At 42.4% G+C, this 144,179-nt stretch overlaps 3 protein-coding genes and 1 non-coding gene across 8 annotated transcripts in view; 3 read left to right on the forward strand and 1 right to left on the reverse strand.

Moving 5' to 3' along the window:
- Window positions 1-3,518: 3,518 nt before the first annotated feature.
- On the reverse strand, window positions 3,519-42,972 carry capns1b (calpain, small subunit 1 b). The gene is made up of 11 exons (XM_073029394.1): window positions 42,600-42,972; window positions 42,280-42,395; window positions 31,746-31,764; window positions 25,241-25,333; window positions 22,429-22,486; window positions 19,775-19,839; window positions 18,142-18,210; window positions 16,700-16,778; window positions 11,341-11,457; window positions 8,554-8,612; window positions 3,519-5,636 (listed from the first exon to the last, which is right to left on the reverse strand). The coding sequence occupies exons 2-11, from the start codon at window positions 42,357-42,359 to the stop codon at window positions 5,610-5,612; spliced, it is 666 nt and encodes a 221-aa protein (XP_072885495.1). The 5' UTR covers window positions 42,360-42,395; window positions 42,600-42,972; the 3' UTR covers window positions 3,519-5,609.
- Window positions 42,973-56,636: 13,664 nt separating this feature from the next.
- LOC140716564 (transmembrane protein 87A) lies at window positions 56,637-120,438 on the forward strand. Of its 2 annotated transcripts, none has more exons than XM_073029392.1 (21): window positions 56,637-56,786; window positions 59,789-59,855; window positions 61,042-61,133; window positions 64,352-64,471; window positions 65,941-65,991; window positions 68,821-68,886; window positions 70,011-70,079; window positions 72,388-72,499; window positions 74,265-74,326; window positions 76,568-76,751; window positions 77,834-77,933; window positions 82,817-82,910; window positions 83,522-83,593; window positions 93,553-93,661; window positions 97,208-97,266; window positions 100,648-100,751; window positions 107,063-107,136; window positions 110,685-110,746; window positions 115,412-115,464; window positions 117,456-117,486; window positions 119,068-120,438. In XM_073029392.1, exons 1-21 carry the CDS (start codon window positions 56,658-56,660, stop codon window positions 119,107-119,109), a joined length of 1,752 nt encoding a protein of 583 aa, XP_072885493.1. In that variant the 5' UTR covers window positions 56,637-56,657; the 3' UTR covers window positions 119,110-120,438. The 2 variants fall into 2 exon arrangements, with proteins under 2 accessions (XP_072885493.1, XP_072885494.1); XM_073029393.1 differs by lacking the exon at window positions 83,522-83,593 and adding an exon at window positions 85,106-85,174.
- Window positions 103,444-103,605, forward strand: LOC140716647 (U1 spliceosomal RNA). Its single transcript, XR_012096339.1, has one exon. It is a non-coding gene; the product is annotated as a U1 spliceosomal RNA (small nuclear RNA).
- Window positions 120,439-132,734: 12,296 nt separating the features above from the next.
- The window catches only part of LOC140716568 (uncharacterized), a 20,620-nt gene continuing 9,175 nt past the window's right edge, over window positions 132,735-144,179 (forward strand). Inside the window, exon 1 of one of the 4 annotated variants that reach the window (XM_073029400.1) lies at window positions 132,735-132,871. In XM_073029400.1, coding sequence (XP_072885501.1) covers window positions 132,862-132,871 — 10 coding nt within the window. In that variant the 5' untranslated portion in view covers window positions 132,735-132,861. Of the gene's footprint in view, window positions 132,872-133,289; window positions 133,312-135,645; window positions 135,779-143,113; window positions 143,250-144,179 lie in introns of those variants that run through there. The other 3 variants (XM_073029401.1, XM_073029398.1, XM_073029402.1) reach the window with 3 other exon arrangements.

Consider the following 144,179-nt stretch of genomic DNA (forward strand, 5'->3'; position numbering starts at 1 on the left):
TCCATGTACCGATCCAGAAGTCTCTTAAAAGACCCTATCGTATCCGCCTCCACCACCATCGCCAGCAGCCCAATCCACGCACTCACCACTCTCTGCGTAAAAAACTTACCCGACATCTCTTCTGTACCTACTTCCAAGCACCTTAAAACTGTGTCTTCTCAAGTTAGCCATTTCAGCCCTGGGAAAAAGCCTCTGACTATCCACACGATCAATGCCTCTCATCAACTTATACACCTCTATCAGGTCACCTCTCATCCTCCATCGCTCCAAAGAGAAAAGGTCAAGTTCACTCACCCTATTCTCATAAGACATGCTCCCCAAACCAGGCAACAAATCCAGACATGCCCTCTTCTCATTATTACCATCAGGAAAGAGGTACAGAAGCCTGAAGGCATACACTCAGCGATTCAGAAACAGCTTTTTTACCCCTCACTTTTCATATATTATTTGTGTTTGTACTATTTTTAATTTAACTATGTACTCTAACCACTACGCTACAGAGATTAATAAAACAGCAGCAAGGCCACATCTGAAACACCATGTGCATTTTTGCTTACCTATCAGGAAATGATGTGACTGCAATGGAGGAGGTGCAGAGGAGATTCATCAGGGTTAAATGCATGAATAATGACAGACAGAAGAGGCTGGGTTTGGATTTATTTGGAGTGGACAAACTTGGGAAAGAGTTTAGAGAAGTACAGAGATAGAATAGACCATTTTCCCCCATAGCAAAACCTTTGAAAACCAGGGGATTTTAGGTTCAAGATGATGAGTAGAAGGTTTAAACAGGACGCAAGGAACAATTTTTTCACCCAGGGTTTGTTGGAATTTGGAATGCACTTCCTGAACAGGTGTTGAGGACAAGTATCTATACAAGTACAGCAGATGAATTGCCAAGGAGCAGAAGCCTATAGATCACGTACTGGCAGATAACATTAGTGTAGATACACTCAGTGGCCACTTTATTAGGTACAAGGTTGGAACCCAATGTGGTCTTCTACTGCTGTAACTTCAGGTTTGATACACTGTAGATTCAGGGATGCTCTTCTGCACACCACTGTTGTAACGTGTGGTTATTTGAATTACAATCACCATCCTGTTAGCTTGAACCAGTTTGGCCATTCTCCTCTCACCTCTCTCATTAACAAGGCATTCCCCCCCCCCCCCCCGCAGATCTGCCACATGCTGGATGTTTTTTTTGTTTCTTGCCCCATTCTCTGTAAACCCTAGAGTAAAGGTTCCTAACCTGGGTTCCATGGATCCCTTGTCTAAAAGCATTGGTCCATGACTTAAAAAAGGCTGGGAAACCCTGCTCTTGTGTGTGAAAATCCCAGGAGATCAGCAGGTTGAGATATTCTGCCACCAACAACATTTCCATTGTCAAGATTTAAGATTGTTTGTCCATAACCAGATCAACCATGATCTTATTGAATGGTGGATCAGACTTAATGGACCATACAGCCTACTCCTGCTTGTATTTCTTATGTTAGACCATAAGAAATAGGTGTAGAATTGGGCCATCTGGTCCATTGAGTTTGCTCCGCCGTTCAACCATGGCTGATCCTTTTCTCTTCTCTTCCTTATGTTCTTGTGCTTAATGTCATTTCCAGTGAGCAAGCATAAAGGAGAACAAAAATCACATTTCTTCACCATTCTGATATTTGGTCTGAACTGAACCTCATGACCACGTTTACATGCTTTTATGCATTGAGTTGCTGCCACAATTGGCTCAGTAGAACATTAGAAAGTTTTTGATAAGAACAGGCCATTCAGCCCAACAAAGCTTGCCAAATTCCAATTCACAGTGTTGAAATAATTATCCAGTTTACAACTAGGTAGTTTGCTCCATGGGTCCACAACTGCTTCCTGATGCCAGTCTGATCCTCATTGATGGATTAATTTTGAAGAAGCAGCTTCCATCCACCTTACTTATACCTTTAATGATTTTGAACACTTATCATGTCTCGTCTCATTCTACAACTACTTAGCTAAAAACATTTCTTTCAATCTTTCTTCCTAGCTCATACCCTGCAGACCTGGAATGAGTCTTGTTGCCTTTCTCTGGACTCCTTCCAGTACCTTCACATCCCTCACACAATACGGAGACCAAAATTGTACACACAGTGCTCAAGGTGTGGCCTTACAAGCACATTATACAGCTCAAGGAGAAGACCTCTAGTTTTGAACTTCAAAGTGTGCTTTATATAGGCCAAAATTCTATTAGCTTCCTAATCACTTCTGTACATTGTCTAGAATGTTGATAATGATGAGTCTACGAGGACACCCAAATCCTTCTCATACTTTCTAACTCAAGACCCCAAATTATATATTTATATCTAATAGTTCTACTTCCTAGATGTACTATTTTACATTTACTCACATTAAATTTCAGTCATTTATCCACCCACATCTGGATTTTGTTTGGATCTAACTATACTGCTGAATGTTATCAGCCCACCCCATAATTTTGTGTTATCTGCAACTCATTGTTTTCTGTTTGTGATCCAATTCTGCGCCCATTCACACACCTTACTCCAAATCCCTGTAATTTGACTATTGACCTCTCATTAGATACCTTGTCAAAAACATTCTGCAAGTCCATGTTATCATAAATTTTATTGCCCCTTCAGAGAATTCCAGCATTTCAGTATTACAGTCTTTCTGCGAACATGCCTGTTCTTATCAACTGCTCTTCAATCTCATTCTTTATTAAATGTTCCCATTATCTTGCCTACAATACACATTAAGCTTACTGGTCTATAGTTACCAGTATCGATACGGTCACCCTTCTTGGACAATATTAGCCCATTTCTAGTCCTTAGGGACTTCACCAGTCTTCACTAATTTTGAAAAATACATGTTAGGGGTTTGTATATATAATCACAGACTTTTAACTACCCTTCAACATATGCTGCCTGACCCTCGAGATTTAGGTCCTTTTCAGCTAAAGCAGGACCTCACTTTCCAACTCTAAATCACTTAAAATAACCTTATTTTTCACTACACTTACTGGCATATTGGTAACATCTTTGCAGGAGAATACTTTAAACACACTCAACTTCCTCCTTGACTTTTCTTTTACTGCTAAAGTATTCAAAAAATCTCTAGGGGTCAATCTCAGCTGAGATCCTTCTCAAACAACAGAAAATCTGCAGATGCTGGAAATCCGAGCAACAAACACAAAATGTCGGAGGAACACAGCAGGCCAGGCAGCATCTATGACAAAAAGTACAGTTAGCGTTTCAGCCCAAAACCCTTTGGCAAGACTGCTTCTCAACCTACCTTTTGACAATCCACACGTCCCTCTTGACTATAGCTCTCATATTTTCATATGCTCTTCAATTAATAGCATTAGCAAGCAGGTTTAAAAATGTACCTAATAAAGTAGTTAACTGTAGAAATTTGATACTCTGCATGGCCAAAATGCTGTATAACCATGACTCATTAAGACATCTCATTAATTCTAGAGAATATTGGTGTATTTTACCTTTGATTTTTTAAAGAAATGATCAAACAAGTTTTTTTTAAAAGTGGATAGATTTTCTTTTAATAAAAACCATACAGATTGGCCACTGAAGGAAGGTGCAACAGGTAAGCAACAACAGAGGCAGGTTAGCAACTTTCAGACGCATCTGTTCACCCCGCAACTGTCTTCCCCATTTCACTACAGCAGGGTCAGTAATCACACATCGCCCAACAGAACCTCAACACTAGAACAACTCAATTTCCTGACAAAATTGTGGGGGTTGTTTTTTTTGGCAAGTTAGTGATGGAGAGGCTGTTTGTTCCTGGTCCAACAACCAGCAACAAGTTCCCCACATTGTGCTTACTGAACCCTTTCCCTCCTGATCTACAAGCTCCATGCTTTGGCATACTCCAAACACCAGAAGGGATACTTCTACTAACACTATATGGCAAGAGGAAGCATGGTCTTCCATAATGACTATGTCAATTGGCCAAACATTTAATGCTACCAAGATCAAGAATTGCAAATAGGTTCATTGGATTATAGCACATCACTATTGATGCAAATAGAATTATCTTCATCCTCAAGAAATTGATGCAGAAAGGATGGCTTCCTCAGATTTCTCTTCACTCTAAATGGGGAACTATTGGCATAACTCTAAATGATTCCAGATTCCAGTGCAGCTAGGAAAGAATTAGCCTTGTGCTGAATGGGTCCTTGTTGAGCACAAACTAGTTTCAACAGCGGCAACATAACTTTTTTTTAAATGAAATTAGTTCTTAAAGAAGCCAATTTGGGGATCAAAAGCTGTTGCTCTCATTCAACTTTTTCCAGATGATCCTGCTTTTGTGCAATGGGACCGGCGAAAAAGTTTCACGAGATGAAATAGGGATCATTTCAGCAAAATCATAAGTAATGTTCCTACACTCAAACAAAACTAGAAACCTTCAAGAGGATCATGATAGATGAAAGCAGTTAGGTTGAGATAAAGATAGTGTTCAAAAGCCCCTTTACAATCTCTGTCCCACTAAGTACGAAGCATGTGAATGCAAACTTGACTTTTCCAAGGTTGCAGTTATTGGCAGATTAACCTGGTTTCAAATACATTTCAGTTTTAAACTCGTCCATCAAGGAATCTGAATGATGCCTCATGACCAATTCAAGAAAGATGATGGTTCCTTGAGTTACAGCTTCATCACAAGAGGCTAAGTAATGCAGATATTCATGCAGGTGAAATGGGTCTTAAACTAGCAAGCTTCAAATGGCACTTTGATACTTATACATTCCACAAAATAAAGGACAAACGTTGAACCTGTCCTCCCTTTAACCCACAAATGAACTCTGAACCAGCACAGCAATTTCAGCTATCTTACCTAGTGTCTAATATCTTTCAGGTAGACATTCAATCTAGGATAATATTCAATAGGTCAGGCAGTATCTGCAAAGAAAGTTAAATTTTCAGGTAATCCAATCTGAGGTGTTAACTCTTGTTCCTCTCTCCAAACATGCAGCCTGACTTGTTGAGTAGGTCATTTTTGTCTCAAATTTCCATCATCTGCAGCTTTTATTCCCCCACCCCCCCCCCCCCAAAGAAGAGGGCACAATTCGGTCACAGAGAATCCCAAAGCTTCTTTTGCACTCTAATTTTCCTCAACCCTCTATTCAAAAGCAGAGAGCAGGAGAGGCAGAGAGACCGGAGGATGGGAACCAGAAAGGGGAAGTGCAGGAAAACTATGGACAGGGCACTCTGCATCTGTGGAGATAACGGGAAGGACTAACTGCTGACCACATCTCTACATCTCCATTTTTAAAGCCCTTTAATCTCCCATCTTCAGCGTTACTTCTGCAGAACCTCCAATTCCTAGAATAGAACGACCTCTGCTTTTGGAAGCCAGCAGTTAGTGAAAAGAAGAAGATTTCAGAAGTCAAGTTCACCTGCCTTTGCAGAGTCAGCAACATTTCCGAACAAGCCATATTGATGGAAGTCTTAGTAACTATAAAAAGCTAACATGCAGAAAAATATATTTTTCACCCACAATGCCCACCCCACTCCAAGCAAAGGACTATTTCTCCAACTACATCAGCCAAGTAGTGCCACCAGGATCCTCTGCTCTCTTCAAAAGGCTGATGCTGAGGCGGATGTTCACGAGTACATGGTGAGCTGCAGCCACTAGAACAGAGAGGAGAAGAATGTTAATGTAGTTGTCTCTCTGCAGTACCAACTCCTTTCTCACAGGAGCTTCTCAAAATAAAACTAACCAATGACAAATCACCAACCTGTAATATTAACTGAATGACCTATTGAATGTTGACCCATCTTTTACAAGGAATTTTCTCCTCCAAGAGGCTATACACTCAATGGCCACTTTATTAGGTACTGCCTGTACTGAGTGCATGTTCCTGCGTCTGCTGCCGTAGCCCATCCACTTTAAGGGTCAATGTGTTGTGTATTCAGAGATGCTCTTCTGCAAACCACTGTTGCAATGCCTGGTTATTTGAGTTACTGTTACCTTCCTGTCAGCTTTTTCACCCAAAGGCAGCATTTTCACCCACAGAACTGCCACACCATTCTCAGTAAACTCTAGAGACCATTATATGCAAAAATCCCGGGAGATCAGCAGTTCCTGAGATACTCAAACTACCCCATCTGGCACCAACAATCATTCCATGGTCAAGGTCACTGAGATCACATTCCTCTCCATGTTTGGTCAGAACAACTGAACCTCTCATGACCATGTCTGCATGGGTTTATGCACAGAGTTCCTGCCACATGATTGGCCGATTAGATATTTGCATTAACGAGGTGTGCAGTGTCGGTATACAGTGTAATTAGAACTGACCGACTGTGGGCCTGAATAACCATTTCTGAGCTCTCTGGATCCAGAGTCCACACTGACCATCCATTTACTCACTAATCCAACATTGATCCCATTTATCGTTCTTCCAACATTCCTATTAACTCCATCACATGTTAAAGAAATTTCAAGCAACCAACTACCCCAATCTACACATCTTTAAGATGTAGGAGAAAACCCACACTGTCATAAGGAGATATTCCACAGCAGGATCAAACCTGAGTCTGCTATTTTCACCTGATTACCTAAAAATTTTACAGATTCAAAGGGCGGAAAGGCCTAATGATGTGCCAGTTTAACAAACATACTAACTGTGCTCCACCACAGGATTCTATATCAGTTATATTAACGGACACAATCCACTTACCCAAATTCAAAGTGTGATTTTGACAAACATTTCCCTCAACTCACACTAAAGTAATATTACTTTTGTTTATTGTGTCATGGTTGTGTTCATCTCCACACCTCGTGGCATATTAGGTAACAACCTTGCCAGTTCTTTATGATTTTGTCTGATTTGTTATATTTATTTTGTATATATACAAGTCCGGTGTGGATACCACTACACCATTGGCCGACACATTGTGTCATGGGCACATGTACAAATTATTAATTTAATTTACATAATCTGTGTTATGTTTGTAATGTACTGACGCTGAACTAAAACCCAAATTGAAAACCCCACTCAGAAATTCAACAATTTGACTTCAGTGAAATTTCAGACAGAATTTCAAACCAGCCATACATCACATTTGGCTTACTTCAGTCATTTCTATCCTTCAGTGTGTACTTCTACACTGCCCCAGTCCCAGTGCAACATCTCCTCTAACAACCACATGCCTGGCAACAGGGAGTGGGCACAACTGCCAGCCTTAGCTACACCCAGACAAGGAAACAAACTCAAACCTCTGAATGGGCACGATGCAAACGAGATTCAAACGTCACAACAGCACAAGCTTCAGGTGAAGCCCTGGCTTTGCTGGTCGAAGGTCTGCCTTCTCATCACTGATCAACTTGCACACAGTTACAGGTCATTCATTGGCAAGTCACATTCTCTGTAGTGAGACAGGCTGATCTCCATTCCAGCAAACTAAGAAGCTCTTGGTGCTTCAGAGTCAAGGATCACAACCAGAAAGTTATCAAACAGTCAAATCCAGCATAACCACGCAAGACCAGAATGAGGCCATTCAGCCCATTGAGTCTGCTCCACCATTCCATCATGGCTAATTTATTCCTTTCTCAACCCAATTCTGCTACCTTCTCACTAACCTGTGACACCCTCACTAATGAAAAACCTTTTAACCTCTGCTTTAAATTTACTCAATGAATTGGGTTCCACTGCCACCTGCGGCAATGAATTTCAAAGTTTCACCACACTCTGGCTAAAGAAATTCCTCATCTCTTTTCTAAAGGGATGCCCTTCTATTCTGAGGTTGTGCCCTCTAATCCTAGACCCCACCCCCAGCTCCAGTACAGTCGTCACTTTTTATTGTCATTTCGACCATAACTGCTGGTACAGTACACAGTAAAAACGAGACATTTTTCAGGACCATGGTACTACATGAAACAGTACAAAAACTACACTGAACTATGTAAAAACAACACAGAAAAAAAAAACTACAGACCTACCCAGGACTGCATAAGGTGCACAAAACACCCACTCCACATCCACTATCTAGGCCTTTCTATATTTGATGGGTTTCAATGAGATTCTTCCCCCCCCCCCCCCATTCTTCTAAACTCCAATAAGTACAGGCCCAGAGCAATCAAACACTCCTCATACAGTAACACTTCGGTTCCCAGATTCATTCTCATGAACCTCCTCTGGACCCTCTAAGGTCACATTTTTTTTTCTTAGTTAAGGGGCCCAAAACTGCTCACAATACTCCAAGTACAGTCTGGCCAATGCCTTACAAAACTTCAGCATTACATCTTTGCTCTTATAGTCTAATCCTTTGAAATAAATGCCAACATTGCATTTAGCTTTCTCATCACAGGCTCAACCCAAGTGATCAACTATCTCTGCAAGTACAAGTTCACTGGAAACAGTGAACCGAACCATTGACCTCTGCACTGATTGATCAAATTCACTCTGGCATAACCTACACAAACAAGAGTGTCTGCATGGGGCAGCTCCTCATGAGGGGAGGGGGTACAAATTTCCACATCCAGAGTGAAACAGGTGCTGGTTAGCAGAATCCACATCCAGTGACGGGGACAATTTGACCCTACCTCAACAATGTTAACTTTGATGGATCCAGTTTTGTCCTTGTCCAGCGCATTGAAGGATCCTGAAAGTGAAAAAAGGAAATAAGTTTATAACCAGGAACTCAATCTGCTATGTCACAGTCAGAGGGCTTGATGATCATTTATGTTGTGTATTTAATATTTGTATAATCTTGTATTTTTGTTGGTTGATTAAGCATTCTTACTTGTTTAAACAATTCATGAGCTACATATAAATGTGAATTCCATATGTCATTGTGTTACCATGTGATACAGGCAAGCCTCACAAAGTGAACCCAAAGTTCAAATTAGTTTAATGTTTTGAAGTTACAAAATATAATTATTTACTCCTTCCTTGTACAGAGATGCAACCACTCCCTAATGTCACCTACACCCTCCACCATTTGGCTCCCTTGTTCTTGCATTCAACATCTACTCAAACTCCAATCATTACTGCAAGCCATAGGAAACCTCGAAAGTGTAAGCCAAACACATCTTGTCATAGTACGGAACACTTCTTCCTTCAGTCCTGCTCTGATCCTCTGCACCTCGTTTCTGGGTATATTAATGACTGCATCCTGCCCTCATACTGATGAGAAAGTTTCATGATTAATGCTGCTATTTTCCATCCTGTGTGGATTGGGGAGCATGCCTTATGAAAATAGGTTGAGTGACCTCGGCCTTTTTGCCTTGGAGCAACGGAAGGTGAAAGGTGTCCTGATAGAGGTGTATAAGATGATGAGAGGCATTGATCGTGTGGATAGCCAGGCTTTTCCCTCAGGGCTGAAATGGCTAGCACAAGAGGGCAGTTTTAAGGTGCTTTTAAGTAGGTACAGAGGAGATGTCAGGGTTAAGTTTTTTTTATACTCGCAGAGAATGGTGAGTGCGTGGAATAGGCTGCCAGCGACAGTGGTGGAGGCAGATATGATAGGGTCCTTTAAGAGACTACTGGACAGGTACATGGAGCCCAGAAAAATAGAGGGCTATGGGTAACCCTAGGTAATTTCTACGGTAAAGACATGTTTGACACAGCTTTGTGGGCTGAAGGGTCTGTACTGTGCTGTAGGTTTTCTATGTTCTATATTCGCCTTCCCACCCCATCTCTAGATCTCCTTCCAATGTCATGGAGGTGGTCAGCACAGAATGGACTCTTTGCCCCATCACATCCAGTGCTGTATGCACTATGCACAGTTTCCTTGTGACCACAGACACAAGAGATGCTGGAAATCTTGAGCGACACACATAAAATACCGGAGGAACTCAGTAAGTCAGGCAGCATCTATGGAGGCGAATAAACAGACAACATTTAGGGCCTGTGGGGTATTTTTGGGGGTTAGGACATATAGCAAATAACTTTAGCCACCAATTTTCAGATCTGAATATAAACTGTAGATTAAATTTAAATTGTAGCTCTGGACAATGGGATCCTAGAGCTGTGAAAACAGCAGCTGATAAAACAAATAATGTTAATTAGCAATGCTTCCTTTGAATTACCTTTAACATTCACACCTCCTTTGCACCCAATGATTAACATTGTCTGGAATGTGGGTGTGAAGGAGGTGTAAATGTTATTATATGTAATTCAAAGGAGCATTGTAGAAGATGGCCGATATAGAATTGTCCTTTGATCTTTGGTATACAAAATGTCTTGTAATATTGGGTCGAGCAGAACCCAGGTCACTGGCAATAATAGCTTTATGTGCAGACATTATTCTCGTATTATTTTATTATTACATGGAGTGAGAAACAGTGCAAAGCCCTTCTTGTATTCAGTTCATACGTATCAAATCATTGAGGCAGAACAAAGTAAAACAACAACGTAGAAAAAATGTTACAGTTACAGAGAAAGTGCAGTGCAGGTAAATGATAAGGTGCAAGATCATAATGAGGTAGATCATGAGGTCAAACATCCATCTCATGCTAGGATGGAAGCTGTCTGAAGTCTGGTGGGTCTTGCTTTCAAGCTTTTGTATCTGTAACATGGAAATGGTCCAATTTCCATGGTTTCTCATGGTCCCAGAACACATCCTCTACAGCAGGGCTTCTGAACCATCTCATGCCATGTACTAATACCATTAAGCAAGGGGTCCATGGACACCAGGGTGGGAACCCCTTCTATACAGTGAGGTTCACTGATGCCTCTACTTTGAGGAGGCTGAAGAGAGCCAGAGTATCCATATCGCAATCTTTTACAGATGTACAGTTGAGAGCATGCTAACATGCTGCACCACTGTGTGGCACAGAAACTGCACTGCCAGGGGCAGGGTAGTTAAAGCTGCCTAACACACGTCACGAAGGATTTCACCCACCCTGCTCATGGATCATTTCTCCCACTCCCATTAGGGAGGAGGCCATGTAGCATCCACACCAGGAACACCACTCAAAAACAGTTACTCTCCCCCAAGCAGTAAGGCTGATCAACACCTCCACCCATTATCTCATCCCTCCACCAGTACTTTATCATTTCCAGCCAGAGTCACTTTATGTACAGAGACTCCTGTGCCTAGTGTCACTTTATGGACATACACTCAATGTATACAAGCTAATTTATATTTATCATGTTTTTAAATTGGTGTTTTTTTTGTGCTCTATCAGATCTGGAGTAACAATCATTTTGCTCTCCTTTACACTCGCATACTGACGAATGACAATAAACAATCTTGAATCTTCAAACCAGGCGCTCTACTCCATGTCAGAGCCATTTTGCACCTTTACATCAAACTCCCTCCCCCATTCTTATCTAGGTCCTCACTAAAGGCATTAAAAGCAGCAACACAATCCCCCATTACTTACTGAGCATGGCATCCAATCGGACTAGGCAGGCGATGTAGTTATCAAAGTCCATGTCTCCAGATTCGTTGGCATACCGGCGGTACAGCAGTCGGTACAGATCATCATTCAGAGGATATCCTGCCAGGGAAAGAAAAGAGACGGTTAACAAAAAGGTCCCTGGCCTGCCCCCGACCCTGGATCCATGACTGCAGAGCTTCAACCTGCAGTTTACTGTGCAACAGATACACAGATAAAAAAAATAGACATTTGCACAGTACTGTAGTAATTTTATGTATTGCACTGTACTACTGCCACACAAAAAAGACAAATTTCATGACACGTAAGTGATGATAAACCTGATTCTGATGTGGGTTTCTGCTATGGACTGAGTGGGAAGGGAGTACGGAGAGGGGAGTCATGGTTGGGAAAGGGGAAGGGAGAAGGGAGAGGGGAGGGAGCAGGAAGCACCAGAGAGGCATTCTGTAATGATCAATAAACCAATTGTTTGGAATAAATGATCTTGCCTGGTGTCTCAGGGCTTGATGTGTTTGCACCCTTGCCACCCACTGCCCCCCTGCCCCTAGCATTCCTTCTCTGCCACCTGTTCCACACCACTCCACCCTCACCATTTCCAAGACCATTTGCTCCCACGTGGCGTCTTTGCACTGTGGGTGGAAACCTGGAGACATAGAAAAAGCCCATGCATTCCACAGGGAAAACATAGAGACTCCTTACAGAACAAACTCTGAACCTCAGAACACACCAAGCTGGAATAGCTTTGCACTAACTGCTACACTACCTCAGCTGCCCAATTAATGGAACATCAGTCACAAGGTCAAGTCTAAGTCCCTCTCCGAAGAAGCTGCACAAACAAATCTAGCCTGGCTCTCCACTGCAGACGAAGCAACGGCACTCAACAGAACATACCAGACCGCAGTCTACCATTTTGAAGTAGGATGTGGGAAGCCATCCAAGCCAATGGCAGACCTCAATCAAAATCTAGTTGCAAAATGAAATCGTACACACATTACTAGTCATCATATTCTTCCCCAGCCCTCACAGTAACCATCCATTTTTGATGAACACAAGAGACTGCAGATGCTAGAAGCTGGAATTTAAAATAGCTGCTGGAAGAGCTCAGTCAGTATCTGTGGTGGCAAGTGGAGTCGATGTCTTGGGTCAAGACTCATCTGCACTCCATCTTTAATGGTTGTGGTGATGTCACGTTTCCTCCACCAAGGATATATTCAAGAAGTGTTAGCTCAAGAACGTTGCATCCATCATTAAGGACTTCACTATCTGGGACATTTCCTCTTCACATTATTACCATGGGGGGGCGGGGGGCGGAACTGCACACACCAATTTCAGGAACATCTTTCCCTCCACCATCAGACTGCTGAATGGTCCATGAACACTACCTCACTATTCCTCGTTCTATTTAATTGTGTAACTTACAGCAATATCTGTGTCTCGCACTGCACTACCGACACAAAACAACAAATTTTACAAACTCTGGTGATGATAAACTATTCTGAATCAGAGATTGTGAAAGGAACTAAAGAAATGCAAGTCCTTTCCTTCCTTCTGGACAGACTACTGCAGTTTGCAGCCATTGACCTGTTGAAAGGGAGGAGGAAGAAGTTTAGCATAATTTTCACAAAGGGATTTGGATAAACACACGAAAAAAAACTTGGCAAGAGGGATTACTTCCAGGGGCATGAAGGGCTACTTCCTGTGGTGGTAACCTACAGCTGAATAATGGTTGACATTCCCTCCAAGCACTAGATGGCACACTAGAGCAGGCTTGAGCTAGTGTTGGCCAAGAAAAGAAAATCAAAATATTACTGGATTAGGGAGAAATTCCAGAAGTGTAGGAACGTATTGATGTTGAGCCCAAGATCTCCTCAGAAATGAAGTAGCAAGGACTGGGATTAGAAACTTTGAACTTTGGGATGTTGTATACACAAAGTAAATTATTAAAAAATGTATATATTACATACTACCCTGAGATTCTTTTTTTTTTAAAAAAGAGAGAAATCCAACGGAATCAATGAAAAACTCCACACAATGTGCAAAAGACAACAAACTGCACAAATGAATAAAAACAAATAAGTACATAGTACTGAGAACCCAAGTTGTAGAGTCCTTGAAACCGAGTGTGTTGTGGAACCCATCAGAATTGAGATGAGTGAAGTTATCCGCACTGGTTCAGGAGTAATGACTGTTCCTGACCCTGCTGGTGGATGTACCTCCTTCCTAACGGCAGCAACAAGGGGAATCCTGGGGGTCTTTGATGATGAGTGCCATCATCTAGTGGCAGTGTTCCACGCACGTGTCCAATGGTGGGGAGGGCACTGCCTCTGATGGACTGTGCTGTGTTCACCACTTCTTGTAGGATTTTCCAATCATGGGCATTGTTTCCATAACAGGACATGATCTGAGAACAAATCTAGGCCTTTTACTTTCATCCAACACTACCCATTCAGTCTGTTGCACAGCCCCTAACTCCAGGTGATTATCTCTCTTGCACCATTGAATCCATGGATTCTGAGCTATTTCCCTTTGATTCTATTCAACAGAAAGGCTCAGGAGACAGAAATCTTCAGCACATTACAGGCCCTTCAGCCCACAATGCTGTACCAACCATGTATTCTATGAAGTTTCATAACCTGATCACTAGTGATGAGACCCCCAGGGACAAATAGTTCCAAGATCAAGACTTCTCATCAGTAAGACAAGAGAGTTAATTGCGGACTTCAGGAAGGAGCAAATACCAATCCTCAGAGGGATCAGAAGTGGAGTGAGTGAGTAGATTCAAGTTCCTCAGTGTCAAGATCTCTGAGGATCTAACCTGGTCCCAACATATCGATGTAGTTATAAAGAAGGCAAGACAGCAGCCATATTTTATTAGGAATTTGAAGAGATTTGGCATGTCAACAAATATACTCAAAAACTTCTGACAGGCTGCATCACTGTCTGGTGTGGAGGGGCTACTGCACAGGACCGAAAGAAGCCGCAGAAGGTTGTAAATCTAGTCAGCTCCATCTTGGGCACTGGCCTACAAAGTCCCCAGGACATCTTTAGGGAGCGGTGTCTCAGAAAAGCAGTATCCATTATTAAGGACCTCCAGCACCCAGGGCATGCCCTTTTCTCACTGTCACCATCAGGTAGGAGATACAGAAGCCTGAAGACACACACTCAGCAATTTAGGAACAGCTTCTTCCCCTCTGCCATGTGATTCCTAGATGGACATTGAAGCTTTGGACACTACCTCACTTTTTTTAAAAAAATATACAGAATTTCTGTTTTTGCACATTTTAAAAAATCTATATGTAATTGATTTACTTGTTTATTATTATGTTTTTCTCTCTCTCGCTCTCTCTCTCTCTCTCTCACATTATGTATTGCATTGAATTGCTGCTGCTAAGTTAACAAATTTCACATCACATGCCGGTAATAATAATCCTGATTCTGATTCCCAATCTGGGATCCAGCAATCCCTTACTTAAGGGCACTGGTCCAGGGCATATAAAAGGATGGTAACTCCTGGTCTAGAGGTTCTCTTGTTCCTTTATAGATTTCCACCACAGACCCAACCATTTTTATTTTATTCTACACAGAATGTTCCAGTTTGAGAACAAATTGTCTGGAAGGAACATTTTCAACTAATAACACAAGAGATTCTGCAGTCGTTGGAAATCATGAGCAAAACAAACAAAATGGTGGAGGAACTCAACAGCTCAGGCAACATCTATGGAGGAAATCAGCAGTCAACATATCAGGCCAAGACCATCAGGACTGACTCCTCACGAAGGGTCACAGCCCAAAACATCGACTGTTTATTCCCCTCCACAGATACTGTAATTGGGTCTCTACCAAAGGAGGTGCAAGGTGCTCTTTCCTTCCACTACCCTGAAGGTCACCCTTGGGCAAAGTGCACATCTGCTTAGCCCCTACACCTCCCCCCCCCCTTCCCCCGGATCAGGGTCACATGAAGCAGGTGGTGGCTGGTCGTATGAGCAGCTGATGCACGTCACAAGTCCTGGTTATGTGACCACTGACAGCAGGCAGACAATCTCTGAAGAGTATTGATAATGGCTAGGGTCACCCATCTTGTAAGGACACTGTTCAGAAGAAGGCAATGGCAAACCACTTCTGTAGAAAAATTTGCCAAGAACAATCCTGGTCATATGATATAGCACGTAATGATGTCATATGACACAGCATGTAATAATGATGATCCTGTATTTAGTATCACCCTGTATTCTATGTCTTCGAGCTTTTCCTGAGCAAGGAATTTCACTGCACCAGGTGTTTAATCAGAGTAAAGTAATCTGAATCAAATTTTGTTTGTCGGACAGCGTGGCAGTGTAGTAGCAGAGTCAATGGCTGTGACTGTGTGCGGAACTTGCTGAGTTGCTGAGGTTTCCTCCCACATCCCAATGATGTACAGGTCGTTAGTTAACCGGACACCCTGAGCTGCACCCAGCGTGAAGCCGAGAGGGAGAATATGAAGGGTTTGATGGGAATGTTAGAACAATAAGGTAATGGAGGACACACACACACACACACACACACACACACACACACACACACACACACACACACACACACACACACACACACACACACACACACACACACACACTTCATGAGTCCTGATGAAGGGTCTCAGCTTCAAACATTGACTGTCCATTCTTGCCCATAGATGCTTTCTGACCTACTGAGTTCCTCCAGCATTGTCTGTGTCTGGATTTCCAGCATCTGCAGAATCTCGTGTTTACTCATTTCCATAGATCCTGCCTGAGCTGCTGAGCTCCTCCAGCATTTTGAAAGAATTCCTTTGGATTTCCAGCATCTGCAGATTTTCTCGTGTTGATGGAAAGAGTGGTCACTGGTTGGGCGAACTCATTCAGCTGAAGGGCGTTTCCATATTGGATGTGTCTGTAACATGGGAGGTGACTGGATTGCCAACCTCTGGGCAGTATCCCCAGACGGGTGACCCCAGCCATCATTAGTACTCTTCAGAGATTGCCTGGTGTCAGTGGTCACACAACCAGGACTTGTGATCTGCACCATCTGCTCATACAACCATCCACCACCTGCTTCCACGGCTTCACATTACCCTGACTGGGGTCTAAGCAGATGCCACACCTTGCTCAAGGGTGATCTACAAGCTAGTGGAGGGAGGGAGCAATTTACACCTCCTTTGGTAAAGATTCATCTCCACCCCACCACCCAAAAATATATGTAAGAACAATAAATACAAGGATGCACCACATTATAGAGGGAGTGTTGGAAAAAAAGACACCAGAAAACCAATGACCACCTGCTCCCCACAAGGGATTTACCAACCCAACAGTCCACCATTTCATCTTACCTGCAGCTTTGAATGCCCCTGGCAGCTCCTGGCTGTTAATGGTCCCAGAACAGTCAGCATCAAACTGTTTATAGACTGCCTGCAATGCGAGAATTAGCAGTTATGCCAAACTCCATGCAACGTCAACCCCTCACAACCACCCAAATATAGATAAGAGCCGGACAACGCAAGTTCCACAAGTCTGTATGGTTATCAAGGTACCCATCTGAGAAAGTGTCATCTTTTATCGCTGGCACCATCGCACCCAGAACAAAAAACACCACTACCATTTTAAATTAAGGGCAGCTACAGTCCTAAGTTGCCTGGTTAACGATCTTGAAAACTCAACCTTGTACCCTTGGACCACAAGACATGGCAACAGAATTCGAATATTCAGCCCAAGTCTACTCAGCCATTTAACCACGACTGATTTATTACCCCTCTCAACCCCATTCTCCGGTGGGCTCCCCATAACCTTTGACACCCTTACTAATCAAGAATCTACCAAACTTCACTTTAAATATACCCAATGACTTGGCCTCAACAGACACCTGTGGCAATGAATTCCACAGATTCACCACCCTCTGGCTAAAGAAATTCCTCCTCATCTCCGTTCTAAGTGGATGCTCCTCTATCCTGGGGCCGTGCCCTTTTGTCCTTGGCACACACACTATAGAAAGCACCCTCTCCACATCCACTACCTACACCTTTCAAAATTCAATAGGTTTAATGAGATCCCCACTTCATTCTTCTAAACTCCAGCAGATACAGCCCTGAGTCATCAAACACCCCTCATGTGTTAACCCTTTCATTCCCAGAATCATTCTTGGGAACCTCCTCTGGAGCCTCTCCAGTGCCAACACCTTTTCTTAGATAATGGTCCCAAAACTGCTCAACATACCACAAATGCCTTATAAAGCCTCAACATTACATCCTTGCTTTTATATTATTGTCCTCTTGAAATTAATGCTGACGTTACATTTGCCTTCCTCACCACCAAGTCAACCTGCAAATTAACCTTTAGCAACTCCTGCACAAGGACTCCCAAGGCCTTTTGGACCTCTGATTTCTGATTTTTCTCTCCCTTTAGAAATTATTCTTCATCTTTATTCCTTCTACCAAAGTGTATGACCATGCACTTCCCTATGCTACATTCCATCTGCTACTTCGGTGCCCATTCTCCCAATTTGTACGGGTCCTTCTGTAGACTCCTTGCTTCCTCAAAACTACCTGCCCCTCCACCTCTCTTCATATCATCCGTAAGCTTGGCCACAAGGCCATCAATTCTGTTATTCACATCAACATATTCGGTAAAAAATAAGCAGTCCTAGTACCAGCACATGCATGAGAAGAGTCTGGATTAACAGAGTCTAAGAAAACCTCAAAGTAACTAGGGCACATTCTGCTCGGGGGAATGAGTCTCACACGTCTCGTGACTCCATGTAACTCAACATTACACACACCTGCCATTTCTTAATCTTTTCCCAAAGGTACTTAAATTCTTCGAAGCCCAGTCTCCCGGTGCTGTCAGCCTGAAGTAGGTCAGTTAAGGCAACATAACCAAGACATTCAATGCACAGACTCTATACAGTGTACAAAAAAGAATAGAAATAGTTCTCCTGGACACTTCTGAACCAAGTCCAATTCAGTGCTTCCAAATTGCAACCATAGATGCAGGAAACTCCAAAAAGCAAATCCTCCCTGTCGCTACGGATCATTTTAGCCTACACTGTTCTCAAACATTCTTGAATAATGAAGAATGGCATCACTTATGAAGACACCATGGTTACCAATCAGATAAACCAATCACTGTCAAGTCTAGTTGACCCCAACCAAGGATTTGGTTCAAACACAACAAATCACATGAATTTATGGCAAGTTTACTGATGACAACACTGACACTGGCTGAATCAAAGGTGGTGACAAACCAGTATAGAGGAGGGAGATTGAAAATCTGGCTGAGTGGTTGCCATAAAAACCACCTTACTCAATGTCAGCAAGACCAAGGAGCCAGTCCTCATTCGGGGATCAGAGGTGGAGAGGGTCAAAAACTTTAAATCCCTCACTTCAGAGGACCTGTCCTGGGTCCAGTGTGCAAGAACTATTACGAAGAAAGCACAGCAGAGCTACTTTCTTAAGAAGTTTGCATAGATTCAGCATGACATTTAAAACTGACACACTTGTATAGATCTGTGGTGGGCAGGGCATTTACTGGTTGCATCACAGCCTGCTATGGAAATGCCAACACCCCCAAATGGAAAATCATACAAAAGGTAGTGGATATGGGGCAGTCTACAAAGCCCTCCCCACATCTATACAGGGCATTGTTGAAAAAAAGCACCATCCTCATCAGGGATCCCACCACCCAGATCATGCTCCCTACTGCCATTGGACAGGAGGTACAGGACCCATGCCACCAGGTTCAGGAACAGTTATTACCCCTCAACAATCTGGACGGTCTTGGCCCAAAACATCAACTCTTTATTCCTTTCTGTAGATAATACCTGACCAGCATTTTCTTTTTTTATTTATTATATATTTCACGGATACAGCATGGAACAGTCCCTTCGGCCCAACAGGCTGCACTGCCCAGCAATTCACCTATTTAACACTTGCCTAATACAGTGACCAACTGACTTTTGGACTGTGAAAGGAAGCCTACGCGACCACAGAGAGAATGTACAAACTCCTTGCAGAAGGCGCTGAAATTGAACTCCAATCACCAACACACCAAGCTATAATAGTGTCACATTAGCTACTGAATGCCCCAATTTGTGTGTTGCTCTGGATTTACAGCATCTGCAGAATCTCGTGTTTCTGGGAGAACGGAAGTGGTTGAGCAGAGCAAGCCCATATTTAGGCAGTGAAAGATGTAATGCTGACTCTCACACACCAGCAAACAATCCTTCACCCCCGAATTCAATTTAGATCCTCTAGGTTTTAGGAAATTTATTTTCCTGCAGCACACACCAGGGAATTAAACAAGTGATTTCCCAAGTGTGGCTCAGCCTGTCAAGAGCATTGTGTGAGAAGCAGAAACGGCATCAGTTAACGTCCTTGATCCGAGAGGCAGAGGTGCCTTTAATGAAAGGATACATCCATCACAGCCACCATACTGCGGCAGGATTCCAGGCTGAAACCATCAGTCTTCAGGTCAGCATCTGCGGCAGAAAAGAAACTGGTTTAACTGGCAAATCCCGTCCAGATGAGCATGAGGAACTTGGCAGGCACCTCATGGTACTGAAACGCAACCACTGTTTCTGCATCACCCTCCAAATTCTTCGTCAGTCACACAGGCATTAATCCTGCCAAGTTTAGATCTGTACTAATCCTGTTCTTCAGCACTGTTCAGCATCTCTGACTAGCATTGTTCTCAGAATTAAACAGTTACTATTACCCTAGAAATAAGGACAGCCCCACAATAACCAATTAACAAACAGCAGTGCCCATTTTCAATAATGGGATACATGCCAAATCATTTCTCAAAGCAGAAAACTAGCTTTTTAAATTTATATTTTTAAATTATTTTTGGCCCAATTACACCCTCGATTAACTTGTTAATCCATAGATACTACAATGTGCAAAGAAACCCACGCGGTCACAGGGAGAATGTACAAACTCCTTACAGAATGTGATGGAATTGAACTGCTACCCTATCAGGCCAACCTAATATGAAAGCCATCTGTTGTTTCCCCAGCAGCAGCATTGCTTGTAGGTTGATGTTATATTGTTTAGAAATTAATCTAAAGGCATCAGTAAGACTGTGAATTAAATGTTATTTTTGAGTTTATTAGACACTAAACTTGATGCTAATACTTTACACATGCTATATACCAGTAGTACTTACTTGTTGGATTCCTCTAATATTTACCTGCAGGAAACTTAACCAAGTTCTTACTTACCTGTGCATATACTTATACTTTATACTTTATTGTCACCAAACAATTGACACTAGAGCGTACAATCATCACAGCGATATTTGATTCTACGCTTCACGCTCCCTGAAGTAGAAATTGAAGTATAATAAAAATTTAGATTATAAATCATAATTAGAAAATAGAAAAGGGAAAGTAATGTAGTGCAAGTCAGGTCTGGATATTTGGATGGTACGGCCCAGATCTGGGTGAGGATCCATTCAGCAGTCTTATCACAGTTGGAAAGAAGCTGATCCCAAATCTGGCCGTACGAATCTTCATGCTCCTGAACCTTCTCCCGGAGGGAAGAGGGACAAAAAGTGTGTTAGCTGGGTGGGTCGTGTCCTTGACATATTTATTGTGTGAATGGAACAATGTGGTATTGCACTGCATTTTGGTTTTTTTTCCAGTTTCACTCCTTATTCACCGCCGTGCCATTGAGTCTGCAATAAACCCCCAAGGAGCTAGAGGCCATTCCCTGACTGTCATGTCATTTTTGAATGGAGCTTGGCTGACAGTTACATCTCAGCAAGTGCAGAACAATAACACAGCCCATACCAGCACATTGCCCTACTTAACATACATCAACCACTTGACCACCAATGCCTTTTGCAATGCTCCGAATGAAGTGATGACAAGAGGCTGTCCATGTACGATTTATTTAGCCAAGGTTTCCTACGGTAACTTCTCTAACAAACTTTCACAAACTATGATGTCCTGATAGAGGCGCATAATATGATGAGGCATTGATTGTGTGGATAACCAGAGGCTTTTTTCCCCCCAGGGCTGTAATGGTATGTCAGGGGCAAGTTTTTCTACATAAAGAGTGTTGGGTGCGTGGAACACACTGCCTGCGGTGGTGGTGGAAGCGGATACAAAAGAGTATTTTAAGAGCTTCTTAGATAGGTACATGGTGCTTAGAGAAATAGCCGGCAATCTGTTAGGATAATTCTAGGCAGTTTCTTGAGTAGATTACATGGTCGGCACAACATTGTGGGCTGAAGGGCCTGTAATGTGCTGTAGATTTCTATGTTCTCTATCTGGTCTCTCTGGACAAACACTGCAACTAATGAAGAAAATCAAAATCCTGCTACAAGCGGTGATTAGCTAGTGCTAGAGTGCTACACACACTAAGGTGCAAAGAGGTCCCTTGTTTACATAGAGCTCAGCGTAAATAGCAAACATGGTATAATAAACAGAATAAGTGAAAAACAGCACAATGTTGTAAAGATTTAGTACAAAAAAGTACAACAGTGACGGTAGTACAATAACAGAGAAGAGAATTAAGAGAACTTGCATTGAACAGAACAAATGGCTTTTTCTACTGAAGGGGGATGAGACGAGAACTAGAGGTCATGGGTTAAGGGTGAAAGGTGAATTGTTTAAGGGGAACATGAGAGGGAACTTCTTCATTCAGAGGGAGGTGAAAGCGTGGGACAAGATGCTAGCGCAAGTGGTTCAATTTCAATTTTTGAGAAATTTGGATAGATGCATGGATGGAAGGGGTATAGAGAATTATGATTCACATGCAGGCCAAAAGGAACGAGGCAGAATCATAACTCAGCAGACTAGACAGGCCAAAAGGCCTGTTTCTATGTTGTAGTGTTCCATGGCTAAAACCAACTGAGAGGTCGCCAGTTTAAATATCTAAATAAACCCATCTGCAAGTGCAACACTACAAACTGCGAGGATAGCAGCCAAGATTCCTTGACCAAATTCCCATCTAAAACTCAAGGGACTATCAACCGAGCAAAACAAAACACACTTCAAACTCAATTTTATAACAATATCACAGCTATGAGATTCCCAAACATAGAATATTAACAATATACTTACGTCTGCATACTATTTTGTTGAGAATATTCATCAGCTCTGTTGGACTAACTTCCATGTCCTGCAAAATAAATATCGCTTAGTTTACAATATTTGGCATCAATTCCAAGGGAGTGTTCAGCCACCGACCATTACAACAGGAACACAGGGAAATTTAAATCAATCTCCTCCTTCTAGCCATCTGAACTTTAGCAGAAATCACCATTCAACAGGAAAAGCACATCAGACTAGTTTTATTAAATTAAAGGCTGATTGCAAACAAATCCTACTTCTGAACCTTGGTCTTTAGGAACTTTAGGCGCTGGTGTACAATTTTCAAACACCACTCACCATCAGGCACCACCTCACAGTGTGGGACGCTACTTAGCTGCACACTCAAGCCGAGGTCAGTGACAGCACCCTGTCCCATTGAGATCACAGAAAATCTCTCCTGCACTGTACACACCGGCTGTGTGGCAAAAAAAAAAACAGCACAACAGCATCTTTTCTACCTCAGGCAACTGAAGAAGTTTGGCATGAGCCAGGCATGGCATGATCCTCAGACTTTCTACAGGGGCACCATTGAGAGCATCCTTCCTGGCTGTATCACTGCCTGGTACGGGAACTACACCAACCTTGATCACAGGGCACTGCAGAGAGTAGTATGGACAGCCCAGCCCATCTGTGGATGTGAGCTTCCCTCATTTGAGGACATTTATAACAGATGGAGAAAGAAAGCCTAGAAGATCATCAGGGACACCAATCACCCCAACCATAAGCTGTTGCAGCTGCTTCCATCTAGCAACTGGTACCACATTAAAGCCAGGACCAACAGGCTACAGGACAACTTCTTTCTACAAGCCATTAGCCTTATAAATTCACATGTCTGTACATTGCAACGGAGTTGTAACGCAAAGATTTTTGCTCCCTCACATTGTGGGACAGATGCAAGATTTAAATAAATTCAAATTATCCACTTTGTAAGAGGCAGAGTATCTTCTAAAGTTTAGAATCTAAATGTTAAAAGGCAATATTGATATTCCAAAGCTCCACACATTTCAAAAATTAACACAAGCGATTCTGCAAATGCTTGAAGACTAGAGAAACACAAAGTGCTGGTGGAACTCAGCAAGTCAGACAACATCTATGGAGGGAAATAAACAGATGATGTTTAAGGCTAAAATATTATCAATCAGGCACAGTTGGAACTTGGGAAAGCTATTGGGTTGGGTTCTGTTGGGAGAGGACAAGAACACATGGCAGGCATAACATTTCAATTGCAAGACCATAACCAAGGATATACTTGCAACTGAGAGAGAAGGACGAAGATTCACCAGATGGATTGCGGGGATGAGGGGGTTAAACATACCGATGATTGTATTCGCCAATAAAGGACAAAAAGCAACAGCATTGAAATGTGCCAAGTCCATACAGGATTGCAGATGGTGGCCGGACCCGGTACATGGATTAGGTATCTTGAACAATGAGTTCACACTGTCTAAACAAGGCAGCCAGCCATTCAGGACAGCAGGACTTAAGAGTTCTGCACACAGGGGTTACGAGGTTCTGTTGTTGAGATTTTAGAGATGTAGGAAACAGGTGTATTTACGGCAGTTAAGTGAACCCAAGTTCAGAGCCACACGATGTCAAGCTGCACAGCAGATTTTACAGGATGCACAACTGGCACTATGTGAACTAGATACTGTACCTTATATGTAAAATGGATTACATACAGTACCTTGCCCACATCTCTACACAATGAACTGGGTATTGAGGGGAGTCAATGGATTACATATGGTACCTTCCCCACAATCCTATACAGTAAACTGGGTACTGAGGGCAGACAGTGGGTTATACACATTCCCCACATTTCCACCATAAATCACCATATAGAATCTATAGATAGCTATACAGCACAAACAGGCCCTTCGGCCCAAAGGCACTATGCCAACCATTGAGCAGCCATATGGAGATAGAGAGTTAGAGTAATACAAATTAAAAACTGGCCCTTTGACCCATCTCATCAATGCTAACCATGATGCTCAAGTCATTTACCTGTGTTTGGTCCCTATCCCTTTCAAACCTCCTATCCGTGTACTTATTTCAGATGCTATTATTTCCCATGCTTTAACCATTTCCTCCAGCAGCTCACTCCATACCTGTGTGTGAAAACTTGCCCCTTTTAAATTACAAATTCCATGCAATTTCTGCCATCTTCACAGCCCCCAGCACCTGCCCGTGCTGCCACAGAGAGTGAATGCTGCAGGTTTGGATAGGTACATTGATGGTAGGGGTACAGAGGGCTATTCTCCCTATGCCAGTCAATGGGAGCAAGCAGCTTACATGGATTGGCACAGACTAGATGGGCAGAAGAGCCCGTTTCTGTGCTGTACTTTTCTATGACTCTAGAAGATGCACAATGATCATCTTTACTGCCAATTGAATCCTTCAACCGCCTCTGTCAAAATGGCAAGACTGGGCTTTCTTTTCAAAACCATGCTGACTTTCGTAAATTATTTCCTACCTTTCCAAAAACACAAATCCTGTCCCATCAAATTTTCTCCAATACCTTTCCTACAACTGACACAAGGCCCATTGGCCTGGAGTTACCTGCTTATCTGCTGTTCTTTCTTAAATGAAGGAACAATATTAATCATACTCCAGCTTTCGGTCTCTTCACCATGGGTATTCAAATCAAAATTTATCAGACAAGTTTGCAATATCAAGACTCAGGTATCCATATTTTCCAGATAACCAGAATAAGTTAATGTGGGAGAAGCCTTCACAGTTGATAAGTTTATAATAGAAAGTGGTCACACGGATTCTTGATACTTACATCTCCCGCCAAGCTTTTGAAAATCTGCCGGAACTTTCTTTCCTCATCATTCTCATGGGCCTCAACTTGCGAAATATGGCGGGGCTGCTCGGCCTACAAAATAAGAGTTAACAGGTCAGCAGAAATCCATGGAGTCTAAAAGATAGCCCTATTATAACATGTGATAACGATCTTGTGTTAAATGAGTTTGAGGCAAGGAACCTCTTATCTACCATCAATACTCTGTGTGCCTTCGTTCTTAAATCCAGAGTGGATAAATTCCATCAGGGACACAGATTCATGAAATTGGTTGGATTGCCAATTCTGATCATATATTTGTGAATGTTATCACTTGAGCACTTCCCAATAAAAGGGTTCACCCTATAGCACTAATCGATCTCACTCACCATTTCCAATCTCATGATGCTCTCTCTGTGCTGCCTTTTACCACTTCCCATGATACGAGGATCAGCAATCATGAGGTGAAGCAGCAATTAACTTGAACTTGCACTGTTTTAACCTTTTCCCTGTGACTTCCCTACATTAGAGAAACCAAACACAGATAACATTCACATCGAAGGCCACCCATGTTCAATCTGCCAGTGATTTCAGGCTTCTCTCTGCCTGACACCTTAATTTACACAATCCCATTCTGACTTGTCTACAGCCTCTTGCTTTGATACAATTCAAGTTTGAAGTTCAAAGTAACATTTAACATCAGAGTACATACATGGTCACTACGTACACCCCCAAGATTCTTTTCCTCCAGGTATTTACTGGAAATAACTAGCAAAAAGGGGGAATTGTTTGATGTTGTGTACTTGGATTTCGAGAAGGCCTTTGACAAGGTGCCACACGAGGCTGCTGAACAAGTTACGAGCCCATGATATTACAGGAAAATTACCAGCATGAATAGAGCATTGGCTGATTGGCTAGAGCCAAGGAGTGGGAATAAAGGGAGCCTTTTATGGTGTTCCACAGGTGTCTGCATTAGGACTGTTTCTTTTTACGTTATATGTCAATGATTTGGCTGACAGACTTGATGGCTTTGTGGCCATGTTTACAGACAATACGAAGGTAGGTGGAGGGGCTGGTAGTGTTGGGAAGCAGAGAGGCTACAGAAGGACTTAGATGGATTAAGAAAATGGGAAAAGACATGGTAAATTGAATATTGTGTCAGGAAATGCAAGGTCAGGCACTTCAATAGAAGAAATAAAGGGTAGACTATATTCTAAATGGAGAGAAAATACAAAAAACTGAGGTACAAAAGGGACTTGGGAGTTCTTGTGCAGGATTCCCCAAAGGTTAGTTTGATGGTTGAGCCTGTGGTGAGGAAGGCAAATGAGGTAGTAATAGGGGACAAAGAAATGGGAGATGAACTTAATTTATTATTACAAAGGAAAAAGTGCTAAGCAAATTCAAAAGGTATTAAGGTGGATATGTCACCTGGGCCAAATGTACTACATCCTAGAGTCCTGAGAGAGGTTGTTGAAGAGATAACAGATGCATTGGTCATGATCTTTCAAGGATCACTTGATTCTGGCATGATCCCAGAGGACTGGAAAATTGCAAATGTCACTCCACTATTTAAGGACAAAGGGAAACAAAGGAGGAGATTATAGGCCAGTTAGCCTAAACTCAAGATGTACAAAAAAGCTGGATGACCTCAGCAAGTCGGGCAGCATCCGTTGAAAGAAAGCAGTCAATGGATGCTCTCCGACATGCTGAGTTCATCCAGCTTTTTTGTACGTCTTGATTTGACCACAGCATCTGCAGCGTACTTTGCGTAACCTAAACTCAGTGGTTGGGAAAGTGTTGGAGTCAGTTTTTAAAGACAAGGTTTCGGGGGTAAATGGAGACTAATGAGTTTCTATTAATGGAAATCTTGCCTGACAAATGTGTTAAGAGTTCTACGAGGAAGTAACAAGCAGAGTGGACAAAGGGGATGCTGGAGGTCATTTACTTAGATTTTCAGAAGGCATTTGATAAAGTGCCTCATATGAGACTGCTTAACAAGTTAAAATCCTGTGGTGTTACAGGAAAGATACTGGCATGGATTGAAGAATAGCTGACCGGAAGGAGGCAGTGAGTGGGAATAAAGGGGGCCTTTTCTGGTTGGCTGCCAATGACTACTGGTGTTCCTCAGGGGTCAGGATTGGGACCGCTACTTTTCACATTGTTTGTCAATGATTTGGATAATGGAATTGATGGCTGTGTAGCAAAGTTTGCAGATGACATGAAGATAGGTGGAGGGGTAGGTAGTGCTGAGGAAGGAATGCGATTGCAACAGGACTTAGACAAATTGGAAGAATGGGCAAAATAGTGGTAGATGGTACAGTGTTGGGAAATAAATGATAACGCATTTTGGTAAAAGGAACAATAGTACAGACTATTATCTAAACAAGGAGAAAATTCAAACATCAGAGGTGCAAAGGGACTTGGGATTCCTCGTACAAGACTCCCAGAAGGTTAATTCACAGGTTGAGTCTGTGGTTAAGCAGACAGGCTGCATCACTGCCTGGTATGGGAACTGTACTTCCCTCAATCGCAGGACTCTGCAGAGAGTGGTGTGGACAGCCCAGGGCATCTGTAGATGGGAACTTCCCACTATTCAGGACATTTACAAAGACAGGTGTGTAAAAAAAGCCCAAAGGATCATTGGGGACCCAAGTCACTCCAACCACAAACTGTTCCAGCTGCTTCCATCCAGGAAACGGTAACGCAGCACAAAAGCCAGGACCAACAGGCTCCGGGGCAGCTTCTTCCACCAGGCCATCAGACTGATTCATTCACGCTGATACAATTGTATTTCTACGTTGTATTGACTGTCCTGTTGTACATACCATTTACTACAAATTACTATAAATTGCACATTACATTATGTCTAAATGTGCAAAGATTTTTACTCATGTACATGAAGGATGCAAGTAATAAAGTCAATTCAATTCAAATGCAATGTTTACATTTATTTCAAGGGGAATAGAATATAAAAACAAGGAGACAATGCTGGCACTTTATAAGACACTAGTCAGGCCGCACTTGGAATGTTGTCAACAGTTTTGGGCCACTCGTCTCAAAACGGATGTATCGTCATTGGAGAGAATCCAGAGGAGGTGCACAAGGATGTTCTGGAAAAGAGGGGATTAACATACAAGGAGAATCTGGCAGCTTTGGGCTTGTGCTCACTGGAATTTAGAAAAATGTGGGAGGGGGGATCTCATTTAAACCTACCTAATGTTGAAAGGACTAGATAAGATGGATGTGGAGAGGATGTTTTCCCTGGTGAGGGTCTCTAGAGGTAGAGGGCAAAGCCTCAAAATTGAGGGGTGACCTTTTAGTACAGAAGTAAGGAATAATTATTTTAGCCAGAGTGGTGAATCTGTGGAATGCTCTGCCACAGGCTGTGGTTGAAGCCAAGTCTATCAGTATATCTAAAGCAGAAGTTGATACATTACTGTTTGGTTGGGGCATCAAGGGATATGGTAAGAGGGCAGGTATATGAGACCTGGGATCAGCCATGATGAAATGGCAGAGTGGACGATGAGCTGAATGGCCTAATTCTGCTCCTATGTCTTACGATGTTTGCATTCATTTCGAGACGACGACGATACAAAAGCAAGGATATAATATGGAGGCTTCTTATGGTACAGGCCATGCCTCACTTGGGAGTATTGTGAACAGTTTTGTCCCCCAATCTAAGAAAGGATTGGAGAGAGTTCAAAGGAGGGTCACAAAAGTAATTTCGGATTGAAAGGCTTATCATATGAGGAGCGTTTAATTGAGACTGCACTCACTGGTATTCAGTTGATTGGTGGGAGGGGGAGAGAGGGAAGAATCTCTTTGAAGCCTAACCGATGTTGAAAGCCCTCAATAGAGTGGATACGGAGATATGGAGAGGATGTTTCCAATGGTAGGGTAGTCTACGACCAGAGGACACTGCCTCAGAATAGAGGGAAGTCCATTTGGAACGGAGACAAGGAGGAATTTCTTTAGAGGGTGGTGAATCGGTGGAATTCGTTGTCACAGGCAGATGTGGAGGCCGAGTCATTGAGTATATTTAAGACATAGGTTGATAAGACTGTTGATTGGTCAGGGCATGAAGGGATATGAGAAGGCTGGGAATTGGGGCTGAGAGGAAAATGCATCAGCTATGATGAAATGGACTGCCTCAAGGATTGGAATTTTCAGTCATCTTTCCAATTAGTAAAACCCTTTTGGAACTGGAAAGGGAGACTAACATTTATCTTGACCCAGAGTCTTCCCAAGATATCTTGTCATAGGCATGGAGCAAGGGGTCAGCATGTTCTTCTGAACAGGGAATGCTCATTTCTTTGTATTTCCCTCATTGGAGGGCACCTCTTGAAATCTTTTCGTCCACAGTAGAGAGAAGTGAGCTGTAAGAACTGCGGGATCATCGTTAGATGCAATCCTTTACCACAGTTAATCACTGCAGTTCTAACAAAAGCAGACTTCAGTAATCCACAAATCTCTCCCTCTACCTCCCACCATGATTCAAACCCCAAGCATCTCAGTGGAACAAGATCATTGACCCTCACTATCCTCTAGTATTGGCCCGGGACAGACTATTCCTCAGCCTAACACAGAAATCAGCCTCCCCACTTTGGGACTTCTCACTGCCTCAGTAAAGCTGTCAACATAAAGACCCTTCTGACCCCAAACATTCGCACTCTCCCTCCTCCCATCAGGCAGAAGATACAAGAGCCTGAAAGCATGTACCACCAGGCTCAAGGACAGCTTCTATCCCATTGCTACAAGACCACTGAACTGATCTCCTGCACAGCAAAACCATCTCTTTACCTCGCAATCTAGATCATGGCCTCACATGCACCACTGCACTTTCCTCCAGGATGACCAAAACCTCATCATGATTTGGAGGCTTGTGTGCCTCAATACCCCAGAGGGCAACGTTGAATGGAATCAGGGCTTAGTGTTTGTCTTTTGGTAGGGTCACCCATGCCAAACAGGTCAAAGGGTAGAGGCCAGACAGAGCGATCCACCAGTCCTACAGGTTTGGGGGTTCAGCTCAGGGCTAACAACCCTGACTGGTCAAATAAAGCTGTTCCAGAAACAGCAGTGAAGAATCCTTCTACATCTGAGTGCGATGGTATTCCCGAGTCTCCACTGGGGACTCGCATGACTGATGGTAGTGAAAACTGAGAGGAAGCTCGTGATGGAGGATCTTCATTGCTGCCCTGAACATCAGTGGCATAATGGGCAGTAAGTCAGTATTACACTTTCTCTGCTCTGCATTCTGTTATTGTTTAACTTCATACTACCTCAATGCATCATTTGATGTAGTGATCTGTACAGATGGTTTGTAAAAGTTTTTCCATTGTACTGCAGTATAAAATGGCAATGAACTAATTTACTGTTCATGGGCAAACAATGGGATACAAGCCAATATCTTCAGTCAGCATACAACTCTCCACGACTCAGAATGGAAGGCAAAAGATAATTTGCTAGTATCCACCCCAGACCACTGGAGATCTCTCTACATTTACAGCCTTTAGTACAGCCCAACGGTGGTACAGTCATACAGCAGTTAGCATAATGTTTCCCCCCACATTACAAAGATCAAAGGTTCATTTATTATCAAAGCACACATCCATATACAACTCTGAAATTCATCTTCTCCAGATAGATAAGAAACAAAGAAAGAGCATGAAAGCTATTCAGAGAGAAACATCAAACCCACCCCATACAATAAAAAGTACAGCAACCCGATCAACCAATGTACAAGTTAGGGTTTATTTATTTAGACCCTTCTGGCCCTTTGTTCCCCGCTTCCCTGCAATCCCCCAATTTAAACCGAGGCTAATCACGATAATTCACAGTGAACAATTAACCCACCAACCAGTACAGAATAGGCCCCTTTGGCCCAGTAACCCCTGATTTAATCCTAGACCAACCATGGGACAATTTGCAATGACCAATTAACCCCCTACCAACCTGCACATCTTTGGACTGTGGGAGGAAACCAGAGCACCCAGATGAACCCACATGGTCACGAGGAGAATGCACAAACTCCTCAGACACTGGTGGCAGGAATTGACCCCAAGTAATATGTACTATAAAGCATTTTGTTAACCACTACGCTACTGTGCCCTCCTTGTGGGAATAATATGTTGGAACCAGAAGCACGACGATACTTGCAGGCTGCCCCCAGCACATCCTCGACGCAGACAGCTCACTTCACTGTATGATTTGATGTACGTGATTAATACAGCAATTTATAATTTTGTTTGCTTCCAGCAAGTCACTGCTGTGCTTCACCATTTTGTTTTAATCGGTTCTGTTGTGTTTCTTTGTTTTGTGGCTGTCTATAAGGAGACAAATTTCAAGGTTGCATTTTCATACATCCTCATATATACTTTGATAATAAATGTGCATTGAACATGTCATAAATAAAGCTAATCTTTAAGTTTGAACCCTCTAAGCTCAAACCTGGTACTAATCTTGATTGGCTTTAAAAAGCAAGAAGAAAAAATATATCACATATACTTACTGGTCCAGTAGACATTTGGCTGCAGGATGATTGGCAGGTGGGAAGGAGGAAGAGAAAGAAAGGAAGAAAAAAAATTATGTAGTAAACTTTCGGGCATTGTATATTTCAAATATACATATTAACCATGCACCCATACCTTTCCCGTCTCAGTCTAAGCAACAACTATGCTACATACAAGCTTCCTCGTACACATTGTGTACTAACCAATATTCCCTCAATATTTTTTAAATGCATAAATTTTTTAAAGATTTATCTTTTAAAATGTCCTGCTCAGAGCAACAATTGTTATTTTTAAATGATTCAAATTTTTAAATGGTTTAAATAAGAAAATTCCAGTTGCATAGCAATGAAAGATATGTGTGCGGGAGCATTTCAGTTACTGCACGGCTACACATCTACACTGCTTGGAGGGAACAGTGGGACTGAACAACACTTCAAAAGGTACCAGCAACAGCACAAGTTCTTCACTCGAGTCCCTCAGTTTATCCAAGACCTTGCAGGACTGGACTCTCACATTTACCATCCCAGTATAGGTGAGAACCAATCCTCCCAATCCCAGACTAGTCTGAGACAAAACCACAATGGATCCATCTAGGATATCCCAACACCTCACCACTGCAACAAGTAGTGAACCCAGCCCAATACATCAAGGGCACATCCCTACCCACCACCAGTTGTATCTACAGGAAACACATCGTCAAGTAGGCAACATCTATCAAAAGATTCCTGCCATTCGGGCCATGCCATCTTCTCATAGCTACCATTGGGCAGGAGGTACAGAAGCCTGAAGTCCCCCACCATCAGATTCAAGAACAGCTACTTCCCATCAACCATTTGGTTCTTGAACCAACCTGCACAACCCTGATCAGTACCTCAGTGCAGCAACACTGTGACCACTCTGAACTAAAACAGATTTCGTGTGTCAATTTCTTGTGTGTCTGATGCAGCTGCTAGAAAATTTTCATTGCACCTGTGCACATGACAATAAACTTGACCTTGACTTTGTCAGAGATGACAGAACAAGTTTATAAAAATAACTGAAAAACAAAATAACAGATACTGAAATCTGAAACTAAACAAGAAATGATAGAACTCAGTAGGTCAAGCAACGTCTGTGGAAAGAGAATCCATTCTGAGGAAGAGTCCTGACCCATAATGTTAACTGATTCCTCTTTCCTCAGATGCTTTTTGACTGGCCAAGGTCTTCCAACTTTTAACTTAGTTTTTAAAATAACTTTAACATTAAAAGCAAAATAATTCAAATTTTTTACATCTTCTCACAGGAAAGGCAGCCTCACATCACTTACATACCAGCCCTTCCTGACATCGTTGATAAATGGGTAGAAAGTGTACCCAGCTCACCTCTCCCACACATCCATGTTCCCCCTGTGGTGAGCTCAGTGGGGGTGTCATCCCACCATACTCTCAATACACAAGACATAGGAGCAGAATTGAGTCATTTGGCCCATCTAGTCTGCTCCACCATTCAATCATGGCTGTTCCTTTTATACCCTCCTCAGACCCACTTCCTGGCCTTCTCTTGATGCCATGTCCGATCAAGAATCTATCAATCTCTGCCTTAAATACACCCAATGACCTGACCTCCACAACTGCCTGTGGTAATGAATTCCACAAACTCACCACCCTCTGGCTAAAGAAGTTTCTCCACATCTGTTTTAAATGGACACCCTCTATCCTGAAGCTGTGCCCTCTTATCCTAGACTCCCCCACCATAGGAAACATCTTTTCCATACCTACTCTGTCAAGGCCTTTCAACATTCAAAACGTTTCAATGAGAGCCCCCCCACCATCCTTCTAAATTCCAGTGAGTACACACCAGGAGCCAATGTTCCTTGTATGATAACCCTTTCATTCCCAAAATCATCCTTGTGAACCCCCTCTGGGCCCACTCCAATGCCAGCACAATCTTGTCTTATATCATGCATCTCTGTTTTTGAACACCTCCATACAGAAAAGCAGAAGTGCTGAACATCAAATCATTGATAATGCACCAGTCCTTGCAGAACCGAGGCAGCGCAGCGCCACGGCCAATCAACCCGCAGAACCGAGGCAGCGCAGCGCCACGGCCAATCAACCCGCAGAACCGAGGCAGCGCATGTGTGGAGTTCGCATGTTCTTACTGTGGATCTGTAGATTTCCCCTATCAGACCTGATTCTCCCCCACATCCCAAAGACATTCAGATCAATAGGTTAATTAGCTGCTGCAAATTGCCCCCAGCGTGTAGGTGAGGGACAGATTCTAGAGGGGGGAATATTGATTGGAGAATGGGAAGAATATAACAAGGGGGATTGGTGTAGAATCAGTGAAAATAGTTAGTGACAACTCAGTGAGACAAAGGGCCTGATATCATGCGGTTTTAACCATTAGACCACAAACATAGGAGAATTAGGCCATTCAGCCCATCGAGTCTGCTCCGCCATACCATCATGGCCTATTTATCATCCCTCTCAACCGCATTTCCCTGCATGATCCCCAAAACCTTTGATTAATGACTAATCAAGAACCCATCAACCTCCACTTTAAGTATATCCAATGACTTGGCCTCCACAACCAACTCTGGCACTGCCCTCTGGCTGAAGAAATTACTCTTCATTTACGTTCTAAATTATGTCCTTATATTCTGAGGCTGTGTCCTCTGTTCCAAGACTTCTCCCCACTCTTAGAAACATCCTTTACACATCTATTCTAATCGATAGGTTTCAATGATATCACTCCTCATTCTTCCAAACTCCAGCAAGTACAGGCTCAGAGCCAAACAATGCTTATAAAATTTTTTTAAAAAGATAAATAAATCACAGAATCTGCTGGTTTGCAGATGAATCACAAAAGGTTGGTTTGCAGGTGCAGCAGACTATCAAGAAGGCAAATGGAATGTTGGCCTTCATTGCTAGAGGGATTGAATTTAAGAGCAGGGAGGCTATGCTGCAACTGTACAGGATACTGGTGGGGCCACACCTGGAGTACTGCATGCAGTTCTGGTCTCCTTACTTGAAGAAGGATATACTAGCTTTGGAAGCAGTGCAGAGGAGGTTCACCAGGTTGATTCTAGAGATGAGGGGATTAGACTGTGAAGAGAGATTGAGTCATCTGGGACTGTACTCGCTGGAATTCAGAAGAATGAGAAATCTTACAGAAACATAAAATTATGAAAGAGATAGGTAAGATACAGGCAGGAAAGTGGTTTCCACTGGTAGGAGAGACTAAAATTAGGGGACACAACCTCAAGATTTGTGGGAGTAATTTAGCTGAGGAGGAACTGCTTTTCCCGGAGAGTGGTGAATCTGTGGAATTCTCTGCCCAATGAAGCAGTGGAGGCTACCTCAGTAAATATATTTAAGACAAGGTTGGATAGATTTTTGCACAGTAGGGGAATTAAGGGTTATGGAGAAAAGGCAGGTAGGTAGAGAGAGTCCATAGCCAGATCAGCCATGATCTTATTGAATGGTGCAGCAGGCTAGATGGGCCAGATGGCCAACTCTTGCTCCTATTTCTTGTGTAATCATAAAAAGTAGTTACCAATCTCAATCACAAGGGCTGAAATTTTTCAGTCTATGTGCCTAACTACACAAAACGACTAATCCTCACAATTATGGGCTCACACTAAGAATGACTCGGTGATATTCGTTACACTCAGTGGACACTTTATCGGGAACTTCCTGTACCTAATAAAGTGCCCACTGAGTGTGTCTGTGGTCGTCACTGCTGTAGCCCATCTACTTCAAGATTCCATGTGTTGTGCGTTCAGAGATGCTCTTCTGCACATCACTGTTGTAATATGTGGTTATTTGAGTTACTGTTGCCTTCCTGTCAGCTTGAACCAGTTTGGCCATTTTTTGAAAGTGGCTACACAGGTCGATAGGGTGATTAAGAAGGCTTATGGAATGCTTGCTTTTATTAGTCAAGGCATTGAGTTCAAAAGTCTAGAGGTTATGTTGTAACTTTATAAAACTCTGGTTAGGCCACATCAGGAACAAAGAGTACAGTTCTGGTCACCCCACTATAGGAAGGATGTTGAGGCTTTGGAGAGGGTGCTGAAGAGGTTTACCAGGATGCTGCCTGGTTTAGAGGGCATGAGAGGCTGGATAAACTCCCCCCCCCCCCCCCCCCGGAGTGCCAGAGCCTGACTGGAGATCTGACAGAATTTTACAAGATTATAGGCCTAGATAGAGTGAACAAAGAGAATCCATTTCCCAGGGTTGAAATGTCTAATACCCAGGTGCATGCACTGAGGTGAGAGGGGGTAGGTTCAAAGGGGATGCGAGTGGCAAGTTTTATTTTTACTCAACGAGTGGTGGATGCCTGGAATGCACCGACCAGTATGGTGGAGATGTTTAGATAGGCATATGAATACAAGGAAGATGGAGGGATATGGACATGGTGTAAGATAGAAGAATCAGTGTTTGGAAGTCTCTTTGATTTGCTTTTTAGCTGAATTGACACAACATTGTGGGCCAGTAGATTCTGAGATACTCAAACCACCCCATCTGACACCTACAATCATTCCATAGTCAAAGTCACTTAGATCATTCCTCTCCTTTCTGATCTCTGGTCTGAACACAACTGAACCCTTTGACCATGTCTGCATACTTTTATGCATTGAGTTGTTGCCACACAATTGGTGATTAGATATTTGCATTGGCAAGGTCTACGTGTACCTAATAAAATGGCCACTGAGTGTATAACTCAATAGGCAAACGACACAAAATGCTTTCATGTCAATGTTCATCATAGATCAGTTATCAGTGTTTTGTAATAATATAGTTCACCATCATTACACTGTTAAACAATTTCCCTTTTAACATCTGAAACGGGAAGCGTCAGATTGGTGTGATTGACTAAAGTTTCCAGATGCTACAGACTAGTTGCAGTTCAGACCTTGTGCCCAGCGTTTTCCAAAGGGAAATTCTCAGTGCACGAAGGAAGGGTGACCCTCTAATTAGGCATTTTGTAAGTGGGTCTTAAAATAAAAAGGACCAAACCTATTAAATTCAATAGAAAACTACATTAGCGGCATTGCATCTGGTGATATGAATCCAGAGATTCTTCAGAAGTCAAAAATCGACAAAGCTTGGCAATTACAGCTGTTTTATTAAGTGTTACAAGAACAAAGAAACCATTGTGTTATCTCAAACTAGAGATAACACCGCTTTTATAGGTAGAGAATTACTCTATAAATCAGATTCAAAGTCGCAGTAAAACTGAGAAGCTTCAGGAACATTTGGAATGAGTCAACAACAGTTATAGGAAATTTACTGAACAATTGCACACATATACAGTAGGTGATTATATAAAATAAAAGCCAGCACGGGAAAGTTAAACAACAATACAAAAAAAAAGTGATGAATTTGTGGAATTTGTTGCCACAGGAGGCTGTAGAGGCCAAATCAATGAGTATATTTAAGGTAGAGGTTGATATATTCTTGATTGGTCAGAGCATGAAGGGATACCGGGTAGGAAAGAAGAGGGAGAGAGAAAGGCAGGAATTTGGGGCTGAGGGAAATGGATCAGCCATGATGATACAGCAGAGCAGACTCGATGGGCTAAATGGCCCAATTCTGCTCCTATATCTAATGACCTTATGAATGATAATTCTGCACCCTGATCCAACAGCGGTTAAAATTTATGTAACACTTTCTGAATACTTGAGACTGTATTTATTTGGCTTTAATGCATTTTGCAAATAATCTATTTTCACTCAACTCCAAGAACTTTCACATTATATACTGTAAATACAATTGCTGCACAAAATTAGACTTTACCCCCACTCCCATGGAAAGGGAATCAAAAACCAGAGGGTATAGGGTTTTGGTGAGAAGGACAACTTCTTCACACAGACCGATGTGTGTGTGGAACGACTAGTGGAGAAAGAACAATGAGGACATTTAAAAGTCATCTAGGCGAGTATTTGAGAGGAAAAGTTTCCAGGACTCTGGGTCAAAATTAGGCAAATAGGACCAGCTTAGAGGCGCAAGTTGAGCCAAAGAGCCTTTTCCCATGTTGTACGACTCTCCAACAAATTTCCCCATGTTGATTGGGACAGAATGTATTGAACCGATGACAGTGTGTCAATCCACTCACAACTCCTGCTTAGAAACGCCCATGAAACGTCTGAGAGATGGTTACACAGGGTCCAGTCTTATGGTCCAATTTGGCACATCAATCTGCTGGAGAAACTCCAGAGTATTCAGCAACATCTGTTTGGAGACGAGGAGTTGGTAAGGAACCGTTGAGGTTTCAGATTGAAAAGCTGTGAAGTCAGTCATGGTTCGCTGATATACCCTCTCACACAAGACTTCATTGTGACCTTGGAACAGATGCTCCAACGCAGAACACAAGGAACTGCTGCACGGTGGAGACAAGGTCAACCCTGGATGCAAGGCAGCTGGCTGACAACTAGTACAGAACTGGGAGGAAATGCACCCAGCTTTATGAAACTGGATGATAAGACTGAAAAAATGCTGCACGGAATTCCTCATTACAACACTGTCAGGACTCGTTCTTCAAGAAGCGTGGTGTAGCTAACCCAAGGGAAGGGCCAACACCACAAATACAATATCAAAGTCACTCCTCCTGGGATTCCACATGACGCATCACCATCACCAAATGAGTTATTAATCAGTGCACACCCTTGTATTTTGAAGAAACAAGAGTTTCAGGATTCTTTTAACAATAGGCACTTAAGGTGATATTCCTGACTATCCCAGAATCTTCCAAATGAGTCAGCACCATCCCATCAGGATATTTGCTGTACCACTTAGCCAAAGCAGCTAATGTTATCATATCCTGATACTAGAAATGCATTCCCATTGAAATCGGGGATTGGATGAAGTGTGTGACAACCAGAAAACATAACTGAATTTTTCCCTGAACATGTAGAGTTTATACAGTACATTCTCCTCAAGACCGCACATAGTTCCTCCGGATGCTCCGGTTTCTTCCCACATTCCGTAGATGGACAGGTTAGGGTTAGTGAGTTGTGGGCATGCCACGTTGGTGCCAGACTTGCAGGCTACCCCCAGCACACCCTCACTGACTTGACATGTGAAATGTGTCATTTTCAGCACAGTGTAGTGGTTAGCATTACACTATTACAGCACCGAGTACAATCCCTGGTCCTGACTGCGAGGAGCTCGTACCTTCTCCCCGTTACTGTGGGGACTTCCTCTGGGTGCTCCAGTTTCCTCCCACTTTCTGAAGTGCAGGTTAGTAGGTTAATTGGTCATGTGGTAACTGGGCAGTGTGGGCCTGGAAGGCCCCGAAACCACTCTCTAGCTCTAGTTTTCTTCGTATTTGTTTTTTTTAATCAATCTTGTTCCTTCTGCACCCAGGGAGACAACACCTCATGGAGCCAAGAGCTCACCGGTCTGAAGAGATCAGTCCGCCCTGTGAAACTACACACCCAGCGGGTGACTGAGAAAATAGACCTGACCTTGCCTGAGGGGGCAGGGTGGCAACAACTGCTCACGGTAAAACAAGTGCAGCCACGTTGTCACATTAAAAGTGTATATACTGTGGATCCCACAAATAGGAAGGCAATACCTTCCAAAATCCAGTCTTGGACAGGCTGGAACTGAGAGATCGCTATTGATCAGGCAGTGCAATAGTGACAACTTATTTTCATTTTAAATACCCAGTCTAATTTCTCACCCAAATGAGAAAACACCACCCTCTCAGCAGGTCAGGCAGAATCCATGGAAGGAAATGAATGGTAGACATTTCAGGCCAGGACCCTTCATCAGGTAGCCTGACCTGCTGAGTTGCTCCAGTATTGTGTGTGTGTATTGCCCAAGATTTCCAGCATCTGCAGAACATCTTAAGACTCTGAGCTCTGTACCGGGGTCCTCAGAACCGGAGTTGAACTAATTAGTTCTCAAAAGCTGTAAAGTTACCCACAGAGCCAAAAATCAACAACACTCCCGCCCTTTTTAACTGGGTCCCTGTACATCGGATGCCCCAATCACCTCAAGAGAACAGCAGCCAACGAAAGTAGCACAGGAATGATCCACATCAGATTCCAGAGGGTCACTGCATTGAATGTAGTCAAGACCCACTGCAGCTCACAAGACATTGCTCAACTCACACTAGGTTTCTCCTAACTTTAACACACTGGATACAGCACTGAGAGGCCATTCAGTCCAGCAACTCTACACAAGCCAACGGAAACACTTACAATCTGAGTCCTCTGTGATTTTAAATATTCCCCATCCGATCACCTCACAACATCCTCTTCCAAAACAATCCCCATTTTTCCAGTCTAAAAGTCCCTTCCCACAAGATTCATACAAGTAAATTTCTTCTGCACCTTCTCCAAAGATTTAATGTCCCAACCAGATTGGGACAACTGTGGCTAAACCAGTGCTCTGAAGGGTTAGTTGTGACTAACCTGCCCTTAAACGTAGAACATAGGCCATCATCACGCAGTACAGGCCCTTCGGCCCACAATGTTGTGCTAACCCTTTACCTAACCAAAAATCAATCTAACCCACATAAAACCTCCATTTTTCTATCATCCATGTGCCTACCCAAGAATCTCTAGCAAGTGTCCTTAATGCATCTTCCTCCAATACACACATCTATCAGTCTGTAAAAGAAAACTGATAACTCTCTAGACTTCCCTCCTTAATATTACCCATAAAACTTTAAGCACTCTCTCACCTGCCCTCCCACTTCCAATGAGCAGTAGGTAGAACTCAGACCCTTCTATATTGCCCCTTGCCACCAACATGTAATAGCTCATTATTCATCAAGAGAAGTTCAGCTGTCACTTGTACTTCCTTTAAAGACTGTGCAAGTTCAAGACACTCTCAAATTCAGTGTCATCCTCACACTGTGCCCAGTGCACCCCATACCTAATAAAGTGGCCACTGATCTGTGGACTTCACCTGCTGTAGCCCATCCACCTCAAGGTTTGATGTGTTGTGCATTCAGAGATGCTCTTCTGCACACCACTGTTGTAACACGTGGTTATTTGAGTTCCTGTCAGCTTGAACCAGTCTGGTCATTCTCCTCTAACCCCTCTCATTATCAAGGCCTTTATGCCCAAAGAACCACAACTCACTGGATTTATTTTTGATTTTTCACACCATTCTCTGTAAACTGTAGAGACTTGTGTGTGAAAATCCCAGGAGATCAGCAGTTTCTGAGCTACTCAAACCACCCCATCTGGCACCAGCAATCATTCCACAGTCAAAGCCACTTAGATCACATCTCTTCCCCATTCTGATGTTTGGTTTGAACAATATCTGAACCTCTTGACCATGTCTGCATGCTTTCATGCATTGAGTTGCTGCCACATGATAGGCTGATTAGATATTTGCATTAATGAGCAGGTGGACACTGAGTGTACTATGAAAAGCAGTGACCATCACACAAACATCTGGGGGCCCACTCACTGCCTCAGATTACTGAAGAATTGTCCCTTCGTATTCCACTCCCTTCTGTCTTGGCAGCAAGCCTGTTTTGAGGTACTATACCAAAAACGTTTTTCGTTTTGTCTCATTGTCAGAACATCAAGCAAACCGGTGAGGTGCATTCCCAACCACTTGTGGGAGCTTGCTGTGTCCAGCGAGCTACAGGCATGCTTCCCCCTGCCAGGCCAATGAAAGGCTACATGTATGTACACAAGATTTCAGAGGGAACCACACTGAGTCACAGTTTACAGTTTGCATGTGCTTGTTAAAGAACACTTGGCACAGGAAAGTGGTACAAAGAGAACTTCCACGGAAGAAGGGCTTGGTCCAGGAGGGACAAAATAATCAAACAGATGAGGCAAAGTAATTTCACTGTAACTCAATATTCAGAGATAGCTGGAGAGTAGATAAAGATTAGTATCGCCAATTAGATTGTAGTTTGATTGATTTTACACAGTGAAGTCCAAATACAGCTTTATTTGAACTAGGAGCGGTTTGTCTCAGAACTTATAGCTACTGTACTTCGCACATAGGGTGGGTTTAAGTCTTTGCTGAAGCTGTTTAAATACAGTAGGCCGACAAAAATAAAAATCTGCGGCGACTTTAAACTTCATAATTTTAGAATGGCTTCCATGGAAATTTGACTTGGAAGCCAATAATAAGCCAAATGGGGTTCTATGCAAAATTAATAACTTGTTTAAACAATGGCTTTGCACAAGTCCGCGATACCCAGTCGGTGAACCACGCCCGCAGAAACAGAATGAAATGCAGATCCGGCAAATGACAAGATCCCGCAGGCGATACCATATATTAAAAAACATTTCCTGCAAACTCAATAATTGCAAACTTTCTGAAAATATATTTAATTTTTATGTATTTTTAAAATAAAATCACATCCCGGGAGGGAATAATACAGCAGACTGACTGACCGACTAGGTACTGGAGAGTGAGAAAGGGCTGGGCTCTTGAGCGAACACAGCCGCAATGGGCCGAATGGTCCCATTTAACCACCCCTACCCCCTCCCCGCTTATGAGTTCAAGTCCAGAGCGATGCGATGAAGCAAATTCCGAAGAGAGAGGGAGTGTCAGGGAACTAACTCACCCAATCACGCCGGCCAGGCCTTGCAGGAGTTGGTTGGCCAGGCCGGAGTTGCCAGCGGCGCCGCTCAGAAAACGGAACATGGTGAAGTTAAAGGGTTTAGTGGCTGGGAAGAGCAGCTGGAAGAGAGAAAGAGAGACACACAAGGTTAATTTCAGTGGAACTTCAGCCGGGATCCGCATCAATTTCAGCCCAAACTACAATGTTTCCGCTATTAGATACAATGATTATCGTCGTTCCGAAAATGTTCCCTCCCCCAAGCTTCAATAACTCAAATACTCATTGTATATAGAAGAGAAACACAGCCGGAAAAAAATTCTTACCAACTAAAAGACCGAACTGGATGCAAATGGCGCTGCTCTACCACCGATTTGTGCTTTAAAGCTGTCAGTCCTGTTCCCCGTCCCCACCCATTGACGATCCACGCATAACCACTCTGGGTCCTAACGCCCCTTCCGTTTCTGGTTGCTAAGCAAGTTTTGGTCGATTGGCTGTCAATTTTTTTTTCAGGAGACCATATAGAAGGTATAAGCAGAAAAGATTTTGCAGATGCTGGAAATCCAGAGCAACGCACACACAATGCTGGAGGAACTCAGCAGGTCAGGCAGCATCTATGGAAAGGAATAAACAGCTGACATTTCGGGCCGAGACCCTTCGCCTTTCTTCTCCAGTCTTTACTTCACCACCCGGTTTCACCCAACACCCGTCAGCTTGTACTCCTTCCCACACACCCGCCCTACCTTTTTATTCTGGGATCATCCTCCTTCCTGTTCAGTCCCGATGACGGGTCTGGGCACTGTGGATAATAGGATTTCCCTGTGGGGAGTGAGTTAGAGTTCTGTACAGTACTGGATTTCCTATGTACTACTGAAAGGCACGTTTCATTTTGAGACTGTGTTTCGTGAAGGTATATCATCCACTGGCATGAATTATAAACATGTAGGTTCATTTTCTTTGACTCATCAGCCCATTTAGACCATGCTGAACCATTTAACCTGCCTACTCCCATAGATTTACACTGGGACCATTGCCCTTCATACCCCTCCCATCCATGTACCTGTTCAAACATCTCTTAAATGTTGAAATCGAGCTTCCATGCACTACTTGTGCTGGCAGTTCATTCCACATTCTCACAACCCTCTGAGTCAAGAAGTTTCCCCTCATGTTCCTCTTAAACCTTTCACCTTCCACCTTTAGCCCATGACCTCAGCAGGAAAAGCCTGCTTGCATTTAGCCCAGGGGTGTCAAACTCATTTTAGGTCACGGGCCGGATTGAGCAAAATGCAGCTTCATGCGGGCCGGATCAGTCGGACGCGTGCGAACGCAGCTTTCGTTGCCTCCGTTTTTTCAGCCTGCTCTCATGTGTCTCAGTCTCTGCTATAACTACAAAGTGTTTCACTTTACAAATTCCATTTCTTATGAAGAAGACTGCTGAGCAAGACTGCCAAATAAACACTAAAAACCCTGAAAACCTGGTACCTGAATAAACTCAGCATTAGCCATATCATACGCCATAGGCGCTTCGATTACTGGGGCCAGCTTTAATAGTGATTAGATATTATCTTGCCGGTTAAAGATAATTCCACCGCGGGCCGGATTTGGCCCGTGGGCCTTGAGTTTGACATATATGATTTAGCCTATCTACGCCCCTCATAATTTTGTATACCTCTATCAAATCTCCCCTCAATCTTCTACGATCAAAGGAATAAAGTCCTAACCTATTCAATCTCTCCCTACTGCTCAGGCCCTCCAGATCCAGCAACATTCTTGTAAAATTTCTCTGTACTCTTTGAAACTTATTTACATCTTTCCTGCAGGTAAATGACTAACACTGCACACACATTACTCCAAATTAGGCCTCTCCAACACCTTGTACAATTTTAACATAATGCCTCATCTCCTGTACTCAGTGTTTTGCTCTATGAAGGCCAATGTGTCAAAAAATTTATTTACAACCTTGACTACATGTGATGCCATTTTCAACAAATTATATGCCTGTATTCCCAGATCCCTTTGTTCTACAACACTCCTCAGTTCCCTACCGGTCACTGTGTAAGACCTACCCTGGTTGGTCCTACCAAAGTGTAAAACCTCGCACTTATCTGCATCAAATTCCATCTGCCATTTTTTTAGCCTGTTTTTCCAGCTGGTCCAGATCCTGCTACAAGTTTTGATAGTCTTCCTCACTGTCCATTACACCCCCAGTCTTGGAGTCATCTGCAGATTTGCTGTGCCAGTTGACCATATTATTAGCCAGGTCATTGATATAGATGACAAACAACAATGGACCCAGCACCAATCTCTGCTGCACACCACTAGTCACAGGCCTCCATTTAGAGAGTACTGTCAAAATGAATCCAAACTCAGGTTGGAGGAACAACACCTTATATACCGGCTGGGTAGCTGATGCACCATCAATAACTCTCTCTGAGACGTGAAGTTGAGATATCGGCTTTTATTGACTGGAAGAAAGAACAAGCAGTAGTTGACCACCATGTGTCCAGACAGGTATATGTAGTTCACCACAGTAGCCTCCAACCTGATGGCATAAACATTGACTTCTCTAACTTCCGTTAATGCCCTTCCTCCCCTTCTTACCCCATCCCTGACATATTTAGTTGTTTGCCTGTTCTCCATCTCCCTCTGGTGCTTCTCTCCCCCCCCCCCACTTTTCTTTCTCCTGAGGCCTCCCGTCCCATGATCCTTTCCCTTCTCCAGCTCTGTATCACTTTTGCCAATCACCTTTCCAGCTCTTAGCTTCATCCCACCCCCTCCGGTCTTCTCCTATCATTTCACATTTCTCCCTCCCCCCACTACTTTCAAATCTCTTACTATCTTTCCTTTCAGTTAGTCCTGATGAAGGGTCTCGGCCCGAAACATCGATAGTGCTTCTCCTTATAGATGCTGCCTGGCCTGCTGTGATCCACCAGCATTTTGTGTGTGTTGTTAACATTGGAAGTAGTTCTCAACACTGATTACGTTTTTGTTCATGAGTTTTTCAATGTACCTCAGTGTAACAAATTACAACTTTAGATTCCAGTGTGAGAGAATGCTCTGGAATATGGGCTTGGTTAAAAGTCTAGCCGCTACAGGCCAGCTCTCCCGTCAATACTGTTCTCCAGTTCACTGTCTGGAAAATAAGCTGGATTACTTTAGTCTGCATCTGATCCAGTGTGAGATGAGAACAGGGTTCGGTGCCCGCCACTGTGTGTAAGGAGTTTGTACGTTCTACCCGTGACCGTGAGGGTTCCCTCTGGGTCACCTGGTTTCCTCCCAGAGTTCAAAAACATACTGGTCTGCAGGTTAATTGGTCATTGTAAATTGTCCTGTGATTAGGCTAGGATTACATCGGGGATTGCTGGGCAGTGTGGCTTGAAGGCTGGAGGGGCCTACTCAACTCTGTATCTCAATAAATAAATAACCCCGTGGATTTCCTCCTGGTTCTCCAGTTGCCTCACACATTCCAAAGACATACAGGTTAGGGAGTTGTGAACGTGCTATGTGGTCTTGATGAAGGGTCTCAGCCTGAAACATTGACAGTTTGCTCTTTTTTTTATATATAGATGCTGCCTGGCCTGCTGAGTTCCTCCAGCATTTTATGTGTGTTGCTCTGAATTTCGAGCACCTGCAGATTTTCTCTTGTTTATGCTATATTGGCACCAGTTGCCCAATCCTCATTGGTTTGATGTGACACAAGCAACACATTTCACTGTCTGTTTCAATGTACCTGTGACAAGTAAAATTAATCTTTATAAATAAAGCTAATCTTAATAACTCCTTTCCCACATTTCTTTTAAACTCAGTGGGGCCTTCCAGTAAATTCCTGACCCACAGTATTCATGCAGGTACTAACCCATTAACAACACACTGCTTTTGAACTTTGGATGGAATTCGTAGCAGGATAGTTGCTTATTTTTGTGCACCATTTCAAGGCATAATTTCTGCACAAGGAACAGGGTCTAAGTATTCCTTTACACATATAAAGAGAGAGAGACCGGGGAATGAAAGTTGGTTTGCTCTCAGACTGAGGTGGTATGGAAGGACGGGCACAATGGCCTCATCTCATGCTGTTGTGCAATTACACAACATTTGTATATAATGGGCTGGGGAGGAGCCCTTTATTTGCAATGAGTCACCTCTGTGGTATGAGCCGGTGAACAAGCACACCTGTACAGTGATTACACATTGTGGAGCCTTGTCCAAATTCTCAGAGTGATTGCCTATTGAATTTCACAAATCCAAATTGTTCTCCTCACTTAAAGAACCTTCAGCTCCATTTTGATGCAGCTACCAGATTGGTTGCACAACCATAAATTTAATTTTCTCAGATCTAGTTATCCCCATGTACTGCACAGAAACTGGTCATGTCAGTCTCCCCCAGTATGTCCCCCTCTCTCTGTCTCTCTCCCAGAGTGCATCTCCCAGTCTGTCCCCCCCCAGTACGCAACCCACTCTCTCTCCCTCTCCCAGAGTGCATCTTCATCTTTCTCAAACTCCTTCAGTATGCCCCATGCCCTCTCCATCTCCCAAACTAGCTCAAACTCTCCCAGTATGGCTGCCCTCTCTCTGTCCCTCTTGTTACGTGTCTCTCCTTAACCCCACCATACTTGTCGTTTCCTTCTCTTCGTTTACCTCTCTCTCTCACCCTCTGTGCAACTGTTCCTGTTTTTACCTCTCTCCATTCTTATTCACTTTCTGTGTATCCCTCTCCCTCTCTTCCAGCTCCCTTTTCCCTGTGTTTCAACAGTCTTAGCAACAACAGCATTTATTAATAGAATCATGCAAGTTACACAAAAGAAAGAGGCTATTCAGCCCATTATGTTCTGCCAGCCCTCCATCAGAGCCACTCACTACTTTCACTCTCAGCCCCTTCTATGCATTTTTTTCTTCACTGTATTTTTATCTGATTTCATTTCGAGAGCCACAAACAGCCCTGTCTCTACCACATCTACAGTCAGCGCAGGCTAGATTCCAAATCACACATTATATTTAAATATTTTATCATGTTGTTCTTAATTCCAGTTCCCTCAAGTGATTGAACATCAAACTGAAGCTGGTTTACTATCATTGATACATGTCGTGAGATTCAATCACAAACAAGAGAAAATCCACGGATGCTGGAAATCCGAGCAACACACACAAAATGCTGGAGGAACTCAGCAGGCCAGGCAGCATCTATGGAAAAGAGTAGTCGACGTTTCGGACCGAATCTTCTCGGCAGGAGTGCCAAAGCGTTTCTCCCCGAAACGTCGACTGTACTCTTTTCCTAGATACTACCTGGCCTGCTGAGTTCCTCCAGCATTTTGTGTGTATTTGTCATGAAATTTGTTGTTTTGCAGCAGCACATTGCAAAATATAATAATATTGTAAATTGCAACAGGAAAAGAAATATTTATATATACACTGTGGATTCCCATTAATTGGGACACATGGGACCAGCACATTTTGGCCCAATTAAGTGGCTTCCTCGATTAGCTGAAGTTTCATGGAAAAGGTTAAAAAGGTTTTAAAAAAGACAAACTAATTGTTGGGGGGAAAGCTCCGTTCAATGCAGCTTGGCACTTCCATTGCATCCTGAATAATGAACTATGTGACTGGCAGACCACAGTTTGTGCAGCTTCAGAGCTGTGTATCAGACATGGTTATATGCAGCAATGGGGCCCCATTGTCTCCCTTCCTGTTTACCCTGTACAGTATACCTCAGACTTTAGATACATGCCTCTCCTCATTCTTCAGATCGAAATATCTCACCCCACATCTCTCCTTGTTGAACTTCATCTGACACATAGCTGTCCATTGCTCATGTCCTACTGTGATTTCTCACCATTCTCCTCGCAATTCGCAATACCACACAGTTTTGGCCATCTGCACCTTGAGAAATCATCCCACAAAGTCAAGGTCATTGAACTCAAGGACAAATTTGCAGCCAACAGGGTGAGTATCAGCGCATTAGGGATGCAGAATCAAAAAGAGTAGCAAATACAGTGCTCAGTGTTATATCTCAATGCACAGAGTATAAGAAATAAGCTGTATGATCTTGTTGCACTTTTACAGATTGCCAGGTATGATGTTGTAACCATCACTGAATCATGGCTGTAGTTGAAAGCTGAATGTCCAAGGTTAGACGTTGTATCAGAGAGATAGGAATGTAGGCAGATTGGGTGGCGTGGCTAAGCTGGTAAAGAATGGCATCAAATCAGTAGAAAGATGTGACATGGAAGATGTTGAATCCTTGTGAGTATAGAAACTGTGGGTAAAAGGACCCTGATGGCAGTTATATACAGGCCTCCCAACAGTAGCTGGGATATGGACCACAGATTACAATGGGAAATAGAAAAGGCATGTCAAAAGAGCAATGTTATGATTGTCATGGGAAATTTCAACATGCAGGTTGATTGGGAAAATCAGGTCGGTAATGGACCTCAAGAGAGTGAATTTGTTGAATGTCTATGAGATGGCTTTTTAGAGCAGTTTGTCATTGAGCCTACTAGGGGATCAGCTATACTGGACTGGGTGTTAGGTAATGAACTGGAGGTGATTAGGGAGCTTAAGGTAAAGGAACCCTTAGGAGACAGTTATTGCAATATGATGGAGTTTAACATGAAATCTGATAGTGAGAAAGTAATGTCTGACGTAGCAAGTATTTCAGTGGAGTAAGGGAAATTACAGTGGTATGAGAGAGGAGTTGGCCAAAGTAAATTGGAAGGAGATGCTGGCAGGGATGACAGCAGAGCAGCAATGGCATGAGTTTCTGGGATAAATGAGGAAGGTGCAGAATAGATGTATTCCAAAAACAAATAAATACTCAAATGGCAAAATAGTACAACCATGGCTGACAAGGGAAGTCAAAACTAGTTTAAAAGCAAAAGAGAGGGCATACAACAAAGTAAAAATTAGTGAGAAGATGAAGGATTGGGAAGCTTTTAAAAACCTACAGAGAGCAAGTAAAATTATTAAGAGGGAATAGATGAAATATGAAAGCAAGCTAGCAAACAATATCAAAGTGGAGTGTAAAAGCTTTTGCAGGCATGTAAAAAAATAACAAATGAGAGTGGATATAGGACCATTAGAAAATGAGGTTGGAGAAATAATAACAGGAGACAAGGAGATGACAGATGAACTAGATGGATATTTTGCATCACTCTTCACTGTTGAAGACATAGCGGTATGCCAGATGCTGTAGGGTGTAAAAGAAGAGAAGTGAGTGCAGTTGCTATTACAGGGGAGAAGGTGCTCAAAAAGCTGAACAACACAAGGGTACATTAAATCTTGCCCGATGAGCCTGTTAAATTCTTTGAGAAAATTACAAGTAGGATAGATAAAGGGGATGCTGTGGATCTTACTTATTTGAACTTTCAGAAGGCCTTTAACAAGGAGCTACACATGAGGCTGGTTACCCAAGTTAAGAGCCCATGGTATTATAGTACAGGAAATTTACAGGCATGGTTAGAGCATTGGCTGATTGGTAGGAGGCGGTGAGTGGGAATAAAAGGAGCCTGTTCTGGTTAGCTGCCAGTGCCTAGCGGTGTTCTGCTTCTTTTTATGCTGTACTGTATATCAGTGTTTTAGATGATAGAATAGATGGCTTTGTTGCCAAGGTTGCAGATGATACTAAGATTAGTGGAAGGGCAAATAGTATTGAGGAAACAGATAGGCTGCAGAAGGACTTAGAAAGATTAGGAGAATAGGCAAGAAAGTGACAAATGAAATACAATGTTGGAAAATGCATGATCATGCACTTTGGTAGTAGAAATAATTGTGCAGACTCTTTTCTAACTGAGGAGAAAATGCAAAAATCTGAGATGCAAAGGAGACTTGGGAGTCCTTGTGCAGAACTCCCTAAAGGTTAACCTACAGGTAGATTCGGTGGAGAGGAAGGCAAATCCAATGTGAGCTTTCATTTCAAGTGGACAAGAATACAAGAGCAGGGGTGTGATGCTGAGGCTTTATAAGGCATCTTGAGTATTGTGAACAGTTTTGGGCTCTTCGTCTAAGAAAAGATGTGCTGGCATTGGAGAGGATTCAGAGGAAATTCACAAGGACATTTATGGGAATGAAAGTGAGTGTTATCATATGAGGAAGGTTTGATGGATCTGGAACTGTTCTTGCTGGAATTTAGAAGGATGGGGGTGGAATCTCATCAAAACTTTTCAAATGTTGAAAGGCCTAGACAGAGTAGATGTGTAAAGGATGTTTCCCATGGTGGGGACAAGAGGGCACAGCCTCCAGATCGATGGGTGTACTTAAGGCAGAGCTTGACAGGTTTTTGATTGGACATGGCATCAAAGGTTACGGGGCGAAGGCTGCGGATGGGGCTGAGGAGAAGGAAAAAGGATCAGCCGTGATTGAATGGCAGAGCAGACCCAATGGACCAGATGGCCTAATTCTGCTCCTATGTCTTATGTAGATCCAGTTTGGCCTCTATTGTGTATGTAATATTTCAATATTATTTGAGTACTATTGTAAACATATTGTTTGATTAAGCTTACCTGATTGCTTAAATAATTCATTAAGAGTTATATCTATAAATACATAAATTGCATACTCCATGATGCTATCACATAGTAAGTACTCACCTCACTTAAGGTAAACATGAACTAAGAATCTTATCTCTTGGCTCCCGTCTTTTTTCTTTCAAATAGCTTTTGTATTTTGTATTTTCCCAACACCAAAACCATGGGAACATGAATATTCATCTTCCTGTAGTCAGAGAAACAACCTTTCATCAGCACTCCTTTGGTTCTTGGTTAGTCAAGGTGTCAAAGGTTACGGGGAGAAGGCAAGAGAAAGGGGTTGAGTGGGATAATAAACCAGACTCGAAGGACCGAATGGCCAAATTCTGCTCCTATGCCTTATGGTCTTTGTTGTCACTTCCTTATCAGTTTTTTAGATGTCACATTTCTGCCGTTTGCTTCCACTTTGCTGATGAGCCTGTTACATTGCACCTTATCAAATGCTTTCTTGGTGTTCCTATTGTTATGAATGTACCACAGCTCTGAGGGGCCGAAGGGTGCGGGGGTAGCCCCCTCCTTTGTGAGAATCGCAAGATCACTATTGAGTCAATTCAGGAGACACAGGAAATGAGAGAAAGACATGCAGAATCCACAAAAGGGTTAGAATGTGTCCTGGCCTCCGAAAGGCGGACCCATTGATACCGGCTATTGTCTCTTGGAGATGGACTTGTGTATTGCATCCTGGACGATGCAATCAAAGCCCCAGGCAATGAACCAAGGAGGAGGTTGGTGGAGGGATTGCATCATCCCCAACCTGATTGACACCTGAGACCCTGTGAGTCAGGATAAAAAGAGGGTCTGTGGGAACAGCCCCTCAGACGCACCAGAAGACACGCTAGAAATCCTGTGACAGCGTTTAATAGCGACAGCTGGTGGGGGGGCTCATGTGCGTCCTTCCCTTGCCTGGGATTGGCGGCCTTACCACGGAAGAACGGCTTTAGCTAAAGGAGAGGCCACAAGTGAACGGCCACCCCCAACGAGACTCCGACGGATCGAACTCATAAAGGTTGGAAAACCCGCAGGGTAACTGTTCCCATTCTATTCCTATTTCTCTCTCTCTCCAACAAAGTGCAACACAGCGACAACCAAAAGACGGCAGCTTATGGAACTGCAGTGAACTGTACATTTCCATCGGACAATTCATTATCCCCTAGACAACGATAGAGCTTATTTCTTATTGATTATTATTATACCCGCACCTTTAGATTTAGTATTGACAACGTATATTATCTGTATGTTTGCATTGATATTATTTTTGTGAATCTTTACTAATAAATACTGTTAAAATTAGTACCATCAGACTTCAACAGACCTCTCTATCTTTGCTGGTAAGTGACCCAGTTACCGGGTACATAACACTATAAGCCTCATTAACCATATACCCTCAGTAACCCTTTTAACTCATCAGAAAGTTCTGTAAAATTGGTTAGATATCATATACCCTTTATAAATTTAGGGCTGGTTGCATAAACTAATCTATTTCACTCCAGGTAACCATTAAAATGTCTGAGATCAATGTTTCTTAAAACTGACAGGCCTGTATTTTCTGACCTTATCTTCAATCCCCTTTTTTGTTAATAGGAAGGCCAGTGTAGATGTGTGGTTGCTGATTGGGCTAAAGGATATGTTTCTGTGCTCTGTGACTCTTTTCAGTACTCTTCAATTCTCAATCAGACGCCAAGAAGTCATTTAGTTTTGTAACACTTCCAACAGCGTATATGTTCAAGTTCCCATTTTGTCCTTAATGGATCCAGTCTTCCAGATACAAAGTTGAGTACATTGTCAATATGCACCAGTACATGTGTACACTGGGACAATGAAAAACTTATTTGCAAAGTTCTAAGTACATTTTATGTTAAAGTGTATATACTATATACAACCTTGAGATTTGTGCCTTTACAGGCAGTCACAAAACAAAGAACCCAATAGAACCCATTGAGCACACTTACAAGAAACACTGTCATAGGAAAGCAGCGTCCATCAGCAGTGGCACTCACCACATAGAACATGCTGTCTTCTCACTGCTGCCATCTGGAAGGTGGTACAGGAGCAATAGAACCCACACCACCACGTTCGGGAACAGTTATTACCTCTCAACCATCAGGCTCTTGAACCAGAGGGGATAACTTCACTCGCCCCACCTCTGAACTGTCCCCATAACCTATGGACTCACTTTCAAGGACGGTTTATCTCAATTCTCGATATTTATTGCTTACTTATTTTTTATTATTTTTCTGTTTTTGGATTTGCAGTTTGTCTTTTGAACGCCTAAGTTGGTGGAGTCTTTCATTGATTCTGATATGGTTATTATTCTATTATGGATTTACAGTATTGAGTATGCCCACAAGAAAATTAATCTCGGGGTTGTATATAGTGACATATATACTTTGGTAATAAATTTACTTAAAACACTCAATGTGCAAAAACTAAACAAATCATGCAAACAATGCAAGTAAGATCAACAGTCAAAGTAAATGTTATTATCAAAGTCACCATTACAACCCTGAGATTCATTTTTCTGCGGGCATACTCACCATGTCTACAGAATAATAACTACAATATGATCAATGAAAGAGCAACTAAAGTGCAGAAGACAACAAACTGTCAAATGCAAATATACGGTCCCTATAAAAAGTATTCACACCCCTCCCTTGGAAGTTTTCATATTTTACCATTTAACAACTTTGAATCACAGTGGATTTAATTTAGATTTTTTGACACTGATCAACAGAAAGGACTTGAGTGATCGCACCACTACTCCATCAACTGAACTAATAACCGTTTAACAGAAATCCCAGTTGAATCAAGACCTTAAAGTGTACCTCTGCTATTTTATAATGCTTAATCTAGTCCATTAGTGTGCCCAACTATAAGTGCTCTTAAGTATGTTGGTTAATGATTAAGTACAAGGCTGCCAAATGGGATGAGTGACCTGCTGTGATGGTGTTCACGGCTGATGAAATCCATATTTATGCATCAGACAACATCACTACAAATAACTTATTCTGACTGTTACCACATTGTTGCTTTTGGGAGCCAGCAGTGTGCAAAATGGTTTCCTACATTCTGTCATAAACTATACCAGGACTATTTAATTTACTTTGTCACATCTGAGATTGTGACTGGCCCTTTGCAGTATGTCAAACCTTTTCTGTTCCAACCCTAATCCTTATTACCTTCAACACATCGGCTCCTGAACCAGTGTGGATAACTTCACTCACCCCAACACTGAACTGATTCCACACATCAGGCTCCTGAACCAGTGTAGATAACTTCACTCACCCCAACACTGAACTGATTCCACACATCAGGCTCCTGAACCAGTGTGGATAACTTCACTCACCCCAACACTGAACTGATTCAACACATCAGGCTCCTGAACCAGTGTGGATAACTTCACTCACCCCAACTCTGAACTGATTCCACACATCAGGCTCCTGAACCAGTGTGGATAACTTCACTCACCCCAACACTGAACTGATTCCAGACATCAGGCTCCTGAACCAGTGTTGATAACTTCATTCACCTCAACACTGAACTGATTCCACACATCAGACTCCTGAACCTGTTGATAACTTCATTCACCCCAACTCTGAACTGATTCAACACATCAGACTCTTGAACTAGGGTACATAACTTTCACCTTTACTAAAGTGTTGATTGTCAGTAACGTGGAAATGTTTTATTTCCACACAGATTGTGGTCTTTCAGTTAGAAAGTTGAGGATCCAGTTGCAGTTGCATAAACAACCTCAAAGCAATTCATCACCGTAGATGTGAGTACTATTGGATTTTCGCCCTTAAGGCAACTCATCCTGTTCTTGGGTAGTGGTATAATTGTTCCTCTTTTGAAGCAGGTGTGAACTATTGACTGTAGCAATGAGAGATTGAAAATGTCTTTGAACATCCCCATCAGTTGGTTGGCACATGTTTTCAGAGCCCTACCAGGTACTCCTTCAGGGTCTGTTGCCTTGCAAGAATTTGCCTTCCTGAAAGACAGCCTGACGTTGACCTCTAAGACAGAGATTGCAGGGTCAGCAGGGATCTTCACAGCTGTGGTTTCATTCTCCCTTTCAAAGCGAGCATTGAAGGTGTTGAGTTTGTCTAGTGGTGAAATATCACTGCTATTCATTGTGTTAGGTTATGCTTTGTAGGAAGTAATGGCCTGCAGATCCTGCCAGAGTTGACATGCATCTAATCCTACCTCCAACCTCATTCTGAATTGTTCCTTTACTCTTGAATTAGCCCTCCGTACGTCATACTGGGCTTTCTTCTATCGTCCTGGATCACTAAAGCTGAATGCCACATATCTGGCCTTCAGCAGACTATGAAAGTCCATGGCTTCTGATTCAGGTATGTACAGTAAGTTCTCATAGGCACACACTCATCCACACAGGTTTTAATGAAGTCAGTGACTGCTGTGACATACTCATCCAGACTCAAAGGTGACTCCTTGAATACATTCCAGTCCACTGATTCAAAGCAGTTCTCTCTCTTGTTCTCCCTGTTCGTCTGTCTGTCTCTCTCTCTCCCTCCTCCCTCTCCCTCTCTCTTTCCCTGACTCTAATCTCCAACTCTCAACATGAGTTGCGACCTAGCCTTAGAGAAGATTCCCGCTTGCACAAAGAAATTTCCCCTTTTTATATGCTTCAACATCTCTTCAAGCAGCTAACTTTAAAGCTTTTACCCCAGTACTTTTCCATCCCTTAGTGGTACAACTGTGGTGAACTACATATACCTGTCTGGACTGCTCCTGTGGCTCCTCCCACAGACCCCTGTATAAAGGCGACTGAGGCCTGTTGCCCAGCCTCATTCCCCAGGATGTAGTGTTGTTCATTCTTCCAGTCAATAAAAGCCGATACCTCGCTTCTTACGTCTCAGAGTGAGTTATTGATGGTGCATCAACAACCTTCTGTTCTACCTTATCTCTTGCAGTGTTCTGCTTAGACATGTTACTTAGAATCAGAGACAACAGGTCTGTAAGGAGGAAAAGATTCTTCAGCATTATCTCGTCTCAAGGATGTTTGTCCATGCACATCTTTAGGCTATAGACTGGTACTCACACTAAAAGTTCCCTGAATAGATTCCTCTGTACTTTATCAAAACTTTCTCACATTCTAGATTAACACCACTTTGTCTTAGAAAATTGTTGTTGTGTAGTGCTGGTTCCTGACATTTTATTCTTCACCTAGTAGTTCCCTGTTCGTATCCAAAGTATTTCCCATTTTGACTTTGTAAGACATTAGTCAAACTGCATTGTGTGCAATTTTGGGCCCTCCTGTTTCTAAGCAAGTATGTGGAACCCTCTAGAAAATCCAGAGGAGGTTCACAAAGATGGTCCCACCAATAAATTGACCTCAGAATGGCTCTGGGTCTGTACTCGGAAGAGTTCAGGAGGGACCTCACTGAAAGCCACTGAATAATGAAAGAGATAGGCAGTGTGAGTGTAGAGGATGTTTCCTTAGTAGGAAAGTCCAGAATCTAAGGACAGAGCCTCAGAATAAAGAACAGAGATGAGGAGGAATTTCTTCAGCCAGAGGATGGTGAATCTGGGGAACACACAAATAACACTGGAGGAACTCAGCAGGCCAGGCAGCATCTATGGAAAAAAGTACAGTCCACGTCCAAAATGTTGGCTATTTATTCCTCTATAGGTCTCAGCAGCAACCGGCCGGCTGAAAGGGCGGGGATTTCCATGTGATTGGCATCTGTGCCGAATGACTGGGCGTAGCCGTGCGCCGGCACCGAGTTTGCGCAGTGCTCCCCCTGTCTGTCCCGTTAGGGAGTCACAAACTAAGATGGGGGAAGGGGTTACGCGCTGACGTCACAGCTAAAGCGAGCGGCGGCTTCAGGCACAAGTGTAAACAAGATGGCGACGAGGAGTTGGCGGGTGTGGAGTCTGGCCTGTCTTTGCTCGTTCCTGGCGTTGTCATTATTCGGCTTAGAGTCCGCTGGGGCTCTGTCGGAGCCGGGCAAATGGACCCTCAACATAGCGGGGGTAGGTAGTGGCTTTGTTACCGAGAGGGCCCTAGAGACGAGTGTGGCCGGCTTGTTCACGTGAGCTGAAGAGGGACTAGGAGGGGATTGAGGTCTGAAGGGGTGTCATGAGGAATTTATCACTGGGGAGGTCTGTGGAAAGATGTATATATACTGCATACATATATTGATAATAAATGTACTTTGAATCTTTCAATGGAGTTCTGGGCTGAGGGACCCAGCGCTCTCTGACTGGAGCAGCAAACAGCTGGAGACACAAAGCAGGTCAAGCAGTACCTGTGAGAATGATGATGCTCGAAAGCCGGCATCAGCACAGTTTCTCCAGCAGATTGTCAGTTGCTCTAGGTTCTAACACCTGGAATCGCCGGGTCTGTCAGAAAGAGGAAAGTTAGTCCCATCGACTAAGCAAGACTCGGTCCCGTGAGGACACAGCACAGCAACCAACACCTTTTGATTCTCTCAAATCTACCTGCTTCACTGATCTCAAGAGATTTTAATTCCGATTTGAAATATTGGTATGTACTACAGAAGAAATTACTTGCAGTGTTCTATCACTTCTTCTGATGCATTACATCATATATTGTATATGTAAATAACTATAACAGGTAGTTTCTGCACAGTACGTTCATCATCTTCATTATGTGCTGTGTCATAAGACGTGGCGATCATGATCTTCCGTCTGTTTTTAATCTGAGAAGTTCTAATAAAATCTTCAAAACTTTTGCTAGCCCATCCCTTCCATCTATGTGGCTAGGCATAGCTCAAATACCATCTACAAATTTGCTGACGATACAACCATTGTTAGTGGAATCTCAGGTAGTGACAAGAGGGCATAAAGGAGTGAGATAAGCCAACTAGTGGAATGGTTCTTCTCAAAAACCACATTTCTGCAGCTTTGCGTCTTCCCTCCTTTTGCTCTGCTATTGTCCAAAATTCGCTTTCATATGTTAGTGTGGAATGAATGTAGCACTGAACACTGAGTTTCATACCGGTAGAAATGATGTTATGTCCACAGGCAACAAATCGTCTAACTTACTCTCTCAATGTTCATTTGGGAACACTTGGCATTATGCCAGCACAGAGGAAGTTACCTTTAACACTGGACAACAAATTTTTTCAAAAGTGTTGCTTCCTCAGAAATTTTATTTGTTTACGACAGACCACTTGAAACTGAACACAAATATAATTTCAAACTTATATCATGTAGGAATTTGGCAAAATAATAAATTAACTTTTATTGAATATAATACACTTTGCAATAGTTCAACTCAGCTAAAAACATTTAGTTGATGATTTTCATTTATACTCAGTATTTGAGGCTTATCACTTGTGCCCAACAATATTCAGCCAGCAATGGTGGATACTCGTTGCCCTGATACTGTTTCTCCATGACAGCAATGTCCTGGTGAAATCTTTCACCGTGCTCGTCACTGACAGTGCCAAGGTTTGCAGGGGAGAAGCCTAAATGGGAGTGGAGTGCAGAAAGTAAATCTTTAGTGAAGTTTAAGAGACTACTAGACAAGTATATGGAGGAATTTAAGGTGGGGGGGGTTATATGTGAGGCAGGGTTTGAGGGTCAGCACAACATTGTGGGCTGAAGGACTTGTAATGTGCTGTACTATTCTATGTTGTGCTTCATGATTTTGTATGCTTTAAGCACGTTGTCAGCCAGCTGCATGTAGTTTGGTGCTCTGTCATTGCCAAGAAAATTTTCAACAACATTCTTGAATACAGTACCTTCCATGTAATTTTCTGTGGTCTCCTACTAGAAGTTCTTCAAATTGCCTGTCATTGATGACCTGTTTGATTTGTGGACCAACAGAAATGCCTTCCTTAATCTTGGCATCAGTTATTCTGACTTGAATTATAAATTGAAATAGCAAATATAGGTGATTTTTTAAAAAAGGTGCATGATAGTGAAATTTCATGATTTTCAGGATAATCAGCCCAAAATCCATAAGATACACCTTAAAGTATTCATGAAGCAAAATATTTGTTGCCAGTGCAATTGATCTCTGACTAAAATATACACCAAAGCTCTCATGGCGTGGAGTTCCAAAGGCACACTACCTCTGAGGGAAGAAATTTCTCCTTATCTTGTTCATGAATAGCCATCCTCTTTCTCTGAACAAAATCCCGTGAGATTAAACTACTTCTCAACGTTTAGTGTCCAGCCCCCTCACAGTCTCATGTTTCAATAAAATCAAAGTTGACTTTATTCTCAAATGCATGTACAGATGCAATAAAAACCACACTTGCATCGTGAAGATGCTATGGCAAAGAAGCACAGAATCAACCATGGCTTCCATTTATAATCTTAATATGCAAAAGTCTGCGGATGTTGGAAATCCAGAGCAACTCGCACAAAATGCTGGAGGGACTCAGGTCGGACAGCATCGATGGAAATGAATATACAGTTGACATTTTGGGCCAAGAACCACGGGAAGGGGAAAGATGGCAGAATTAAGAATGTGGGTGGAGGGGAAGGAGGATAACTAGAAGGTGATAGGTGAAGCCAGGTGGATGGGGAGGGTAAATGGCTGGAGAGGAAGGAATCTGATAGGAGAGGACAATGGAAGGAAGAAGGAGGGTCCCAGGTGGAGGTGATAGGCAGGAGGCCAGAGTGGGGATTTTTTTACTGGAAGGAAAAAGTGAGATTCATGCCATCAGGCTGGAGCCTACCCAGACAGAATATAAGGTGTTGCTCCTCTGCTCTGAGGGTGGCCTCATCTTGGCACAAGAAGAGGCCATGGATTGACATATAATTTATAATCTTTGAAGGCATTGTTAGGATTTCAGTATTCAACGTAAGGGTGAGTTGAAATTGGACCTGATTATGTGACCAACCCAGTGTTTAAATATGCTGCTAATAAGATGTGAGACCTCTATCTAAAGAATGGTCATGGAAAAGTTACTAATACTATTTTAACAGGCTACCAGTCCCAGATGTAAGAAGATATAAAATGGCAAAATTAACATTCTCTTGTTTTGATCTCTTTACAGAATCAATCTCAGACAAGATTTCCATTTCGAAAGACGTTGTTCAATCATTCTTACATTAAGCTGAAATGTGAGTAGCTGGAGGTTTCACAGTACCTCATGTAATTGAGAGTGGAATTGTTTGGGGTTAATTTATTTAATCATTGTTGATAGCTGAAACTAAGCTGCAGCTATGGAGAATGGTGAACAGGAAGATAATTTGCATTGGCTTTTTGTATCTAACCATTGTTTACAGAACTTGAGCCTTATGGCAGTACACAGGACTTATTGTCTCACTGGGGTTTCATACAGTTAATTCAAGTGTTTAATTTAAAAAGAAGTAATATCTTAGTAAAACCCTGATTTCTGGAAGGGAGTGACCTTGCTCAGAGTACTCTAGCATTCATTTCAAGTGCAAAAGCATCTTCTTCCTTCACTGACATGCTTGGTTTAAGTAATCATGCCTCTGTTAACTTGCCATTAATTTGACTAAGCCACTGAACACTACAGAATCAGTTCCCATTGCTTATTTTATCAATTTCTTGTTGAGATGTGGTGATTAGAACCTAGCCTATTGTACCCTGCTGCTTCCTCTGAAGCTTATTTCACAGTTGTTTGAAGGTGCAGACATGTGCCTTGCCTTGCCTCGCCTCCTGCTCTTTAACTGCCATTGATCAGGTGAGTGATAACATCTTTTCCATGCTGAACTCCCTGATGTTATTCCTTAATTATCAGTTGCTGGTTCGAATCTGGGTGGCAGGGTGGAGATGCATCTCTACCAAAAGCATTCCTTCCCTCTGCTAGCCTGCATGTCACCCTTGAGCAAGGAGTGGCACCTGCTTAGCCCCCGGATCTGCATCACGTGAAGCCATGGGAGCAAGTGGAGGTTGGTCGTATGAGCAGCTGGTGCAAATCACGTCCTGGTTATTTGACCACCAAGGCCAGGCAAGTAATCTCTGAAGAGTATTGATAATGGCTGGGGACTCCTGTCTTGTAAAGACACTCCCCAGGAAAAAGCAATGGCAAGCCACTGCTGTAGAAAAGTTTGCCAAGAACAATCATGGTTGTGGAAAATCTATGACTGGCCACATCATACTTCCGGCATATAATGACGACATCGATGAGTTTGAATCAATGTCTGTCTGTCCTATCTTACAGGGTAACATAGTCCTGAGCTGCTCCCTTTCATTTGTAATGTGAATGGTAGCTCTGATTCAATATTTCACTATCAGAGCCACCTGGATGTAACTAACAGTTGCTGTCCTCTTGCTTCTCAGGGACGAAAGTGAGCTGCGACACTCCAGTCAATCTGAGCATTGCGTGGTATTTGAGGAGTTCCCGCTGTTATGATGAATTCATGTCAGTGAACGTAAGTGATGTTTGACTGTGATTTAAAACAAGATTGTCAACTGTGTTGGATCTGGTGAAGTTGCAACCAAAGGTTCTTCGGAAGTCAAGACTGAGTCATTAAACTTGTTGTATTTATTAAGTATTAAAAATGAAGAATGAACAAAGACAAAATAAGATCCAAGTTCAAAGAAATTGTGATAAAACTAGCTCAGACTAGACAGATCACAAGACATGCTTGTGATACAAATATCCTATGAAATGGCCAGATTCAGTGATGTTACACTTGCCACAGAGAAACATCTAGCAAAGTACCAAATCAGCTATACTATAATTATGTACACAGGTAATTATATAAAAATAGAAGCAAGCATAGGAAATGTTAAAACTACCAGAAAATAACAGTTTTACACTCTGATCCAACAACTGTTTTCTGATGGGCAGTAAAGGTTTTTTTAAAGTGAAAATATTGAAAGGTTATAACATTACAAGTCATTGGAATGCAACCTGCCCATATCATATTAACCTTTTCACTTCAGTATTCTATTTGTGACTTGTATCTGTGGTCTTGCAGTTTAGAAGGAAACTTATTTCTATCAAATCAAATCAAGCTTAATTATCATTCAAACCATTCATATATATGGCTGAACAAGACAGTGTTTCTTTGGGGCCAGTGTGCAAAACATTCAAAATAGCAAACAAACATTTAGAAGTAGTGAGTAACATTATTCAAAATATCGAGCAAAGAAGCATATTCACTTGAGGGGAATAAAAGCATATGTAGTCAAAGATCCTGAGCAGTTGGTGGTACAGTCTCCTGGCAGTGTACAGATGCATGCAATCCAGCCTGTGTTTCCACCACTCGAACATGGGAGGAGAGTGCCGACAGGTAGATAGATAGATAGATACTTTATTCATCCCCATGGGGAAATTCAACTTTTTTCCAATGTCCCATACACTTGTTGTAGCAAAACTAATTACATACAATACTTAACTCAGTAAAAAATATGATATGCATCTAAATCACTATCTCAAAAAGCATTAATAATAGCTTTTAAAAAGTTCTTAAGTCCTGGCGGTAGAATTGTAAAGCCTAATGGCATTGGGGAGTATTGACCTCTTCATCCTGTCTGAGGAGCATTGCATCGATAGTAATCTGTCGCTGAAACTGCTTCTCTGTCTCTGGATGGTGCTATGTAGAGGATGTTCAGAGTTATCCATAATTGACCGTAGCCTACTCAGCGCCCTTCGCTCAGCTACCGATGTTAAACTCTCCAGTACTTTGCCCACGGCAGAGCCCGCCTTCCTTACCAGCTTATTAAGACGTGAGGCGTCCCTCTTCTTAATGCTTCCTCCCCAACATGCCACCACAAAGAAGAGGGCGCTCTCCACAACTGACCTATAGAACATCTTCAGCATCTCACTACAGACATTGAATGACGCCAACCTTCTAAGGAAGTACAGTCGACTCTGTGCCTTCCTGCACAAGGCATCTGTGTTGGCAGTCCAGTCTAGCTGGTGCCATCCCCAGCCGAGCTCGACCATGCTGTGGTCCTTCACGTCTGTCACCTGGTCTGCAGCAGAATGCAAGCCCGAGGCTTAAGGGCTAGTTCGTGCTACAACTGAGGCTACGCATTTCTGTGTAATTTATACGAATTAATGGATAAAATGTTTTGTCAGTCTTTCCAAGATTTGCCCCTCCCCTTTTCCATGTTGAACTCCCTGATTTTACTTTTAAGTTCTCCAGTTAAAAGTTTGAATCAGTGTCTGTTTGGCCTGTCTTACAACTAGTCCAGAGTAATCGAGGTGCTCCTTTTTACTTCTGTGAAAGTGAGGCTTTTCTTTGAATATAACTTTAAAAGTTCAATTGGAGCTACAATATGTTGAAGATTATCAGCCAATATTTATTCTAAAATTGATTTATTCCTTTATTTTCATAATGTTTAAGTAAAGATGCCAATGTTCTCTAACCATTAATTTGACTGAGCCACTGTCCACTGTGGAATCAGTTCCTATTGCTATTAAGTAAAAGTTATAATCTGGTAGACTGTACTATTTTCATAGGAAAGAAAAGCTATAACCACAGAAACAGAAAAACAATTCAGCAGCTTCTCAATAGTAATGAAATAATTAAAACTATTTCCATTTTTTGTTAACACTGGCTAATGCAGTAATGACTGCATATAATGAGTCAATAACCCTGATGTGAAAGTGCTTTCCATGGGCAGTGGAAGGTATATTTATCAACATTACAAACATGACCTTTAAGGTAAGTGTACAATATTAAAGTTTCATTTGCTAAGCTGCTTTTTGTCCCAAAGTGGCAAACGGTATTTTCTTAATGCTGCAGAGTGCCACTTTTTAGTTAGAAGTACATAATGCGGAATGACATAAACCTTTGTATATTAGGGAATGGATGGACAGTATTTTTCCAGCATTCCATTTTAAGTAAGCAGCTAACAAACACACGAGATTCTGCAGATGCTGGAAATCCAGAGGAACACACACAAAATGCTGGAGGAACTCAGCAAGTCAGATGGCATCTATGGAGAAGCATAAAGAGTTGTTTATTATTGAGAAGCTCCTGAGACCCTTAATCAGGACTCTGTCTAAAACATTGACTGTTTTTTCCTCACCTTAAAAAAAATCACAAGTTCTGCCTGGGGAGGGCGTGGGGGAGGTTGTGGAAACTCTCCAGCTTGAAATGATCTGTCTCAGTAAATGTGAAATTAATTCAGTTTCGAAGTGAAATTGCCCCATCACTGAACTGTTCTCACAGCCTGTGGACTCACTTTCAAGAACTCTTCATCTTAATTTCTTAATATTGCTTTTTTTTCCTCTTTCTTTCTGAATTTGCTTAGTTTGTTGTCTTTTGCTCATTGGTTGTCCACCCTGTTGGTGGGGTCTTTCATTGATTTTGTTATGGTGATTGGATTTATTGAATTGAATTGACTTTATTACTTACATCCTTTATACACATGAGGAGTAAAAATCTTATGTTACATCTCCATATGTCCACAAGAAAATGAATCTTAGAGTTGTAAATAGCGACATGCATGTACTTTGATAATAAATTTACTTCCAACTTTGAGCCATACGAAAACTAAAAAGGAGAAAAATTGTACAATTTTATTGATTATTGGGATCTGGGCGGAGCCAGAAATATTTTTTTGTTTTGCTTTTTTTTAAGCTTAGTCCTAATATATTTCTTTGGTGTATAATCCATGTGTTTTTCTGCAGGATGACATGGCAGCAAAATATTTTGGCTCTTTAACTGAGCAGGAGAAAGGTGGAAGTGGTAATTACATACTGCACCAGTACAACTCCATTGAGTGTCAAAAGAACAAAACTTTTAGACAGGTGAGTAGAATTATCAGTAACTTGTTAATATTTGATGTGCTGTGCAAATTCACCCCGAACCCCTTGCCTGGAAATGTGCCATTTCTCATCTGGTATTTGATTGAAGCCACATACATGCAAGATGAGTATTCTGTCCTCAACAAAACCTCTCCCCCCTCCGTGGTTAAATAATGGTCAGAGGAATACCCTTGTGAACCACTTTAGCATTGATTTAAATGATCTTGCAAGGTGTTATCTTGGCTCAGTTCAGACAGCACATTATTTTTGCTGGCACCCAGGTGCAGTACTATAGTACAGCACTTCAGGGAAGAGGTTAGGATGGGCATCAGTTGCCACTATGAGTGTACTACAAACATTCGAACTGATAAGCAAGATCAGTTGCCCGCTCAACTCTTTGTTCTCTCATTGCTTTACAAAAAAATCTCCATTCTGCCATCATTTATTTCCCTCCTGTTGTCTTTCCTTATGCCCACCCTCGAGTAAAGGCCAGATACATACAGTTTGTAGTGTGAAGGGTTAACTTACTCGTCAGACGAAGGCCATTTCCACCATGCCAGTTGTTAATTGGCATGTTGAAAGGATGTAGCAACTTGTTCCCATTGGTTGGCTTTCACACCATGGCACCAGCCTCTGGTTCCGGGCACCCCAGGGGTATGAGAATAGTAGGTGTGAAAGACTCTGTCGCTTTTGATGCAGTCCCACTTCAGGCTGAGGTTACAACCAGTGCTGAAGAACTGTAGGAAAGGTGTGCTGCAGGTATAGGAGAGCCCACACACTCAATTAGCTAAGTACCTGTTTGTTGAATGTTTAGGTTTGTAGTGTGTAACTTAGGCAGACTTAATGAGGTACCTGTTGAGTTTGAAGTGTTACTGAATGTTTAATGTCGTAGTTTTTGCAACTTAGAGTGACTTAGATGAGTACTTGGGTGACTTAGATGTTAGTTTAAATGTTTTACTGTTAGTCTGTAAGTAAAAGGTTAATGTCCTTACTCTTAATTAGCATCTTCTGTCCCATTTAATGAATCAGCAAACCTGCTTCTGCATAACAGCTTTCTCCTGCGTTTGTTTAATATTGATGGTAGCAGATTATTCAGCTTTCATTTCTATTGGTGATAGTGTACTTATTCTCTACCCTTCTGGTGTCAATGTCAAAGTGTTGGGATCTCCGTGCCTGGGAGCTATGCTTAGTTTTGACAGTGGGGGAGTGTTCAGTCATTGTAAATGTTTACTGTAGATTGAAGCTATCTTTTGTGACAGCTGCGTTGCCATGGTTTAAACAAACTGAGCTGATTTCTTATTTTACTTCAGTATTGCATGTATTATATCCTACGTGTGATATTTATATATGTCTATATTGTACGTGCATATGTGTGTCTATATAAAAATACACACACATGTTTATACCCTATGTATATTCTCACAATTTTTATACAACTCTGAGTACATACTTTTGTTTGAATTCTTTTGCAGCTGCAAGTAAATCACTATGACCAACCAGAACCATTGAGAAAAGCGACACCAGTAAGATATTTCAATATGTTACTAATAAACCCTTTGCCATAATATTGTAGTCAGAATCAGGTTTATTGTCACTGACAAAAAAATTGCAGCTGTAATACAGTGCAATATATGTATATATAAAAAAACACACTCAGTAAAGGAACTCAGCAGATCAGGCAGAATCGGTAGAAATAAATAAACAGTCATTGTTTTGGGCCTGACCATTCTTCAGGAAAGACTCTGATGGAGGGTCCCACCCAGAAACATAGACTTTTTCTTCATTCTTCATAGATGTCACCTGACCTAAGTTCCTCCATCATTTTGTCTGTTGTTAAGAATTTTCAGATTCGACAGAATCTCGTGTTTGCATAAAAATACTATGTTACAATAAAAAATATATTTATTTTTTAAAAGTAACACAAAAAGAGACTTTTTTTTTAATCACAAACAAGAGAAAATCTGCAGATGCTGGGAATCCAAGTAACACACTCAAAATGCTGGAGGAACTCAGCAGACCAGGCAGCATCTATGAAAAAGAGTACAGTTTTGGGCCGGGACTCTTTGGCAGGATTGGAGAAAAAAGGCTGAGGAATAGATTTTAAAAGTGGGGGGAGGGGAGAGAGAAACACAAGATGATGGGTGAAACCGGGAGGGGGAAGGGATGAAACAAAGAGCTGGGAAGTTGATTGGTGAAAGAGATATAGGGCTGGAGAAGGGGGAAACTAATAGGAGAAGACAAGGCCATGGAAGAAAGAAAAGGGGGGAGGAGCACCAGAGGAAGGCAATAGACAGGCAAGGAGATAAGGTAAGAGAAGGAAAAGGGGTAGGGGAATGGTGAAGTTGGGTGGGGGGAGCATTACTGGAAGTTTGAGAAATCAATGTTCATGCCATTGGGTTGGAGGCTACCCAGATGGAATACAAGATGCTCTTCCTTCAACCTGAATGTGGCCTCATTGTGACAGTAGAGGAGGCCATGGATTGACATATGGGAATGGAAAGTGGAATTAAAATGGGTGGCCACTGGGAGCTCCCTCTTCTGGCGAACTGCAGTATGTGATCTGCAAAGTGGTCTCCTAATCTGTGTCAGGTCTTGCTGAAATACGGGAGGCCACACCAGGAGAACTGGAAACAATATGTGACCCCAACAGACTTACCAGTGAAGTGTCACCTCACCTGAAAGGACTGTTTGTGGCACTGAATCATAGTGAAGGAGGTGGTCTGGGGACAGGTGTAGCATTTGTTCTGCTTGCAAGGATAAGTGCCAGGAGGGTAATCAGTGGGGAGGAACAAATAGACAAGGGAGTCACGTGGTGAGCGATCCCTGCAGAAAGTAGAAAGTGGGGGGAGAGAAATGTGTGCTTAGTCGTGGATCCCGCAGGAGATGGTGGAAGTTCCACAGAATTATGTGCTGGACGCAGAGGCTGGTGGGGTGGTAGGTGAGGACGAGAAACCCTATCCCTGGTAGGGTGGCTGGAGGATGGGGTGAGGGCAGACGTGCGTGAACTGGAAGAGATGTGGTTGAGGGCAGCATTGATGGTGGGGAAAGGGAAGCCCCTTTCTTTGAAAAAGCAGGATATCTCTTTCGTTCTGGAATGCAAAGCCTCATCCTGAGGGCAGATGCAGTGGAGAGTGAAGAATTGAGAGAAGGGGATGGGGTTTTTACAAATAACAGGACGGGAAGAGGTATAGTCCAGGTAGCTGTGAGAGACCGTTATAGACATCAGTCGATAAGCTATCTCCAGAGAAAGAGAGAGTGAGAAAGGGGAGGGAAATGTCAGGAATGGACCAGGTAAATTTGAGGGCAGAGTGAAAGTTGAAGTCAAAGTTGATGAGTTCCGCTTGCGTGCAATGAAGTCGATGAGTACCACCTGGGTGCAGTGCAGTCGTCAGTGTAGCGTAGGAAGAGTGGAGGACAGACATCAGTGTAGGCTTGGAACATCGACTGCTCGAAGTAGCCAACAAAAGGCATAGGCTGGGACCTATGCGAGTGCCCATGGCTACACCTTTTGTTTGAAGGAAGTGGGAGGAGCCAAAGGAGAAATAATTAAGAACGAGAACGTTCCGCTAGACGGAGGAGAGTGGAGGTGGAGGGGAACTAGTTGGTCTGGTGTCCAGAAAGAGACGGAGAGCTTTGAGGCCTTCCTGGTGGGGGATGGAGGTGTATAGGGACTGGACATCCGTAGTGAAGATAAGATGATGGAGACCAGGGAACTTAAAATCATTGAAAAGATCCAGAGCATGCGAAGTGTAGGTAGGATGGTTCTGAAGTATCTTATATTCTTTTATGTAGTTCTGAAAATCTCTGTTGTTTAATGGGATATCAGTATCCTTTTATGGATTACCTGCAAAATCCTGTGAGATGCTGAGCTAGATGCTTGTTGCTGTGTGTAAGGAGTTTGTATATTCTCCCCGTAACTGCAAGGATTTCCTCCAGGTGCTCCAGTTTCCTCCCATTTTCCAAAGACATACTGGTTGGTGGGTTAATTGGTCATTGCTAATTGTCCATTAATTCGGGTAGAATTACATCAGGAGATTGCTGGGCAGCATAGCTCAAAGGGCCAGAAGGGTTTGTTTCACAGTGTCGCTTGTAAATAAATAAAATGTCAATGCTGACAACCCTTTTTATACTCTGTGATCATTGTGAATGTGGATGTCTCAAAGCTGTATTTGTCCAACTTAATTGAGTGACTATTTGTTTTACTCTGCTTGCTGTGCTAGTTGACATCAATATTGACCAGAAATCAAACCAAGGTCTCTGTTTTAAAAGGCTGAAGAATTTGTGTTTGTGCAAGGTGACATTTTGTGTATAGTGATTTTCCAGTAAATATTGTTGTAAATGACTCTTCACAGGACATTGAAGCCCAACCTGAGCCTAATCCTAAGCCAGTATCTAAAAGAAATACAGGCAATGAGCAGGTACGACTTGCAATCATGATGTATTAGACATTGTCATTATAATGCATTCCAAACACAGACTAGGACAAATACTACATGGAGATTTCTTCTGGGATATATTTTCTGAGACAATTTACCTATCACTAAGCAGTTGTTTTTTAAAAAAGCCGTCATGGATGTTTAAGATATTATTTTGGAAAGATCATTTTTAATGAAGAATCTTCAAGCAAATCATTTTCAGTGCTTTGACCACCAGTACAAATTTATCAGTCATATTTTCAGTAACTTTTAAAATGACTAAAGGTGGTTGAGGTTTTATTTTTGAATATGTTCAAATATCTTTTGGAGGGAATGAGTTAGACTTGCAGGAGAGAGAATCTTAACAATCACTTTCATTCTCTGCTGACTGTTGTAACATTTGTTGATGGTATACAATATACTAACCTCAATGTTTTGAATGTCCATTTTGAACTGATTGTGTGATTTGAGTATTTTTGATGCGGCCTTATGATGCCTGGGATGACCATAAAAAGGTCATGGAAATACAAATAGTTGTTTTGAGCATCAGCACTTTGGTCCATAGTAGATCCTCTGACACACCATTCATTATTTTCACGAAATAGGGAAAATATTTAAATGAGGCAAATCATATGTAGAACTGCAAAGATTGTATCAGGCTTGCATTCCGTGTTGGAAGCTAACCTCCAGTGAAGAATGGTTTACCATTGGGTGCTGAGGAGTTGGCCCACTCTGTTGGAGGAAGTTCAGACTTCTTGCCCTATGTTCTTCATCCTTTATTTCCCTTCGTCTCTGTTGCTGATGGGTGCTTGATATCATGACTATATATTTATCACTAATATCATTTTGCCTCTCATGTCCTTGTCACTGTCTGAGTTAGTTGGAATTGAGACTCCTCTGAGTCTCCTTCTAGGACCTGAGAGCTATTTGGTCATTGAATTGCAGATCCATTGTCATAAACCATTGTGATACTCAGCGGTTCCTCAAAATATTCAAGTAAAGATTTGGCATGCCATTTCCTGTAAGGGTAGTTGAGAGAAGTCTTCAAGGTGCGCTGAAATAGCCTTTCAGGCTGTCAAAAAAAGTTAGCAAATTGTAGCAAACAAAAATACGTATTTTTTTTCCAGAAAGAAAACAGGAAACCTATGAATGAAAATGGAAAATTAAATAAGACCACCAGAGTAAATAAAGATCCGGTATGTTTCTTTTCTCTTCTTACTTGTTTTTAAGTCTTCAGTAGGTCAGCCAGTCATTACCTGACATGAAATTTAAACAGACACGTTGTAAATCCTTAAATGGGCATACAGCATCTGTGGAGAAAGAACCTTTTTTCTTCAACCAGTTTGTTCATAAAAATATGTATATAAATAGATAATAGAAAAGGATGTAGGACTAATCCCCGTGCTATCCCACTTGTAAGAGTCTGCCAGCCTCACCCCTTTAATGCCACTTTGTTTGCCCTGTCCTTTCTCTGTTCGTTCTGCTATCAGCATTTGCCTCCAATCTCACAGAACATTACATTGTGCCTTAGCTTCAATCTTTTAAAATTTCAAAAAAAAGTATTATTAATGCTGTTCTCCCTCATTAATCCCCAAATCTCCATGTACCAAGAAAAACACTTTCTGCTTTCTGCAGGGATCGCTCCCTACACAACTGCCTCGTCCATTTGTCCCTCCCTCCTGGCACTATCCTTGCAAGCAGAATGAGTGCTACACCGGTCCCTATACCTCCTCCCTCACCACTGTTTAGAACCCCAAACAGTCCTTACAGGAGAGGTGACATTTAACTGAGTCTACTGGAGCCATATACTGTGTCCAGTGCTCCCGTTGTGGCCTCCTGTAAATCAGTGAGACCCGACGTAGATTGGGAGACTGCTTTGTCAAGCACCTATGCTCCTTCCGCCAGAAGAAGCAGGATCTCCCGGTGGTCACCCATTTTAATTCCACTTCCTATTCCCATTCCAATATATTAATCCATGCCTCCAACCTGATGGCATGAACATAGATTTCTTGAACTTCTGGAACCCAACCTGCACCCCCCACTTTCACTTTTCCCTCTCTCATCTTATCTCCTTGCCTGCCCATCGCCTCCCTCTGGTGCTCCTCCCCCTCTCAGTTTTGCCTATCACCTTGTGTTTCTCTCTCCCCTCCCCCCGTCTTTTAAATCTACTCCTCAGCTTTTTTTTCTCCAGTCCTGCCGAAGGGCCCCGGTCTGAAACATCAACTGTACTCTTTTTCATAGATGCTGCCTGGCTTGCTGAGCTCCTCCAGCATTTTGTATGTGTTCCCCAAAACCCTGTTTCTTTCTTCTCCTCCACCAACTCCATCTGTCCATTACCCACACACCCTTGCTCCACTGTTTCCACCTGCCCTCCCCATCTCCCTCACTTGATTCTGTGCTTCACCCTCCTCTCCTTTCAGATTTCATAATCTGAAACTCTGTCACCCCCCCCCCCCCCCACCTGTTACCAGCTCTGTCTTTATTTGCTCTGTTACCTTCTCCATCTGGCTATTGCACTTCCTCATCAGGATCCACCAAGCATTTGCTAACTCTTGCTCCACCTCTTCCAAAGTTGAAATTTATTATCAAAGTATGTATATCATAAACAACTGTGAGATTCATCTTCTTGCAGGCATTTACAAAACAAGGAAACACAGTAGAATTCATTTAAAAAGCACACACAACAGGACCATCAGAAATCCAATGTGCAAAATGAAGACAAATTGCACAGATAGTGAAGAAAAAGTAAATAAAACCACATGGAACATGAACTGCAGAGTCCCCAAAAGTGAGTCCACACCTGCAAAGCATGGTCAACGCTGAAGCGAGTGAAGCCGGTTCGGGAGTGATGGCTCCTTAACCTGGCAGAGTGAGATCCAAGATTTCTTCATCTCCCACCCAACAGTAGTAGTGAGAAGAAAGGGAGACTGGCTAAATGCACGCAGATATTGCTGTACACCTGTTCATTTTTCTGCTCTTGTCGTCGACACTTCAATACGTACAGAGTAATGGAGCAGACCACGACTCTTTCCACTATCAAGACTCAATGCAATGCTGAATCACCCAGAAGATTACAAAAGCACCAAATCGTTCAGCCAATTCAAAAGTACTTACTTAAAAGTGAAATTACAGGCTATAGACTATAGCAATCACAGTTCAGAAGTATATCTACTAGTGTATCTTGTTTTGTGAGCTGTCTGCAAAACAGTACCTTTGGCTATCTCCCCTCTCTATCCTTTGGTCTGTCCATAATGTCAACCCTCCCTTTCACCACCCCCATAGATGCTGCCTGACTTGCTAAAGTTCCTCCAACATTTTGCTAGTTGTTTCAGATTCCAGCATCTGCAATGTTTTTCCTTTTGTGACTTATTTTCACTTTTGCTTTACAAGCAAGATTCCATAATGTTGGTAAAATTAGTGAGCATATTAAACAGATGAATACTAAAATTTTAAAACATTTTTAGGCAGCAAATTAATTAGTGTTAAATTCCTTTCTGTTGACAGGTTTTAAAGGATTCGGTAGCAAAGACCTGGGAAGATGCACCATACCTTTTCATCGTTGAGGTCAAAAAACCAGTGGTTAACTCTCCTGAAAACAGAAATTGGAATCTAATTTGTAGGTTCTCAGTACAACAGTAAAGTAATACACTTCATCCTTAGTTCTGTTAAGGCAGCAGTGGGCTACAGTTGGCAGCAATTGCGTGCAGGTTCATAACCTCAAAAGTCTTTTGTAACCAACAGCAAAAGTAGTGGCTAGACCTCATTGTTTTTCTTTATGGAACTGGCAAAGCAAAATAGGACATAATTGTTTTATTTTCCAAAGCTTATGTTGGTTTGGATTAGATCAGGTGGTGAATGAGGCAAAATGTGATGTAGTGTTAAGACGATAACAAGTTTTCAATGCCGTTCTCTCTAGACTACTCTTATTTACTCTAAAAGGTATTGGTCAGACGCAGCCAGGCTCACACTCTACCAGAATTGGCCACTACAGCCACCTGAGGACCCACCAAAAGAGAACCCTTAGGAGAACATCATACTTAACTGGAGTGACCGTGCTACTACTGTGGAGCAGATCTCAGCCCATTATCTAAGAAAGGATGTGCAGGCATTGGAGAGGTTCCAGAGGAGGTTTATGAGAATGATCTCTGGAATAACGGGGTTTAACATATGAAGAGCATTTGATGGCTCTGAGCCTGTACTCACTGGTTAAAGAAGAATGGAGATGGGGGGTGGAGTTGCAGTGGAAACCTATTGAATCTTAAAAGGCCTAGATAGAACAAATGTTGGGAGGATGCTTCTTATAGTGGAGGGAGTCTAGGACCAGAGGGCACAGCCTCAGGACGTCCCTTTAGAAGGGAGATGAGGAATTTCTTTAGCCAGAGGATGGTAAATCTATAGAATTTGTTGCTACGGGTGGCTGTGGAGGCCGTCATTGGTATAGTTGAAGAGTTGGTTGATGGGTTCATGATTAGTACGGGCATCAAAGGTTATTGGGAGAATTGGATTGAGAGGGATAATAAATCAGCCATGATAGAATGGCAGTGCACACTCAGTGGGTTGAATGGCCAAATTCTGCTGCTGTGTCTTATGGCCTGACATTTATAAAGTGAAAGCTTTTGCTTATGGATGACCCTTGGGTGGCACAACAACGTAGAGGTTAGTGCATCGCTGTACAGTGCTAGCTGCTATTCGGGTTTCAATTTCTGCTGCTATCTGTAAGGAGTTTGTGTGTTCTCCCTGTGACTTTGTGAGTTTCTTCCGGTGCTCTGGTTTCCTCCCATGTTGCAAAGATGTACCAGCTGAGGTCATTGAGTTGTGGATATCCTGTATTGGTGCTAGTGGTATACTGGCATCAACACTGGACTTCAAGGCAAATGGTTTCAAGTTCGAATCCAGGCAGCTCCTTGCATGTTTTCCTTTTATGCTGGGTTGAGAGTCAAGCTAGCAACTTGGTCTTGTTTTTAAAAATAAGTCAAATGCTATGGAAATGGCAAAATGCCACCCAGTGCACTACAAGGTGTGAAAAGAAACAATAGTGTTGGCACTGGAAGGGTAGTGACACTTGCAGGTTGTGCCCAGCACATCCTGACTGATTTGATTCGATGTAAACAACATGTTTCTTCATGCAGAATTAGCAGCAGCAGTGCTGTCCTTAATTCTTCTTGTTGATATAGTTACTGAGTATGGGGTGATGTGCTGCCTTGGCTAATACATAAAAGTTAGCAGTGCAAGTAATGCAAGTGTCATGCCACCTCAGGATCTGATAACCATTCACTCATTTGTATCCTGTCGCAGTTTATCTACAAGTTCTTTCAGCTTATATCATAGCTTGTATCATAGCTTGGCTTGCCTATTGATTGCTGTCCTATGTCTCTTTGCAGTAGAAGTGGAAATGGTAGGACCCTATGGATACATTTCTGCCACACAATGGCCACTAATGATTGTAAGTAGTACAAGGCTTGTGGTTAACGCTAATGATTGTAAGTTGTATAAAGCTTGTGGTTAACAAAGTTCAAAGTAAAATTTATTAACAAAGTATAAATATGTCACCACATAGAACCCCGAGATACTTTTTCCTATAAGCATACTTAGTAAATCTACAGAACAGTAATTGTAGACAGGATCAATGAACAACAAACTATGCAAATGCAAATATAAATAAATAGCAATAAATAATGAGTATGAAATAACAAGATAAAGAGTCCTTAAAGTGAGACGATTGGTTGTGAGAACACCAGAAATAGAATGACTGTAGTTATCCCCTTTTGTTCAAGAGCCTGATGGTAGCAATGAAAAAAGAGCATGGTCTAGGTGATGCGGATCTCTGATGATGGATACTAATGATTGTACAATGCTGATGGTGAACAGTTTTCTAGTTTAATGATTTTGAAAGCCAATTCCATCTGTTTATCTCTGTGAACTCAATGAAAATTGAATTGGAAAATTCACTAAACTGAACAGCTTGCAAAAGATGCACATACAATAATTTAATCTGTTACATATTTGCAAATATTCAGCGAACAATCAGACATTCTTTTTTAAATCAAAATTTATATTCCACCCAGTTTACATTGTGAAAGAACAGCTTCCAAAACCAGCCCCCAGATGATCCTCACTATACGCTGATCAGCCCTGGGATACATTCTGTTCCACTTTGCCAGAACCATTCTGTCCTTGATTTTCCAAAATACTTATACTTCCTTTTAATTATCTCAACTTCACAATACTGGAAAAGGGAATTCCGGGGATTCAGCACTCTTCTGAGAAGTTCATACAGGCCTCAGTTTTAAATGGCTTTCTCCTAACCTTGTATCTGTGTCCCCTCATTTGAGGTCCACCAAACTCTGGAAAGTGTTGGTCAGTTTCCTGACAGTCCTCTCAGGATATCCTGGTTGCAAGTCAGATCATCCTATTCTTTAGCTTTTAATGATAGACATCTTAAGAACTTTTGGACTGCTTCCAATGTCAGTATATCCTTAAAAGAACCAAAACCTATACACATATTTAAGTTGTGGCCTCGCCAGAAACCTGTTCCATTGCAACAATTGTTTTGAAAATTCCCTACTGTTATCAAGGCCGATGTGCCATTTGCCTTCCTAACCACTTGCTATACCTATCTGCTAATTTTTTATAATGTGTATGCAAAAATACTTCAATGCCTCTGTATTCATCTGCAATTTTTCTCCCTTTAGATCAGGGTTTTCTTTTTATGCCATGGACAAATACCAATAAGCAAGAGGTCCATGGACTCCAGGTTGGGAACCCATGATTTAGATGAATCCTGTCACTGAAATATAGCAGTCATGGATACCCACTTTAAACTCTATTTACAAAGTTTTCATCCACACCTTCAACCTATTTATCTCTTGCTGCAGAGTCCAAACACCCTCTAAATAGCATTGTTGTATTTTATTTACAGGACTGGATAACTTCATATTTAATCATGTCATATAGCATCTACCACATTTTTGGCCAAGCATTCGATCTGTTTACATCATTCGACACCTCTTTGCACCCTCCTCACAATTCACAGTGCTACCCGCACATTAACACACTCCCCCTCTTCCACTGTCTGACTCATTGGATCATGCTGATGGAAGTCCTTGACTGTATATGGAAATTATACAAGCAGTTTTCTATCTGCTCAGTACCCATAAACAGCAAGGAAATGACAGAGATTTTGTTTGTTTTCCAAAGCAAATTTTTATTCAACTGAGAAAGATGATTTGCAAGCTGTGTGTGTAAAATAGAGGCCATAAATACAAGATGACAACTTATAAATACAATCAGGAATTCAAAAGAAATTCTTTCCCAGGGTGATGGGATTATGCAATTGCTATTTGCAAAGCTGAGATGAACCATGTTGATCTTCAAAATTAACAAGATTGAGAATAAAGAAAAAGGTGAATATTTACTAGGAAGATTTTAAAGTTGGTTATGGTTCATACAGAACATAAAACACAGTGGCCCTCCATAAGTTACAGATAACATATGAACCATAGGGATAAAGTAATACTGTGTCAATTATTTATACATAATGCAATGCACACTGAAGCACAGTCACAAATGTTTTGCTTTTCCACTGTTGCAGCCTCTGTTGTAGACACAGTGTTAATTGTCCCAAGTATTTAATATTAATATTGGCAGTATTATTCAGTCTGACTGGCTGCCTTTCTTTCTGCAGTTTTACATGGTGATGTGTATCATCTACGTGTTCTACAGTCTGGTTTGGCTGCTCCTTTTAGCCTGCTACTGGAAGGATTTGCTCCGGATTCAGTTCTGGATTGGAGGGGTCATCCTGCTCGGAATGTTGGAAAAAGCAGTCTTCTATGCAGAATACCAAAGCATCTCACGTCAGGGTGTATCAGGTATGTGTTGTATGAACAGACCTGTGTAGTCTTGTTGAATTTTGGTAGGATTCAGAAATAAGGTTGGAAGGATTTTAAGCAGACAAGCCTCCTACTTATTGCTTTGACTACCAGATGGTGGGTGTTAGATGAGGGGAAGATTAGATTTGACTGTAAGTGTGGATCCTCTGGCTTTTGGCACAATGTCAATTCTCATAAAGACCTCTGTAATCCCCATTATATCCCCACTTACTGACTGAAATTGTAGTGGCCAAGGAAAGAGGAATGAGGTGACCAGCCATCCTTGGGTGCTTTGAATTCTAGAAGCTAAATGAATTGAGTCCGTTTTCAGTAGACAAGTTAGAAAATTATTGGTTGAATCAACTGTTCCAAGGAATTTGTTGGTGGTCCATCCATCATTCAAGCCCATAATGACACAGAAGTAAGGGATGTACAAAACACTTTTAAATGTACCTTTGTGTCTAGGCCCTCCTCATTCCTTTTTTAATACTATATTTTAAACAAAATTTCTGTAATGCTCCTCAGACAGGATGAAGAGGTCAATACTCCCCAATGCCATTAGGCTTTACAATTCTACCGCCAGGACTTAAGAACTTTTTAAAAGCTATTATTAATGCTTTTTGAGATAGTGATTTAGATGCATATCATATTCTTTACTGAGTTAAGTATTGTATGTAATTAGTTTTGCTACAACAAGTGTATGGGACATTGGAAAAAAGTTGAATTTCCCCATGGGGATGAATAAAGTATCTATCTATCTATCTATCTAATACTCATGACCAGAGGGCACTACCTCAGAATAGAAAGATGTCCATTTAGAACGGAGATGAGGAAGAATTCCTTTAGCCAGAGGGTGGTGAATGTGTGGAATTTGTTGCCACAGGTAGCTGTAGAGGCCAGGTCATTGAGTATATTTAAGGCAGAGAAGGTAATAGATCAGCCATGAAGAAACGGCAGAGCAGACTTGATGGGCCAAATGGCCTAATTCTGCTGCCATGTCTTATAGTCTTATGGTGGGAGAGAGCTGTTTTATAAGTACTGTGCTCTTCAGTTACAAATTAAATGTTGCTTTTTCTTTGCAGTTCACGGGGCAGTGGTCTTTGCAGAGTTGCTGTCAGCTGTGAAGCGTACTCTTGCTCGGATCCTGGTCATTATTGCTGCACTTGGTTATGGAATTGTCAAGTAAGATATTTTCCGTGACATTTCAGTTCCTTTTTGTTTGCCTTAAATATATAACACAAAACAGAACCTAGGGACAGCTGTGGGTACAACTGCCCCAAAGCTCTAGCAATTCAGGTGTGGTGTTCTCTGTATGGAGTTTGCATGGTGACTACTTCAGTTTGTCCTGGGTTTGAGTCTCCTCCCACATCCCAAGTGCCACTAGGTGGTAAAGTTAAATTACCTTTGGTATAGCTGGGTCTAAGTAAAATCATGGTGAAGTTGATAGACATGGGAGAGAATAAGTGGCTCTGGGATTGGACTGAGGTCCAGAATAGACTCAGTGGCCAGTTGGCTACCTCTATGCCACAAGGAAATGTGAGTCTGTAACACTAAGACTTTTGCAGTCTATCTTTGTCAATTTGTTGTATTTCAGGGCGAGAGGTATTATAGACTTAAAACATACAGAAACAGATCCTTTGGCCAGATTCATCCATGTCCACCATGTCATCTATATGAGCTAGTCCCACTTCCCATCACTTGACCCATGTCCCTTCAAACCTTTCACATCCATGTACCTGTTGAAATGTTTCTTAAATTGTAATTGTTCCTGCCAGAGCCTGTTCAATATCCTCACCATCTTTTGTGGAAAAACTTGCCCCCTTTGCCCCTCAGGTCCCCTTTAAATCGTTCCTCTTTAAATTCTGATTTCATAATCTTCCCCACCCCCACAGTATTCCCTCAAGTTTGTCATGACCAGTGTGCACAAAAATCTGCTGAGCAATTTTTTGCCCAGTGGTAACAAATGTATGCACTGAATAATTTCTTCAACAAATCATTGCAAGCTCCATGTAATAGTAATAAGCACAGTCCGTATCAGAGACTGGAAAAGGAAATGTGGTTATGTACGGTCATGAAATATACTTAACATGCCAACAAAGTAGAGCGACAATCTTTTAAGTGCAGTTTAAATTCCTTTGTGTACACATGCACACCTTAACGGAAACATTGCCCCCCCCCCCACCCGTCAATAAAGACTGTGATCTTTCACCTTATCTGTGCCCCACCTGGTTTTATGAAACATTCATCCTTCAATAATAAAATTGGTTTTAGTACCTGGTGACTGGAAATGGTAGGGGTGGAAAATCAAGTAGGTTTCCCAGTTTGGGAAGCTTTCAATAACTGCATAGAGGCCTTGACCCTCTGACTCACAAGGTTGCAGGTTTAAGGCTGGAGACTGACGAACACAATCTAATCTGACAGGTCAGTGCCATTCTGAAGATGCCCAGTGCTGTTGGCATTTAACTGAAGACATTAAACCAAATGCCTATCAGGTGTCTGACCTGTTCAATAGAAGTAAAACACTTGGATAAAGTTTCACCTCAATCAGCAACAGTAAGAATTATTCTGCTGGAAAAATTCAACTGGTCAAGCAGGATTTTAGTGGGGTGGTGCTAGTGAACCACAGTGACGTTCTGCTGGCTACGTACAGTACTTCTAAGTATATTTGTTTTGAATTACTCTCACTGTGATCTATAGCATGTAATTTCCCATAAAGCCATGTACTTTTAAATTAGCTTAATAAACTACAGATTTCACAATCTTCTGAGAGACTCGATGGACCAAGCAGATATGGCACCTTTAAGCCGATGAATGTTCATCGCCATGGCTAGAAGTGAGGTGGAGGGTGGGGGGAATGACTCCAAGCTAGGTTGAAACACAGAGGGATGAGACCCTTCTACCCAGTATTTTGTTACCAAATGTGCAGTTGCTGGAGGACAAGGGCAAGATTGCTGTATCTGAGGGAAATGAAACATTGTTGTGTTCTATGTTTGACCGAGATGTGGTGTACTCCCAGCACTCTGGTCCAAAAGCTTCTGGATTCACAGGATGGATCAAACTGCTGATTCGGAAAAGTCAATAGGTCCATGATAAACTCTCGGTGGTGCTGGGTCCGATGTGGCAGTTTGTCGAGCTCATGACACCTGATGGTCAAACACTATCCATTCTATTTACCTAGGAAGTTCTCCATCATCCTGACCACAGTTTATGTACCGCTAGCGGTTGACTATAATCAAGCACTCGTGATACTGCATGATGCTGTCTCCATACAAGCAAAAGTCCATCCCAAAGCATTTCAAATCATAGTCGGGGAATTCAACTAGGCTTTTTTAAAGAAAACCCTGCCCAAATACCATCTGCATATAACCTGGAGCACCAGTGGTCCCAACACACTAGACCACTGCTATACTAACCTAAGGAATGCCAACTGTTCTGTTCCAAGACTGCATTATGGTAAATTGGATCACTTGGCTGTCCTCCTACCTGCATATGGACAATACAGGCAGAGGCTAATGAGCAAAACTCCAGACATTAGGACAACAAAGAGGTGGTCACAGGAGGTGGAGGAATGGCTACAGGATTGCTTTAAGTTGGTGGGCTGGCCAGTGTTCAAGGACTCATCTGTAGATCTGAATGAATATGCCATGGTTAAAACAGTTGTAGACGATTGTGTCCCCACAAAATCATTCAGAGTCTTCTCCAACCAGAAGCCCTGGATGAACTATGAAATCCATATTCTGCTGAGAGCCTGGTCAGAGGCATTCAAGTCCAGTGACCAAGAAGTTACAAGAGGTCCAGGTACAATCTCCAGAAAGCTATCTCACAGGTGAAGTGGCAATTCCGGACTAAACTTGAACCAATGAAAGTTGCTCAACAACGGTGGCAGGGCTTGAATACTATCACCTCTTGTAAAGTAAAATCAAGCAACATAAGTAGCAACAGAGCTTCACTTCCAGATGAGTTCAATACCTTCTGTGCTCGCAACCGGACCAGACAAAGTAGCTGGCCACGTACTAAAGACCTATGCTGATCAACTGGCTGGAGTGTTCACTGAGATCTTTAACCTCTCACTTCAGCAATCTGAGGTATGCCCCTGCATCAAGCATACTTGTACCGATGGCTAAGAAGCACGAGGTAACCAGCCTCAGAGTATCATCCAGGAGGACGATGGAGTGTCACTAGTGATGGAGTGTTTTGAATCATTTTAACTGCTGCCTGAGAAGCAGATAGGATCTGCTCCAATTTGCCTACTGGAGCAACAGGTCCACAGAAGATGCCATCTCACTAGCTCTTCACTCAACCCTGGAATATCTGGACAGCAAAGATACATACATTAGATTGCTCTTTATCATATACAGCTCAGCATTTGATACCATCATCCCCTCAAAACATCAATAAAATTCAAGACCTCCTTGTGCAATTGGATCCTCGATTTCTTTACTTGCAGAGTCCAGTCTTTTCGGATTGGTAACAACATCACCTCCACAATCTCCATCAGCACAGTGCTGTGTGCTTTGCCCCCGCTCTACTCGCTTTACACTTACGACTCTGGCTAAGCACATCTCCAATGCCATACTCAAATTTTCTGATGATACCACTGTCGTAGCCAAATCAAAGGTGATGACGAATGAGCACATTGGAGGGAGATTGAAAATCTGTGCCACAACAACAACCTCTTAATGTCAACAAGACCAAGGAGCTGATTATTGACTTCAGGAGGAGGAAACCAGACCAGAGGTCAATGAGCCAGTGTTCATGGAGGGGGTGGAATCAGAGGTGGAGAGGGTCAGTATCTTTCAATTCCTCAGTATTATCATTTTGAAAGACCTGGGTCCAGCACATAAGTACAATTAATGAAGAAAGCACGGCAGTACCTCTGCTTCATTAAGAGTTTGCAAAGATTGGGCATGATATCTAAAACTTGGAAAAATTTCTGTAGATATATGGCGGAGAGTATATTGACTGATTATATCACAACCTGGTTGGAAACACCAATGCCCTTGAACAGAATATCTTACAAAAAGTAGTGGATAAGGCCTAGTCCATCATAGGTAAATGCCTCCCCACCGTAAGTCACATCTACACAGCGTTGTTGCAGGCTCTTAAACCAAAGGAATAACTTCACTTGCCCCATTACTGAACAGTTTCCACAATCTATAGACTCAGTTCAAGGACTCTTCATCTCTTGTTCTTGAAATTTATTGCTTATTTATTGTTATTATTTCTTTTGTATCTGCACATTTGTCTTTTTCACGCTGGTTGAACACCCAAGTTGGTATAGACTTTCATTGATTCTCTTATGGTTATTCTATTATGGATTTATTGAAAATGAATCTCATGGTTGTATATAGTGACATGTATGAGGCTTGATAACAAAATTGCTTTGAACTTTGTGGATCTGTGGGAGGAAAGAAGTCATCGACATTCTAAGTCATAATTAATTTTGAACCAAAGTTTTTACAGTTCCTTTCCTTCACAATGCTGCTTGAGTCGCTGAATTCTTCCAGCAGGTTCCTTGTTGGTCCAGATTCCAGCATTCTGCAGTCTCCTTTGTCTCAGTAAGAAACCTGTCATCCGGTCATTACCTTGTTGCTAATTGTGGGATTGTTGTGGATTATTTTACTGGTATATTTTGTTTTACACAGGAACTTTGAGTTTATTTCGAATCTTCTTTGGATATAATGCTGTTTTGCACATTGTGAAAAACATTAATATTCCTCCTGCTGCTTATTGATTTTTGTTTATGTTATTGTTTTTATTTAGTGAGTAGGCCTTTCGAGCATACCCCCTTCCCCCAGCAACCCCAGTTAACCCTAACCTAATTGTGGGACAATTTACAATGACCAATTATCCTACTTTGGACTGTGGGGAAAAAACTGGAGCACCTGGGGATGGCACCCATTTTAAGTCTGGGCTTGTGCAGGAAAAATAAAGAAACAATGTGTTCCCAAGTTCTGACATCTTTCTCTCTCTTAGAGAAGGATATCCTGCATTCAGCTTCTCTCAGACACTGAATTAATTTGTGCACTTTCTGGCTAATTAAATACTATTTCCCATTTAAACAGGCCTCGGTTAGGAGCTACTTCAAATCAAGTCGTTGGCATTGGCCTGCTGTACTTACTGTTTTCATCAGTAGAGGGCGTCCTGAGAGTAACTGTGGTAAGAAATTATAGAGATAAATTGGCTGCAATTTTTAGTAGGCATTGGGAAGAGGACAGTAATTATAATGTGTGTGTGTGTGTCAGTACTTGTTAGTTAAAACTATTTTTGTTTGACTAAGGTTTTTAAGTTAAACTTCACTTATTTTGTATTCCACTCTCTAATTAGCATAAATTTGAATTCCCAAGCAGACTATTCCTTCCACCCATAAATCAATATTTCTCTAATTTGACTATATTGGTTCAATTCAACACTTTATACAAAAGTATAATTTCAGGATAGCAAATTATAAGAGATGTGTGTAGAAAGTCAACGGTTTTGTCAAAGTATTTTGGTCAAGCCGTAGTGTAATTATTAACTGCCCACAGTGAATGGGGGTATACAGTCTCATATGATCTACCAGGAAGAATACTGGATCATTTATAAGCTATAGGTTCCCGTTCCCTGTTCTGTTCATGTGGCTACAATCTGAAGGGTTATCTGCCACATCTAGAATCGAACAACAACGGAGATACCAAGACCCACCCAAAGAACTGAACACTAATGAAAGCACAATACTGTTCCTTTTGGCTAACTGTATAGTAACCTAAACTAACTTTGTCCCTCTTTAGGAGCAATCTTCGGCAGCCATGACCATCTGTGAGATTTCTCTTGCATTAATAGACTCCTGTATTGTTTGGTGGATATCCTTTTGTTTTCACCTCCCCTCCCTGAATTCCTTTCACTTAACTCGAGAATTTTGACAATTTTCTTATTTGCTCTGGATCATTTACAGTTCACAATATAGTTTGTATGGTTCGTGATGATACTTCTCCAACATTTTAACATGCAAAGTTAGATCCTCTTAATTCTGTCTGCTTAAAAATGAACTACCATTAGGGTTTGAAATTGTCAGCTAAGTTTAGGTGGAACAGATAAGAATCTTATACAGGGTGATAAACTATTAACTAGCAGTAGAAATGTACCAGCGTACTGCCTGGATTGGAGAGCAGGTCTTAGGAGGAAAGGATAAGCAAGTTAGGGTTTTTCTCTTTGAAGCAAAGGAGGATGGGAGGTGACTTTTTAGAGGTGTACAAGTTAATAAGAGGCATAGATGCAGTGGATAGCCAAAGACTTTCCCCCCCAGGGCTGAAATGGCAAATACAAGTGGGCATAACTTTAAGGTTTTGGCATCTTGCTGAAAAATGTTTTTCTTATTCATGTGGATATGAGTAAATGCAGAAAATACTGCATTTTTAAACACCTTCAATCAGACAGAGAGAAACCTTTCTTGCTCTGAGCTATATTGAAAAGCCAAGTTTAAAAAAAAATAGGGAGTGGATTTATATCCTTGTACAGCTTTGCACAATTCATACTTGGGAGCTTGGATATCAGGTTTGCCACCAGCTTTTAGCATGACACTTTGAAGCTGCCAGACTGTCAGATTCACTTTGTGCTTCAGGTAGGATAACAGATCATTCTGGTCTGTGTAGTTTCAGACTTAACTGCTAACAACCCACTGATGCAGCCTCACAAGACAGAGGATTTTTGAAGCAGTTAGTGATGGATAATGTTAGCCTTGCCAATTATATTTGCATCCCTTAAACAAATGAAGCATCTTGATGCAAGGTTGACTGTTGGGAAAACTGTGGCATAGGCCTTGTTACCCCATCCATAAATTCGTGGTGTTTGCCATTGCTGAGAAATGTGAGTCTGTATTTGGATTTTCAATGAATAATTTCTTAGAATATTTAATTCTTAGAAGAAGGGTGAAGGGAAATGTGCAGCCATTTCAAGAAAGTACAATTTATAAACTAGATCTTGTCTTTCTAGGTTTTTCAGACAGATGGACAGAAATAAGCAAAGCTATATCTCTCTGCCTCATTTGGGGATCTTGGTGATTGATTACACAGCATAGCCACCAATGTGTGGCCTTTAATGAGCTTTATTATGAGCATTATATTAATGACCAGTAATAATTAATTAAATGGTTTATTTCCAAACACAGCAAAGTCATCCACTGGGACAGTTTCATTTAAGCCAGCATGAAGTGCTATTTCTCAAAGCACTGCTTGAGTACAATGAAATAATGATATCTTGTTGATATCTAAATGATTGTGATGAAATTCCTACTCAATGTGTGTGTTTGTGTGTTGTATGTGATGCCATTCTGCTGCCTACTCTTGTGTATTCTCTCCTGCCTTTCTGTCTCTTAGAATCAGGATGATGTAGTCCTGCTGGCTGCCATTCCTCTTGCTATACTCGATTCTTCACTCTGCTGGTGGATATCCTACTGACGCTTGACTAATTTGCATTCACTGTGCATGGAAAAGCCTTAAACACTGTCACGTCATTTAAAAACTTCAAATATGCTATGTTTACATTGTTAAAAATATTTCTTTGTAATGGGAAAACCTGTCTGCACGATGACAGACCCAAACACAAAGTATGGTTTTGAGCAGTTTTATTGGTTATATCAAGCTTGTCCTCCTTAAAATCTTGTCAAGGAGCATCACAGTTATTCAGTATTCTGTTAGAATACTCACTTCCTTTTTGTTTCTGTTTTACGGATGTAACTGAAGCAGTACTCCATTGTAATTATGGCAAGTCTCAATAAGTAAATATGATACTTCACAATACTCCATTCTGATCAGATTGAAAACCCAAGTTGCACAACAGTAGTGAGCTGCCAGACCATGGCAAAGTGTTAAAATGAAAGCTTTTAACCCTGCCTTTAATTCTACCTTGTGTTTGAATTCAGTGTTGGAAGTTTTATTCCTGAATCCAGACTAGTGCAGTCAGATGCTGCTCAAGAATACAAGGATATTCCTTTCGAACAGATGAGGAGGACTTTCTTTAGCCAGAGGTTGATGAATCTCTGGAATTCATACAGGTGGTGGTGAGCTACTCATTACAGGGACATTAATCATAGAAACAGTCTCAAAGTTAAAAAATGACCTTTTAAAGCAACCTGATTTGGCCATGGTAGTCCAGTTCTTGCATCCCACATTGCATAAGCTGTTTGCAGATGGGCTCTCTGGTGTTAAGGTACTTTGAAAATGGAGAAGGTTCTACTTCTGGGAATGAAAGAGTTATCATACGAGGAATGTTTGATGGCTCAGGGTCTGTACTCGTTGAAATTTAGAAGGATGAGGTGGGGAGCGCATTGAATCCTTTCAAATGTTGAAGGGCCTAGATAGTACACTCCATGGTGGGGGAGTGTAGGATAAGAGGGCACAGCCTCAGGAGAGAGGGGCATCCATTTAAAACAGATGTGGAGAAATCTCTTTAGCCAAAGGGTGATGAATTTGTGGAATTGGTTACCACATGCAGCTGGGGAGGCCAGGTCATTGGGTGAATTTAAGGCAGAGATTAATAGATTCCGAATTGGACATGGCATCAAAAGGTTACAGGGAGAAGGCCAGGGAATGGGGCTGAGGAGGGGAATTAAAGCATCAGCCATGATTGATTGGCAGAGCAGACTCAATAAGCCAAATGGCCTAATTTTGCTCCCATATCATAGTATTAACTCCACATTCGTACAAATAAGTTTCAATCTGACTGTGGTGAAGAAGTTAGGTAATTCATCATAGACTCAAATGGTGTGTATATGTATTTTGAGATATGTCTCAACTTTTGGTTCGCCATTTGATTTAAGATAATATAGCAGAAGAAGTAGACCATATTTTTAAGTATGAATTGTATTCTTGTAAATTCTTGCTTTCCTTCATCTTTTTTTTGAAGATGCTATGTAAAAGCTGTCCCTTTGTACAAATTTTTGATTGCCTATCTGTCCTAATATTGCTTTTTGACTCTGCATCAGATGCTATTTTCTGAGACTCTTTTGATGCACCTGGATTTCATGGGTGATTAGTTGTGTTTGTTTTAAAGCAGCTACTAAAGCCATGACAAATGTGGAATATTATTAAGTAAATCAAGCATTAGTGACGCTTCCCATTTAATTTATCAAATTTATACATCATCCAAGAAAGCAATTGTCATGTGCCCCTCATCAGGTTCTCAATTTTTTTCCTCTAAGTTTAATCTTCACTAGAGTCTAGTCAAAGTATTGTTTACTAATGCGTGTAATGCCTATGGCTTTTCTGATAAGTGCTCTCCGTATAATGGTAAGAAGTCTGCATGTTTCAAAATTACTAATCTCATGTAAAGCTACTAAATGGAAATCATTTTCAAACAAATTGCTGCTGTCATGATGAAATCATACATGATTTTCATCTGTCCTTATGCCAATTCTTTTAGTCAATACCTGTAACTTTTAATATTTTCTTGTATTCTGTCAATCTCTTAAGTCTAGTAATTTATAACAAATCTTGTTTGTTGTGAAGTGCAACCCAAAGAACTATTGGTGGCCAAAGTGATGTAGGCTTTGCCCCTTATGGTATGTTTCCTCCCAGGTACCAGGATAGAGTCCTCAGCAGTTTTAAGTGGGAAGGTGAACAACCAGAGGCCGTGGTTGTGGTCCAATGACATGGGTAGAATGAGTGACAGGGTTTTGCATAGGGAGTTCAGGGAGTTAAGTGGTAAGTTATATGGCAGGGCCTCCAGGATTGTGATTTTAGGATTGTTACACATGAGGTCAGAACTAGGAAGATTATACAATTTAGTACGTGGCTAAGAATTTAGTTAGGAGGGAGGACATAAGACTTTTGGATCATTGAGCTCTCTTCCAGGGACAGTTTCCTGTACAAAAGGGACAGTTTGCACCTGAACTGGAGAGGGACTAATATCCTAGTGGGAAGGTTTGTTAATGCTTTATGGTGGGTTTTAAACTAGAGTTGCAAGGAAATGGGAACCAGAATACCAGAACAGTCAGTGGAGAGGTTGTGGAGGCAGATGTTGGTAAGACCTCAGACAAAGTCAGGATCACAAGGTTGAGTATGGTGCGACTAGTGTCCTAAGCTGCGAATATTTCAATGCAAGTAGCATCGTAGGAAAGACAGAAGAGCTCAGGGCATGGATCAACACCTGGACATGACATTGTAGCCATTAGTGGCACATGGTTGCAGGAAGGGCAGGACTGACAGCTTGATACTCCAGGGTTCCATTGTTTTAGACATGACAGACCGGAGGGATTAAAGGAGGAGGGGTGGCGTTAAAATGTCACTGTAATGTTCTGTCAGGACAGATTGCAGAACAGCTATTGAGGTGTTATGTGTGGAACTGAGAAATAAGAAAGGTATAAGCACATTATTGGGGCCATTTCACAGATCAACCAACATTCCTAGGGATTTAGAGAAACAGATTTGTAAAGGGATTCCAAACTGTTGCAAGAAACTTTGTTATAGTAGGTGATTTTAACTTTCCACGTATTGATGAGGAAACCCATAACTGTAAAAGGTCTCTCATGTTTGTCAAATATGTTCAGGAAAGTTTCCTTCATCAGTACATTGAAGTCCCAATGAGAGATTGCACAATACTGTATCTGCTATTAGGGAATGAGACAGGACAAGTGACAGAAGTTTGTGTAGGGGAACACTTTGCATCCAGTGAGTACAATGCCATTAGTTTCAAAGTAAATATGCAAAGAAATAGTTCTGGTCATCGGGTTGAGATTCTAAATTGGAGAAAAGCCAAAGTTGATGGTATCAGAAATGATTTGGCAAGTGGGACAGGCTGTTTTCTGGCAGAGATATACTTGGAAAGTAGGAAGCCTTCAAAATTGAAATTTTGAGAGTACAAAGCTTTTATGTGCCTGTCAGAGTAGAAGGTAAACATAACAAGTGTCGGTTTTCAAGAGATATCGAGGCCCTGGTTAAGAGAAAAAAGGAGATGCATAGCAGGTATAGGCAAGTAGGAGCAAATGAGGTGCTTATGGAGTATAAGAAGTACAAGAGAACACTTAAACATAGAAGAACATAGAAAACCTACAGCATAATACAGGCCATTCGGCCCACAAAGCTGTGCCGAACATGTCCTTACCTAAGAACTACCTAGGCTTATCCATAGTCCTCTATTTTTCCAAGCTCCATGTGCCTATCCAGGAGTCTCTTAAAAGACTCTATCGTTTCCGCCTTCACCATCACCGCCAGCAGTCCATTCCAACACTCACCGCTCTCTGCTTAAAAAACTTAACCCTGACATCTCCTCTGTACCTACTTCCACGCACCTTAAAACTGTGCCCTCTTGTGCTAGCCATTTCAGCCCTGGGAATAAGCTTCTGATTATCCACACAATCAATGCCTCTCGTTATCTTACACACCTCTATCAGGTCACCTCTCATTCTCTGACGCTCCTAAGGAGAAAAGGCCAAGTTCACTCAACCTATTCTCATAAGGCCTGCTCCCCAATCCAGGCAACCTCCTTGTAAATCTCCTCTGCACCCTTTCTATGGTTTCCACGTCCTTCCTGTAGTGAGGCAACCAGAATTGAGCACAGTACTCCCAAGTGGTGTCTGACCAGGGTCCTATATTGCTGCAACATTACTTCTCAGCTCTTAAACTCAATCCCATGGTTGAAGAAGGCCAATGCACTGTATACCTTCTTAACCACAGAGTCAACCTGCATAGGAGCTTTGAGTGTCCTATGAACTCGGACCCCAAGATCCCTCTGATCCTCCACACTGCCAAGAGTCTTACCATTAATACTATATTCCACTGTCATACCAAAATGAACTACCACGCACCTATCTGGGTTGAACTGCATCTGCTACTTTTCAGCCCAGTTTTACATCTTATCAACATCCCACTCTAACCTTTGGCAACTCTCCACACGATCCACAACATCCCCAACCTTTGTGCCATCAGCAAATTTACTAATCCATCCCGCACTTCCTCTTCCAGGTCATTTATAAAAATCACAAAGAGTAGGGGTCCCAGAACAGATCCCTGAGGCACACCACTGGTCACCGACCTCCATGCAGAATATGACCCATCTACAAACACTCCTTGCCTTCTGTGGGTAAGCCAGTTCTGGATCCACAAGGCAATGTCCCTTTGGATCCCATGTCTCCTTGCTTTCTCAATAAGCCTTGAATGGGGTACCTTATCAAATGCCTTGCTGAAATCCATATACACTACATCTACGGTTCTACCTTCATCAATGTGTTTAGTCACATCCTCAAAAAAATTCAATCAGGCTCGTAAGGTACAACCTGCCTTTGACAAAGCCATGCTGACTGTTCCTAATCATGTTATGCCTCTCCAAATGTTCATAAATCCTGCCAATCAGGATCTTCTCCATCAACTTACCAGCCACTTAAAGGAGGCTAAAAAAAAGGCATGAAGTTGCTCTAGCAGACGAGGTGAAGGAGAATCCAAAGGAATTCTGCAAGTATATTAAGAGCAAAAGGATTGCTAGAAGACCAAAATGGCAATCTGTTTGTAGCCAAAATAGATGGATTAAATGCATTCTTTGCATCTCTACTTACTCGACAGACAGATACAAAGTCTATAGAAGTGAGGCAAAGCAACATCAACTTCATGAACCCTCTACAGATTAGAGGAGGTGTTTGCTGCCTTGAGACAAATCAGGGTGGATAAATCCCCAGGACCTGTCAAGGTGTTCCATCGGAATTTACGGGAGGCAAGAACAGAAATTGCCAGGACCCTGGCAGAAATATTTAAAGCATCCGTAGCGACAGGAAAGGTACCAGAGGATTGAAGGATAGCCAGTGTTGTGTTTTTTTTTAAAGACTCTAAGCAGAAACCAGGAAATTATAGGCTGGTGAGTCTGACACCAGTTGTTGGTAAGTTATCGCAAGGTATTCTAAGGGACCAGAGTTATAAGTATTTGGATAGATACGGACTGATTAAGCCTAGTCAGCAAGGTTTTGTGCATGGGAGGTCATGTCTAACCAATCTTATAGAATTTTGCAGAAGTTACCAGGAAACTAGATGAAGGCAAAGCAGTGGATGTTGTCTACGTAGACACCAGCAGGCATTTGACAAAGTCCCACATGGGAGGCTGGTGAAGAAGGTTCATTCACTGGGTATTCAGGATATTGAATTAGACATTAGACATTGGCTTTGTGGGAGAAGCCAAGAGAGTGGTTGTAGAGGGTTGCCCCTGACTGAAGGTCTGTGACTAGTGACATGCTGCAGGGAGTGGTGCTGGGCCATTTGTTGTTTGTAATCTATAATCAATAATCTGGATAATAATGTGGTTAACTGGATCAGCAAATTTACAGATGACACCAATACTGGGGGTGTAGTGGACAGTGAGGAAAGCCAACGTGGCTTGCAGAGGGATCTACATCAGCTAGAAAAATGAGATGAAGATGGCAGATGGAATTTAATGCAGACAAGTGCAAGGTTTGCACTTTGGTAGGTCTTACACAGTGAATGGTAGGGCACTGAGGAGTGGTAGAACAAAGGGATCTAGGAATACAGGTACATAATTAATTGTCGGTGGCGTCACAGGTAGATAAGCTTGTAAAGAAAACTTTTGGCACATTGCTTTTCATAAATCAATATATTGAGTGCAGAAGTTGGGATGTGTATTGTGTGCAGTTTTGGTCACCTACCTACAGGAAAGATGTAAATAAGGTTGAAATAGTACAGAGAAAATTTACAAGGATTACAAGGATTTGCTGGGTCTTGAGAACCTGAGTTATAAAGAAAGAATGAATAGATTAGGACTGTATTCTTTAGAATGTAGAAGATTGAGAGATTTGTACAAAAATTTGTACAAAATTGAGGGGTTTCAATAAGGTAAATGCAAGCAGGAGGTTGAGTGGATCTACAATCAGAGGTCATAGTTTAAAAGAGAGAAGTTTAAGGGGAACATGAGTAGTAACTTATTCACTCAGAGGTTCATGAGTATGTGGAATGTGCTGCCAGCACAGATGGTCCATGCGAGCTTGATAGAGAAGTTTGGTTAGGTACATTGATAGTAGGGATGCCAAGGGCTATGGTCCTGGTGCAGGTCAATGAAAGTAGGCAACTTAAATGGTTTTCAGCATGGACTGGATGGGCCAAAGGGCCTGTTTGTGCTGTACTTCTGACTCATCTCCTGTTCTTAAAACTGGTCATCAGTAATCTTGTAGTGGACTTGCCTCTCTCCATTTCTGATTCTAACTTCTGGTGTGAAAGTAGTGCTTTACTGCAGGGACTTTATATCACTAGCAAGGTCCACCAGCATTGTCATACAGCACTTCCATTCCATTCCAACCATTAACTACCCATTTCTACTAGTCCTACACTCCCCCCGTTTTTATTCTCCCTACACTTCCTTTAACTCAATTCTACCAGATACCAACTTACCAGGGGCAATTCAATGGCCAAATAACTTTCTAACTTGTACATATTAGGGACATGGGAGGAATACAGAGCTACCCGGAGGATCTCCACACGGTCACAAGGAGAATATGCAAACTCCACACAGACAGGATCAGAGGCAGTGGCTTTAGTAACTTTGCAGCTGTGTGGAATCCTCCTGATCCATTGGCAGGATAAACAGATGTATATATCAAATCAAATCAAGTTTAATTATCATTCACCATAATCATGGATGCAACAGAATGAGACAACGTTCCTCTGGGGTCAAAATGCAAACCATTCAAAATAGCAAGCAAAGAAGCATATTCACTCTAAAAAAATATATGTATATAGTCCAAGCCCCTGAGCGACAATGTCTGGCAATCAGTTGTACAGTCTCCTGGCAGAGTACAGACACACATAATCTACTAGCCTGTCACTCCACGCTTGAACATGGGAGGGCAGCACCAGGAGAAGCCAGGACCAGCTGAGCACAGACACCATGCTGTAACACTTCTGCATCTTCTCACCTGGTCTGCAGCACCAGGTAAGTAGAGGCTGAGGCCTAGTGCTCACTACAACTGAGGTTACACAGCTCCCATGTTGTCTGTCCCTCCACCAGACAAGGGTGACAGGCCTCCAGCAACATACATTATCACTATCCAACAGAGCCTTGAGATCGCAAGTGAACTGTCTGAGACAAATCTCTCACAGTTATACTGCACCAACTTCGATGGATCTGTTGCAGGTAGCAACACGGCCTGCAGCCAGGTCAGCTCCTCTGACATCCCGGCAGGCTCCAATATCCTGACCAACCTTTCCTCCTTTCCTAGACAAACATCCACATCTGTGAGCCCCTAACTAGAGTCAACTGTGATAGTGAGATCATGTCATTCTTGCGCTTCACACCAGATTCCTAAACCAATGATGCTGTGATCCCAAATACAGTATTGATCACCAGGAGCACGAAGGAGAAACATAACATTGCCACCATCTTGTAAGGTGAGAATTCCCAAACTGGAGAAGGAGCTTTCCATAGACTGAGAATTGAGTCTCTTCACTGGGATGAACAGAAGCCATGTGTAAATGGGGGAGGATAAATATATCACATGCCAAATTACCCATCTGCTCGAGCAGTCAAGCAGCAGCTGTTGAAGAGTTTGAGGGTACTGTGTTGGCTTCACCAGAAACTTCAGAACACATAGACCCAGGAAACTGCTTAAGGAAGAAAAGTGAAGCTAAACCTCTGGGACTCTCACATAAGTCCTCAGCAGATTTGATTTTCCAGTTCTCTATGTACCCCAATTTATACTTTTTTACTACTTGCTATGTGTACTATGTTTGGTTATAATTTGGTATATTAACCTGTTCCTGTGTGCATGAGGGGCATCCTAGCCAAAGAATGTTAATTGCTTTTTGAAACAAGTCATTTCCTTGACAACTTGCACATCTTCGTCAGTCTGTCTCAGACAATGAAGCAGCTGAAACTCCGAAGAACTCTGGTGAAAGTCTCGCTGTACCGGCACTTCACAAATACGTTAATATTTGCTGTTTTTGGTGAGTCCAGCATTGTTGAGTGGGTGGCAGTGGGGAATAAAAACAATGTTTATTGTTGTGCAAGCACGAGGAAATCTGCAGATGCTGGAAATTCAAGCAACACACACAAAATGCTGGTGGCACGTAGCAGGCAGGACCCATGATCTTCTCCCTTCTCTAGCTTTGTATTCCTTTTGCCAATCAACTTTCCAGCTCTAAGCTTCATCCCTCCCCCTCCTGTCATTTTGGATTTCCCCCTCCCCCTCCCACTTTCAAATCTCTTACTGTCTCTTCTTTCAGTTAGTCCTGATGACGGGTCTCGGCCCAAAACGTCGACTGTACTTCCTATAGATGCTGCCTGACCTGCTGCGTTCCACCAGCATTTTGTGTGTGTTTATTGATGTGCATTAAGTTTCAGCAATGCCTTATTTGTGTTTGCAGTTCCAACCAGCATTCTTTCTCTTGCTGGCATCAGTCCCATGGTCGGTGTTAATTTCGGATCATGCTGAAAATGCTGTTTGTTATTTTAATTGGACAGGTAGAATTTGTAGTTAAGGTGTAATAAGGATTCTGAAGTGATGGTATCTGGCAGAGTGACTTTATTGCTCTCTTCTAGCTTAAAATTTGGAAGAGAAAACAAGCCAGGGGTTACCCTCCTGATCAGAATCCAGTAGCTCCAACTGGAATCATTGAACATCGGCAATCTCTGCAGTGGAAGTCAAACCACATTGAATCATTCAAAACAGTGTGTTAAATGAGAGCTTTAAAATCCATAGAATAGCAGAGCCTTCGATCAACTCCTTCCAGTCTAATGGTGCTACTGACTTCTTGCAATGGTTTCTTCAGACTTTACGTAAGGAACTTTCCTCTAATTGGGAAAAGTGACCATTCTTTTCCCCACAGATTTAGAAATATTGACCAATGCTACTTTAGTAGGTACAGCATATAATATCAGCTATTCAGGTTTTTACTGGCTAAACATATTAATGAAGGTAGAGCCATAGATGCAGTGTGTATGGATTTTAGCAAGACATTTGATAAGGTACCCCATACAAGGTTTATTGAGAAAGTAAGTAGGCATGGGATCCAAGGGGACATTGCTTTGTGGATCCGGAATGGGCTTGCCCACAGAAGGCAAAGAATGATTGTAGACAGGTGATATTCTGCATGGAGGCCAGTGACCTGTGGTGTGACTCAGGGATCTGTTTTGGGACCCCTACTCTTTGTGATTTTTATAAATGACCTGGATGAGGAAGTGGAGGGATGGGTTAGTAAATTTGCTGATGGCACAAAGGTTGGGGATGTTTAGGACATTGATAGGATGTAATACTGGGCTGAGAAGTGGCAGATGGAGTTCAACCCAGGTAAGTGTGAGGTGGTTCATTTTGGTAGGTCAAATATGATGCAGGTTGGCTCTGTAGTTAAGAAAGCATATAGTGCATTGGCTTCATCAACCGTGGGATTGAGTTTAAGAGCTGAGAGGTAATGTTGCAGCTATATAGGATCCTGATCAGACCTCACTTGGAGCACTGTGCTCAATTCTGGTCACCTCACTACAGGAAGGACATGCAAACCATAGAAAGGTTGCAGAGGAGATTTACAAGGATGTTGCCTGGATTGGGGAGCATGCCTTATGAGAACAGGTTGAGTGAACTCAGCCTTTTCTCCTTGGAGAGACGGAGGATGAGAGGTGACCTGATAGAGATGTACAAGATAATGAGAGGGATTGATCTTGTGGATAGTCAAAGGCTTTTTCCCAGGGCTGAAATGGCGAGCACGAGAGGGCATAATTTTAAGGTGCTTGAAGTAGGTACAGAGGAGATGTCAGGGTAAGTTTTTTTACGCAGAGAGTGGTGAGTGTGTAGAATGGGCTGCCGGTGGCGGTGGTAGAGGCGGAAACAATAGGGTCTTTTAAGAGACACCTGGATAGGTACATGGAGCTTAGATAAATAGAGGGCTATGGGTAAGCCTAGGTAGTTCTAAGGTAAGGACATGTTCAGCACAGCTTTGTGGGCCAAAGGGCCTGTATTGTGGTGTAGGTTTTCTATGTTTCTAATGGCTTTGTTTAATGAAGATACTAGACCTTTATTCATTTGCCACTTTATTAAGTAACGTACACTTATGCAAATATAAGCTAATCACAGGGCAGCAACTCAATGCATAAAAGCATGCAGACATAGTCAAGAGGTTCAGGGTTGTTTAGACTGAACATCAGAATGGGGAAGAAATGTGATCAATCAGTTAAATTGTCGGTGCCAGGTGGGGTGGTTTGAGTATTGGGATTTTCACTCACAGCAGTCTCTAGAGCTTACAGAGAATGGTCTGAAAAACCAAAAAAAATCTAGTGAGCGGCAGTTCCATAGGTAAAAATGCCTTGTTAATGAGAGAAGTCAGAAGAGAATGGCCAGACTGGATCAAGCAGTGACAGGAAGGCGACAGTAATTCAAACAACCACACGTTGCAACAAGGGTGTGCAGAAGAGCATCTCTGAATGCACAACACATAGAATCTTGAAGTATTGGGCTACAGTAGCAAAAGCCCACACCAGCTTTCTCTCCTGTGCCAAGTAAAGTGGCCAAAGAGTGCATCAGATCTAATGAATTGGGTATTCTATTGTGCAATTTGTTCTTTTTTTTCTCATATTGAAAAAAGAAATACTGAATGACAAATATAGCAGAGGGACATTTGAAGAGACACTTCAAGCATCAGTAATCCCTCCAAGTTGGGAACAGAGGAGTAGTTACATTCCTAGCAATGAACACACCCTCATACTGTGATGCCTCATGTTCTTGCATTAATGTGCCCTTTGTGGCCAGGTTCACAGATCCATTATAGTTTTATATAGGTTAGTCACAGACATGTCACCCAGTCCCTTAGTTCTTGGATCTGCAGTGACAATAAATGATGATTCTGATCTAACCGGTTATTTACTTATTGAGATACAGTGCTGAACAGACCCTTCCAGCCTTTTGAGCTGCTCTACTAGCAACCACAGATTTATCCCCAATCTAATAAAACAACTTACAATGACCAATTAACCTATTAACCAATATAGCTTTGGACTGTGGGAAGAAACCAGAGCACCCAGAAGAAACCTATGCATTTCACGGGGAGGATGTATAGATGATATCGGAATTGAATTCCGAACTCCAATACCCTGAGCTGTAATAGCATTGTGCTAAAGGGTACACTTCTGTGGATTATCCTTGGATTGGCCAGAGGTTAAAATGTACTTCTGACTCCTTTGTGAGTGTTAACATCCTTATTGTTAACTGCCTCTGAGAGAAAGACTAGGCTTCAGCCCTTGCAAGGTCCTAGTGTCCTGAAGAGGGAAGATGAGTTATTAGAAGGTAGGTTGTGAGTAGCCCCTATGACCATTTGATACGTGATCAAGGTAATACTTTGAAAGATGAAGTTCAGAACTGTGGTAGGTGAAGGGACAGAGCATCTGGTTTTAATATTAACTTTCACCCCAAGGTTGATCTAGTGTTTTCAGTGTTAGTTTGTGATGTCTTACTTATTGCAGAATGAACTTTCTTGACCAAAGTGTTTGTGTTTCTTCCTCAGCTTCAGTGATTTTTGTCATCTGGGTGACAATGACATTCAGACTTGCAACCTGTCAGTCGGTGAGTGAAAATTGCAAGCACCTGATACTCTGTTTCTCCAATGCTTCCAATCATTTGGCAGAGGAAGGAACACCAAATCACTATTGCAAAGTTAACTTTTCTGTAGTGACATACCCAAACAACAGCAGGAATTCAAGCTGTTGCACCCAACTTCATAAAAGAATTTGTTTCTGAATGGCTTGTATAAGCCATGACTCGTTATGTAATACTTCTGTTTTTCAGTCATACTCTCCCTGGCCCCACCATCCCTCTCCTTACACATAGCTGAACCTAATTCTCTGGAGAATTTCAAGCTTGAGAGAGCTTACTTATATGCTGGTCCCCTTTAGTTGGTAAAGATGTGGAATAGAGAAAATAGAACAGTACATTACAGGAGTGGTTACTTCAGCCCACCATGATGCCAATCGAATGCCATCAGCCTGCACAGGGTTAATATCTTTCTATTCCCTGTCTGTTCATGTGACTCTTCTTAAACATTGCATCATCTGCTTCTAAAGGTTAAAAAAATTGGTGGTATTTGTCACACATAAAATAAAAACACAATTAAATACATTGTTTGCATCAAATCAAATCATACTGTCACCAAGCTCTGGCACCAGTATAACATGCCCACAACTCACTAACCCTAACTCTCAGTCTTCAGAATGTGGGTGGAAAGCTGAGCACATGGTGGAAACATGCAGTCACAGGAGATGGTAGAAACTCCTTACAGGCAGCAATGGGAATTGAACTACAATCGTTGATCTCTAAGCAGCGCGCTAACTGCTAACCTGCTCTGCCACCTCCTGGCAGTGCATTCCAGAAACATACTGTTCTCTGTTTGGGGGGGATGGAAGAGAAGTATCTTGTATCACAAATTTTCTTTCAGCTTACACTCCTCTCAACTTAAAGCTTAAGACATTTCCATCCTGGGTAGAAAGACCAACCTACCTATCCTACTGTTTTCTGTGGGAAAAGAGGGAAAGAGAAGAATCTTGCCTCAAATCTTCTTTAAGCTGACCCTCTACTATTTGACATTTCCACCCTGGAGAGAAAGACTGACCTTCCTATCCTATTGCTCTCGTAATATTACAAACCTCTTATCAGCGCTTCCCTTAGCCTCCAGCGCTACAGAGAAAACAACCCAGGCTTTTTTAACTTCTCCTTGTAGCTAATACTTTTTAGTTCAGACATCCAGGTGACTATCACCTGCACAGCCTCCAAAGCCTTTGTATGTCACCTGTTCACCTGTGGTTTGGTAACCAAAAATGCACACAATGCTCCAGATGTAGCCGAACCAGACTTTCGTACAGTTGCAAATATACGTAATTGATTTACTTGTTATTTATTATTATTTTTTCTCTGCTAGATTATGTATTGCATTGAACTGCTGCTGCTATGTTAACAAATTTCACGTCACATGCCGATGATAATAAACCTGATTCTGATTCTGAATCATGTAGGAACCTTAGTTCAAAACTATTTTAATATATAGCTCCTTGAGAAACACCATATGTCACAGACCTCCATCAGAAATGCCCCTCCACCACTACACTCTATCTTCTATGACTAAATCAGTTGTTTCTGGTTACTGTGGATCTCTGTGACATAAATCTTCTGGACCAGCCTACCATGTCAAATGCCTTACTGAAGTCCATGCTATTAGCATCCACTGTCTTAACATCTTCACTTGCTTTATGTAAAAAAAACTCAATCATATTCGTGAGATAGATCCTCCTGTGCACATCCATGTCAACTTTCCCTTATTCCGTGTTTTTCCAAATACAAGTAAATCATGTTTTCTGAGGTTTATGGGTTCAAGCTCAAGTTTGGAACAGAGTACATAAAAAGGGCATTAACACAACACTTTACACATCCTTTCCAAAGCACTACAACCAGCCGTGTGTTTCTGAAGCGTAGTCACCAGCAGGGTCACATGAAGCCGTGGGAACAGGTGGTGGATGGTCATATGACGAGCTGGTGCTTATCAGAAGTCCTGGTTATGTGACCACTGACGCTAGGCAGATAATCTTGGAAAAGTATTGATAATGGCTGGAGTCACCTGTCTTATAATGACACTGCCCAGAAGAAGGCAGTGGCAAACCACTTGTGTGGAAAACATTGCCAAGAACAATTATGATCATAGAATATGATCTTCCACATCATATGACAGAACACATAATGATGATGAGTCACTGAGGTCATCAATCCACACAGCACATTTCCACAAACAGTATTGAAATAATATTGGCAAGACAACACTGATATCTCTTCCATTCAGATTTAGCATGATATTTCACATAAACCAAGAGATGGAGTAAGATAGTAGTTGTAATGAATCATTTGAAGGACAGCATCTTCAGTAGTGATATACTCCTTCCATGTATCAGCCTGAGTTTTTCTGCTCAAGTCTCACATCCCATGTGGGAAGTGCTAGCTTCCAACGTGAACAGTGTGAAACAGAGGGCATCGTGCTTTGAGGTGGCATTCCTTGGAACAAGGTAGCTCCACAGGCTGTTTCTTCATTTAGATCTTGGGTTACCTGAAACTATATTCCTCAATGCCTTGCCTCAGAAATCTTCCATCTCAGTTTAAATGTTTATAGTTGATCAACAAACCTCTCACCATCTGCTATTCTTACCATTACTACCCAATAACCATCAGGTTGCTGAACCAGTGTGGCTATCTTCACTCACCTCAAATCTCTCTATCTGCTATTCCCACCATTACTACCCTATGACCATCAGACTCCTGAACCAGTGTGGATAACTTCACTGTCCTCAACACTAAACTGATTCCATAGCTTATATAAACTCGTATTCTTGGTATTATTTATTTATTTTTCATTATTTATACGATGTGTCCTTGCACATTAGTTGTTTGTCAACCTTTGTTTATGTATAGTTTTTCATAAATTCTATTTTATTTATTTTCCTGTAAATGCCCAGAGAATGAATCTCAAAATGGAGACATATACTTTACTTTATTGTCACCCAACAATTGATACTAGAGCGTACAATCATCACAGTGATAGGTGTTTCTGCGCTTCGCGCTCCCTTAAGTGCAAATCGAAATATACATACTTTGATAATAAATTTACTTTGAACTTACAATCTGCTTGTCTCTCTGCCCACTTCGGGATGCCTTTATGTGAAGAAATGCTTCCTGATATTATCTCTGCCTGATGTTAGAAAAAGCAAAGCCATTGGAACAATAGGTGTTCTTTCATTGTGACTGTCGTTCCTCCTAAGCAGTACTATCAAAGATAGAAGCTAGCTGGTTATTCATCTCTGTGATACCTATGCTGCTTATTGTGTGCAGAGTAGTTCTCTTACATTTGCTAAGTGCTTCTAAAGTTTTAAGGCTTTCCACTATATAAATGCCTGTCTTTTTTTGCCCAAGGATTGGCGGGAACGGTGGATAGAGGATGCATTTTGGCATTTTCTTTTCTCGGTTTTGCTGCTTGTAATAATGTTCTTGTGGAGACCATCTGCAAATAACCAGAGGTAAGTTTTGTGTTGTTTAGCAAATTTTAGTATTGACATTGGCATATTGAGTACCAATGTCAGAGAGTTCATTTTATTGTCACATACAAAAGTACATGGCATTAGAGACACAACATTCACAAGGAAAACATAATTTTTTCCAAAATTGTACAAGAAAGAATGCAATTAGAATTTTAAATTGTAGTGCAGTAGTCATGGTGTTACTATGCGGAGGTAGTGATTAGGGTTGTGTCAGCAGGTAGATGTGACATGGAACTCTGTACCACCTGCCCCAAGATAACATAGACTGGCTGGTGGGGATCTTTGGATCTTGCCTTTTTGAGGCAGCACCTCTTGAAGATAAGCTTGTTAGTGGGGTGGGATGTGCCTGTGATGTGTTCCTCTGACTCTCTGTGGTTTCTTGTCAGTCAGTGAACTAATGGTAGGATGTTGGAGGGGTTGAGGATCTTTTTATTTATTTATTTTAATTAAATGTGCAGTCAGAATCCTGTGTGGCTTCAAGTTCTTTCCTCAAATTTGTTTCCAGTGGTTCACCAGTCCTATACCCAAGTTCTACATGACTCTCCAGAAATACAGATCCTCTGCTCTATATTATTGGAAACTTCTATCACGATTTGAAGTGGTAGCCTGAGGAAGGTACTCAATGAAAATGTTCAGAAGTTGAAAGAGTACAGAGAAACTTTACAAGGATGCTGCTGGGACTGGAGGACCTGAGGTAGAAGGAAAAATTGAATAGGTTAGGACTATATTAGAAACGTAGAAAAACCTACAACACAATACAGGCCTTTCAGCCCACAACGCTATGCCAAAGATGTACTTTAGAAATTACCTCAGGTTACCCATAGCCCTCTATTTTTCTAAGCTCCAGGAGTCTCTTAAAAGACCCTATTGTATCCACCTCTACCACTGTCGCCGCAGCCCATTCCACGCATTCACCACTCTCTGTGTAAAAAAAACTTACCGCTGACATCTCCTCTGTACTTACTTCCAAGCACCTTAAAACTGTGTCCTCTCACGTTAGTCATATCAGCCTTGGGGAAAACGCCTCTGACTATCCACACAATCAATGCATCTAATCATATTATACACCTCTATCAGGTCACCTCTCATCCTCTGTTTGCTCCAAGGAGAAAAGGCTAAATTCACTCAAGCCATTCTCATAAGGCATGCTCCCCAATTCAGGCAACATCCTTGTAAGTCTCCTCTGCACCCTTTCTATAGTTTCCACATCCGTCCTGTAGTGAGGTGACCAGAACTGAGCACAGTACTCCAAATGGGGTCTGACCAGGGTCCTATATAGCTGTAACATTACCCCTCAGCTCTTGAACTCAGTCCCACGGTTGATGAAGGCCAATACATGGTATGCCTTCTTAACCACACAGTCAACCTGCACAGCAGCTTTGAATGTCCTATGGACTCAGACTCCAAAATCCCTCTGATCCTCCACACTACCAAGAGTCTTACCATTAATACTATATTCTGCCATCATATTTGACCTACCAAAATGAACCACCTCACACTTATCAGGGTTGAACTCCTTCTGCTACTTCTCAGCCCAGTTTTGCATCTTATCAATGTCCTGCAGTAATCTCTTGACAGCCCTCCACATTATCCACAACACCCTCAACTTTTGTGTCATCAGCAAATATACTAACCCACCCCTCTACTTTCTCAAATCACAAAGAGAACGGGTCCCAGAACAGACCCCTGAGGCACACCACTGGTCACCAAACTCAAAGGTTCAAAGGTCAAATTTAATGTCAGAGAAATATATACAATATACATCTGAAATGCTTTATCTTTGCAAACATCCACAAAAATAGAGAAGTGCCTCAAAGAATGAATGACAGTTAAACGTGAGAACCCCAAAGTCCCCCCCAGCTCCTCCCTCCCAGGCATAAGCGGCAGCGAGCAATGATTCCCCCCTCCCCCACCAGCAAAAAAAATGCGCATTGGTACCATCACCTAGACCAAACATGTGCTAAACAATAGCAAAAACACGGACCAAAGTTACCCCAAAAGCTTCGCATTTCATCCAAAATTTGACAAGCCACAGGTTCTCTCTCTACCGGGAGAGGGAGGAGTCCCCCATTTTCACAGCAAGCGGGAGAAATAACAACGTCCCACTGGTTTACAATCTTAAAAGTCAGTTTCTTTGCTTTTTTCGAGCTCTGTGTCTGAAGGTCACAAAGACCTCAGGTCTTCGGGCCCACAGCTAAAGATTTTCCAGCCTCCCTGACGACACACGAGTCTCCTACCATGACACCAACCCTCAATCCGCCCGTCTCCAGAACCCTAAGATCTTAGGCTTCCAAACATGATCGAGATTCTCAGACCAAACCCTTTGCGTGTCGAATAATGGCCAGCTATAGAACCCCGAGAAAGGGTCCCATTCCCGCAAAGAACCGAAGACTGCGTGTAACTCCAGGTCAGGGTCTTCAAAAGAACCTTGAAAGGGAAAAATAAAGATATTAAAGGTTGAAATAGAGTTGTTTCCGAAGATGCAAGCTGTCGCAGTTAGACGCCATAATCCCTCCTAAACTCCATGCAGAATATGACCCATCTACAACCACTCGTTGCCTTCTGTGTGCAAGCCAGTTCTGGATCCACAAAGCAAGGTCCCCTTGGAGCCTATGCCTCCTTACTTTCTCAATAAGCCTTGCATGGGGTACCTTATCAAATGCCTTTCTGAATACTTACCTGGCAGGGGAGAGACCGTGATTATGAAGGCGGTTCTCCCAGGATGAGGCTATCCCATTGCACTTCGGGTGTGCTGACGCCAGCGATGTCCCCAAATGCGGGATACTCGACTGCAAAATTTGTGGTAGTGGGGGACTGCGTTCGCAAGATTTAATAAAAATTTAAAAAATGCCTTTCTGAAATCCATAAACACTACATCTACTGCTCTACCTTCATCAATGTGTTTAGTAACATCCTCAAAAAATTTTTTATCAAGCTCGTAAAGCACGACTTGCCTTTGACAAAGCCATGCTGACTATTCCTAATCATATTATGCCTCTCCAAATGTTCGTAAATCCTGCCTCTCAGGATCTTTTCCATCAGCTTACCAACCACTGAAGTAAGACTCACTGGTCAATAACTTCCTGGGATATCTCAATTCACTTTCTTGAATAAGGGAACAACATCTGCAACCCTCCAATCCTTTGGAACCTTTCCCGTCCCCATTGATGATGCAAAGATCATTGCCAGAGGCTCAGCAAACTCCTTCCTCGCTTCTCACAGTAGCCTGGGGTATATCTCATCTGCTCCCAGTGAGTTATCCAATTTGATGCTTTCCAAAAGCTCTCGTGCATCCTGTTGCTTAACATCTATATGCTTTAGCTTTTCAGTCCACTGTATGTCATCCCTACAATCGCCAAGGTCCTTTTCCATAGGGACTACTGAATCAAAGTATTCATTAAGTACCTCCACCACCTCCTCCAGTTCCATTCACACTTTTCCACAGTCACACTTGATTGGTGCTATTCTCTCACGCCTTATCCTCTTGCTCTTCACATACTTGTTGAATACCTTGGGGTTTTCCTTAATCTGGCTGTCCTAATTTCATTCTTAAACTCCTTCCTGCTAACCTTATAATCATCTAGATCTCTATCATTATCTAGTTTTTGAACCTTTTGTAAAAGCTTTTCTTCTTGACTAGATTTTCAACTGCCTTTGTACACCACAGTTCCCATACTCTATCATTCTTTCCCTGTCTCATTGGAACGTACCTATGCAGAATGCCATGCAAATATCCACTGAACATTTGCCACATTTCTGCTGTACATTTTCCTGAGGGCATCTGTTCACAATTTATGTTTCCAAGTTCCTGCCTGATAGCTTCATATTTCTCCTTACTCCAATTGAACGCTATCCTAACTCATCTGTTCCTATCCCTCTTATCCCTATGGTAAAGGAGATAGAATTGTGGTCACTATCTCCAAAATGCTCTCCCACTGAGAGACCTGACACCTGACCAGGTTCATTTCCCAATACCAGATCAAGTACAACTTCTCCTCTTGTAGGCTTATCTACAGAGTGTGTCAGGAAACCTTCCTGAACACACCTAACAAACTCTACCCCATCTAAACCCCTTGCTCTAGGGAGATGCCAATCAATATTGTGGAAATTAAAATCTCTCATCACGACAGCCCTGTTATTACTGCACAGTTCCAGAATCTGTCTCTCTATCTGCTCCTCAATGTCTCTGTTACTGTTAGGTGGTCTATATATTAAAAAAGGCACCCAGTAGAGCTATCGACCCCTTTCTGTTCCTAACTTCCATCCACAGAGACTCAGTAGATAATCCCTCCATGACTTCCTCCTTTCCTACAGCCGTGACACTATCTCTGATTAGCAGTGCCACGCCCCCGCCTCTTTTGCCCCCCTCTCTGTCCTTTCTGGCCACAACATCACAGCTCCAAGTACTGATCCACACTCTAAGCTCATCCGCTTTGTTCATGATACTGCTTGCATTAAAATAGACACATTTCAAACCATCAGTCTGAGCGCAGCCCTTTTCTATCTTCTGCCTATCCTCCCTCTTACACTACCTACAAGTGAGCCAACTGCCCCTTCCTCCTTCTCTTCAGTTCGGTTCCCATACCCAGCAATTCTAATTTAAACTCTTCCCAATAGCCTTAGCAAGCCTCCCTGCTAGGATAATGGTCCCCCTCAGATTCAAGTGCAACCTGTCCTTTTTGTACAGGTCGTGCTTGCCCTAAAAGAGGTCGCAATAATCCAGTAACTTGAATCCCTGCCCCATGCTCCAATCCCTCAGCCACACATTTATCCTCCACCTCACTCTATTCCTATACTCAGTGTCACGTGGCACAGGCAATAATCCCAAAATGACTATTTTTGAGGTCCTGCTTCTCGGCTTCTTTCCTAACTCCCTGTAGTCCTCCTCCTTTTTCCTACCTAAGTCATTGGTACCAATGTGTACCACAACCTCTGGGTGTTCACCTTCCCACTTCAGGATATTATGGACGCAATCAGTAACATCACAGACCCTGGCACCTGGGAGGCAAACTACCATCTGTGTTTCTTTCCTGCGTCCACAGAATTGTTTGTCTAACCCCGTAACTATAGAGTCCCCTATCACTGCTGCCATACTCTTCCTTTTCCTATACTCCTGAGTCACAGGGCCAGACGCTGTGCCAGAGGCGCGGCCACTGTTGCTTCCCCCAGATAGGTCACCCCCCCCAACAGTACTTATTGTTCAAGGGGACACCAATTGGGGTACTCTCTGACTCTTGCCCTTCCCTCTCCTGAATGTTAGCCACTTATCTGTCTCCTGAGGCCCCAGTGTGACTACTTGCCTATAGCTCCTCTTTATGGCCTCCTCACTTTCCCTGACCAGACAAAGGTCATGGAGCTGCATCTCCAGTTCCCTAACCTGGTCCCTAAGGAGCTGCAACTCGATCTACCTGCCGCAGATGTGGCCGTCCTCACAGACATACTTTCTATTTCTATTCTCCACAAGTAACTTACCTCACCTTGACCCATTATCGCCAAAGCCCTCCTACTCTGACTCCCTCTACTCTGTCACCTGCTCCTCTGATGCCCGCTGTAAGAAGCTGTCTTCTTTTTAAATTCTTCCCGCCAGTCTAACTCGCTGATGTCCACAAACCTGCGCAGTCGTGCCTCGATCCATTTATTCTTTAGAGCGTAGAAGATTGAGAGATTTGATAGAGGTATACAAAATTATGAGAGGTATAGAAAGGGTAAACGCAAGCAGGCTTTTCCACTGAGGTTGGTGGGACTACAACCAGAGATCAAGGCTTATGGGTAAAAAGTGACAAGTTTAAGGAGAATATGAGGGGCAACTTCTTCACTCAGAGGATTGAGTGAGTGTGGAATGAGTTGCCAGCACATGTGGTGCATGTGAGCTCGATTTCAATGTTTAAGAGAAATTTGGATAGGTACATGGGTGGTAAGGGTATGGAGGCCTGTGATCCCGGTGTAGGTCAATGGGAGTAAGCAGTATAAGTGGTTATGACATGGACTAGATGGGCTGAAGGGCCTGTTTCTGTTCTAGTCTTCTCTATGAAGATGGCATGATACTCTGTGCAGAATTAAATTTATTAAAATCTTGCGAAAGGGATTTTAACACTTCAGAAAGAATAGTTTATGGTTCCTTGGGAAACAACTGAGCAGGTTTTTAATGAGCTGGTACAGACACAATAATTTATAATGGTCCTGTTCTATGCTTTCTGATTGTTCCATTGGTTTTTCAGTGAATGTTACGGGGAACACGTTTGACACTTAAATGCTGCTCAGTGTCAAATGTCACTATCCTGTCTTTTCAGATATGCTTACTCTCCCTTGGTAGACGATGTTGAGGAGGAGGAGGAGGAAGAACAGTTGATCAGTGAGGCTTTTGGTGAGCTTGGTTAAACTAAGTAACAATACATAAAATTGTTTGCTTATTCAGTGAGCTTGTAGAATCCCAAAGCACTTCACAGAAAATGCAGTAACTGAAATGCAGTAATTTTAGCCATGTTAAAGCACTGTCAGAGGTCCCAAAGTCAGCACTAAGGTATGTTGCTCCTTTATATAATGGGTTAACTGCTGAGGGAGACTTATTTGGAAATACAATACAATAACAGGTCCTACTGGCCCAATGAGTCCAAGCTACCCAATTACACCCATGTGACCAATTAACCTACTAAGCTGTACTACTTTGGGACCGTGGGAAGAAACAGGAACGCCTGGAGGAAACCCACCTGGTCTTGAGGAAGAACATACAAGCTCCTTATAGACAGCGGTGGGAATTGAACCCTGATCAGTGGGTGCTGTAAAGTATTGCACTCACTGCTACACTACCATGGCACCCCAAAAGTAAAATTTACTACCACTCTTTATTAATTCTTGATTACTTAAAGTATACAGGCCTTTGATTAACTCGCGTAACTGTTGGTGACTTTACACTTAACTCAATTTCCTAGCTATTAAATAAAACTCAGTGACTTGGGCTCAGATATAACCCACCAAAGATCAAGTATCTGGGCTCATTCCAAAATATCCCAAGTTCAATCCTCCTGCGGTAGTCTCTGACAGTGTACTTGGTGTTTTTGCACCTACCATTCAAATTGTTGGGTCTGTATGAACCTCAATGAGTCAATCAGATATAGAGGAGTGTGAAATTGATTATTATGACATAGATCTCTTGGCCAAATCGTTCCATAGACGCTTCATGACTTTAAACATTTCCTAGTTAACTCTTACCACCATAGTAACATCTATAACCATATAACAATCACAGCATGGAAACAGGACATCTCGGCCCTCCTAGTCCGTGCCGAACTCTTAATCTCACCTAGTCCCACCTACCCGCACTCAGCCCATAACCCTCCACTCCTTTCCTGTCCATATACCTATCCAATTTTACCTTAAATGACACAACTGAACTGGCCTCTACTACTTCTACAGGAAGCTCATTCCACACAGCTATCACTCTCTGAGTAAAGAAATACCCTCTCGTGTTTCCCTTAAACTTTTGCCCCCTAACTCTCAAATCATGTCCTCTCGTTTGAATCTCCCCTACTCTCAATGGAAACAGCCTATTCACGTCAACTCTATCTATCCCTCTCAAAATTTTAAATACCTCGATCAAATCCCCCCTCAACCTTCTACGCTCCAATGAATAGAGACCTAACTTGTTCAACCTTTCTCTGTAACTTAAGTGCTGAAACCCAGGTAACATCCTAGTAAATCGTCTCTGCACTCTCTCTAATTTATTGATATCTTTCCTATAATTCGGTGACCAGAACTGTACACAATATTCCAAATTTGGCCTTACCAATGCCTTGTACAATTTTAACATTACATCCCAACTTCTGTACTCAATGCTCTGATTTATAAAGGCCAGCATTCCAAAAGCCTTCTTCACCACCCTATCTACATGAGACTCCACCTTCAGGGAACTATGCACTGTTATTCCTAGACCTCTCTGTTCCACTGCATTCCTCAATGCCCTACCATTTACCCTGTATGTTCTATTTGGATTATTCCTGCCAAAATGTAGAACCTCACACTTCTCAGCATTAAACTCCATCTGCCAACGTTCAGCCCATTCTTCTAACCGGCATAAATCTCCCTGCAAGCTTTGAAAACCCACCTCATTATCCACAACACTTCCTACCTTAGTATCATCAGCATACTTACTAATCCAATTTACCACCCCATCATCCAGATCATTTATGTATATTACAAACAACATTGGGCCCAAAACAGATCCCTAAGGCCACCGGCCTCCATCCCGATAAACAATTATCCACCACTACTCTCTGGCATCTCCCATCTAGCCACTGTTGAATCCATTTTATTACTCCAGCATTAATACCTAACGACTGAACCTTCTTAACTAACTAACTAACCTTCCATGTGGAAGTCTTCAGTCCAGTTGAGGCCTTGGATGCCGAGGAAGATGTTTTTCCTCTCTCTACAATTAGATAACTGCTGTCATATTTTCAATTTATTAGGTCAAAGATTTCAGTCCTGCGTGTCCAAGTGAAAATACCAAGACTCAAAGAGTGTTACTTCTCATCTTTCTTTTTTATTTCATGAAGGTCGAGTTTTAGTCTGTCCTGCGTAATTTAATTGACTCCAGTGGCTTCTCAAATTGTTCCTAATTCATAATTCTGTGATTAATCAGTCAATTCTGGAGATTACTTTTCCAGTTACTCGTTCGTAACCCGGGGACTGCCTGTATAACGCTATTTCTCTCTGTCTCTTTCTCTCCAGGCTCTCTGTGCTCTCTTAATAATAATCTAAAATCCCTGTTTATTACTGAACCTAAAGGCGAGGAATCTGATTTTCCTCACAGTATCTTTATTTGAAGTTTGGTTGCCATTACTGTTAGTTCGTTGTTGACTTCTTGTGTAGCCTGTGTTAAGGTAACTGTTCTAAGCGGTTTATACTTCTGGCCCTGCAAGATCACTTGACACTGCTGAGTTGTCATGGTTCCTGTATTAACACTGGTCACATTATTAGAAAGGAATAATAGCTAGTGGTTACCAGAGCTGGTATTTATTCCTCAACCATAGTTACCTGGTACTTCATTCAGTTTGCTATCTATAATACCTTCTCACTGCTAACTGACTGCCAGGTATTTTTTTAATATTGCAATGATATTACACTTTTGAAGTCTTATTGTGAAAGTGGAAGACCACGAATGTTATTTCCATGAAACAATTACTGTACTAAAATGGCCTTGCCGTTAACATTGTTAACTAATAATATTACGTTATATACTTGGAATTGTTGGTCAATTATTACTGGAGGACTATTCGAACCAGGAAGCTTTATTTAAAAAAAATGACATTCACTGCTGAGAGAATTAAATTACATTGATAGTACATGTGCAATACACTCAGTGGCCAGGTTATTAGGTATAGGAGTGGATCCCAGTGTGCTCTTCTACTACTGTAGTCCATCCACTTCAAGGTTTGACGTGTTGTGTGTTCAGAGGTGCCCTTCTGCACACCACTGTTTTAACGCGTGGTTATCAGAGTTACTGGCATCTTCCTGTCAGCTTGAACCAGTCTGGCCATTCTCCTCTAACCTCCCTCATTAATAAAGCATTTTGCCCGCAAAGCTGCCCTTCACTGAATTTTTTTTTGTTTTTCACACCATTCTCTGTTAGTTCTAGAGACTGTTGTGCATGAAAATCCCAGAAGATCAGCAGATTCTGAGACACTCAAACCAACAGTCATTCCACAGTCAAAGTCACTAAGATCACACTTCTCCCCGTCTGATATTTGGTCTGAACAACAACTGAACATCTTGACCATGCCTGCATGCTTTCATGCATTGAGTTACTACCACGTGATTGGCTGATTAAGTATTTGCATTAATGAGCAGGTGTACCTAATAAAGTGGCCACTGAATATATGTCTCGAATTTTCTTTTAATCACTGTCTTCTGCAGAGGGAATGAAGATAAGAACAGTGAAATCAGAGTCTAATGGTACAGTCAAATCCAACAGAATGGTGAGTGAGCACTTGTTCATCTTTAATGATTATCATGCATGTTGTTACTGCTATTCACAGTAAAACTCTGAAGCCCGCTTTCCAGTTATTCAGGAACCCGTGTGAACTCTCCAGGTGATGTTGCCACACTCCCATTCTGGGATTCCAGATCCCAGGCTTCCCTGATTTAACTAACCAGGTCCCATTTTCTGTATTCTCTTTAAACCTCTGCATCACTGGCAAATACCATGTAAAGTTATAATACTGCGTAACAACTTTACAAGAAGTGAATTTTAAAATGTCTAGTTATATAAATAGCAATAGCATCCAGTAAATGCAAAGCTGTGCTCAACTCGCACTACTAAAGTCCTGAAGTCAGGTCAGGTCAAGTCAAGTTTATTGTCATTTAAATATGTACATGTCCATAAATATGTAATCATAATGTACAGTATATAGAAATGAGACAATGGTTCTCCAAACCAGGGTGTAAAACAGTAGTACACATAACACATATAATGCACAATAACTTATGATGGTAAGGATAAAATCTACAGATGGATCACACATAAATAACAAACTAAAGTGCATAAATTAAATATTACAAGATATGGAAGAGATTAACCAGTGACACTGAATGCAATGTGGCAGGGAGTTCAGAAGCCTAATGGCCTGGGGGGAGAAAGCTGTTCCCATCCTGACACTTCTTGTCTTTATGCATTGGAGTCTGCTGCCTGATGGTAGAAAGTCAGAGGATGCTGGATGGATGGGTAGGATCCATAATAATACTAAGGGTCCTACATACCCAGCGCTTCTGATAAATGTTGTTGGATGGATGACCTCTATGATACTCTCAGCTGTTCTCACCTGCCTTTGTATGGACTTCTGGTCCAATGCTTAGCGGCTCCCTTACCTTGGAGATGCAACTTGTCACATGCCTGATTACTGTGTTTAGTTTTTTTTTGTCTTGGGTTCCAACCAAGTGTTTTCAGTAGAATGACTGATAAAATTAACTTCGGCTCTAAATGCTGTTTGACTTGTATCTTGGGAAGAAGGCACACTTTCCCCATTAAAATGAGCAGTCCCCTGTTTAATTCATTTGTTATCAATGGATCCGAATGAATTGGAGAGATCTACAGTCTATTAGATAAACAAACGCCCAGTATCACAAGGGCACTCAGTGTTTTAATTAGACTAGACAAAATGATGTTGAGCAACCTGAATTTATAACTAAATGAGCAGACCTTGTGTTCTACGTGGACAGTATAGCAAGAAAGTATTTTCTGTTACATTAGAAATTGCACATCTTTTAGCAATTAACAGGCTGATATTTTTGATTCAGTGTAAGCTTCTGAAATATCTTCCCATCTTTGCAATGACCCATCACAAAGTAATCACTTCAAGGTATCTGTTGACGTTTTCATAATTCGCAGAAATGTTTTTCAGCCTCCTTGGTTTAGACCGTCATCATGGTTAAGGATGATTTGCTGCTATTCCATTTCTGAGATGGTCAGTGTAGGACTCGTCTGCTCTGCCACAGGTGTGGCAGGAGGTAGTTGGGTAGGGTAGCAGGGTGGTTTGGGAGGATAGATTTCTGTGCACCCCAACAAATGAACTTGAGGTTCTTTAGTGTTCCATTAAATACCATTAAATTGCTTCCTGTCCTGGAAACCCCTTGCCTTTATTCAGGTCAAAATTTTGCATCTGTTCCAAAGGTATTGTGTCAGGTATGCAAAGAACGTCTCCTGCCTGTTGGAGCCAACTAAGTGTATTTATGTCACATCAAATGTATTGCCACGTTCACAAGTACGGTTAGGTACGAGTACAATGAAAAACTTTCAACAGCATCACACACTTGCAAGTACAGACAACACAGATATAAACTACCCACTACAATGAAGGGATAGTGGGAAAGGCTGAGGGTAAACAAGACATTAGTAAAAATAGAAGACATGGTCAAAGACACGTCTATAGTTTTACATTGCTGAGGTATACCGTTGGGGTTGTGTAGGTCGGTTCAATAATCTATTGGATTTAAGAAACTTGTTTCTGATCCTGATGGTGTGAAACTTCAGGCTTCTGACAGTAGCAGTGAGACGAGGACATGTCCTGGATAGTGACGACATGCTGCCTTCTTGAGGCTACACCTGACTACAGAGCTGAGGAGGGCCATGCCTGTGATAAACTGGGCTGTGTCCAGCACATTCTGCAGCCTCAAAATTAAGGATGCTGAGATTGTACTGATTACTGACATAGGTTCACTTATTCTGCCAATGGATATGGAAGCAAACATTTCCCGGTTTATCCCTGAGCAGTCCTACCATCATTCCATTCATCCTCCTGTTCTTCACAAGTGTGTAGACTGCCTTAAAGCTGGTTTTGGCAAAATCAAAGTGTCACATTTGTTTGGGTCAGGAGTTCATTCAGTGTGTCTACAAAGCTCTGCGATGGATTTCCAGTGTAAATGTCTTCACAATGTATTATTTTGATGAGACAATTTGTGTCGTAACAAGCCTGGCCATTTTCTAACCACAAGTTCACAATTGTTCCAGCTAGTAAAAAAAGTACAAACCCCATTTCCAGAAAAGTTGGGATATTTTCCAAAATGCAATAAAAACAAAAATCTGTGATATGTTAATTCACGTGAACCTTTGTTTAACTGACAAAAGTACAAAGAAAAGATTTTCAATAGTTTTACTGACCAACTTAATTGTATTTTGTAAATATACACAAATTTAGAATTTGATGGCTGCAACACACTCAACAAAAGTTGGGACAGAGGCATGTTTACCATTGTGTTACATCACCTTTCCTTGTAATAACACTTTTTAATCGTTTTGGAACTGAGGATACTAATTGTAGTAGATTTGCAATTGGAAATTTTGTCCATTCTTGCTTGATATAAGACTTCAGCTGCTCAACAGTCCGTGGTCTCCGTTGTCTGATTCTCCTCTTCATGATGCGCCATACATTTTCAGTAGGAGATAGATCTGGACTGGCAGCAGGCCAGTCAAGCACACGCACTCTGTGTCTACAAAGCCATGCTGTTGTAGCCCGTGCAGAATGTGGTCTGGCATTGTCCTGCTGAAATAAGCATGGACGTCCCGGGAAGAGACGTCACCTTGATGGCAACCTATGTCTCTCTAAAATCCTAATATACGCCTCAGAGTCAATGCAACCTTCACATACATGCAACTCACCCATGCCGTGGGCACTGATGCACCCCCCCATACCATCACAGATGCTGGCTTTTGCACCTTTCGCTGATAACAATCAGGATGGTTGTTTTCATTTTTGGCACGGAGAACTCGACGCCCATTTTTTCCAAAAACTAGCTGAAATGTGGACTCATCTGACCACGGCACACGGTTCCACAGTCTTTCGGTCCATCTGAGATGAGCTCAGGCCCAGAGAACTCGCCGGCGTTTCTGCATAGAGTTGATGTATGGCTTCCTCCTTGCGTAATACAGTTTCAAGTTGCATTTCTGGATGCAGCGACGGACTGTGTTAAGTGACAATGGTTTTCCGAAGTACTCCCGAGCCCAGGTGGCTATAATTGTCACAGTAGCATGACAGTTTCTTAGGCAGTGCCGCCTGAGGGCTCGAAGATCACGCGCATTCAACAGTGGTTTCCGACCTTGCCCTTTACGCACTGAGATGTCTCTGAATTCTCTGAATCTTTTCACAATATTATGTACTGTAGATGTTGAAAGACCTAAATTCTCTGCAATCTTGCGTTGGGCAATGTTCCTTTTGAACTGACTAACAATTCTCTCACGAATTTTGGCACAAAGGGGTGAGCCACAACCCATCCTTGCTTGCAAAGACTGAGCCTTTGATGGACAACAACACACACAAAATGCTGGTGGAACACGATGCTGCCTGGCCTGCTGTGTTCCACCAGCATTTTGTGTGTGATGTTGTTTGAATTTCCAGCATCTGCAGATTTCCTCGTGTTTGCCTTTGATGGACGCTACTTTTATACCCAGTCATGATACCTCACCTGCTACCAATTAGCCTGCTTAATGTGGAGTCTTCCAAACCAGTGCACTTATTCTGTGCACTTTTCAATCTTATTTTAGCTCTGTCCCAACTTTTGTTGAGTGTGTTGCAGCCATTAAATTCTAAATATGTGTATATTTACAAAATACAATTAAGTTGGTCAGTAAAACTATTGAAGATCTTTTCTTTGTACTTTTGTCAGTTAAATAAGGGTTCATGTGAATTAACATATCACAGATTTTTGTTTTTATTGCATTTTGGAAAATATCCCAACTTTTCTGGAAATGGGGTTTGTACAATGAAACCAAAGGTGTTGGAAAAATTGAATGTTTTGGCTGATTTTTGAATAACTGTAAAACTGTAAAACCATAGCACAACAACATAGCACAGTAATTCAAAATTAAAGGAAAGATCTCAAGCAAAAGTAAAACTGAACTGTCATTTTTTTCTCAATGATATCGTCATAGAAGGCAGAACTAATCACACAAGACCAGACTTCTTGAATGCTCAATACCAGTAGTGATTTCTCACTGAGATTTACAGCCTTCCCTTAACATGGATAAAATTTACAGTTAAGAAATTATCTGCATACTTGAAGCCTATTTTACTTTTAATTCAAATAAAGTTGTAATTGTTGACTATTGATTACTGAAATGTGCTGTAATATAAATGCTTGTTGTTCTACAGGATGAAGACCTCAAATGGGTTGAAGAAAATATCCCATCCTCACTAACTGATGTGTAAGTTGTTCATAATTAAAGTATCAGCATCCTCCTTTGGAGCATATTCCCATTTTAATAATCATAATTTGAGGGCTTGCAGGTGTCAGAACTCTCGATTCTGGAGCAGATGGTAACTTCAAAATCCACTCCAGATAACCTCAGCTTTTCGGGGCTGATGTGCCAGTGCAGTAAAATTGTACTGTTAAAGGGGACTGGTGTAGATCAAGTCAAGTCAAGTCAAGTCTCTTTTATTGTCATTTCGACCATAAATGCTGGTACAGTGCATAGTAAAAATGAGACAACGTTTTTCAGGACCATGGTGTTACATGACACAGTACAAAAACTAGACTGAACTACATAAAAAACAACACAGAGAAAACTACACTAGACTACAGGCCTACACAGGATTGCGTAAAGGGCATAAAACAGTGCAGGCATTACAATAAATAATAAACAGGACAATAGGGCAAGGTGTCAGTCCAGGCTTCGGGTATTGAGGAGTCTGATAGCTTGGGGGAAGAAACTGTTACATAGTCTGGTTGTGAGAGCCCAAATGCATCGGAGCCTTTTCCCAGACGGCAGGAGGGAGAAGAGATTGTATGAGGGATGCATGGAGTCCTTCATAATGCTGTTTCCTTTGCGGATGCAACTATCCAATAAAACTTAGAACAAAGGAGTTGAGGTAGATATTTAATCCTCTAGCAACATCTGCAGCACAGTCTAACCAATCACTTATGTGATAGCAAGTGGGAATTTATTGCACATTTCCTGCGTCCTATAAACTGATTATAAGGCCCTGTGGAATGTCACAATGACTTTATACATAAGTGTTTTTTAAGCCAGGTAACTAGCAATAGAGCTCAATGTGTAGAGATACAGTGTAAGATGATATGAAGCTAAAGAATTTCACTAATGCAGTTCAGTCGAAAACTCCTCTATCAATATCAAAAATCAGTAGCAATGCAAAATGTTGTATTAAGCTAACAACCCTGACTAGTAAAACAAAAACTGTTATAGAAATAGCAATGAAGAATCCTTCTACATCTGAGTGCAATGATATTCCTGAGTCGAGTCTCCACCCAGGACTTGCCTGGCCGACGGTAGTGAAAACCAAGAGGAAGCTCCTGGCATGATGAAGGAAACCCTGAACACATCAGAGATGGAGGACCTTCATTGCTGCCCTAAACACCGATGGTGTAATGAACAGTAAATAAGTTGGGGAAGGGGAAGTTGAGGGAGCACACCCACTAGTTTTCAAGGGATCAGCAGTAAAAAGAGTGAACAGTTTCAAGTTCCTGGACATCAACATCTCTGAAGATCTGTCCCGGGCCCATCATATTGATGCATTTGCAATGAAGGCACGATAGAGGTGCTATTTCATTAAGAATTTGAAGAAATTTGGTATGTCACAAAAGACTGGCAGATTTCTACAGGTATACTGAAGAGTGCATTCTAATAGGTAGTATCACCGTCAGGAATGGAGGGGCCACTGCACAGGATTGGAAAAAGCTGCAGAAGGTTGAAAACTCAGCCAGCTCCATCATGGGCACTAGCCTCCCCAGCACTTATCTTCAAAAGACAGTATCCATCATTAAGGACCTACACCACCCAGTACATGCTCTCATTATCGAGGAGGTGGTACAGGAGCCTGAAGTCACACAGTATTTTAGGAACAGCTTGAACACTATCTTATTTTTTTTCACTTATTTATTTTTTTAAATATATATTTCTCATTGTAATTTATAGTTTTTATGTATTGCATTATACTACTGGCATAAAACAACAAATTTCATGACAGTGATATTAAACCTTATTCTGAGATGATACAGTTTTGGTGTGTGTGTGTGTATTCAGAAGAAGCTGAAAGTTGTAAAAGTTTACGGCAGTGCTTTTGGAAATGATCGTACAGTGCTTTACTTATGGAATAATGTATTGTTTAACCAAACAGCTTTTCCTTGTTTGATATGCAAGAGATTAATCTTCATTTACAAATTCATTTTCTTTTCCAGTACACTACCAACCCTATTGGATTCAGATGAGGTAATATAATTACACTTTATAGCTGGTCTTGTAGGCTGTTACAGTATCTGTCCACAGTTGGGTTTTGTCCAGTGACTTTGTGCCAGGTTGAATATGTTTGGAAAAGGCACCATGCATCTAGTCAGTCCTGCAAGCAGAAAGGGCTAAAGCTCTTTACTGTGTTCTAAATTAGTGGCCTTAACCAAGTCCGAGTGATGACAAAATGGCGCTCACTGGATAGTGAGGGGATACTTTGAACATAGAACACTACAACAGCATGGGAACAGTCCCTTCATTTCACAATGTTAAACTAAAGCATACCAGCACATGGTCCATGTCCCTCTGTACTCTATATATGGATACACACATGTTCCATATCTTTCCATTCTCTACATTTTGATATACACGCAGTCCATGTCTCTCCCTTCTCTGTGAATTTGTATGCATGCGGTCTGTGCCTCTCCATTCTCTGCACGATCGTACGCACACGGTCCGTGCCTCTCCATTCTCTGCACAATCGTACGCACGCGGTCCGTGCCTCTCCATTCTCTGCACAATCGTACGCACGCGGTCCATGTCTCTGCATTCTCTGCACATTCACACGCCTATGTAAGTATCTCTTAAGCTCTGCTATGGTATCTACAGTCATTGAATTTATTTGCACTGAAACCTTTATTTACAATATGCCATAAATAAATCTGCATAACATTATCAAACAGGAAAATCTGTAGATGCTGAAAATTCGAATAACACACACAAAATGCTGGAGCAACTCAGCAGGTCAGGCAGCATCTAGGAAAAGAGTACAGTCGATGTTTCGGGCTGAAACCCTTCAGCAGGACTCCCAAAACATTGACTGTACTCTTCCTAGATGCTGCCTGGCTTGCTGAGTTCCTCCAGCATTTTGTGTGAGTTGCTTGCTTAATTTTCTCTCTTTATTGTCTATCAATTCAATTCAATTTATTGTCTTAACAAGTCATCAACATCACTTCCATATCCTGTTTTTACAATGTATCTGTGAAGCATTTGTGGAGACTTATACAGGGCCCAGACCTCGTTGGGTCGTAATAGGATTAATGTTGGATTATAGCGCTCAGTCATTTTCGTATTAAATGGTGGGGCAAATTTGAGGTTCCTGCTGAATTTCTGTTCTACTTATTGTGTACTTGGGTTTGCAGTTAAGTACACTACTAAAGCTGTCAAATCTTTCTTTTGTGTGGGAAATGACTGTACAGTTGGAAGATTTAAGCACTGCTTTAATTAATCCCTTGGGTGTGGTGGGTGGTTGATGTTTCACAAAACAAAAGAAAAAGTTAGAGATGTAGAAGATACCAACACTGTTCCCTCATCTAGCAAAGTCACAAATTTGATCTTGAACTGTTCATATTTTTCTTGTCAAATGCTCCTTGGGTTAGTGGGTTAATTTAGTTAGTGGGTAATTCAAAGCAATTTGGTTAATTTGGCTCAAAATCAATTTATCACACAGAACTTTCAATGAGAGCTGCCTGGCCTGCTGAGTGCACAATTTTTGTTTGTATTTCACAGCATTTACAGTTTTATTGTACTTAATTTGAAAGTTATTCTTTTTCTGTCTTGTTTCAGGAAATAATGACGACCAAGTTTGAAATCTCCAAAATGGAATAACTGCTTGAAGCACACTTACAGGCAACCTGATACTTAGCAATATGAAAACATTAATGGAGTTGATCTACGATTTGGACGTTTTTTTTATAAAATCCAGATAAAAAGGAAGGAATGTGCAAAACATTCGCTGTGAGGTGACTTTTTGCAATTTTTTTTAAAATTTCGAATACTTCACCCAGTCACACTATTGAATGTTTTTTTTAAACTTACATTTTCCCCCTCGAGTTGTAAGGTGGTCTGAATTCTATGAGGTGCCACGAGCAGAGTGGAAAGGAGAAGGGGTTTATTTTTGTTGGGAATGGACAAGATTCAATGTCAAACTAAGCAAATTAGTCGTGTTGACATTTCAGCAACATTTAGGTGATACAAAATCAATCATACTTACAAAGAAGGGTTGTTAGGCTGAATATTTGTAACATGACACTCACATGTCTGCCTGTATGAAAATAACTTATACAATTTAAAATATATATTAATAAGAAGAAAGGCAGCCATTTTCATCTGCAAACTGCCAAAAACAAGAGGTATCTTTCTTATTTAACCCCACATAAAAAAAGCAGATTCAATTAGGAATCAAATCGAATCAAACCAAAAGCTGAGATTAATTGACTAGTTTTCCCCTCAATTTAGGTTATACTTTGTGGCTTTAATACAGCTCTGCTGCACCTTTGGCTTCAAGGTTTATGCCGTCCTTGTAAAATAGCCCATCATCAAGTTTATTGTGAACAATGGTGGAGCAGATGATGAGATGTACTGTAGATTGTAAGGTAGTTATTGCTCATCCTCAGACCACATTGAGGGTCTGTAGTGCCTCAAGCTTCCCGTAATTCAATTCTTCACATTTTGAAGTTTTCCCCAAACGGGTTTGAGGTGGACAGCTAATACATATTCAGCAAGCACCCCATGTAATATTTAAGATTGTGCTGTTGGGCTTAACTGCACAGTACAGTTTGTAGTTTATTTGCTCCCATTACTACAAGCACTCCTGGACATTTAAGGGAAAGCATTATAGATATGAAGTTCTTTCTCAGCCTGCTCTAGAAATCAGAGTGTGGGTTGCTTTGGTGCTTTGATTTTCCAACCCAGCTCTGAGTTGAGAAGGGTGACAATTCACAGGGATTCTGACTGCAGATCTCTGTTGTCAAATCCAGGAACAGGCCTGCTGCGTTGACCATGGATTCTATAGTTGAATAGCTGGCCACGCACTACTAAATTAGGACATTGAAATAAGCCTCAAATAGTCCATTTGAATCATTCTCTTTTAGTTTTTAAATTGAGGTTCAATACAACAAAGGTTTTGATATGCTTGCCAAAGTTACTCACTGCTTTGTTTAAAACAAACTTTAAATTATTTTAGAAGGCTTTTTATATTACTCAAGAGTTTGAGGAACTGTATAGTTGTCAATAAGCAGTTCTGATTAGAATTGGTTCAAATCCTGATGCTTTGAACTTTGACTTGTAAACGTGTCCCTTATAGGGATCTGTAGTTTAGCTTGGTTAATTGATGTAGGGTTAGGGTTCCTTCCAAACAGCCTGTGTAGTTTGTCCCTGATAAGATTTGTCAAGATGTTTGTTGTTTAGCTAGATGCTGTGGGCACTTGTCAATAGAGTGATGGTACAACTCTCACATATCTATTTGTACCAGCTTGAAGGTTTCTTCTGCTTGAGTTTTGAGTTCTAAAACCTGATCTTCGTCAAGATTGGACTGAGATTGGTACAACCATTATGAAAGTTGACGTAGTTCTCCAGTTATTACCGTGATCCTAATTTTACAACTCTCTTTGTATATACAGATTCCCAGATATTTACATTAAGATATGTGGTACATTCTTAAATATCTTTGATTCTTCTTTGTTGCGATTTTAAAAGTATATATGTACTACATCTGTGAATATCATTAAATCATATTTGGTAAAAAAAAAATTAAAGAATCTGCAAATATTTGGCATTGATATGGGAGCAAATCACTTATCACTGATAGTTTAATTATTTCTGTTACATGCAGTCATCTCTATAAAGATTTTATCTTCATCTCATTCTCTGTGTGTGCTGTTCAGGTTTGTGAATAATGGCAGCTTTGGTTTCATGATGTTTTTTGTAAGCCATTCTGCTTTCTCTTCACCCAGTATCACTCTAGCTAGGGACTGTAACCAAGCTGCTGACTTACTTGCTGTCCAATTTAAAATAATTCAGCAAGGTGAGTGTTACCATCTGAACTGCTGGGTAAAATGCTTGAGCATTTTTAGATGTCCCTTTTGATTCGTACTACACTGTGCTCATTTGCTAAACAATATCACGACAGATCCCTGCTCCGTTAAGCCAATTTGAACTATAGTATTTTCAGTGATACAGCTAGTTGAGCAACCACCAGCAGTCTGGGTGTAATGGTTGTCCAGGGTGCTGTCTGTATAAAGTGTGCGCATTCGCCTTGTAATGTCGCAGTGCCCTTGAGGCTCTTTCATCTCCTTCCACCTTCCAAAAGTATGTCGGTTATGCATAGTTTTCTCCTCTATATCAAAGGGTGATGTGCTGACATTGGAGAGGGTCCAGAGGAGGTTTACGAGAATGATCCCAGGAATGAGGAACATTTGATCACTCTGGGCCTGAACTGACTGCAATTTAGAAGAATTGGGCGGTGTGGGGGGAACTCATTGAAATTTATCAAATATTGAAAGGCATGGATAGAGTGGACGTGGAGAGAATGTTTCAAATATTTGGAGAGTTTAGGAATAGAAGGATGTCCCTTTAGAATAGAGGAGGAATCTCTTTACTTAAGAGGGTGGCGAATCTGTAGAATTGCCACAGGCATTTTTGACGGCCAAGTCATTGAGTATATTTAAAGTAGGGGTTGATAGGTTCTTGATTATCAGGGTGTCAAAGGTTACAGTAGAAGGGAGGAGAATGAGGTTGAGAGGGAAAATAAATCAGCCTGGAATGACTAATTCTGCTCCTATATCTTGTGGTCTTATGAGTTGGTAGATTAATTAGCTGCTGTAAACTACTCCTGTTGTGTAGGAGTTAGATGGTTTTTATGAGAATGTGGGAAGAATAAGAATGAGATTAATATAGGATTACTGTAAATAGGGTGCCAGTACAGGTTCAGTAGGCTGAATGGCATGTCTCCATGTTGTAGGTTTCTAGGACTTGATTGAGAGCAGAAATAATGAATAGGTCAGCACTGTACATTCTGCAAAGCCAGTTAGTTTTGGGATTTGATAGTGTGTTGATTTTGATTCCTTCCTTCAGGTAAGGAAAATTCTTTTCATTGCTGATATTTTCAACATACAGACCTTAAAACCTCAATGGTTCCATTTGAGCATCTGACTTAAAATATTTTAAAATATTGCTGCAGATTTTGTTTTATTACAAAATGAACTCCTTTAAGCGTAGCTTGTTATTAATATTACTGCACCCTACACTGCTTAGGTTTGTCTGCTAGAGTATGGGGCTTCAAACTAGTTTTGTTTGTGTTGAGCCAGAGCTGGGGTTTATAGAATATAGAATAGTACAGCACATTATAGGCCCTTCGGCCCACAATGTTGTGCTGACCCTCAAACCCTGCCTCACATATAACCCACCACCTTAAATTCCTCCATATACCTATCTAGTAGTCTCTTAAACTTCACTAGTGTGTCTGCCTCCACCACTGACTCAGGCAGTGCATTCCACGCACCAACCACTCTGAGTGAAAAACCTTCCTCTAATATCCCCCTTGAACTTCCGTCCCCTTAACTTAAAGCCATGTCCTCTTGTACTGAGCAGTGTTGCCCTGGGGAAGAGGTGCTGGCTGTCCACTCTGTCTATTCCTCTTAATATCTTGTACACCTCTATCATGTCTACTCTCTAAACCAGAACTGGACACAGTACTCCAAGTGTGGCCTAACCAGAGTTTAATAGAGCTGCATCATTACATCGCGTCTCTTAAACTCTATTCCTCGACTTATGAAAGCTAACACCCCATAAGCTTTCTTAACTACCCTATCTACCTGTGAGGCAACTTTCAGGGATCTGTGGACATGTACCCCCAGATCCCTCTGCTCCCCCACACTACCAAGTATCCTGCCATTTACTTTGTATTCTGCCATGGAGTTTGTCCTTCCAAAGTGTACCACCTCACACTTCTCCGGGTTGAATTCCATCTGCCACTGCTCAGCCCACTTCTGTATCCTATCAATATCTCTCTGCAAACTTCGACAATCCTCTACACTATCTACAACACCACCAATCTTTGTGGCGTCTGCAAACTTGCCAACCCATCCTTCTACCCCCACATCCAGGTCGTTAATAAAAATCACGAAAAGTAAAGGTCCCAGAACAGATCCTTGTGGGACACCACTAGTCACAACCCTCCAATCTGAATGTACTCCCTCCACCACAACCCTCTGCCTTCTGCAGGCAAGCCAATTCTGAATCCACCTGGCCAAACTTCCCTGGATCCCATGCCTTCTGACTTTCTGAATAAGCCTACCATGTGGAACCTTGTCAAATGCCTTACTAAAATCCATGTAGATCACATCCACTGCATGGTCACATCTATATGCCTGGTCACCTCCTCAAAGAACTCTATCAGGCTTGTTAGACACAATCTGCCCTTCACAAAGCCATGCTGACTGTCCCTGATCAGACCATGATTCTCTAAATGCCCATAGATCCTATCTCTAAGAATCTTTTCCAACAGCTTTCCCACCACAGACGTAAGGCTCACTGGCCTATAATTACCTATCCCTACTACCTTCTTTGAACAAGGGGACAACATTCGCCTCCCTCCAATCCTCCGGTACCATTCCTGTGGACACCGAGGAAATGAAGATCCTAGCCAGAGGTTCAGCAATCTCTTCCCTCGCCTCGTGGAGCAGCCTGGGGAATATTCCGTCAGGCCCCGGGGACTTATCCGTCCTAATGTATTTTAACAACTCCAACACCTCCTCTCCCTTAATATCAACATGCTCCAGAACATCAACCTCACTCATATTGTCCTCACCGTCATCAAGTTCCCTCTCAGTGGTGAATACCGAAGAGAAGTATTCATTGAGGACCTCGCTCACTTCCACAGCCTCCAGGCACATCTTCCCACTTTTATCTCTAATCGGTCCTATCTTTACTCCTGTCATCCTTTTGTTCTTCACATAATTGAAGAATGCCTTGGGGTTTTCCTTTACCCTACTTGCCAAGGCCTTCTCATGCCCCCTCTTGATCTTCTCAGCCCCTTCTTAAGCTCCTTTCTTGCTGCTTTATATTCCTCAATAGACCCATCTGATCCTTGCTTCTTAAACTTCATGTATGCTGCCTTCTTCCACCTGACTAGATTTTCCACTTCTCTTGTCACCCATGGTTCCTTCATCTGACCATTCTTTATCTTCCTCACCGGGACAAATTTATCCCCAACATCCTGCAAAAGATCCTTAAACATCGACCACATGTCCATAGTATATTTCCCTGCAAAAACATCATCCCAATTCACACCCGCAAGTTCCAGCCTTATAGCCTCATAATTTGCTCTTCCCCAATTAAAAATTTTCCTGTCCTCTCTGATTTTATCCTTTTCCGTGATAATGCTAAAGGCCAGGGAGCGGTGATCGCTGTCCCCCAGATGCTCACGCACTGACAGATCTGTGACCTGACCTGTTTCGTTACCTAATACTAGATCTAGTATGGCATTCCCCCAGTCGGCCTGTAAACATACTGTGACAGGAGTCCATCCTGGACACACTTAACAAACTCTGCACCATCTAAACCCTTGGAACTAAACAAGTGCCAATCAATATTAGGGAAGTTAAAGTCACCCATGATAACAACCCTGTTATTTTGGCACCTTTCCAAAATCTGCCTCCCAATCTGCTCCCCGGTATCTCTGTGGCTACCAGGGGGCCTATAGAATACTCCCAATAGAGTAACTGCTCCCTTCCTGTTCCTGACTTCCACCCGTACTGACTCAAAAGAGGATCCTGCTACATTATCCACCCTTTCTGCAGCTGTAATAGTATCCCTGACTAGTAATGCCACCTCTCCTCCCCTTTTCCCCCCTCTCTATCCCTTTTAAAGCACTGAAATCCAGGAATATTGAGATTCCATTCCTGCCCTGGTGCCAGCCAAGTCTCCGTAATGGCCACTACATCATAATTCCATGTATGTATCCAAGCTCTCAGTTCATCACCTTTGTTCCTGATGCTTCTTGCATTGAAGTACACGCACTTTAGCCCTTCTACCTTATTACCTTTACACCCTTTATTCTGCTTCTCTTTCCTTAAAGCCTCTCTATTTATTGGATCTGGCTTTACTCCATGCACTTCTTTCACTGCTCTATCGCTCCGGGTCCCATCCCCCTTGCAAATTAGTTTAAACACTCCCAAACCATGCTAGCAAACCTACCAGCAAGAATATACCCCCTCGAGTTCAGGTGCAACCCAACCAATCTGTACAGGTCCCACCTTCCCCAGAAGAGATCCCAATGATCCAAAAATCTAAAACCCTGCGCCCTGCTCCAGCTTCTCAGCCACGCATTCAACTGCCATCTCCTCCAATTCTTACCATCACTATCACGTAGCACTGGCAGCAATCCTGAGAATGCCACCCTTGAGGTCCTGTTCTTCATCCTTCTGCCTAGTTCCCGAAACTCACACTTCAGGACCTCATCCCTCTTCCTGCCTATGTCGTTGGTCCCAACATGTATCACAACTTCTGGTTGCTTTCCCTCTCGTACCAGGATGTCATGCACCAGGTCAGAGACATCCCAGACCCTGGCACCCGGGAGGCAACAAACCATGTGGGTGTCCTTCTCACATCCACAAAATCTCCTATCTGCTCCCCTGACTATAGAGTCTCCAATGACGACAGCTCTCCTCTTCTCCATCCCATCCTTCTGCACCACAGGGTCAGACTCAGTGCCAGAGGCCCTGCCACCGTGGCTCACACCTGGTCGGTCATACTCGCCAACAGCATCCAGGATGGTAAACTTATTATTCAGGGGAATGGCTACAGAGGTGCTCTGCACTACCTGTCTACTCTCCTTCGCTTTCCCCCCTCGGACTGTCACCCAACGACCTGCTTCCGGCAGCCTAGGTGTGACTACCTCCCTGTAGCTCTCATCTATGACTGCCTCATTCTCCCTTATGAGTCAAAGGTCATCCAGCTGCTGCTCCAGATTCCTCACACGGTCTTCCATATCACCCAGCTACAAGCACTTCTGGCAGATGTGACTCTGCGGGAGAGGGGAGTTCCCCCAAGACTGCCACATCTCACAGGAGAGGCACATCACCGTCTCAGGAGGCATTGCAAAGACTAACTGGGAACAAGCTCATCCTCCGCCTCTTCTCGTCGAAGCCTCTCAAGTCAAAGCCACAAATCTTCACTGGCCACTTTCCACAGGCCGCTTTATTTGTTTGAGCTTTTCAAACTGCTTGGTCGCCTGACCTCGATTGCCCAATCAGCTGCTTTCTGCTGAGTCTGAGCTATTCAAATCTTGATTGTCTAATCAACGGCTTTCTGCTGAGCTATTCAAATCTTGATTGACTTGATTGCACAGTCCAAACTGCACAGTCCAATATTTAAATAAATCTAGATAGTTAGCACTCTTAACTACCGTGCCGGAACAGAGAGCTGTTAGATCATTTGTCATTTGTAACAAGCTCTGTGAAGTTTGCAGGAAGCATTAATTGACACTATTTATTGGGTGGCATGGTACCATGGTGGTTGGTGTAATGCTTTACAGCACCAGTGACCTGAGTTCATTTCCCACCACTGTCTGTAAAGAGTTTGTACGTTCTCCCAGTGACCACATGGCTTTCCTCCCACAGTCCACAGATGTGCCGGTTAGTCACATGGGTGTAATTGAACAGCTGGCCCAGAAAGGCCTAATACTGTGCTGTGTCTAAATATAAAAACTTTTTTTTTTAATTGCTGTTATAAATTCCTGTGTATTTTAAACTCCTATGGTTCTTTTATTCAAAGTTTATGTGTTTGGTTAGTTAATTGCACTAAATGTTACCTGTCAGTATTCTGTTGTCTTGTCCACCTCAATCATTTCCATTGAATTGACAATGCAGGTTGATGATGATTTGGGGTTGTCACTAACAGTAAGTTAGTGTATTACTGGTAAAAATGCAGTGTAGAAAAGTGTGATGCTAAGCTTTAGAGGAACTTTGGGGTGTCTTGAGAGCTACAGGACCAGCTCAGGCAACTTGGCCAACACGGATGAGTCTGTTTTAGTGCTGCATAATTAGAGATGGAACAGGAGTGGAATCGAACATTCCGGCAAAATCCGGACATGTGTCACATTTCTGTGCAGGTATGCTTTATTTTTTTATCAACAGGGAATGTGTGTGTGTTTATTTTCTGTACTACCTTTGGGAGAAGAATATTTGTTTTTCCTGGGAAGGGAGCCAGGTTTCCACAAACATGAGATTCTGTAGATGCTGGAGTGACGCTTCCTAAATACTGGAGGAACTCAGCAGGTCAGGAAGCATCTGTGGAAATGAATAAACAATCGACATGTTGGGTCCTAATGAAGGGTCTCGACCTGAAATTTCGATTATTTATTCATTTCCTTAGATGCAGCCTGACTTGCTGAGTTCCTCCAGCATTTTGTGTGTGTTGCTCCAGGCATCCACAAATAACAGTAGAAAGTGAATATTAGTCATCATGGAGAAAGGAGACGTTATTTGTTGAAGTGAGGTGGGAGCAAGGGAAAGAGCGTATAGAACAATCCTTGTATCAATAGGACTGGCACCCTCTTGGTCTACCACACACTTGGTTTCATGTTTACACACTACTGTGCAGTCATATCTGAACTGAGGGGAGGTGTTCTTTCCTCTTGTGTAAGAGAGCCATAGATGCTAATATCATTTGCATGGCCTGTACTTGCTGTGTTTGTGGTTAAGGGAGTTTTATTTTCAACCGTTAAAGAGAAAACAAGTTATGAATAGAGGGAGCACTAAACGGACATAAAGTGCCTCTGTGTCTGGTTATTGTTGGATGGGCCAGCTTGTAAATCCATGTTTAGAACTGGCTCTGAAAGTTTTCCAAAGGCGATATTTCAGGATGTTGAGGCTGAAGATTTAATAAAAAATATTTGTGCTGGTAGTGCAATTTCTGATGTTCATTTACCCAGCTCCATAACAACATTCACAAAATAAGGAAACTTCTGTTCATCTGCATCCGTCCCCTCAGCCCCACTCTAAAGAACTGTCGCCTTCAGCCCCACTCCAAAGAAGTGCAAGACAGATATATTCCAAATAATAAGAAATTTTCGAATGGAAGATGGACACTATCGTGGCTGACAAGTGAAGTCAGAGCCAAAGTAAGTGCAAAGGAGAGGGCACACAAGGAGGCCAAAACTAGTGGGAAGATGGAAGATTGGGAAGCTGGTAAAAACTTGCAGAATGAAACTAAGAAGGTCATTAGGAAGGAAAAGATGAATTATGAAAGGAAGCTGGTGACTACTATCAAAGAAGATACTAAAAAAGCTTTTTAAAGTACATAAAGGGTAAAAAAAAGTTGAGCATAGCTATAGGACAAATAGAAAATGACGCTGGAGATATTCTAATCAGAGATGGCAGAGGAAGTGAATGTGTATTTTGCATCAGTCTTCACAGTGGAAAACATCTGCAGAGTGTCAGGGGAGTGAAGTTTGTGCAGTGAAAATTACAACTGAGAAGGTGCTCAGGAAGCTTAATGGTCTGCAGATGGATACATCTCCTGGACCTGATGGAATGCACCAACAGGTTCTGAAGGAAGTAGCTGGAGAGATTGTGGAGGCATTAACGATGATCTTTCAAGAATCGATAGATTCTGGCATTGTACCAGATGACGGGAAAATTGGAAATGTTACTCCGCTATTTAAGAAGGGTGGGAGGCAGCAGAAAGGAAACTATAGATCTGTTAGCCTGACATTAGTGGTTGGGAAGTTGTTGGAATTGATTGTTAAGGATGAGATTACGGAGAAGCTGGAGGCACATGACAAGATAGGCCAAAGCCAGCATGGTTTCCTAAAAGGAAAATCCTGCCTGACCTATTGTAATTTTTTGAGAAAATTACAAGCAGAGTAGACAAAGGAGATGCAGTAGATGTGGTGTACTTGGATTTTCAGAGGTGCTTTGACAAGGTGCCGCACATGAGGCTGCTTAGCAAGATAAGAGCCCATGGAATTACAGGTGAGTTACTAGCACAGGTGGAGCAGGAAACAGAGAGTGGGAATAAAGGGATCCTATTCTGGCTGCCTGCCGGTTACCAGTTCCACAAGGGTCGGTGTTGGGATTGCTGCTTTTTACAATGTATGTCAATGATTTGGACTATGGGATTAATGGAATTGTGGCTAAATTTGCCGATGATACAAAGATGGAGGAGTGAGTAGTGTTGAGGAAGCAGCCTGCAGAGAGACTTAGGTAGTTTAGGGGAATGGGCAAAGAAGTGGCAAATGAAATACAATGTTGGAAAATGTATAGTCATGCACTTTGGTGGAAGGAATAGAAGGGCAGACTATTATTTAGATGAGAGAATTCAAAGAGCAAAGATGTAAAGGGACTTGGGATACCCTAAAGGTTAACCTCCAGGTTGAGTCAGTGGTGAAGAAGCCAAATGCAATGTTGGCATTCATTTCTAGAGGTATAGAATATAAGAGCAGGGATGTGATATTGAGGCTCTATAAAGCACTCCTGAGACCACACTTGGAGTACTGTATTGTGTGCAGTTTTAGGCTCCTTATTTAGAAAGCATATACTGACACTGGAGAAGGGTTCAGAGAAGATTCACGAGAATGATTCCAGGAGTGAAAGGGTTACCGTATGAGGAATGTCTGGCAGCTCTTGGGCTGTATTCCCTGGAGCTCAGGCGAATAAGGGGAGATCTCAAGAAACATTCTGTATGTTAAAAGGCTCCACAAATTAGATATGGCAAAGTTATTTCCCATGGTAGGGGAATCCAGGACAAGAGGGCATGACTTCAGGATTGAAGAATGTCCATTTAGAACAGATTAGGAGAAATTACTTTAGTCAGAGGGTGGTAAATCTGCGGAATTTGTAGCCACTAGCGGCCGTGGAAACCAAGTCATTGGGTGCATTTAAGGCAGAGATAGATAGGTTCTTGATTAGCCAGGAAATCAAAGGGTATGGGGAGAAGGCAGGGGAGTGGGGATGACTGGAAGAATTGGATCAGCCCATGATTGAATGGTGGATCAGACTCGGTGGGCTGAATGGCCTACTTCTGTTCCTATGGTCTAACTGCCACTGATAGATTTTTTTTTCATTTTTCACACCATTCTCTGTAAACTCTGGAGGTTATTGTTTCTGAAAATCCAAAGACAGTTTCTGAGATCATCAAACTACCCCATCTGGCACCAACAATCATTCCACGGTCAAAGTCACTTAGATCACATTTCCTCCCCATTCTGACGTTTGACTTGAACAACAATTGAACCCCTTCATGCCTGCATGTTTTTATTCATTGAGTTGCTGGCACATGATTGGCTGATTAGATATTTGCATTAACGAGCAGGGATACATATTTAAGTGGCCGCTGTGTCAGGAAACTATCAAGTTCTGCTATAAATATACCCGCAGACTTGGCCTCCACCACCATCTGTGGCAGAGCATTCCACAGATTGCTACTATCTGGCTAAAAAAAAAAATCCTCCTTACCTCTGTTCTAAAAGGTTGCCCCTCAATTTCAAGGCTGTCCATCTAGTTCTGGATACCCGCAACATAGGAAGCATCCTCTCTATATCCACCTTATTTAGTCCTTTCAACACTCAGTAGGTTTCAATGACTCTTTCCATCCATCCACCCCCCCCCCCAACATTCTTCTAAATTCCAGAGAGTATGGGCCCAAAGTTGCCAAATGCTCCTCGACTGTTAACCCCTTCATTCCTGGAATCATCCTCATGAACCTCCTCTAGGCTCTCTCCAATGACAACACATCCTTTCTGAGATATGGGGCCCAAAACTGATGACAATACTCTTAAGTGTGGCCTGACTAGTGTCTTATAAAGCCTCAACATTATTTCCTTGTTTTTATATTCTATTCCCCTTGAAATAAATGCCAACATTGCATTTGCCTTCTTTTCCACAGACTTGACCTGTAAGTTAACCTTTTGGGAGTCTTGCACAAGGACTCCCCAGTCTCTCTGCCTCTCTTCACCTCTGATGTTTGAATTTTCTCCCCATTTAGATAATAGGCTGCACTATTGTTCCTTTTACCAAAATGTATTATCATACATTTCCCAACATTGTATTCCATCTACTACTGTTTTGCCCATTCTTCCAATTTGTCTAAGTCCTGTTGCAATTGCATTGCTTCCTCAGCACTACCTACCCCTCCACCTATCTTCATATCATCTGCAAGCTTTGCCACAAAGCCATCAATTCCATTATCCAAATCATCGACAAACAATGTGAAAAGTAGCGGTCCCAATACATCATGTCCCTGAGGAACACCACTAGTCACTGGCAGCCAACCAGAAAAGGCTCCCTTTATTCCCACTCACTACCTCCTGGCTGTTAGCCATTCCTCTATCCATGCCAATACCTTTTTTGTACCCCGAAACCTCATACTTAATAATAGACTCCAACATTTCCTCAGTCACTGAGGTTAGGCTAACTGGCCTATAATTTCCCTTCTTTTGCCTTCCTCCCTTCTAAAAGAGTGGAGTGACATTTGCAATCTTCCAGTCATCCGAGACATGTCAGAATCAAGTGATTCTTGAAAGATCATTACCAATGCATCCATTCAGCAACTCTCAGTACTCTGGGATGTAGTCCATCTGTTCCAGTTGACTTATCCACCCTAAAACCACAAACAAGAGAAAATCTGCAGATTCTGGAAATCTGAGCAACACACACGGAATGCTGGTGGAACTCAGCAGGTCAGGCAGCATCTGTGGGGGAAAAAAAGTACAGTCCACATTTCAAAAGTGCCATAGCCGTAGAACACTACAGCACTGAAACAGGCCCTTTGGGCCATCTAGTCAATGCTGAATCATTAATCTGCCATGTCCCATCAAACTGCACCTGGTCCATAGCCCTCCCATCCATCCATGTACCTACCCAAATCCTGTGAAATGTTGAAATGGAACCCACATCTACCATTTGTGCTGACAGCTCCTTCCACACTCCCACCACCCTCTGAGTTATCTTCCTTTTGTGTTGAGAAGTTTGTTAAAAGAGAGGTGAACCAGTTCTAAGGGCCGGCATGGTCTCTGGAGATAGATAGGGCCATGGTGCCTTCATCATGCACAGTGCATGGTTACCGTTTAATTCTCCCCACTTTCCAATCAACCTCGTGATTCTAACGTTCACTTACACCGCGGATAGAGTGCTCAGCGGCCAATTAACCTACCGACCCGCTTGATTTTGGGATGTGGGAGGAAACCAGAGCACCCGGCAGAAATCTATTCTGTCTCAGTGAGAACTTCACACTGACGGCACCGGAGGTCAGGTTGCTGGAGCTGGTAAGCAACAGTGCTAACCGCCGCGTTTTCAGAGTTTGTGTTCAAAGGACATGAAAAGATGAGTAACGAACAACAGAGATTTTATTCTAAGGAGTAAACCACGGGAATATGCTTTCCTCAAATTGTAATGGTGTTCCGAAATCGGATGGGTTGTTATTTAGAATAATGGAAATATCTTGGGTCATGGATCACCAGTGATGTGGGAATGAAGCTGGACTTTCTTTTATTGGGATTAATCGGTGCCAGCTCACACCACCCGCCCCCAGACCTATAAATAACCCAGCGGCGCCCCTGGCCCCGACTATCTTCACACCATGGCCTCAGGTAAGACCGAAAGGCTCGGAAATTTTATTATACGCAGGGATCGTGTTTCAAAATTTTGCTCGCAGTGTGGATTTCGCTGAAGGATACTGTGCGACAACAGGATGCAAACTTGTGAATCTTTAACTCCGGACCGGTTGAACCGGGTTGTTTGCGTTTGCCTCTGGCTCCAGGGGCGAGCAATGGAAGGGAGTGAGGGATCTTCGGGGGAGGGGTGGTAGGGGATTTACCCTGCCTCTGAACCCCGGGAATGTGATTGCGGCCGGTGCGCAGACCTTTGGCAGGAGGTGTCCTGATTTCTAGAGAGAGAGGCGGAATTCTGCGGGACAGTGCAGATGCCCGCCGTTTAAATGTCCGATATTAAGACTGCAGATAAGCGATTCGCACCGGTGAAACAGGGACTGGGACAACTTCTGCCGCTTGTACTGGGGCGAGGATGCTCGGTGATAAACGTCTATATTTTAAATAGCTTATCTGAGTATCTCTCGAGGTGAATATTACACGAGGTGGGACAACACGGGAAGTCCACAGCCGACGGCTGGTGATCTTGACTTCCAGGACGGTCCTCCCCAAATTCCCTGTCCCTTTCCCTCGGTGACTGAACCTTCCGACCCAACCCCACTGGAGTAACCAAGTGCTATACCCGGAATCAGTGAGACCCCCGGCTGGACTGCGGGTCCCTGAGATTTTAAACAGGGAAGACTTACAACTTCTACAAAAAGGTTAAGAGGAAATTGTGTTCAACCCTTTGAGGGGAGAGAGAATAAAATCGTGGCGGAGATTGATGTACTCAATAGGAAGCGCGGGAGGTTCAACGGTGGATTAAAAAAAGTGAAGGGAAAGTTGGAATAGGATTTAGGAGAAAGAGCAGGAGAATGGGATTAATTAATGGGAATAGGCGGCTATTTTATCTCGCTGTGACCTACACCTTGCCTACCTGCATTGTAACTCCGAATGAGAATCAGGTTTAATGTGAAATTTGTTAACTTAGCGGCAGTGGTCCATTGCAATAGAAAAATAAATGATTTCCAGTCAGTATGTTTATGTATATTAAATAATTAAAAATAATAGTGCAAAAACAAATAATTTTAAAAAGTGAGGTAGTGTTCATGGGTTCAATGTCCACTTAGAAATCAGCAGGCAGAGGGAAAGAGGCAATTCCTGAATTGTTGAGTGTGTATCTTCAGGCCTCTGTACCTAACTCCTGACGGAAACTGTGAAGAGAGGGCATGCCCTAGGTGGTGGGGGTCCTTGGTACTGTATGCTGTCTTTCGAAGGCATCACTTCTTGAGTATATCTTGGATAGTATGGAATACCCATGATGGAGCTGACTACTTTTACAACTTTCTGTAGCTTCTTTCGATCCTGTGCAGTAGCCTCAATACCAGACAGTGATGCTGCCTGGTAAAACTGCAATGGGATGGGGTTGGGGTGCCACGACAGCAACAACAAAGAGCTGATTATCAGCTGCGGGATGAAGATACCAGCCCTTACCAGGGAAACAGGAGTGGAGCAGATCAATCATTTTAAATTCCTAGGAGTTATCACTATCAGAGGATATGTCCTGGGACCAGCACGTAAATGTCATTAGGAATAAGGCATGACAACACCTCTACTTTCAAAAAAGTTTGCACAGATTTGGCATGTCACCAAATTCTTTGACAGATTTGACACGGTAGAGAGTGTTACATTGTGGCCTGGTATGGAAACACTACTGGCCAGGAATGGAAAAACCTACAGAAATATAGTGGATACTGCCTGATCCAGCACAGATGAAGCCCTCCCCGCCATTGACCACATCGACATGGAGCATCCTAGCACCATCCATCCTTTGTTCTCAGGGGAAGCTTAGTTCCCAACCTGCCAGGTTCAGGAACAGCTACCAGGCTCCTGAACTAATGGATAACTTCACTCATCTCATCTCCACAATCCATGGACTCACGTGCAAAGACTCGTAACTTATATTCTCAGTACTAATTATTTTTTTCTTGATTTGCACAATTGGCCTTCATTCGCACGTTGTTTGTCAGTCTTTGTTAATGTATTGTTTTCATAAATTCTATGTATTTTCCTGTAAATTCCTGCATAAAAATGAATCTCAAGGTAGTATATGGTGTCATATACGTACACTCAGTGGCCACTTTATGTGGTATGCCTGCTCATTAATGCAAATATCACGTGGCAGCAACTCAATACATAAAAGCATGCAGACATGGTCAAGAAGTTCAGTTGTTGTTCAGACCAGTGGGGAAGAAATGTAATCCAAGTGACTTTGACCATAGAATGATTAATGTTGGCAGACGGGTTGGTTTGAGTATCTCAGAAATTGCTGATCTCCTGGGATTTTCATGCACAACAATCCCTAGAGTTTACAGACAATGGTATGAAAAACTGAAAACATGCAGTGAGCTGCCGTTTTGTGGGCCAGAATGTCAGAGGAGAATGGCCAGACAGGTTTGAGCTGACTGAAAGGAGACGGTAACCATGCATTACGACAGTGGTGTGCAGAAGAGCATCTCTGAATGCACGAACATCAAAATTTAAACTGGATGGGCTACAGCAGCAGAAAACCACTTGCCCAAAATGTCGACTGTACTTTTTCCCACAGATGCTGCCTGGCCTGCTGAGTTCCTCCAGCTCGTGTGAGCTGGATTTTCAGCATCTGCAGATTTTCTCTTGTTTGTACCCATAAAGTGACCACTGACTGTACCTTACTAATAAATTTTTGTTGACTTTGACTTTCTTCAGCCAGGTAGTGGTGAATGTGTGGAATTCCTTGCCACAGAGGAGTAATGGAGCCCAAGTCATTGGGTGTATTTAAGGTATTGGGTGTATTTAAGGCAGAGATTGATAGGTTCCTGACTGGCGGGGGAGAAAGTGGGAGAGTTGTGCTGAACAAGAAAATCAGCCGTGAGTGAATTGTGGAGCAGATCTGAAGGGATAAAAAGCCTAATTCTCCTTCTATATCTTAAGACGGTAGTTTAATAGGTGTTCTTTTCTTTGTAGTCATTTTTATATTCATCTTTTAAAAATTTTGCTCAAGTAGCATTAATTGCATTGGCTGAAGGGTTGATTGTGTCAGTGAGACAAAAATAACTCAGAGTATCTGGCTTGTCGAACAATGTCCCCAGACTGGTTTGATATTTTCTTTCATTTGGTGAATACCCTCAATCAGGGCTCATTTAACATGAATTGAAGTGATGGCACACACCCTGAAGAAAAATGTCTGCATGGAGGGTGTAGGAACTTGACTAGACCAAAAGGAGAGGTGTGATTGAACCTAAAGGGCAACAAATCTCCAAACAGAAAAGTGAAAAGCAGTAGCATCTGTAAGAAAAAGAAGTATTGAACATTCATGTTGATGACTTGTCAGAACTTAAAGGTTAATTAGAAGCTGTTTTAATATCAGTTGATAGATGATTACCCTATATGAAGTGTGTTTTCGACTTTTCACCCCTCTGCCTCTTTTGAGAAAAACCTGCAAGACAAGTATCTCCGCTCCCCAGGGACATCAATACAGAACAACACACACAAAATGCTGGAGGAAATCAGCAGGCCAGGCAACATCAACGGAATTGAAGAATCAGTCGGTGTTTTGGTTGGTACACTGTAGGGATCCTGATGTGTAGTCTCAGCCAAAAATGTGAAATGTTTTTTCTCTGTGACCGGGTGCTCGGTTTCCTCCTGCATTCCAACGAGCATGAGTATGAGCACTCGTTATGTTATCACCAGACAAGTGTGGCGACACTTGCCGGCTGCCCAGCATCATCCTCGCTAATTTGATTTGACGCAAACAACATATTTCATTTTGTGGTGTTTCAATGTACATGTGACAAATTGAGCAAATCTTTATCTTTAAAAATAGTTTAAAGCTAAAAGAAAATGCTCAAAAGTTTCTGGAAATATAGATTTCAATCTTTCTCAGGGTTCATTCATTTCAGGGTAACGTATGATGTGGCAATCATGGTATTTCCATGACCATGATTATTCTTGGCATATTTTTCCACAGAAGTGGTTTGCTATTGCCTTCTTCTGGGCAGTGTCTTTACAAGATGGGTGACCCCAGCCATTATCAATACTTCTCAGAGATTGTCTGCCTGGCGTCAGTGGTCGCATAACCAGGACTTGTGATCTGCACCGGCTGCTCATACGACCACCCACCACCTGCGTGACCCTGATCAGGGGGCTAAGCGGTCGCTACACTTTGCCCAAGGGTGACCTGCAGGCCAGTGGAGGGAAGGAGCACCCTGCCACTTAATTTTCTCACTGCTGGAGGGTGTAGGTTTAAGGTGGAGGGGAAAGTTTTTTACACAGAGGACGGTATGTGGAATTAGCTGCCAGAGGAAGTGGCCAAGGTGGGTGCAGTTACAATGTTTTAATGATACTGGAAGGTTCATAGAGAGGAAGAAATTCGGCCAATTGCTGCAAATTCAGCATGGATCAGTTGGGCTGAAGGGCTTGTTTCTGTTTTAGCTGGTGGCGTAGTGGCATCAGCACCGGACTTTGGAGCGAAGGCTCCCGAGTTTGAATCCAGCCGGCTCCCTTGCACGCTTTCCATCCGTGCTGGGTTCAGCGTCGAGCTAGTAACTCGACCTCGCAAAAACAAGAAAGCCTGCTTAAAAAAAAAGTTGTCACGATGGCGTCCTGATGACTCCGCTCGGAGTTAAGGGCTTTCTTCTCCTCTGTAAACTCTGGGCACTGTTGTGTGTGAAAATCCCAGGAGGTCAACAGTTTCTGACGTACGCAAACCACCCCATCTGGCACCCACAATCATTCCACGGTCAAAGTCACTTAGATCATACTTCTTCCCCATTCTGATGTTTGGTCTGAGCAACAACTGAACCTCTTGACCATGTCTGCGTGCTTTTATGCATTGAGTTGCTGCCACATGATTGGCTGATGAGATAGTTGCATTAAACCTATTTAATAGGAGTACCTATTAAAGTGGCCATTGAGTGTAAGTCACCCTTAATATCTTCTAATTTAAGAACCATTCCATGCTCTTTAGGCAATCATGTGCGTGTTTATAATCTATCTCATTTAGTAATATAACTGAAATAGAGAGGCACTGAGGCACAGATCGTAGATCCACCGGCTCAGAGTTCCAGAAACCCGCGTTGAAGCCCAACCTTGTGGAGCTCACACGTTCTCCCTGTGACCATGTGATCCGTCAAGTCCCTGCAGGTAGGGAGGTTCATCGATTGATGTCTAACTGTCTCCGCCTCTGTTGTGTAGGTCACTGGCAGGAAGAATGAATGGGAAGTTGATGGGCAGGTTATGTAAACTGCAAGTTCACAGGGAAATACTGTAAATGATCATCTCCCCACTCTCCTCGTCTCTCTCCAAACTCTTGGGCCTCTCGCCTCACTCTCTTACTGCACCTCACCCCTCTGCTTTCATGCCCTTACCCCCACTCCCCCGCTTTCTACGCAACACACACAAATCGCCCGAGCATCTCAGCGGGCCAGGCCGCACCCAAGGAAAAGCGTAACGTCAACATTTCAGACCGAGACCCTTCCTCAGGATTGGAGGAAAAAAGATGGGGAGACAGAGTAAGAAAGTGAGGGGAGGGGAGGAAGAAACTCAAGGTGATAGGTGAAACCGGGAGGGGGCGAGAGGGTTGAAGTGAAGAGCTAGGAAGTTGGTGAGAGAGATACAGGGCTGCAGAATAGGGGATCTATTAGGAGAGGACGGGAGGCCATGGAAGAAAGAAAAGGGGGGGGAAGAGGAGGACCAGAGGGAGGCGATGGGCAGGAATAAGGTGAGAGAGGGAAAAGGGGATGGGGAATGTTGAAGGGGGGGCTAGTACTGTAAGTTTGAGAAATCGATGTTCACAGCATCAGGTTGGAGTTTACCAGATGGAATATAAGGTGTTGTTCCTCCAAACCTGAGCGTGGCCTCATTGCAACAGTAAAGGAGGCGATGGAATAACATGTTGGATTGGGAATGGGAAGTGGAATTAAAATTTAAATCTCCCCTTCTCTCTCTTCCCCCATCCTCCCTCTCTCATCCCCCTCCCCTCCCCTTCTTATCTCTTACATCCTTCCCCTCTCATCCCCCACCCCCCTCTCATCCCCCTCCCCTATCTCACCCCTTCCCCTGTCTCTTTCTCCTCCCCTCTCTCATTCACCTCCACCTTTCACTCTCCTCCCCCTCTCATCCCCCTCCCCCTCTCTCGTCCTCCCCACTCTCTTGTCCCCCTCCCCCTCTCATCCCCTCCCCCTTTCTCACCCCCCTCCTCTTCCCCTTTTTAATGCCATCCATACAGATCATTTCATCACACGAGTACATTGAGGCTGTAGAAGGGAAAACAATAACAGAATACAGAATAAAGTGTCACATTTACAGAGAAGGTGCAGAGAGTACGGTGCACAGCCACAACGAGGAAGCTTGTGTGGCCCAGAGTCCATCTTATCCTACAAAGGGATTGTTTGATAACAGTGGGGATAGACTATTGAATGTACAGGATTGGCAAGTTCATCATGGCCTTGCTCTGTACTGTCTGCTTGCACGTAGACATGAAAGGAAAGGGCTTACGTTACTGAAAGAAGCATCTGTGCTACACCCGGAAAGTTAGGAAATGGAAAGACCATACCCACTCTTTCTCTTTCACTTCCTTGGAATCTTCTGGAAACCTGGCAGTGGTTGTAGATAACAAAATGCTGGAGGAACTCAGTGGGACAGTCAGCATCTATGGAGAGGAAGAAAGATTCTTCTTCAGAAGTCCAGATGAATGGACTCTGCCTGAAACATTGACTGTTTATTCCTCTCCACAGATGCTGCCTGGCCTGCTGAGTTCCTCCAGCATTTCGTGTGAGCTGGATTTTCAGCATCTGCAGGTTTTCTCTTGTTTGTACCCATAAAGTGACCACTGACTGTACCTTACTAATAAATTTCTGTTGACTTTGACTTTCTTCAGCCAGGTAGTGGTGAATGTGTGGAATTCCTTGCCACAGAGGAGCTGTGGAGCCCAAGTCAGTGGGTGTATTTAAGGCAGAGATTGATAGGTTCCTGACTGGTGGGGGAGAAAGTGGGAGAGTTGTGCTGAACAAGAAAATCAGCCTTGAGTGAATTGTGGAGCAGATCTGAAGGGATGAAAAGCCTAATTCTCCTTCTATATCTTAAGACGGTAGTCTAATAAGTGTTCTTTGTAGTCATTTTTATATTCATCTTTTAAAAATTTTGCTTAAGTAGCATTAATTGCATTGGCTGAAGGGTTGATTGCGTCAGAGTGAGACAAAAATAACTCAGAGTATCTCCGAACAATGTCCCCAGACTGGTTTGATATTTTCTTTCATTTGGTGAATACCCTCAATCAGGGCTCATTTAACATGAGTTGAAGTGATGGCACACACCCTGAAGAAAAATGTCTGCATGGAGGGTGTAGGAACTTGACTAGACCAAAAGGAGAGGTGTGATTGAACATAAAGGGCAACAATCTCCAAACAGAAAAGTGAAAAGCAGTAGCATCTGTAGAAAAAGAAGTATTGAACATTCATGTTGATGACTTGTCAGAACGTAAAGGTTAAGTGATCATTAATGGAGAATGTGTGGAGCAGGTTAAGACCTACAAGTATCTGGGAGTACAGTTAGACGAGAAGCTAGACTGGACTGCCAACACAGATGCCTTGTGCAGGAAGGCACAGAGTCGACTGTACTTCCTTAGAAGGTTGGCGTCATTCAATGTCTGTAGTGAGATGCTGAACATGTTCTATAGGTCAGTTGTGGAGAGCGCCCTCTTCTTTGTGGTGGCGTGTTGTGGAGGCAGCATTAAGAAGAGGGACGCCTCACGTCTTAATAAGCTGGTAAGGAAGGCGGGCTCTGTCGTGGGCAAAGTACTGGAGAGTATAACATCGGTAGCTGAGCGAAGGGCGCTGAGTAGGCTACGGTCAATTATGGAAAACTCTGAACATCCTCTACATAGCACCATCCAGAGACAGAGAAGCAGTTTCAGCGATAGGTTGCTATCGATGCAATGCTCCTCAGACAGGATGAAGAGGTCAATACTCCCCAATGCCATTAGGCTTTACAATTCAACCGCCAGGAGTAAGATATGTTAAAGTGCCGGGGTTGATTGTATTTAATGTATTTAAGTAAACTACTTAAGAACTTTTTAAAAGCTATTATTAATGCTTTTTGAGAGAGGGATTTAGATGCATATCATATTTTTACTGAGTTAAGTATTGTATGTAATTAGTTTTGCTACAACAAGTGTATGGGACATTGGAAAAAATGTTGAATTTCCCCATGGGGATGAATAAAGTATCTATCTATCTATCTAATTAGAAGCTGTTTTAATATCAGTTGATGGATGATTACCCTATATGAAGTGTGTTTTCAACTTTCCACCCCTCTGCCTCTTTTGAGAAAAACCTGCAAGACAAGTATCTCCGCTCCCCAGGAACATTAATACAGAACAACACACACAAAATGCTGGAGGAAATCAGCAGGCCAGGCAACATCAACGGAATTGAAGAATCAGTCGGTGTTTTGGCTGGTACACTGTAGGGTTCCTGATATAGAGTCTCAGCCAAAAATGTGAAATGTTTTTTCTCTGTGACCGTGTGCGTTTCCTCCGGGTGCTCGGTTTCCTCCTGCATTCCAACGAGCATGAGTATGAGCACTCGTTATGTTATCACCAGACAAGTGTGGCGACACTTGCCGGCTGCCCAGCATCATCCTCGCTAATTTGATTTGCCATTGCCTTCTTCTGGGCAGTGTCTTTACAAGACGGGTGACCCCAGCCATTATCAATACTCTTCAGAGATTGTCTGCCTGGCGTCAGTGGTCACATAACCAGGACTTGTGATCTGCACCAGCTGCTCATACGACCATCCACCATCTGCTCCCATGGCTTCAGGTTACCCTGATCAGGGGCTAAGCAGTCACTACACTTTGCCCAAGGGTGACCTGCAGGCCAGTGGAGGGAAGCAGCACCCTGCCACTTGATTTTCTCACTACTGGAGGGTGTAGGTTTAAGGAGGGGAAAGTTTTTTACACAGAGGATGGTGAGTATGTGGAATGAGCTGCCAGAGGAAGTGGCCAAGGTGGGTGCAGTTACCAGTTACAGGCAGGTTCATAGAGGGGAAGAATATCGGCCGATTGCTGCAAATACAGCATGGACAAGTTGGGCTGAAGGGCTTGTTTCTGTGTTCATTTGCTCCATGGTTCAGAAAGTCATGCAGCTTTCATCAAACGAGAAATGGTGATCACTTCAACTCAATGGCCTTTTGTCAGAGAGATAGAACACTTTATTTTATCTCCCCTTCCTGGTTCTGAACTGTTTGGCTCAGAATGAATGGTGACTGGGTGGGGAAGCGTTAGCCTTGGGCTGGGTGGGGAAGAGATAGATAAGTTGACAGAAATGTTTCTGAATGGGCGAGGCAGCGTCACCCTGGTGATGGCGATGTTTACAGAGCCAACACGCTATCCGGATGAGGCGTTGCCTGGATAATTACAGGGCCCAACTCCAAGACTACTCCATTGGTGATACTCCTGTTTTGGTCCAGTGATGTATTCCAGATTATAAAATTCCAGTGCATTCTGAACAATAATACCACAAGTCATTCATTACCTAATATCTGATTAATGACATCTCTTATCTTCATTATAATTACATTCAGTGGCTGATTTACCTCCTGTACCTAATACAGTGTACAGTGAACATACCAAGTGTTTGTTCGTGGACTTCCGCTGTAGCCCACTTCAAGCTTTGACGTGTTGTGCATTCAGAGATGCTCTTCTGAACTTGAGTGTAACTTGAGCTACTGCCACTTCCTGTCAGGTTGAACCGGTCTGACCAGACTCCTCTGACCTCTCTCATTAACTAACAAGGCATTTTCACACACAGAATTCCATTCGCTGGATTTTTTTTGTGTTGTTTTTCACACCAGTCTCTGTAAACTCTGGGCACCGTTGTGTGTGAAAATCCCAGGAGGTCAACAGTTTCTGACGTATGCAAACCACCCCATCTGGCACCCACAATCATTCCACAGTCAAAGTCACTTAGATCATACTTCTTCCCCATTCTGATGTTTGGTCTGAGCAACAACTGAACCTCTTGACCAAGTCTGCGTGCTTTTATGTATTGAGTTGCTGACACAGGATTGGCTGATGAGTACCTATTAAAGTGGCCACTGTGTGTAAATCACCCTTAATATCTTCTAATATATCTTCTAATCTAAGAATCATTCCATGCTCTTTAGGCAATCATGTGCGTGTTTATAATCTATCTCATTTAGTAATATAACTGAAATAGAGAGGCACTGAGGCACAGATCGTAGATCCACCGGCTCAGAGTTCCAGAAACCCGCGTTGAAGCCCAACCTTGTGGAGCTCACACGTTCTCCCTGTGACCATGTGATCCGTCAAGTCCCTGCAGGTAGGGAGGTTCATCGATTGATGTCTAACTGTCTCCGCCTCTGTTGTGTAGGTCACTGGCAGGAAGAATGAATGGGAAGTTGATGGGCAGGTTATGTAAACTGCAAGTTCACAGGGAAATACTGTAAATGATCATCTCCCCACTCTCCTCGTCTCTCTCCAAACTCTTGGGCCTCTCGCCTCACTCTCTTACTGCACCTCACCCCTCTGCTTTCATGCCCTTACCCCCACTCCCCCCGCTTTCTACGCAACACACACAAATCGCCCGAGCATCTCAGCGGGCCAGGCCGCACCCAAGGAAAAGCGTAACGTCAACATTTCAGACCGAGACCCTTCCTCAGGATTGGAGGAAAAAAGATGGGGAGACAGAGTAAGAAAGTGAGGGGAGGGGAGGAAGAAACTCAAGGTGATAGGTGAAACCGGGAGGGGGCGAGAGGGTTGAAGTGAAGAGCTAGGAAGTTGGTGAGAGAGATACAGGGCTGCAGAATAGGGGATCTATTAGGAGAGGACGGGAGGCCATGGAAGAAAGAAAAGGGGGGGGAAGAGGAGGACCAGAGGGAGGCGATGGGCAGGAATAAGGTGAGAGAGGGAAAAGGGGATGGGGAATGGTGAAGGGGGGCTAGTACTGTAAGTTTGAGAAATCGATGTTCACAGCATCAGGTTGGAGTTTACCAGATGGAATATAAGGTGTTGTTCCTCCAGACCTGAGCGTGGCCTCATTGCAACAGTAAAGGAGGCGATGGAATAACATGTTGGATTGGGAATGGGAAGTGGAATTAAAATTTAAATCTTCCCTCCTCTTGCTTCCCCCCCCCCCCCCATCTCCTCCCCATCTCTCCCATCCCCCCTCTCACTCAACCCTCTCCCCCATCTCTCATCCCCTTCCCCTCTCTCATACCCCACCCCATCTCTCATCCTCCTCCCTCTCTCA

This window comes from Hemitrygon akajei, chromosome 25, assembly GCF_048418815.1.
Source record: "Hemitrygon akajei chromosome 25, sHemAka1.3, whole genome shotgun sequence".
In the NCBI taxonomy this organism is placed as follows: Eukaryota; Metazoa; Chordata; class Chondrichthyes; order Myliobatiformes; family Dasyatidae; genus Hemitrygon; species Hemitrygon akajei.

What these genes read in the sequence shown, in the direction of transcription:
- capns1b (XM_073029394.1), bottom strand. Translation starts at nt 42,359, where the DNA reads ATGTTCCGTTTTCTGAGCGGCGCCGCTGGCAACTCCGGCCTGGCCAAC. An exon ending in GTATGGTGGCTGTGATGGAT is followed by an intron (nt 18,211 to 19,774) that starts GTATCCTTTCAT and finishes GACCTACTTCAG; the next exon opens with GCTGACAGCACCGGGAGACT. An exon ending in AAAAGATTAAGAAATGGCAG is followed by an intron (nt 16,779 to 18,141) that starts GTGTGTGTAATG and finishes CTCGCATTGCAG; the next exon opens with GCAGTCTATAAACAGTTTGA.
- LOC140716564 (XM_073029392.1), top strand. Translation starts at nt 56,658, where the DNA reads ATGGCGACGAGGAGTTGGCGGGTGTGGAGTCTGGCCTGTCTTTGCTCG. An exon ending in CTTGGTTATGGAATTGTCAA is followed by an intron (nt 77,934 to 82,816) that starts GTAAGATATTTT and finishes CCATTTAAACAG; the next exon opens with GCCTCGGTTAGGAGCTACTT. An exon ending in GTTAATATTTGCTGTTTTTG is followed by an intron (nt 93,662 to 97,207) that starts GTGAGTCCAGCA and finishes TTTCTTCCTCAG; the next exon opens with CTTCAGTGATTTTTGTCATC.